Source organism: Podarcis bocagei (genome assembly GCF_964188305.1).
Source record: "Podarcis bocagei genome assembly, chromosome: 10".
Lineage (NCBI taxonomy): Eukaryota > Metazoa > Chordata > Lepidosauria > Squamata > Lacertidae > Podarcis > Podarcis bocagei.
The window spans coordinates 41,162,838-41,307,016 of record NC_138135.1 but is presented as its reverse complement, the minus strand read 5'-3'; the positions used below and the strand labels follow the sequence as shown (position 1 = coordinate 41,307,016).

General features: G+C 40.9%; 4 protein-coding genes and 2 long non-coding RNA genes across 8 annotated transcripts; 4 read left to right on the top strand and 2 right to left on the bottom strand.

Moving 5' to 3' along the window:
* Positions 1-28,071: 28,071 nt before the first annotated feature.
* On the bottom strand, positions 28,072-47,653 carry LOC308596325 (uncharacterized protein C12orf50 homolog). 3 transcript variants are annotated; one of them, XM_081211257.1, is made up of 12 exons: positions 47,541-47,653; positions 43,665-43,741; positions 41,664-41,783; positions 40,497-40,620; positions 37,960-38,118; positions 37,296-37,373; positions 34,792-34,902; positions 34,554-34,661; positions 32,646-32,753; positions 32,229-32,432; positions 30,410-30,499; positions 28,072-28,306 (listed from the first exon to the last, which is right to left on the bottom strand). In XM_081211257.1, exons 2-12 carry the CDS (start codon positions 43,734-43,736, stop codon positions 28,281-28,283), a joined length of 1,200 nt encoding a protein of 399 aa, XP_081067383.1. In that variant the 5' UTR covers positions 43,737-43,741; positions 47,541-47,653; the 3' UTR covers positions 28,072-28,280. The 3 variants fall into 3 exon arrangements, with proteins under 3 accessions (XP_081067383.1, XP_081067385.1, XP_081067384.1); XM_081211259.1 differs by having other exon boundaries at positions 43,575-43,741; positions 47,541-47,632; XM_081211258.1 differs by lacking the exons at positions 43,665-43,741; positions 47,541-47,653 and adding an exon at positions 43,315-43,540.
* RLIG1 (RNA 5'-phosphate and 3'-OH ligase 1) lies at positions 46,386-54,113 on the top strand. Its single transcript, XM_081211265.1, has 7 exons — positions 46,386-46,577; positions 47,983-48,100; positions 48,797-48,892; positions 51,631-51,747; positions 52,309-52,506; positions 52,934-53,103; positions 53,730-54,113. The coding sequence occupies exons 1-7, from the start codon at positions 46,488-46,490 to the stop codon at positions 53,916-53,918; spliced, it is 978 nt and encodes a 325-aa protein (XP_081067391.1). The 5' UTR covers positions 46,386-46,487; the 3' UTR covers positions 53,919-54,113.
* CEP290 (centrosomal protein 290) lies at positions 53,950-102,305 on the bottom strand. The gene is made up of 56 exons (XM_081211177.1): positions 101,876-102,305; positions 100,506-100,626; positions 100,322-100,399; positions 99,235-99,304; positions 98,785-98,831; positions 97,197-97,340; positions 96,277-96,330; positions 95,360-95,512; positions 94,505-94,687; positions 94,111-94,200; positions 93,906-94,028; positions 92,457-92,477; positions 92,237-92,360; positions 91,166-91,338; positions 90,444-90,606; positions 89,125-89,225; positions 88,918-89,005; positions 88,237-88,349; positions 86,688-87,260; positions 86,101-86,193; positions 85,667-85,751; positions 85,207-85,349; positions 84,102-84,266; positions 83,552-83,701; positions 82,959-83,074; positions 82,306-82,408; positions 81,682-81,912; positions 81,057-81,230; positions 80,525-80,636; positions 79,728-79,933; positions 78,901-79,052; positions 77,000-77,111; positions 76,415-76,870; positions 75,729-75,893; positions 75,431-75,538; positions 75,164-75,298; positions 74,206-74,475; positions 73,683-73,790; positions 72,381-72,580; positions 70,641-70,854; positions 69,761-69,898; positions 68,585-68,806; positions 67,859-67,975; positions 67,004-67,149; positions 66,488-66,643; positions 65,362-65,485; positions 62,066-62,200; positions 61,741-61,827; positions 60,557-60,721; positions 59,963-60,085; positions 59,294-59,466; positions 58,184-58,325; positions 57,663-57,736; positions 57,467-57,570; positions 56,251-56,339; positions 53,950-55,492 (listed from the first exon to the last, which is right to left on the bottom strand). The coding sequence occupies exons 2-56, from the start codon at positions 100,605-100,607 to the stop codon at positions 55,304-55,306; spliced, it is 8,082 nt and encodes a 2,693-aa protein (XP_081067303.1). The 5' UTR covers positions 100,608-100,626; positions 101,876-102,305; the 3' UTR covers positions 53,950-55,303.
* On the top strand, positions 58,346-72,381 carry LOC308596360. The gene is made up of 3 exons (XR_014012490.1): positions 58,346-58,785; positions 69,545-69,737; positions 72,289-72,381. It is a non-coding gene; the product is annotated as an uncharacterized lncRNA (long non-coding RNA).
* On the top strand, positions 77,948-86,140 carry LOC308596365. The gene is made up of 3 exons (XR_014012495.1): positions 77,948-78,303; positions 83,605-83,756; positions 86,083-86,140. It is a non-coding gene; the product is annotated as an uncharacterized lncRNA (long non-coding RNA).
* Positions 102,306-102,598: 293 nt separating the features above from the next.
* On the top strand, positions 102,599-139,009 carry TMTC3 (transmembrane O-mannosyltransferase targeting cadherins 3). Its single transcript, XM_081211215.1, has 15 exons — positions 102,599-102,798; positions 109,806-109,900; positions 111,202-111,417; positions 113,560-113,778; positions 116,250-116,349; positions 118,046-118,161; positions 120,363-120,535; positions 122,126-122,378; positions 123,881-124,029; positions 129,022-129,142; positions 132,118-132,229; positions 132,935-133,038; positions 134,349-134,518; positions 136,083-136,309; positions 137,954-139,009. Exons 3-15 carry the CDS (start codon positions 111,229-111,231, stop codon positions 138,793-138,795), a joined length of 2,775 nt encoding a protein of 924 aa, XP_081067341.1. The 5' UTR covers positions 102,599-102,798; positions 109,806-109,900; positions 111,202-111,228; the 3' UTR covers positions 138,796-139,009.
* Positions 139,010-144,179: the final 5,170 nt, after the last annotated feature.

Below are 144,179 nucleotides of genomic sequence, written 5' to 3'. Positions count from 1 at the left end.
TTAATATTTTAATGTTTCAACATTTTAATGTTGTGTTTTAATTTTGTTTTTAAGTTGTATTCATTCAACTTATTTTTATTATTGCTTGTTAGCCGCCCTGAGCCCGGCCTTGGCTGGGGAGGGCGGGGTATAAATAATTTTTATTATTATTATTATTGGAACATAGGAAGAGTCTACTGGATCATCTAGTCCAACATTCTGTTGGAATGTTTGCTATGTAAATAATAATAATAATAATAGAAGAATTGAATTTATATACCACCCTATACCCAAAGGTCTCAGGGGAAGTTCACAGAATAAAATAAAACCACAAAAGATACAATCAAAATAAAAGCAACAACAACCCAATAACCACCCGCCCGCCCCCCCAACCCACATTTTAAAGGGCATGGGATGTCAATCAAATCAACCAAAGTGGTCATCCTCACTGATCAGAGCACCTTGTCCACATCCTTGAGCCTTATCAAGTGAAACTCATCCTTTTTAAAAAATAAATATTTATTAAATTTTCACAAATTTTTAAAAACACATACAATACACACAGTACAAAAATATACATACACTAACGAACAAACACGTATAATTTCAACTCCTTTTTTCTTAAACTTACTTCAACGACTTCCCCATACCTCCCCTTTCTGCGTTCCAATTCCCAAAATTATTTCAGCAAATCCTTCCCCTTAATTTTATCCAATTTTTACCTTTTCTTTTCTTTTACTTAATCTTTTATACCTGTAATCCCTTACTTTATGTAACCACAACATTTTAACATTCATTAATTTTGCAATATTTTTTAAAATAAATTTTAAATTTCTTCCAATCTTCTTCCGCCGTCTCTTTCCCCTGGTCTCGGATTCTGTCAGTCATTTCAGCCAGTCCCATGTAAGCAATCACCTTCACCTGCCACTCTTCCAAGGTGGGTAGATCTTGCGTCTTCCAATACTTTGCGATGAGAATTCTTGCTGCTGTAGTAGCATACATAAAAAACGTTCTGTCCCTCTTTGACACCAATTGGCCGGCAATGCCCAAGAGAAAGGCCTCTGGTTTCTTAGGAAAAGTACATTTAAGTACCTTTTTCATTTCATTATATATCATTTCCCAGAAAGCCTGAATCTTCGGGCACGTCCACCAAAGGTGAAAGAACGTACCAAGTGAAACTCATCCAACACAACAAGACTAGACTGTGCTCTGGACACAGTACTTTCTTTTATCTGTCCTGAATCTTCTGACATTCAGCTTCCCTGGATATCCATAAGTTCTAGCATTAAGTGCTTGATGGGAAGGATTCCAGGAAAGAGAGGCAAGCAGGCAAATATGGCTGTGGAGCCTGCTCCAGATGGACTTCCCTCTCTGCCCTCCACCCTGCTCCACCTTGGATGATGAATCCTCAGTTGTCCTGTGGGTAGGATGCTAGGAGAAAGAGGGACACCAGCTTGTATTTTTGTGCTGCTTTCTGTGTTTGCTTTTTCTCACTGTCTCTACAATAAATACATTTTAACTACTTAGCATTACTGTGCATATACTTTTCCTTTCATGGAAAAGACAATCTGAGCCCATCAACATTATTCATTAAAATCCCATTCACCAAGAGTTTTTTCTCTTCTCTTTAACTTCATGAACTTCTTATATGCTCATGATATAGTAGACGTCAAGGTTATAACAAAACTGTTTTGAGAAGAGGCTAAAGAAGTAGCTATCATTGTGTGTTTAATGTGATAGCTCAAAATACTTTCATCTCTCTTCCTTGATTAGGCAACTCAAATGCAACACTTCTTTAAACTCAAGAATCTTACCTCACAAGGGGAATCCTGTTAATAATGCCTTTTGAAGTAGGATTTGGGGGCTAACTACAGCAAATTCTTGTTGAACCTTATTTTAGTTTCTTGACATTTGTCTGGTTCTCAATTTTCTATTCTCAGTTTTACCGACTGCGTATTCTGCAGTATCCATGCAATTTTTAAAAGCTATTACAATCCAATAACAAAGAAATGTCAAAGTCATAAGCAAAGACTAGCAGAACCTTAAAAATGAGGCATTGACAGTGGTTTGGGTTTTTTTAACATGTAATACTGAAAAAGGAATGATGTTTTTCACATTTCTTACCCAAGGGTACATCATGTGTGATCCCATCTTCAGTGTTTTATTTCTGTACTGATGAAATTGCAGCCTTCACGAAATTAAAACACATCTTAGGTATGTCTCACATCTTGGATCCAAGAACAAGGACATGCAAGTTCTTTTTAAAGAGATAATTGAAGAGTGAATAATGAAATGTTTTCAAAGTTACATTCTCCTTATAGTACAATATGAGATTCTTTCAAACAAAGACTGTATTATCCTGTTGGTTTGGGAAGGTTACTCACTGTGAGAAGAAACCGCGAAATGGGTCTGCCCTAATATCAGAAAGCAACAAGAGTCAAGAAAACTTCAACAGTTGTACTTATTGGGGAGGAACATATCAATAACTCAACATAGCAGCTACACAGGTAAGACTCAGGTTTCAAGAGAGTGGATGTAGTTTGTGTTACAGACCAAGCATGTCTCTTAAAGACGCCAGCCACACACACTATGAAGACTGCATCATTCCATGTTAAGATAATTTACTAGGGTGAAATAACATGGTCAAAGGACACATATGCCTTAGTACAAAGCTGGGGAACCTGTGGTCCTCCACATCTGGTTGGACTTCCATCAGCCCCAGCCAGCATGACTGGAGTCCAGTAGCATCTGGATGGCAACAACTTCTCTATCCCAACCTTAGAAGCATATTTGGTTCATGTGTTCATCTTTCAAAAGCTTATGGAAGATGGTGATACAGAGGAAAGAAATGAGTAAAGTGGGTGGTTGAAAAGAAATGTGAAGAGTTTGTGTCTCTTATTCACAATCATATACACACTTCCTTGAAAGTCAAGCCCCTCCCCAGAACCTCCTCTTGCACTTTGGGCTCCCACCTGCAGCCAAGACAGGAGACTGTATATCATGCAGAATAACCAAGATGATCAAGGATCTGGAAACCAAGCCTTATGAGGAACAATTGAAGGAGCTGGGTATGTTTAGCTTGGAAAAGAGGAGACTGAGGGGAGATATTATAGCCATCTTCAAATACCTCAAGGGCCGTCACATGCAAGATGGAGCAAGCTTGTTTTCTTCTGCTCAGATCCAAACCAATGGATTCAAGTTACAAGGAGGGAGATTTCATCTAAACCTCAGGAGAACTTTCTGACAGTAAGAACTCTTCAATAGTGGAAGAGACTCCCTTGGGAGGTTGTGGACTCTTCTTCCTCGGATGTTTTTAAGCAGAGGTTAGATGGCCATATGCCATGGATGCTTTAGCTGAGATCCCTGCATTGCAGCAATTTGGACTAGATGATGTTTGGGGTCCCTTCCATCTCTATGATTCCATGACCCCACAAGTCTATATAAGAAAGTGCTTAGATAAAATATAGGACCGTTGGTGTCGAGATGAAAATGGTTAACATCATTTTCCACAGAATGGTGGGTCCCTGAGATACAGATTACCCTGTCCTGATTTCAAGAAGGAGCCCACAGCACAAGAGGTTTTGGGGAGGACACTGACTCAGCTGGAGCCAGTGCATCAGGGTACCAGGAGTGGTCAGGCTACAGGACTTTGGATAGGTCCTAGAAATACATCCTCCCCTTGGCTCTAACTTTGAACTTTGAGACTAATTTCTACTTGCCTGCCTCTGACTTATCTCACTTCCTAACCTGTTCTCCTAGGACCTCATCTCCTAGTATAACCAACTCCTTGATTCTACCTGGAAATGCCACCCACAGAAAACAGATCTTTCCAAGCTCAGTGAAGATTGTGGTGTTTCAGGGTGTTCAAAGCCCCTGGAAGCTCCACCATCTAAGAGTTGCTCATGTCATATTTGACCATGCGACCATTATCAATAGTGTCTGATTATTATCAAAAATTTTCTTGGCAATGCTGTTTGCCTTCTAGATGCCCCATCAGACGTTTCTCATTTTCTTTTTCTTAAAGCGCTGTGCGTAAAAGTGGTCAGTGTGCCATGCTTTTCCTTAGAATAGCTTCCTAACAATTAGGCACTGTTTTATTGGCTAGTTTGCTGACCATGTCAACAGAGCTTGCCAATGACTTAGTTTTTAATTTAGGAAACATATGCTTAATGGTTGTAGTGTTCAAAGTTTCATCGTAATCAAATTTTGTAGAACTGCTTTGATTTCATTTCATTTAGAATTTGGCAGGGAAAATGTCTGGAAGGTGGAAAACAAACATTCTTGTTTATGTACTTTCTCCTGCCCACAGTGGAGACAGAGCATGAATTAATTACGATTCTGTGTGAAGGCAACACCTGGATGACTAGGTTTTGATATATTTTATTACAGCTTTTTCTGATTACATCTTTGCCTGTCGTTTTTCTCTATTCACAGTTCCAAAGATGATTTCTTTTATTGGTAAACATTATTGCTTTGGGGAAAAACAGGAGCATTTTCTGAAAGTAGGCTGGGGTTTATTTATTTATTTTTGTTGTTGTTGCTTAAGTTTTTATTTGAGTCTATGTTTTCAGAGTGCTTACAAAAAACGAGTGTTAAAAATGCCTGTCTATATCGTTCTTTGTTTTAAATGCTGGTCTTAAATGTACTGCCAGTTAAGTATTGTCCTAAGTCTCATTACACAAACATTATGATTGATAAATGAATATGGTATTGATAGCTGATACAATCAATTGAGATATGATGGATGGAGCTGAGTTATACTATATATTTTTATTTAAAATGTATTCTGTTGTCCTCTAAAATGACAAGCCTAACTTCAAATGACAGAGAAGCTGCTATGGTCTTGAGAATATTAGCCATAAATATAAACTAACAACATAAAATATTGCTGTGTTCTTTCTTGTCTATGAGAACTGTATTGCCCCATTTTCAGATTCATCAGTGTATTTGTTCTTTCACTATCAGTACAAACAAAAAAAATGACTGCATTCAGGGCACGAAAAACAGTAAATTCCCTACTCTTCCTTTCTCTGCAACAAACACAACTTATCCCCAAATAACATGCAAAACAAGATAATGGACCCCCAAGGACTACAAAGATCCTGTGAAATGGGTCGGTTAATTGACCAAAGACCCATCTAAGTCTCAACACCTAGACTCAGGAATGTTTCGATTAGGATTCATTGCCATATTCTTTTCCTGCCTTGTTAAAATAACATATGTGACATCTTTCTTTCCCCAGCAGTTTAAAGTAAGAAGTCTTTTATCCTGCCGGATCCTGAAAGTGTGCCCTATATAATTCTGTTTAAAATAGTGTGTTCTGACCTGCTGCACCTCTGGGAGGGATGATTGTGTGCCAAGGCGGTCCCCTAGTGGATAAATAAAGCACACAAACAAGCGGATTTTGGTTTATGGGTTCAAAGAGGCCACAGTTTTATTGGTTACAGAGGTGAGCATTTTGGCTTAGGCATTGAGTGAAGCCAGACTATAGCTCAACTCCTGCCCATTTGCTGGGAGTCCAACTACAGTGGTACCTCGGGTTACATATGCTTCAGGTTACATACGCTTCAGGTTGCAGACTCCACTAACCCAGAAATAATACCTCGGGTTATGAACTTTGCTTCAGAATGAGAACAGAAATCGTGCTCTGGAGGTGCGGCAGCAGCAGGAGGCCCCATTAGCTAAAGTGGTGCTTCAGGTTAAGAACAGTTTCAGGTTAAGAACGGACCTCCGGAACGAATTAAGTACTTAACCCAAGGTACCACTGTAAGGGTAAACCACCAATAAGGCAAGCCCTATGACTTACATAAAAAGGGGCACCCTGATGGGTCCCCATTGGGGTAGTGGCCCAGGCCCAGGCCCTTTCTCCCAGCTATAAAGGGACTCCTGTTGCAGGGAAGCCTCGGACCATCGGCTGGGTGAGGACTGCAGGGCCTGCTCCCTTCCAGGGCCTTTTCCAACTGGCCCAGGGGGCATGGCCCAGGCCCTTTCTCCCAGCTATAAAGGGACTCATGCTGCGGTGAGGCCTCGGACCATCGGCTGGGTGAGGACTGCAGGGCCTGCTCCCTTTCAGGGCCTCTTCCAACTGGCCCAGGGGGCGTGGCCCAGGCCCTCTCCCCCAGCTATAAAGGGACTCCTGCTGCAGGGAAGCCTCGGACCATTGGCTGGGTGAGGACTGCAGGGCCTGCTCCCTTCGTGGGCCTTTTCCAACTGGCCCAGGGGGCGTGGCCCAGGCCCTTTCTCCCAGCTATAAAGGGACACCTGTTGCGGGGAAGCCTCGGACCATCGGCTGGGTGAGGACAGCAGGGCCTGCTCCCTTCCAGGGCCTTTTGCAACTGGCCCAGGGGGCATGGCCCAGGCCCTTATTTGGAACAAACTTTTGGGGGAGCTGGGAAGTGTTCTGCAATTGCTTCCCTGTTCCAATGTGTTTTAAAATGTCCTCAAGCAGTCGGTGGCAATTTAAATTTGTATTTCTTTTTTTCCTTTTTTCCTTTGTTGGTGGGTGGGTGTAATGGATATTTGGTTGGGGATTAATTTTAGTATAATTGTTCTGTTTTAGCTTTCTGTTGTTTTATTGGTTCTGTATAGTTTGTGTTTTGTTTTTAAGGGGCGGGATCAGGGCTGCCTGGGAGTGAGGCCCCAGCCAACACGATGGCTGGGACAAGTTCCACAGGGGGGGAAGCACTGGGACATCTGATCTCGGTGATCATGGGCAGGAGGCGGAGTTACGCTAAGACCAGACCATGTCATTACCGAGGAGGCAGGTTTAGTCGTTGTTTGAAGACTATCCCTGCCTCTGGGTCTGGCCTTGACCGGATGGATACTGGAATCAACAGGGGAAACCCACATAACCTGAAGGTGTTGCTGTGTAATGCCAGGTCAATGATGAATAAAACCACTGCCATCCACGACCTGATTGTGGATGGAGGATTTGACCTGGCATGTGTAACAGAGACTTGGTTGGATGAAGCAGATGGGCCTGTTCTTGCCGCTGCTTGTCCACCAGGTTTCTCTTACGCACAGCAACCCAGGTCATGTGGGCGGGGAGGGGGGGTTGCAGTGATTTTTAGGAAGTTATTAGTTTGCACCAGGCGCCCTACTGGGAAGACCCAGTTTTTGGGGTGCATGTTCTGGAAGTTGGGCAATAGGGGCAGTACAGGATTCCTTTTGGTGTACCGACCTCCCCGCTGCACCAAGGATTCCCTGTCCGAGCTGCTTCAGGTCGTGGCGGATGTTCTCCTGGAGACACCTAGTTTGGTTGTCCTAGGGGATTTTAACATCCACGCCGACACGACCTTACAAGGGGCCGCTCGGGACTTCGTGGAAAGCATGGCCTCCATGGGGCTGTCCCTGAATAAGTTGGGCCCAACTCATAGTCATGGACATGCCTTAGACCTGGTATTCACCTCTAGTGATGTGGGTGATCTGACACTAAGTAAAAGTGAAACCAAAGAAGTGCCATGGTCAGATCACTTCCTGGTGCAACTGGACTTCTCCGCGACCCTTCCCCTCTGCAGGGAAGTGGGACCAATTCGGATGGTCCGCCCCCGCCACTTAATGGATCCAAATGGTTTCCAGAGAGTGGTAGGGGATGCTTTATCCCATGTTGATGGCCTTTCAGCTGATTCCCTGGTGGCCCGCTGGAATGCGGAGCTAACCAGGGCTATCGACTGTCTGGCTCCGAAGCGCCCTCTCCGGCGCATGGAGCCCGGACAGCCCCGTGGTTTTCCCCGGAGCTGAGGGCGATGAAACAATCGCTGAGACGGCTAGAGCGTCGGTGGCAGAAAACTCACTCCGAATCTGACCGGACACAGGTTAGAGCTCAATGTCGAGCCTACCAAGTGGCGATAGCGACGGCGAAGAAGACTTTCTTCACCGCCTCTATTGCATCTGCAGAAAATAGTACCAGGAGACTCTTTCAGGTGGTCCGCAATTTAACGGAACCACCTTTACCACCGGGGCCTTGTAAAGACCCCAAGATCTCCTGCAACGATTTTGCAAAGTTTTTTGCAGATAAAATCACTCATATTCGGAAGGAGCTAGACACCACCGTGGGAGCAGGGCTGGGGCGGGAGAGTGCTGGAGCTCTGTCTGGTCAAGTTGCATGGAATCAATTTCAATCCGTTACCCCCGAGGATGTGGACAGGCTGCTTGGACGCGTGAAACCAACCACCTGTCTCCTTGATCCTTGCCCAACCTGGCTAATAAAAGCAAGCCGGGAAGGGCTGGGCGATAGGCTCTGTGGGGTGGTGAATGCTTCCCTCTGTGAGGGAACATTCCCAGATCTGCTGAAAGAGGCGGTCATTAAACCGCTTCTTAAAAAACCATCTTTAGACCCGGCCAGTATGGCCAACTATCGGCCAGTCTCAAATCTTCCATTCTTGGGCAAGGTGATTGAGCGTGTGGTTGCTGAACAACTCCAGGCACGCCTGGAGGATGCGGACCATTTGGATCCCTTCCAATCGGGGTTCAGGCCTCATCATGGGACTGAAACTGCCTTGGTCGCACTGGTTGATGATCTCCGGCGAGCTAGGGACAAAGGTGAGAGTTGTTTCCTGGTTCTGCTGGATCTCTCAGCGGCCTTTGATACAATCGACCATAACATCCTTCTGGACCGTCTAGAGGGGTTGGGAGCTGGGGGCACTGTTATACAGTGGTTTCGCTCCTTCCTCCTTCCTTCAGAAAGTGGTGGTAGGGGATGAGTGTTCAGACCCTTGGGCCCTCACTTGTGGGGTGCCTCAGGGTTCCGTCCTCTCCCCCATGCTTTTTAACATCTATATGAAGCCGCTGGGAGAGATCATCAGGGGATTTGGACTGGGTGTCCATCAATATGCAGATGATACCCAGCTCTACCTCTCTTTCAAATCAGAACCAGTGAAGGCGGTGAAGGTCCTGTGTGAGTGCCTGGAGGCAGTTGGAGGATGGATGGTGGCTAATGGATTGAAGTTGAATCCTGACAAGACAGAAGTACTGTTCTTGGGGGACAGGGGGCGGGCTGGTGTGGAGGACTCCCTGGTCCTGAATGGGGTAACTGTGCCCCTGAAGGACCAGGTGCGCAGCCTGGGAGTCATTTTGGACTCACAGCTGTCCATGGAGGCGCAGGTTAATTCTGTATCCAGGGCAGCTGTCTACCAACTCCACCTGGTACGCAGGCTGAGACCCTACCTGCCGGTGGACTGTCTCGCCAGAGTGGTGCATGCTCTAGTTATCTCCCGCTTGGACTACTGCAATGCGCTCTATGTGGGGCTACCTTTGAAGGTGACTCGGAAACTACAGCTAATCCAGAATGCGGCAGCTAGACTGGTGACTGGGGGCAGCCGCCGAGACCACATAACACTGGTCTTGAAAGACCTACATTGGCTCCCAGTACGTTTCCGAGCACAATTCAAAGTGCTGGTGTTGACCTTTAAAGCCCTAAACGGCCTCGGCCCAGTATACCTGAAGGAGCGTCTCCACCCCCATCGTTCTGCCCGGACGCTGAGGTCCAGCGCCGAGGGCCTTCTGGCGGTTCCCTCATTGCGAGAAGCAAAGCTACAGGGAACCAGGCAGAGGGCCTTTTCGGTAGTTGCGCCCGCCCTGTGAAACGCCCTCCCATCAGATGTCAAAACGATAAACAACTACCTGACATTCAGAAGACATCTTAAGGCAGCCCTGTTCAGGGAAGTTTTTAATGTATGATATATTAGTGGTTTTTTTTTGTTTCTATGGAAGCCGCCCAGAGTGGCTGGGGAAACCCAGCCAGATGGGCGGGGTACAAATAATAAATTATTATTATTATTATTATTATTATTATTATTATTATTATTATTATTATTATTATTAAACCAAGGTACCACTGTAAGGGTAAACCACCAATAAGGCAAGCCCTATGACTTACATAAAAAGGGGCACCCTGATGGGTCCCCATTGGGGTAGTGGTGTGGCCCTATCCCATGTCCAGGCATTGGACACCCCTGGACCCTTTAACAGTATACCCTTAATGAGGGGCAGGCAGAGGCTACAACCTCCCCTCCATCCCAACAAAGGCTTACCCAGTGCCTAACCTCACAAAGTTGTGACGATTGCTACGAGGCAGGCGAAAACCAAATGGTGGAGCCAATTTGCCAAGTGGGAAAATTCCTGCCTGGCCCCAACCATATGACAACCGTCCTTAGTCCACAGCAAAGCCGTACACATCAAAGCAGAAAAAAGAGAGTGAGGTGGGTGGGAGATCCTGCAAAGGGTGCGATAGGACGGCCTCCTCGCCACGCTGGAGTTTAAATTCCCTGCGGACACATCTGTCAGCACTGATTGGACAGTGAGGCCTGCCCTTTGGGCGCGGCCCTGCCCAACAGCGATGGCATGGGGAAGTGGAGGTGGGGAGAGTGCCAGTCTCTGACCCTTGGCCAGGTCATGCGAAGCCCAGGGCCCAGCCACAACGCCACCTATGAAATAAGGTAAGTGGACTTATTGCAAGGCTGTTGACAGAGTCAAAGATTCAAGGGGCCATTTTGTGACTTGAATAGCCACTCCACTACCTTCCCACCTGCCTTCAATGCACTATGAATCTGACACCAATTTCACAAAATTCTCAATGAGATTCTTTTCTTTTCTCAAACTTATACATGGGCCAAACTGGATCTTTGTCACATCGGTCAACCCTTCAAAGTTGGGTTGTGGGGTTTTTTAGCAAATAGCCAGTGTGGATTGAAGCCAAACTGTGAATAGCCAACCTGCATCAGTTATTTGATAAAGAAAAACCAGCTATGAAAGACCAAAGTATGTGCTAAAACACAGAGACCTCTAGTCTGACTAGTCCAATGACCAAAGTCCAGTGTTCCACCAGTATCTGGGTTACTGCTGGATCACCCATTTGTGAGACAATAGTTTTTAAAGCATTTGAACAAACAAGACATAGAAAATAGGATCTAAATTAAAATTCAAAGCACTCCCAACATAAAAGTCACTGAGGCCTAATGCAGTATAATAATAAGTTAAAAGAAATAATTTTTATTTGCAGCAGGAAAATATTAAAAATGTATTTGAGACTGTTGGGGCTGACTCATTGGGGGAATCAATAATTAATTGGCAGGAAAGTTGTGCCTCACTTATAAATATCAAAGACTTTTAATAATTACTTTACAAATCCAAATTAGCACACACCACACAGGCTTCAAACTGTGTGGGGCACAGAAGCACGTTCAGAAGCTGCGTGATTCAAAATTCATCCAACTAAACTGTGGTTCTTTCTTTGAATTATTGCTGGCACGCCACACAAATCCCCATTTGAACATGAAAGAGAAGTTGATATAGATCACAAATGGCTTTCCAGACATTGTTGGACTGTGCTGACCATAGTTGGTGAGAGCCTCAACAACAGCTGGAGGAGCACAGCTTCCCCATCTTAGTTAGATCTGGTATATAGGTCACACCTGCACCATATATTTAAAACAATAATATGGTTTTAAATATATATGGAAAGCACTATCATGGTTTCCCCAAGGAATCCTGGAACTGTCGTTTGTTCAGGAGCCCCCTATTCCCCTCATAGAGCTACAGTTCCCAAAGTGGTTTAACAATGAATCTGGAAGCTGACCTGGAAGCTGTACGCCTGCTCCTTCGGCCAATAAAGCGAGATGAGGGCCGCAACCCCAGAGTCGGTCACGACTGGACCTAATGGTCAGGGGTCCCTTTACCTTTTACCCTTATTCTCTATTTTGCACATGCATGTTGGCTAAAATATATCCCGTATTTCCATAAATCAGCAATAAAGTAGAAACTTGAAGCTGCTGAATATGTAACAGGAATTATTAGGGACGATTTCTTGTGTTTGTGGATCAAAACACTGCTCTGGACTAATTTTCCAGTACATTTTCAAATTAAAGTTAATGAAACATGCATTTTTCATATCGTTAGGCAGCCAAAGTAGTTCAGCTACATGCCCGGTAGGGGGGGGGGGGAGATGCTTTGCTTTTCCTAATTGCGAGCCACACGTTTCTTCTGCAGCGAGAAGCTGAGAGATGAAGAGTATTTCAGACAGCTCCTTCCTCTGAGTTCCCATTCTTCATCTTGCACTCTACTTTTGTGCAACTTTCTGTGCTCCAATTCCCATGTGCTCTGTGTTGTTTACCCTTTTCTCTCTGCTTTTCATCTCTCTGCAGTGCAGCTCAGAGGGAATTAGTGTCACTAATATGGCAGCGGGGAGTTCTCCCTGTAAGATGTTGTTGACAAGATGCTTAGAACTTTTGGACTTCAAAGTGCACACACTTCCCTCCGCCCTCCTCAAAGGCATGTTTAAGATAGACCAGGGGAGAAAAATATTTATTTACCCCTGTGAGCAATTTCACAATTATGTAAGGCAATCAAGAGGCAGCTCTTAATTAAAGGCATACCGCTAAGCAAGATTAATGTTCATTTATTGATCCTTTTTTTAAAAAAAAATCTCTTGAAGAAATCTTTAGAGGGACTTCTTTTGTTATTGTCATAACCATCCGCCCCCTTGATTATCTCTCTGTGTCCTGGTTCCTTGATTAAAGTTTATGGTTCGATCTTGTCTCTAACCAGCTTTCTGCTCTTTAATCAGAATGCTGCCTGGCTGCTTACTTTGATTTTACAGAAAATTCCAGGTGAGCTTTTCATCAGCTGTTTGAACCCGGACGGTTCCTTTTAAAAATATTTAAATAGTTTTTTTCTTTATTGTCCTGGCTTGTGTTGAAATTGCATGCCTTTTTAAGTGCTGCGAAGAGGCAAACAATATAGCTTAAAATTACAGGGCCACAGTTGTGGTCCTACTTTATGCATGAATACGCTGGATCACTTTCTGCCATTATGGTGAGAAATTGGAGGGGCAGGATAATTAAAAATTATTCAATGGACTGGTTTGAAACTTGGCAGTATAGGAGAGGTAAACCTAAGCATGGCCCATGCCAGATTTGGCATAAAAAACAATTATTTTAAACTAATTAAATGTGTGTTAAGTAACTCAGAGTGGTTGACATGTGATATGTGCTTTTCTGCCATATTTATCCATTTGTATTATGCCTTATGTTTGTTAGTTTAAAAGGGGAAAAAAATAAGAAGAGTGTCTAGTATGTATCACTTCTTATGAGCTTTTCAACATATTTGTATTGTAGGCGTTTTTGTGACTTCGATTTCTCCCACCAAAGCCTCTGAACCTGTTACACCTGTCCCCATCATATAACCTTCCCTCCCCACTGCCAATGCCTTCCCATATTACTCCCTTGTAGAAATGTGGCTGTGTTGGGTTGTATGAATGTACCCACGTGTGCACAACTGAGTATATAAGGTGGGAGGGCAATGCCATCCTATTTGCTTGCATCATTTAGTCAGGATGCAGCAACAGTGATGAGAGAAAAATGCACTGGTTTGGAGAATGCTGCCTAGGCTACTCCCAGCTATTGATGGGCAGGTGAATGGGCCTCCTAGATCTTTCTTCAGGCAGGTAGGCAAACTGACAGGAGACAGTCCAGCAGCACTGGAAATCCCTGATAGGCAAGCTCAAGGAAACTGATAGTCTGCCAGTTCTTTGGGAATGAAGGCATGGGTAGGCTAAAGGGGGTTCTTAGACTGGATTCCTCTTACTCATGGGTAGGCAAATTAAGGCAGCATCTGGCCCAATCACCTTCTAAATCCGGCTCGCGGACAGTCCAGGAATCAGCATGTTTTTACATGAGCAGAATATGTGCTTTTATTTAAAATGCATCTCTGTGTTATTTGTGGGGCATATATATTTGCCGACAAAGGTCCATATAGTTAAAGCTATGGTTTTCCCAGTAGTGATGTATGGAAGTGAAAGCTGGACCATAAAGAAAGCTGATCGCCAAAGAATTGATGCTTTTGAATTATGGTGCTGGAGGAGACTCTTGAGAATCCCATGGACTGCAAGATGATCAGACCTATCCATTCTGAAGGAAATCAGCCCTGAGTGCTCACTGGAAGGGCAGATCCTGAAGCTGAGGCTCCAATACTTTGGCCACCTCATGAGAAGAGAAGACTCCCTGAAAAAGACCCTGATGTTGGGAAAGATTGAGGGCACAAGGAGAAGGGGCGACAGAGTACGAGATGGTTGGATAGTGTTCTCGAAGCTACCAGCATGAGTTTGACCAAACTGCGGGAGGCAGTGGAAGACAGGAGTGCCTGGCATGCTCTGGTCCATGGGGTCACGAAGAGTCAGACATGACTAAACAACTAAACAACAACAAGGAATTCGTTCATTATTTTTTTTCAAAATATAATCCGGCCCCCCACAAGGTCTGAGAGACAGTGGACCCGCGCCCTGCTGAAAACGTTTGCTGACCCCTGGTCTTACTGCTTGTATAGCCTTCCAGTTTGCATCAGGATCACAGAGCAATTAAAGAACCATTAGTATGTGTCCCTGAGGCAATTACCTATGTCCCTGATAGGTCAACCTGAAAATAGTTGCTTTTGGGTGCAAAAAAAAGGGGGGGCAAGAAGTTTTCCTTTTTGTAAAAAGAATAAAATGAGCCTGAAAGGAAAATGTCCATGAGGGAAAAACTACTCTCCCTCTTTGTTATATTATAATGCAAATTCAAAGACTTGCAATACCCCACATTTCACAAATAAGTAAAACTCTCTCCATTTTTAAACCCCCTTCGGGAACAAAAGATGATGCAGAATATACTAAAAAACAATTGCCACAATGTCAGACGGAAAGTGCAATGAGGAAAGGAAAGGAAAGGAAATGTGAGAGAAATGCTTAGCATTAATCCTCAGGAGCATCTTCTGAATATATTATTAAGTCATAATTCACCTCCAACTGAAAGTAGAAGTGTGTACAACAACCAGGTTCTCCAGGAGTCTTACTGATATTGAAAAATGTAACTTTTATTCTTTTTTGGTGACGATATGCATTATACATAACAGCAAGAACCATGCATAATGGAAATTAATGTCATCCCTATATGTCCCATATGTATCCCTTTCTACTAATCTCTGGAAAACAAGTAACACATCAGGTGAGAGGCTTTGAAGGTACCTTTTGATCATTCTGAAGTGTCACAGCGTTCCTTTTGCAAGCAGGGCGGGTAACACATATCTATTAGAGGCTCACAGGGAGAGCTATTCGAGAATCCTGTTTTATTTACTAGTTCAAAGAATGGGGTACAAGGGATTCCTGCAGAAAACTTTCTAATAAATGGACCAACAACAGCATTTCCTCCATACACACACACCTGCACCACCTCTCTGTCTGGCTACCCATTCACCACCACCTGCACTTCCGCCACGTCCTCTAATGTACTTCTGGAAGTGCCAAAATCACAGCACCAGCTTCTGGAAGTACAGAGGAGGAAGAGGAAGGAGCCAAATCAGGACATCCAAGATTTGAGAAAGAAGCCAGGTCGGCATCTGATAATCTGGTATGCCTCGCTCAAAATGGGTGGTATTAAACAGTAGAATGGGATATCAGCATTTTTAGGCTGCATATTTTGGGCCTGGCTCTGCCTCACCCCAATACAATATAACATACAATAAAATCACCGAACAAATATTCAAACAGCTCCGAAAATACTGACTTTCAAAACATAGCCAGAAACGTTTTGACAGGTTAGTATAAAATAACTTTAATCAGATTATTATTTTTTTAAAAGAAACAATTTAACAACAATTTTAAGAAGGGGTAATTCAGAACAGATGAATTTTAAGACATATTTAAAGGCTTCCATAACAAAGGCAGGAACCACTGAGAAATGAGACTTAATAATATAACGGGGTGGGTAACCTGTGGTCCACCAGATGTTGATGGACCTCAGCTCCAGCAGCCCTGACAATTGGCTATGCTGGCTAGGGCTGAGAAAAACAGGAATACAACATCTGGAGGGTCACAAGTTCCTGATACCTGGAATACAGAAAATTCAACAGTCAGTACAGTTAACCTTTTTGAGATTGCCTTTTGTGATGCCATTTCATCTCACAATCTATAGTCTTTCACCTTCTTGGCCTCTGGAACCAGGCCTCGATCTTATGGCACTTGTAATCTCAAATGTATAGCTTTGTAGATAATGGTTTCTGGAGTCTGAGTAAAAGCTGCAGAATTTATCCTAATGCTATAGTCATTGCAAAGGTTAAGAACAATATTGTGTACAACATGATATCTCACAATATGGCCATTCTCTGAAAGAGAAGTCAGGAGGCCTAAATTCTATAGCAGTGTCTTTTACATCATTTGATCCTGCTTTTGTTGTTCTCCATGAGAAAAAAATGTTCACTGGAAATTGCATGACGTTATCGTGACAAGTTTCCCCAGCTCCTGTTCAGGGCTTTAGCCATTGTGGAACTAGGTGTCACGGAGCAGTAATTTGTCATATTAACTGCATCATACCATCTTGACTCCATAAACGTCCACATTGCCTGTAGGTGGTATGTCGTAGTAGAGATTTGAGATGATTTGGATGTTGTCATCCAAGTTGTATTTCCCGACCTCTATTCAGGTTGATCAGAGGGATTCTCATGGGTTGTGTGTATCGGCAATGAGATCTCCAGAACATGCAAATGCTTTTTTTATTTCTATCCTACCCCTAACCTAATTAGGTCATCCCAGGCATAGCCTGTTTGGACCTCCAAAGAGCCCTGATGGAGTGAACTCCATGTCTCAGGTATGAAAACCACCAGCAGACACCTTAGCACCAAAGAGCATGGCTTAAAGTTGGAGCAGCAGAGATACACACCCAACAATCTTTTTTGCAAACAGCATGCCTGAACATTCATCATCTGAATTAAATCTGGATAATTTAAATTGCCAGGAAAAAAGAAAAGAAAAGGCTGTCTTCTATTCTTTTTAAAATAATAATAATCATAAGTTCTATAAGGACACAATCCTAAGGTCTTGTTTTTCAAACCAACACCCCAAAAGCCACAGGATATTGTGGATCTCCCTCTGGGCAGACAGGGAGGTCAGTGGTGGAGCCGCTCTTGGTGCTCTGACAGTGGAGAAAGCAAAAAAGAAGCATTATGGGGGTGCATTGTGGTGGATCGGTGAAATGTTTGGCTCTGCTAAACACAAAGCCCTCCTATTCCCCCAATGTGCCCCCATAAAAGTATGCCAGCCTAGGAGTGGAGCACTGAGTTTTCCTCCTCTTGGGACCAATGTGAGGCAAAGTCTTGAAAAGAAGATACTAGCTGACAAGTCTGGCAGGGCTTTGGATATGGGAGTTGTTCACCTGTGATTCTCCCTCTCCTGCCCTCTTTGAATGGCTCTGCCTAGGCTGCAGCCTACAACGCACTTGCTTGGATTGAGCCTCATAAAAAGCAAAGAGATTTACTTCCAAATATACATGGATAGCATTGCACTTTAAATGAAACCATTCTGCTTTAGCGGCAGCATGGAGGACAGCAAAATGGGATATATTTTATATAAAGTACTTCATATAACTTCTCTAAAATGAAAAAAAAATATCTATTTAAATGCACAGAAGTCAAAATTTTAAAAGAAACAAGTCTCATAAGTTTCTGCAATCACCTTTTTTTAAAAAAGCATTGAGTAGCTAGACTTTTCAGAATGCAACACAAACTCTGTCTAGCCTTGAGTATTCAGAAGCTGCCACTGTTGAATAATGAGGTCATGTCTAAGGATTTAAATCATAATTTCAATAGCCATTAGACATCAAAAAATTGCATGCATTTAGGGAAATAGTTATTCTGTATTAACATCAGGTCTAAAGTGGATGCACATCAAAATAAAAAGTGATAGTGCCATTAATACAGAATAATGTAGACAGCCCCCCCCCCCAAAAAAAGTTGATGTCAAAAATCTGAAACTGGCTTATAGAAAGAAAACAGGTTTCCAACAGTCATACATAAAGAGGGCCCTATCACTGGGTGTATACGCCGTCTTAAAGTGCAGTTTTAAGGAGTTATCGCAACAGCAAAATTACAACATGGTGGTGTTGCATTGACTATATCAGGTGTAGCCTAGGGAACCTCTTTTAGCCTACAGGCACATTTCATCTTAGTGTCTTACACCTTAATATATGAATTATTTCCATTCATTCATTCTGGCTGGCTGGGGCTGAGGAGAGTTGTAGTTCTATGTACCTGGAAGGGAACAGGTTGGGGAAAGCTGTTTTAGGGTTAGAAACCCCCAAACAGAATTGCTATATCCCCAAACCCATTTCACATTGTGGTACCTGTTTTTGCCCACCCACTCTCCCCTAAGGTGTTAGCTCCCCATTCAAGTGATGAATTTATTTACAGTTAAGGGCTTCAAGTGCAGCAAATGTCAAATCTGTGTATTTGCATTTCAACACTAGCTGTCTCTGAAGTGAGTGATAACGTTGCAGTCGAAATAATAATAATAATAATAATAATAATAATAATAATAATAATAATAATAATAATAATAATACATTTATTGTCATTATACAACCTGTGTACAATGAAATTAAACGAGCCTTCCCCACAAAACATTCAATCTCTTATCGAACAACGCACCAACTCACAAGTCAATTTCACTATGTTATTTTTCGTTCAACAGCCTAACAGTCCACGGATAGAAGCTATTTTTTAGCCTGTTGGTACGGCTAATTATACTTCTATATCTCCTGCCTGAGGGTAGGAAATTAAAGAGGTGATGGCTGGGGTGTGAGTCACCCCTGAGAATTTTTCTCACTCTCCTAAGACAACAATCCCTTGCGATGTCATCTCGCAGACTCAAGGGACAGCCCATGATTCCATGTGCTGTATTCACCACCCTCTGTAGAGACTTTCTGTCCATGGCTGCCAGGCCAGCATACCACATGTGATCTGCAGAGCCTTGTGGTGTTGCCTGCTGCTTTGTTTGCTGAAATAGTTGGTGTGGCAGACACTTTACCTTGTCGGTAAAGAAAGCTGTATGCCATTGTTTAAATCTCACAAGGGTGCTGGGGTGTCTCCCCCTTTGCTGCACTGGGGCATGCTTTCATCTAGTGGTAGTTCATGGAAGCAGATGCCATGCAGCTATTTCATTCTAAGCGTGAACACTTACGTCTAGACATTCCCCTTGTGTAGCAGAGTTGGAAAACATTGGCTTGATTACTCTAAATGTGAGTCAGTCAGTTCTGGTTGTACTGAGCTATATGGATCGTTGGCCTGACTCAGTGCCTTAATTAAGGTTACAAACTAGATAATATCGATACAGTATCTTACATCAGACCAGCTACTGTTAGTTTTTGGAGCATTCAGGTTTCCAAGAGACACAGAATTCTCTATCAGACAGGATGTGGCAACCCTGGCTGGTTACACATTTCCATTTACTCTGCATCTAGTGCCCTCCCTAGAGCCAGTGTGGTGTAGTGGTTAAGAGTGGTAGACTCGTAATCTGGTGAACCGGGTTCGTGTCTCTGCTCCTCCACATGCAGCTGCTGGGTGACCTTGGGCTAGTCACATTTCTCTGAAGTCTCTCAGCCCCGCTCACCTCACAGAGTGTTTGTTGTGGGGGAGGAAGGGAAAGGAGAATGTTAGCCGCTTTGAGACTCCTTAGGGTAGTGATAAAGCGGGATATCAAATCCAAACTCCTCTTCTTCTTCTTCTCCCACTACTGGTGTGTGTAGCTATATATTCACAATGTTAAGTACGTTGTTCCTTGAGTAATACTGTGTTTTGATGCATTTCCCACACTCCAAATCAACTTCAAGCTACTAACTTGAAAATGTTAGAACCCCTCTGTGCCCACAGACCACAACTTCAAAACACATACAAATCTCATTTATCTTTTGTTTTTCCCCCCTATAAGAGTTGCAAGCTTGGTGGATCAAGGGAATGCTGGGGATGTAGTGTATATTGAGTTCAGTAAGGTTTTGACAAAGACCCCCAAGATATTCTTGCAGAGAAACTTGTAAAATGTGGGCTGGGCAAGGTAACTGTTAGGTGGATTTGTAGCTGTTTGACTGGCCAAATCCTGGAAAAAAGTAAAAAGTGTGGTGTTGCATGGTCCATTGTTGTTCAATGTCTTTATAAACAACTTGGCTGGAAGAATTGAGGGGATGCTCATCAAATTTGCAGATGACACCAAACTGGGCAGGTAGCTAATGTTGCAGAAGATAGAATGAGGATTCAAGATGACCTTAACAGATTGGAGAACAGGGCCCAAAGTACTAGAATGAAACTCAATAAAGACAAAAGTAAAGTTCTACACTTAGGCACGATGAACCAGCTGCACAAATGTAAGATAGGGGACACCTGGATTGCCAGTAGTACATGTGAAAAGGATCATGGGGCCTTAGCAGACCACAAGCCAACATTGTCAATGGTGAGTCAACAGTGTGACGCAGCAGCAAAAAAGCTAATGCTATTCTAGGCTGCATCAACAGAAGTGCCCCAATCAAGGGAAGTCACAGTACCTCTCTATTCTGCCTTGGCCAGACCACACCTGGAATATTGTATCCAGTTCTGGGCACCACAATTTAAAAAGGATATTGACAAGCTGGAATGTGTGCAAAGAAAGGCAACCACAATGATCAAGGGTCTGGAAACCAAGGGTCTGGAAACCAAGGGTCTGGAAACCAAGCCTTATGTGGAACAGTTGAGGTAGTTGGTATGTTTAGACTGGAAAAGAGGAGACTGAGAAGAGATAAGATAGCCATCTTCAAATATCTAAAGGGCTGTCACATGGAAGATGGAGAAAGCTTGCTTCTCCTGCTCTAGAGGGGAGGACTCAAACTCCAAGTTACAAGAAAGGAGATTCCACCTAAAAATCAGGAAGAACTTTGACAGCAAAAGTGGAATGGACTCCCTCAGAAGATGGTGGACTCTCCTTCATTGGAGGTTTTAAGCAGAAGTTGGATGGCCATTGGTCATGGATGCTTTAGTTGAGATTCCTGCATTTATCATCTTCTTCATCATAATCAATTAATTAAATTTCTATACCCAGAGATTCCAAGGCAGTTCACAACAGCATTGGAGGGGGTTGACTAGATGACCCTCATGGTCCCTCCAAAGTTTGTGATTCTATGATGTGTACAACAATATGCAAATGCAATTTGAAATGCAGGCTAGCGGGGTTTTATATTGCTGAATTTTAAGCCAATAATGTCTACATCGTCTAGTCTAAATTCTAAGGCACAAACTAGAGGAAATATGAAAAATGTATTTCACATCTCTCTGTATGTGGTTTAACAGCACCCACACAGGGTGGAGCAGAATTGGGACTATAGCATGTACACAGAAGGGGTTTAACCTTTTCCTTCCATGACACGGTCCTAATAAAACAACCACCCACTCTCCAAGCTTTCCTTCATCCCAGGAGAGAAGTTGCCATTCGGCTAATGACAATGAGCATGTTTCAGGTTAAAGTTTGTTGTTGATAAATTAAAAGGGATTTTCCTAGCCTTGCCCCCCTCCCCCCAACAATACTGGAAGAAGCCTAGGGAAAGCCTCTGAGATTCATTGTGGAGCACTGCTTCAAAACCGTGCACCGCGACCAAGGGCAAAGGAGACGCGAGAACAAAGATGAGTTGAACTTTTGAAGATGTATATTCTGCCACAGTTTCAGCTTGGGCCATGCTGAGAGCTTTTCTAACATGCTAAATCAAAACAGCAGGGTAGCTGTGGCCTCGAGGAAAGAAATATTAAACATCTGCTAGCTTTTAGACTTGAAACATTGCCATAACCTTATCGGAGGGGGATTTCTTGCCGTTACTCCTCTGTGGAACACACTCTTGCTGCAACGTGGAGATAAAGGTGTCGGCACCTTGACACAAACTGCCACTTCCCAATAGTTATTGATCACACCTAGCGTCGAGTTCCATATTTAGCTACCATCACAGCTTTTCCAATACAGATTTATTGTTTTTAACACTGGTGACAAGTCTTTTGTGAAGAAAGAGTCCTGAATGCATTGCCGTTCTCCAGGCAATATGAGATGTAGTAGATGCTATGGGTGCGCACCAGCCCCAAAGTTCCTTTTTGTTGTTGTTTAGTCATTCAGTCATGTCCGACTCTTCGTGACGCCACGGATCAGAGCATGCCAGGCACTCCTGTATTCCACTGCCTCCCACAGTTTGCTCAAACTCATGCTGGTAGCTTCGAGAACACTATCCAACCATCTCATCCTCTGTCGTCCCCTTCTCCTTGTGCCCTCCATCTTTCCCAACGTCAGGGTCTTTTCCAGGGAGTCTTCTCTTCTCATGAGGTGGCCAAAGTATTGGAGCCTCAGCTTCAGGATCTGTCCTTCCAGTGAGCACTCAGGGCTGATGTCCTTAAGAATGGATAGGTTTGATCTTCTTGCAGTCCATGGGACTCTCAAGAGTCTCCTCCAGCACCATAATTCAAAAGCATCAATTCTTTGGCGATCAGCCTTCTTTATGGTCCAGCTCTCGCTTCCATACATCACTATTCGGAAAACCATGGCTTTAACTATACGGACCTTTGTCTCAAATTCAAGGTTATCACATTAGTGTTTCAAGCCCTAAACAATTCAGGTCCCAAGTACCTGAAAGACCACCTCCTTCCCTACAGATTCTCTTGGGTGCCAATATTGGCAGTGGGGGGCCCCCTAGATAGTTCCTCCATGCTTAGAAGCTTGGAGTGTGTGGGGGGGGGGGAAGCTGTGGTCCTGGAGAGGGAAATATCTGTGGTGGCCCCCAAGTTGTGGAATTCCCCACAGAGGTGTGTCTGTCACCTTTGTTATACAGCTTCTCACAATTGCTGATGACACATCTCTTTGCCATGGCTTTTGACACCTGAGGCAGATATTTTTGGGACCCACCTTATTTCTGCAATTGTAAGTAGTTTTAAAACAACTTGTAGTTGTGTCTGTAGCTTTGCAAAGTAGCCTGAGCTGTTTGGGAGCCACTCCCATTTACTATAATGGGCAGTCTAAAATTGGCTATAATCTCTCCTCCCTTTTCACCAAAATGGACAGAATCTGCATGCATGGCAACCTTTCAAGAGTAGATTAACCTTCCCAAATTGTAGCAGGGCAGGATTATACAGGGCACCTTTAAATTTAAATTGATAAGAAAGAAAGAAAGAAAGAAAGAAAGAAAGGAAGGAAGGAAGGAAGGAAGGAAGGAAGGAAGGAAGGAAGGAAGGAAGGGGGAGCCTGTAGGTATTTATTTTCTGCCAGCATTGTGGCAATTTGCAGGCATGGTCCACCTGCTGAGGGCATGGCACCTGCCAAATATCAGAATGACACCTGACATGGGTCTCACCTTGGTTCACATCATAATTCAGGGTATACATGGTATACTCAGAGCCTGATGCACATCCCTAGCAAATACCATGGACTACTGGCATATAGAAATGCCTCAGTCTACAAGCATTTTCATGTGCAGTGATACCGGCAATGATTTGTGTGACAAGTTTTCTCTCATTGATTTCAGAACTGCCCCATCTATTGAAGTGGGGAGCCAGCTTGCGCAAGAATCCCTATGAACACATCAGGGCTCATGGAACTCTAGGCAGGGAGGAAACATTTCACAATTTCAGGTGGAAATGTCTATGGCGTTAATGACTTAAAACCTTAAATGGTATATAGGATTCCTGGGTTATCATGAGCTGTGTTATAATTGGTAAGGCTGTTTTGCCTTCTCTGGCTAATAGCAGCTCTTTCACATCCCGTGTTTCCAGGTCTCTTTTAAAAGAATATTAATAAACCTGAGAACTTCCACATACAAGGCATGTGCTCCCACCACAAATTAGATTTGTTTTTGTATGTTCAGGAGGCAAATGCCTCACAATCTTTCTCAATGTAATACACAGGACAAGTCTAATCAGGTGTTTACCAGTTGCCTTATCCTAACTTCACTGCTTTCTCTTGTCTTCCAGTTTCTCTCTTCTATTCCCCTCTCTGCTAGAATAAAGTCTTTTGAAACATACTTTTTAAAAGGCACCCTAATATAGCAAATGAGATTTCCGTACAAACTTCTTTGTAAATGATAATCGGGACTACAACTCTTTATCGCCTAAATACTGTGATGGGAAGGTTTAATGAAAAAGTTCCATACATGTGCTAATATTGCCCTCTAGTGGTTACTGTTCCATAACTATTTGCATCCCCCCCCCCCCGTTGCTTTTGAGAACCAAATTCATTCATGTTGCTTTTGTTTTTAATGCACCATCCTTGTAAAATTAAAACTTCCTCTTCACCATCACTATCATTGGGTTTGAGGGGATAATACACTATTATCCACTGTGCTGACTCTCATCAGTGAAACATTGGCATTTACTCTCTCTTTTTAAAGTTTTAAGAGTTTTGAAATTTCCTCAGGTTCCTTCATCCATGACAAAATCCCCAAACAGAAATTGTCACATTCCATTCCTGCTATGTAGGAATGTTACCATGTGTGAAGCAGCCCTGAGTCTCAGGGGAAGGCAATTTCACATTTGTGTAGGAGCTTCTTAGAATAGCTCTGGGCACTACAGGAACCATCACCAGTCACTCTCACAAACAGCTGGCACTGTTTCCTCTTAACAGGCAAAAGAAAATTCAAACTGGGGCTGTGTGCACATTTCAGAAGCAGACACAGATTGCACATGTCATCTGAACAATTTTCCCTATGGACTTGTGAAAAGGCTTATGTATGACGAAAACGAACCCAAAAGAGAGTGTATTTGTGCATAAACTGTGTATGTGCTCATGTATATTGTTGCACACTACCCCAATCTCTGAGTAGTGCGAGATTCCAGAGATATCAGGTGCTTCCTCGAGGTCCATGTTTCTTTTTGGAAATGAGGGATTCACAGAATTAACACCCCAAAAGGGTCACAGCCTTTGATTCAAACAGAACTCAGACATTGCTCTCAAATGTTGCTCAGACTCCCACCGGTTTGAAATTTACGGCATGTAATGCCTTAAAGGAAAATATTATGAAAATGATCTATAGGTGGTACATGACCCCAGTCAAGCTAGCAAAAATTTACCATTTGCCTGACAATAAGTGTTGGAAATGTAAGGAAACTGAAGGTACTTTTTATCACCTTTGGTGGACGTGCCCGAAGATTAAGGTTTTCTGGGAAATGATATATAATGAAATGAAAAAGGTACTTAAATGTACTTTCCCTAAGAAACCAGAGGCCTGCCTCTTGGGCATTGTCGGCCAATTGGTGACAAAGACAGAACTTTTTTTATGTATGCTACTACAGCAGCAAGAATACTCATCACAAAGTATTGGAAAACTCAAGATCTACCCACCCTGGAAGAATGGCAGATGAAGGTGATGGACTATATGACATTGGCAGAAATGACTGGCAGAATCCGTGACCAGGGGAAAGAGACGGCGGAAGAAGATTGGAAGAAATTTAAAAGCTATCTTAAGAAATATTATAAAATTGATGAATGCTAAAATGTTGAGGTTTTTAGAAAGAAAAGGAGATTACAGCGACAAAAGATTAAGTAAAAGAAATGAATAAAGAAGGAATACACTTGATAAAATTAAGTTTAGGATTTGCTGAAATAATTTTGGAAATTGGGATGTAGAAAGGGGAGGTTTGGGGGAGTCAGAGAAGTGAGGGATATGAAAAGAAAGGATATGAAATTATACATGTTTGTTTGTTTCTTTTATTGTTTGTATTGTCTATAAAAATTTTGTAAAACCAAAAAAATATATATTTTTTTTTTAAAAAATGTTGCTCAGACTCTCTCTGCAGCTTGCTGCTTCACTTCCAGGTCACATCATTGCCACTTTAACTCTAAACTCAGACTTGTCCTTCTAACTATCTCTGAGTTGAGAGGGAGCCAACTCATTGGCCATCTTACACAGAGCTCCCTTTCCTCTTTTCTCCTAATGGTCCATCACCCAGGTGATCACCTGGGTCGCACAGGAAGCTGGCCAGATTTATATTTTAACACTTGCTGGATTCAGGAGTTAGAGAAGGATCTCACATACAACCTACTTCTTCCTTCCCAAACTCATAACAATAAGCATAAATGATGGTGGTGGTGGTGGTGGTGGTGATGATGATGATGATGATGATGATGACGACGACGACGACGACTACCCACCATTCACCAGCAAGTCTCAGGACAGCTTGCAACAATTTCAAACTCAGGATTTAAAGCAGGTTACAATCTCCGGAACAGGAAGGGACCTGAACACACACACACACACCTCAGGTGTCAACAGCCAAGGTAAAGAGGTACCTCTATTTAGAAATAACTACCAAGAGGGCTCCCCCCTGCAGATCTTAACACCCAAGAGGGTCTGTGGAGAAGAAAGGGGTCTTGAACTAGTCACTGCAGGTCCTTGTTCAAGCAAAACTTTACCTGCAGATTTCAGCAGGTGACAATGTTGTTTCCATGCTATGAAAGAGTTTTTGCCTACTGATTTATCCAGACTGTTGTTGAACATAAAAGCAGGCCGGGCTCTTTTCCAGGGTTATTTTACTATGCTATGCACATATACTTCATAACTTGTTTGTCCTTTGTTTATCAAAGGTCAAAATGTTTGCTTTATTTCCATAAAAAAAAAACCCTAGCTTGAGAACCTCCTGGTTGGTGCTGTATAGTCCTATAGAAAAATAGCCAAGCTGTGATAATACCCTCCCTCTCACTTTTCATTCCACAAACTAAACTTCTTTGGCAATGGGAAGGGAACTCGTTCTGCTCTTAAGGGTGCTTAACCTTTAGAGTGAATAATATGTCCTGGCTAGCACGCCAACATTTGCAGACATGAAACCTTAATATTGCACATTATCACAATGCAATATTTCTCGCACTGAATTACAAAATTGCTGAGCAGGTAGTAATTGCAAAAATGAACACTTCTGCCTGAAAAAAGCCTGTGAGTATCTGCCCCCGTCCAAGCCAGTTAACAAGAATTACGCATGAGGCCTTTTGGAATTAAAAATTTAAATTGCTTTGGGCTGTCAAGATGTGAAACATAGCTATAGGGTTATGTGGCCTAGAAATTCAAATGTACAGCATCCAATTAGGAAGGGGGGGAAACAGTTTCAACAACATACGGCATCTTTAGAATGTTAAAATATGATCCTTCTCAAAAAAAAATCTACGTTTTTCTATTGGCCTCAAAGCTGACATATATTCTGTGCTTGTCTTGCTTGTCTTTCTGATTGGAAATACAAGGTAAGTTAGAATGCAAAGTGTCCAGGAAGATTCTGAAAAAATATAGCCATAAGGATGTGCCTGTAAGAATGGGCACATCTAATAAGTCCACACAAGACAACAGGTTTAAGTTTCCAGTGACTGTAAAGGCAACAGAATGTGAGATTAGTGCCACGATCCTATTCCTGTTTTACAATGCAGAAGCAATGTAGCAGGGAAAGACAGGTTAAATTGGGTGCTACTTTGCACCATCTTTCTGCTCATGTAGGACTGCAGCATTCTTTTCTTGGAAAGGTCAGGAAGCAACAAAGCTTAACAAGGAGATGTGCGGTGTTGGAAAATCTGGAGACCAAAGGATTGGGAATAAACTGCAAGCATTCACAAGAATTCAGCCACCGCTAATTACAGAAATCCCAAACCACATGCAAACTTGATATATAAACAGTTAATTTAAAGTCCTTTGTGCACATTTTGCTTGAGATATCTAAAGGCAAAAAAACAAAAATCAACCCTCTGAATTTAGGAAAGATAAGACTTGATCATTTTCCATTCTAGCCTCCTCTCTTTTGACTAGAGAATCAGCTAGGCAAATATTATTGAAGCTTAGTGGAAGTCCAACACAAGAATTGGACTCAGATACTTTAGAAGGTAATGTTTCCTTTATTCATTCTTGCCCCAGTGTCAAATTTGGGTAGCATGACTACTAAGTAAAAATGATTGCATTAATTGAACTCTCACAATGCTTGCATTTAATGAGCCCCTCTTATCCTCAGAATTTCAGACAGTTATTGTCTGCATTGTTCAGAAAACCACTGAACAAGCATTGTTAGGATTAGTCATGCTGAATCATGGTCTCCTAGAATACAGAAAAACAACAGCTTGTGCATTCATTAATCACAACATTGCTATTTCAGCATTGTAGAAAAGGGGGAATCAGATTTGTCTGTCAAAATCTACCATATGATCCATACTACCATCTCTAAAATCCTGCTGGCACTGTATTCTGGAGGGGGAGGGACATGGAAACTTCTAAAGCTGTAAAACTGTCAAACAATATTTAAACTTTAGTTGCAAAATAACTCATTCAGAAAGATGTGCCTTGTTTACATATTTTTAATACGTATGTTTACTTCCTCTCTGTACTTCCTGCTTTTTGAGTGTTAAATTTTGTCACCTTTGCATCTGCAGTTTAATTCCTTGATAACCGTATCATTTGAATGTTCACTTTTGTTTCCCTTATGATGGCAGTAAGATCAGAATTTCACTTCTTTTTTGCCCTTCCCTCTCCTTCAAATCTGCTTCCACTTTATCTGCTCCCATTTCTTCTGGGCTCTGAAATGAAGATACACGCACAATTTGAAAACACAGGCACCCAAAATGTGAAGTTTACAGAATCAAAGTGTTCCACAACAGAGATGCTGTAAACCACTGACTACAATAATATATGGAACTGGGACTATAACTGACATGAAATGGAGCCTCAATAAATTAAAAAATGGAAATAATCTAATTATAGTTGCCAGAGTTTAAAAGTCCATCTATCAGCACCCTGGACAACAGTCTTGGGTACACTTCCTCTGCACAATACAAACTGTTGTCCTAGGGCATGCCTTGAAGGCACTTGAGGTTATTACTTTACAAAAGCCAAACATCATCTGGGTCTGGTTGGTGCCTGGATGGGTCAATTACTGGGAACCATGTGTACATCTCCTTGGATTCCTTGACAGAAGGAAGATGGGATATAAAAGTAAGAAAATAAGATAAAAACAGATAATACTTGGAAGCAGGCCTCATTGAAAAAGAACTTCAGGAACAAGTTCCTCCAAGCAGAATTCATATTCTACTGTGTATGGCTATTTCACATGAAAGTATAATACATATTAATAAAATTCCTATCTTACCCTCCCTCCTTCAGGAGCTCAGAGCAGCAACCAACAAAACAATGCAATTAAAAACAAAATAAAGCAGTCACATATCCTTACAGCTAATAATTTCAACACTGCCAGAAACAGCATCTTACAGCCGTCAAATGCTTGGGTGAACAGGAATGTTTTTCAATTCCTTCCGAAAGTTACTAAGCACCCAAAACTTTAGTATAATACAGTAACAGATAATACATTATTATAATAAATAAAAACACACTAAAATCAGGCAGAAACAACTGGAAACTAAACTTCAAACCAAACAAACAAAAAGAAAGCTGGACAAATAAATGGCTGGCACTGAAATGGCTGTAACATGATTTTAACATTGGCACCAGTCATATTCCTTTAAGAAAGGAATTCCACAGATGGAGACGCCAACAAGAAGGTTTTATTCCTCATTGACACATAGCAAAGTTTACCCAACAAACACAAATGAAGAAGAGCCTCATCTCAAGATGTTAATACATGGGCAGGACCGTTCCATTTTCAGACCACCTTCTAGATAGAGCGGAGATAGCCAGCCTGGTGCCATCCAGCTGTTGTTGATTCCAACTCCCATCCACTCCAGTCAGCATGGCCATTGGGGTAAGGAAAGATGAGAGATGTAGTCCACAACATCTGGCACCACATTGGCAACCCTGGGCTGGTTTTAGGCAAAAGTACAGATTGACGCAAGTTATCATTTTGCATATCTGACTGCCACATGTCATCTGTACCCTCTGTTACTCAGGACATCATCACACTTCCCCCTCCCTTTGTGGTTCTGGTATGTTGGTTCAGTTTATCAGATCCCCTCCCAGCCCAACTTCAATCCCATATATCTCAATATAGTTTCCTATCAGACTATATGCTAGACTGGGAGCAATGACAATGGCACAGTCAGTGGAAATGTGTGCAAATGTGAAAGGGCAGCAAGGAAACTCAGGATACCCTTCTAGAAGGCACAGGTGAAGTTTCCAAGAAGCCCAAAACAGGTGAAGGGGACTATGCTGGGAATGGAGGTCAGTGGGATAAAAAAAGGGGGTGGCTGCATAACTACAGTACCAGGAGCTCTGAGGGATCTTTCACATAAAAAACACCATATAATCTTGATATTTCTGAGATCGGTATTATCTAGTAAAGGACAGAAATGGGTGGGATAACCTCCCATGTAGCCAACACGCAACTGGAGAGAGAAAACTGTCATCTGCATCCAAGCCCAGTTACTATGTGAGAGTAACAACTGAGAAAAGCAGTAAGGGATGTCCTGAGTCAGTTTGTCTAAATAACACAAGTTTAAAGAACAAATCTCAGATGTCAACACTTTTCCTTCTTATCCCGAGTGTCTCTGGGGCACAAGTGCATAGGCTCCAACACTAAACAGATTTCGTGAGTTCTCCCCTCCTATCCACTAGCAATATACAAAGATAAAGTAATCTACATAATAAGATACTAGCTCTTTAGAAATGTTCCCCATTTTCTAATTTTCTTTCATTTTTAGCAAATACGTTCATATTGGCATTGTAAATACCTGAATGCATTTTTTCCGCTTTAGTATATACTTTAGTATGTGGGCTTCTTTTTCGCCAACCTGGTATATTATATGCTGAAGTGCACCTCTCTGTAAAGAAAAATACAGTTTGATTTACATTTTCAGCAATAATTATAATCATATTCTGCCAATCTAGTTACACACACACACAGAGAGAGAGAGACAGAGAGAGAGAGAGAGAGAGAGAGAGAGAGAGAGAGAGATTTAGCCATGATGTTACCTGACATCACATAAATCATAGATCACTTCGAAAAGCATATTAACCCCAAGGGAGAATGCATTCCATTTTCAATCTGGGAACATGAACTAGATTTTGGGAGAGGGAAAACTTAACACATATGGGTGGCAGGACCAGTAAATACTTCCTTAAAAGAAGGTGTAATTCCATTGGCTGTTTGGGACTTTTCAACCCTTTAATTAACCCAACAACTCCTACGCCAAATTCACTAATCTTACAGAAGTGCTATTGGGACTCCAAGTATTCTTGGGTGAAACCAATTATTTAGATCTGTTCTAATATTTGATTTGGACTGGAACTGCTTTAATTGTCCTGGTGATTGACTTCCATTAGGAAACAGACAGGAGGAAGATGGCTGTGGATTGTCCAGGTCCTAGCAACAGTGCTTAATAGCAATGACCATGATATACTTCTAGATCACCTGCCTGGAAAAGAACTCATAGGACATTGGACTCCAAAGATACTACAAAGTTCCATCTTATTTCCCACGCTATTTAACATCCATGTGAAAGTTTTGGGTGAGGTAATTCAGATGATACCCAAACCTCTCACTCATTTCTTTTTTATTTTATTTTTTACTGAGGCTTAATATAACAAAACAAGAAGAACTACTGCAAAATGACAAAATATCAAACCACACAGAGAATTAACCAAACATGTTTCTGAGCATAACGTAAGGCTTAGAGCTCGCAATACTTCAAGACAAAATTTAAACTAGAGGAACTCATTGTCTGATTTTTATGACATTCTCACTACAAAATTGGCAGAGTTGGGACAGATTTATAAGAAAACAAACAAACAAACAAACAAAATAAACGTTAAGAAGGATAATGACAAAAGGAGAAGAATTAGACCATCCAAACCATTCTTGCCACATCTGACAACAAATTATCTCTATTTGTATCTGAACTGAATAAAACCCCACCAAATTGCAGCAAAATCTTGTGGCTGTGCTTTTACCTTGTAATAAACATAAATTATAAGTTGTTTTTTCTTCAGAAATAGCTATTGACCAGACAGAGACATTACAAACAGACAGTTTAGAAGGTTAAAAAAATCAAGTTCTTATATATAACCTTACAAATAATAGATGAGACTGATAGGTAAAAGAACAGTCAACAGTAAACAGTATGGTAAGCCCTGAATTTATATGGGGTTTATGTTCCGGAGATCATACCTATAACTAGTCAAAACACAACTGGGTGCAAGGGCAGGCCAAACTCTTATCCCCTGGATGCTGACCCACTATCTGCCTCCTATTTATGCTGAATGCACACAAGTTAAATGTGCTCAAGCTGCGGGCTTATTGTACATAAAGCTACCTTAAAATCTTGAGAAAATGGGAGGGGAAACTTTTCCTTTTTAAAAAAGAAAGCAGTGTTGGCCACGAGGCAAACCTGCTGAGGGAAAGCATTCCATATTCAGGGTGCCACAATGGTAAAAGCTCTCTCTGTAAGACAGTCTTTTGTTTAAGTCAAATTTGGTATAACAGAACACAAACTTAATAACGCAGGCAAACTTCCATGCTAGGAGGAGGGGTCTATGAGACTATGTGCTCACCTGCAGCCAAATTCATCTTGGATTCTTTGGTTGCACCAATTTTACCATAAGTCAGATTGGGTGACCTTGCAGCTGCTGGAGAACTCAAGGAAATACTTCTCCCGCTGGCTCTCTGAGAAGGAACATAAGAAGCATTCTCAGCATTCTTGCTTTGATCATTTTGTTGGCAATACCCTTTACCTTTAGGGTTTGAAGTATGCATTGCTGCAAGAAATAATACGATAATCAATATTTTCCCCAGACTTGTAAGAAGCTACTGAGTGCTGCTCAACATATAGGGCAATGGACAGGGACATGAAATTCAAATATGGAGCTCGCCCCTTTTAAGAGATTGCCTCTGATGTTGAACCAGGACCAAATGAGTCAATTGGCCCTGTGTGACTTTTTCGACCTACTAAAAACTGTTTTTCAAAATACCTTTTGTTGTCAACGGGAGAGGAAGGTTTTTGGGTTCCTCAGAAATCCATTTCTTTTTCTTCACTCCTTTAAAATGATGCTTCTTTATGCTTTCAGCATGACTCGTAGCTAAAGAGAAGAAAAAAATGACAACAGGATTTTGCCTCTCAGTTCTAGGGCTTTGAGAAAGGAGGTGGATTCCCAGGGTTGTTTCATGCATTCACTGAGGATTCAGTAAGGGGGGGGGGGCATGGTAAAGGCCAACATTGCTGTATTCATGACTTGGAATGTGATCCAAAAATGACCAGCAGATAGCCTTACATGCATAAGTATGGTTTTAACAATCCTCCCTTTCTCCTCCCATTTTTTTGTGCAGTATAAATTGGCCATGTGTGTGTAGCACACCTAACACCTGAGCTGTTCCCTCATTTACCTGCTACTCAATCTATGTGAGGTTGCAGGTGGCGCTGTGGTCTAAACCACAGAGCCTAGGACTTGCGGATCAGAAGGTTGGTGGTGCGAATCCCCGTGACAGGGTGAGCTCCCATTGCTTGGTCCCAGCTCCTGCCAACCTAGAAGTTTGAAAGCACGTCAAGTGCAAGTAGATAAATAGGTACCACTCCGGCAGGAAGGTAAACGGTGTTTCCATGCACTGCTCTGGTTCGCTAGAAGCGGCTTAGTTGTGCTGGTCACATGACCCGGAAGCTGGCTCCCTCAGCCAGTAAAGCGAGATGAGCGCCACAACCCCAGAGTCGTCCATGACTGGACCTAATGGTCAGGGGTCCCTTTACCTTTACCAATCTATGTGAACCGGTGCACAGATGCAACACAATATAGATTTTCCCCGCCACCATTCCAGTGCATTATTACGGGAGGCAGCTGGACTGAAGCAGCTGAAAGGAGCTGTCCACCCATACAGAGAGGGGACACAAAGAATAATTCCATGTATTAAAATGAGGTGGTTGGCATTTTATGCAACTAGATGCCTGTTGTGGAGGTCAATAATGGATATGTTTATGGTGCTCTTTCGCTGGCAGACAGGGGCATCAGAGGTGGGCACCACGGGGTATCTGTTGAAGCTCCTGCCCTACCAGGTAATGTATCATTGGTGCCCTGATTCTGCTGCTGCAACCATTTGGTATTGTTGCCTGTTTTTACCTGTTGCAGCCAAGTGAGTGAGAAGTGACTGGCATAATAAGAAGGGACAGCAGTCTTGGCTTACCTAGTGCACACACACAGACTGGGCATTGGTGAACATTGGGCATGGAGGGATAGGGCAAGTGAATGGGCAACTCCAATGAAAATGTGGAACTGTTCAGTAAAGGGGATTCCCTGATCTTGCCTAGCCACCTCCCTCCCCTCCATAAAAGAACCCCCCAGTGCTTCCCCCACCTACAGTATGTCTGAATTTGAGGAAGTATCATGCTGTCAAACAAGGCTATATCCAGGTTAACACAGAAGCATCTTTGGTGGCTGTGATAATTGGCGTTATGTGAAAAGTCCAGCTGATTATTTCACACATTTAAATGTGTCGTGAAACTGAGCCCGCTATCTAATACTTCTCAGCACGGGCCCCTTTTAGACTCTTGGGAAGTTGCAATGGTTCACTGCATCACAGAACAGTAAAAGTGATCACAGTAATTAATTGGATGATCCTGCCAAAGCTAAACTCCGTAACAAGCTTGTGTTGGCACCAAAGAGAATAGACAGAATGAGCTGTAGCTGGGGGTGGGGTGGGGAATGAACCGAGTGTTAACTCTGATAAGAAAATGAAATTAACCACCAGTACAGTTGAATTCCCTGGCACAAATTATAGAAAAATCATGCAGGCAGCTTGTGCAGATGCATTTGCAAACTGCAAAAAAGAAGAAACATATATATTTCCGATTTCCCCCCTCCCCCAAAAGATGATACATGAGCTCTGAATACCTTTAATGTTCGAACACTTCAGCATGGCAAATTCTTTTTCTCCACTGAATGCTTTGCTTTGTATCCCTGCAACAAATATATTTCTTTGTGGCAAATAGCAATCACCTCCTACAAAGAGAGACAAATAAATAAATAAATAAATCGCAGAACTTGTATTTGTATTTTAGTTTCCACTGTCATTTGATTGTCATGTAGATCATAAGAATTTAAATAGTCAATGTACGTTTGAAGTAATTACCTCCATTTTCAAAGGCACTAAGATCAGATCGAGAGCTACAATCTAATGATGCCGTTATCTCCGTTTGCCTTTCTGCAATATTAAACTTTGATGGAACTGCAATGCCATCACCTAAAAGGGCAAGAGACAGAATCGTTGAACTTACTAAACTTATTTTAATAGTAGGAAATGTCCATGGCATAGGTATTACCATAGCATTAGTCAAACTGCTGTTCTGTTAACTTCAGCTTTCCCATCTGCAAAATGGGGATCATAATATTATAAGAATCTAATAAGGATTGCTGAGATGGCATTTGTAAAGTGTTTTGAGCACTTGGAAGATAAATAAGGCTGGTAAATAAGACACCAAAGTTATCAGCCTGCACATTTAAAACAACAACAACCACCTAGACTGCATTTCCATGCTGTGCTACCATGGAAATACAGGCATATTAGCAAGCTATTTTATTATAAATATCTTCTAGCATATGGGTTGGTTGAAGATGAGCAGGGCAATCCACCTTGCCTTCCAGCAACCCATTCAATTGCCTACATGGAATTCCTAGTCAACTATGGTGACCAAGGTGTTCCAATTTTCATCTTTTCTGATTATGTGTGTGTGAAAAGACCATTTTTCCTTTTCTGCAGATTCATCCCTTGTCTTCTCCTCTCCCTTAGAAGCACATCTTCCACTGCACATCTGTGGACATGTTTAGAGACACGCATGGTAACAAATCTCTCTCTCTCTTCCAGTTCCTTAGAAGCCACAGTTTACTGTGCCACTATACTTAGATCCTTCCTTCTTGGTCTCCCTGCCCTCCCTGTGTGAAGTCACTAAATCGTTGCAGTGGTACCTCTGGTTACGAACTTAATTTGTTTGGAAGTCCGTTCTTAAGCTGAAACTGCTCTTATCCTGAGGTACGCTTTCGCTAATGGGGTCTGCCTCTGGTGCGCAATTTCTGTTTTCATCCTGGGGCAAAGTTCGCAGCCAGGAGCAGCTACTTCCGGGTTAGCGGAGCTCGTACCCTGAAGCGTTCGTAACCAGAGGTACCACTGTATTTTGTTATTCCCCAAGTAGTCTGCAGATTAAACACATCTATCCCAAGCAAATGTGGCAACAGATAATGCACAGCAGTTGACAGAAAAACACAGTTTTACAAATCAAAACAGATTATTCCTCAAGCAGCTTTTTTGAGAGGGTCACTGTTAAACACACCTCCAAAGAAAGGATAGTGACTGAAGCAGGCTTTTTAGGTTTACAGTTATTAAAGGCTTGTTCAAAATATAAAGTCACAGTGTGGTGCCTCTTTAGATTCAGTGGGGTCCACTCTGAAGTCAACATACTGATGAATCAGCAAAATAAATCAGTGAAACTAAATTGAGCCTTCCACTAAATATTTTCTCCCTAAATTGACTGGGCCAATTTAATGATTTCTTCTTTTTTGTCCAAATTACTGTTTCTCATCAGCACTTCCTAAATATTATTATTCCTGGGTTCTCTTATTTTAAGCATGGATTACATGAGATATTACGGATTCTTTTTTCCTGACTGCTCCTTTAAAAAACCTACTGGGGAAAACCCTGGGGTCACTAATGGCAGAATAATTTGCCCATTTACAGTGAGCAATGACTTCCATCTCTATCTAATAAAAAGAAATCATATAAAAATATACATTTTTCTCACTTTGTTAATTTCCTTTACATGACCAGTATTGTTTTTATTTATTTTGTTGAAAACATTTCAGGGTGGTTTACAACTCAGTAAAAACAGTCCATTAAATCTGAATAAGCACTAGCTATATGTTTGTTGACACTCTCAGAGAACTCATTAGAGTTAGTAAGTTAGTAAGACAGGACTTGTGGGGCGCGGGTGGCGCTGTGAGTTAAACCACTGAGCCTCTTGGGCTTGCTGATCAGAAGGTCAGCGGTTCGAATCCCCGCAACAGGGTGAGCTCCCATTGCTTGGTCCCTGCTCCTGCCAACCTAGCAGTTCGAAAGCATGTCAAAGTGCAAGTAGATAAATAAGGACTGCTCTGGTGGGAAGGTAAACGGCGTTTCCGTGTGCTGCTCTGGTTTGCCAGAAGCGGCTTAGTCATGCTGGCCACATGACCCGGATGCTGTACGCCTGCTCCCTCAGCCTATAGAGCGAGATGAGTGTACAACCCCAGAGTCGGCCACGACTGGACCTAATGGTCAGGGGTCCCTTTACCTTTACTAAGACAGGACTTGCCCTTGCAGAACCCATCCTGGCTGTGCTTCAGCAAAGCTTGTTCTCCTATATGAAAAATAAAATAGAAGTTATATTGCTCAAGTCCTTGCCTTCTTGTAAATCTCTGCCAGTTTCCATGGTTTTCAAGAGCTCATTTTCCAGCACCAAAGGTATGTTTTTTGTTAAGTGGTTTTCCTGAGAAGTCTGAATTCTGTAGTATTCTCCTGTTTCACCCCAAGGAAGAGAAAATGGGGGCAGTTACCAGAGTGATATCAGCTGAAAAGTGAGATAAGAGAATCAGAAATCACATTCTTACCAGATTTATAACACATTTCCTTTATTGCCTTTTCTTCTTCTATGTCTTCTGGTGTCTTAGACAGTAAATAAGAGGCATCTGTAGGGACCGAATTTCACAGAGCTTACTAAGCAAAGACCTTGCCGGATATCTTCTTGTACCATGTAAAGCAAAACTTAACTGCAATTGCATTCATAGTACAAATTGCAATATAATTATTTACTGGTGGGGTTCTTCAACTGGGCTGTATTCTTGAGAATTTTTTCAATATTGTGGATAAAATAATATTATTGCTTAACATTCTATTTTTTTATTAATAAAAGTTAGAATCCCCAATTCAGCTGTAATTTATTTTAGGAATAATATTAAATTTGCAATAGAAGTTGCAATAGGCCAACTTCTATTATCAAACAGGGTTGGTCATTTATGAAATATATTAACATTACTTCGGGATACATATGGGTAGGTAAAGTCTAAAACATTTTTTCTTTTAATTGTTAAAAGATTGAAGTCACATTGCTTTGGATGGGAGCTTTTAAATACTCTTACAGTTATCACAAAAACGCTAAAAAAAACCCTCTGATATAATGTTATATGAGATCCTATTTTGTAAACTTTTTCTAGGTAAATTCAAATTGCTAGAAACATTGAACAAGCACACAAAAATGTCTGGCAAAGTATTTACATTTCTCCTCCTGTTCTTCTTCGTCGTCGTCCTCAAGATTGATGGTAATAATCAGTGGAGGATGGATAGGTCTTAATGTGTTTTCTTGACCTTTTGTGGAATCTTGATTTTGGGCAGGAGGTAAAATCCCTTCCTGAACTTCCCTTTGCAATGTAGAATCTATAGGAAGGAACTTAAATTTCAGTATAAAACTTTGAGTAAAACTTTGAAGTCCTCATCATACTTAACTCACTCATAAAAGCCAAGACAGTGGTTTGGTTTTGCTCTTAGACACATATGCAGCGGAAACATATTACAACTTGGGCCATCACCTAACTAACTATATCATAGTTGATTAATTGTATGAATCCTACACAGAGCATTGATTCATATGCCTACTATTCTGTTCTGTTGACTTCACTCCTATGCTAGTGTGCAGAGGATTGCAGCCTATTAACTGATTAATTAAGGTTGCAACCCTATGCACACTTACTTGGGAACAAGCCCAATCAAATTCAGTAGGTTTTTTATTTATTATTTTGATTTCAAGACCACCCTTCACCGTTCATGATCCTAGAGCAGGGTACAACATAAGACCCCAGTACTATCAAAACACCAGTGAAAGCATATATCACAATTGAAACCTCAAATACAAATATGCAACCTTTGCAACACAGTAGGCACAAACCCATAATCTCACAGCTGGCCATATCAATTTACCTCTGTTGACATGAGGTGGGCCTAGACTTAAGAGTGTGCCTTCAAATGAATACAACAATGGTGCCATCACACTCATGTTAATCACTTCCTTTGCTACCTCTAGAGCAGAGTTTCCGAAACTTGTGTCTTCAGCTGTTTTTGGACTGCAATTCCCATCATCCCTGACCACTAGTCCTGATAGCTAGGGGTGATGGGAGTCGTAGTCCAAAAACAGCTGGAGACCCAAGGTTGGGAAACCCTGGTACTGTATAGACAATTCTATGCCCTCTGCCATTACAGTGGTACCTCTGGTTAAGTACTTAATTTGTTCCGGAGGTCCGTACTTAACCTGAAACTGTTCTTAACCTGAAGCACCACTTTAGCTAATGGGGCCTCCTGCTGCCACCGCGCCACCGGAACACGATTTCTGTTCTCATTCTGAAGCAAAGTTCTTAACCCAAGGTACTATTTCTGGGTTAGTGGAGTCTGTAACCTGAAGTGTATGTAACCCGAGGTACCACTGTATCATAGCTTTTGGGGGGAAGGGGCTTTTATTCCACCCATTTCCACTCCAATCAGAGTTAGTTCAGAGAAAATATATTTCTTCTGAGCAGGAAATGCATGTGGAATCCATCAAGAGTGGAATGGAAATGCACATGCATTTTGCAAGAAAGATACACGACAGAATTCAATCTGTGGATCTTTCCTGCAATATTCAAGCTGATTCTCCCCACCCCACCCCTGCTCATTCTAATACAATGCTTTCCACATGTATTCTTCCATATACAAACATATTAAATTGGAACCATATTCTTGTGTTTGAATATAAAATGTAACATTCATTCTTCGATGGAACATGTACACTTACACTTTAAAAAAATAAACAAACAGAAGATCCTGAAGTTATGCAGTATGTAAAATATTGTGCTTGAATTCCTCAGTAGCACAGATACAGACACTGGCAGCACTGCAACTGCCAGCCACTTCTCCCCCTCCTCCCAGGATTATCTGTGGTGCTGCTGGAATGGGCTGGCTGGAAGCAAAGGGGTTGCTTGGCTCCAATTGGCCCCTGGTGGTCACCATGGTTTCTCCCCCTTAATGCAGTGTCTGGTTGTCAGGTCCAGCACCTGTATTACTGTGGGGATGGCAAGGTAGGGCAGTAATGACAGAGGGATGGCATTGGCGGGGGGCAGCATCTCAAGTCCATGTTTGGGGGTGGTACTGGTGACATTATGCTGAGGGTCCACTCAGCCTGGTGCCTGCCCTGTTCTTATCCATATAGATGGGCCATTAATATGTTGCCCCATTTGCCTTGTATTCTAGACATTCTACTAGTGATCTACTAGCGATGCCATCCATCTCTAGTTCAGACAGCTGCTCTAGAAGGATACATGGTCAATGGTATCAAAAGCCACTGAGAGGTCGAGAAGAATTAACAGGGACATGTTTCCCCTTTCTCTCTCTCGACAGAGGTCATCACCAAAGCAGCTTCTGCACCAAAACCAGACCTAAACCCCGATTGAAATGGATCCAGAAAATTAGTTTTTTCCAAAAGTGCCTGGATCTGTTCTGCCACCACTTACTCCAGAACCTTGCTCAGGAAAGGGAGATTAGCAACCGGCCAGTAGTTAGTTAGGTATTCCAAATCCAGGGAAGGTTTTACCACTGCCTCCTTCAAGAATGTTAATCTTGAAAACACTGACCTCATTCTGATCGGTTAGGCAACAGCCCAGAGTATTTCAGTGTGTAAAAGACAGTGTCCTTCTACAGTGATGTCCTTAATATTTTAAGACTAGACTCTACTCTAGAACATTTATATTTCAGTTTTCTGAATATGTAAAAAAAAAAATTGTACTCACCATTACTAGGTGGCAAAAAAAGTCCATTTATGTTACGAGGTTTCCGGTGATGGAAGACACAACTGATTCTCACACAGCCCAATGGCTGTGTCTCCCAGAAACATGAAATGCTGTTGTATTTTTGCTATGGAAAAAAGAAAAAAAAGGTGGTTCCATATTTAATGATTACAAAACACTAAAGCGGGTCATGGCTGGAACACTGGAATCCATAAAACTAGACAGTGAAGAGCAATGGCTGAGAAATTGCTGAGAAGTCAGAGGCGGCTCTGTCCCTTATACTTTTGCAATGGAAACTTGCAGAGACATCAATAAAAGATGTGTGAGAATGTGATCTTATTGAAAATGATTTGGCTGATTTCCCTACCCAATCAGCTATCAAAAGAGAATCAGGCTTCTGGTTCTTTATACATTACACATTTTCTGTTGAATCTAAAGGTACGCTTCCAATCACAGGAGTTGTGTGAGGAAAGTAAAGCTCAATCCAAATTTATTGTTCTACTTGTGTAGAATATGAGCACTTGAACATTTGCATTATAACATATTGAGCTCTTCCACTTTTGCAGAGCACTGCTAGTGGCTTTATCTTGTGAACTGCCCTGAGACCTTTTGGTGAACGGTGGAATATACATCTAATAAATAAACAATAAAGTGAAATAAATATTTCCCTTCTGCCCATTTCCTTAGGTTCCAACCCATATGTGGTATCTGAGAGAGGAGGATGTTCCCCTGCCCAGCTTCCTTTTAATCGACTTGAAGCGCAAAAACAAGTTGCCACTAAATTTAAGAAGACTCAAGATTTGACTAAAAAGCTCATTTTTCTCCTCTATATTCACTGCAGTATAAAAATATTCTATTCTCGCAGTGCAAAGAAGAGCGTTATGGGAACATAAAGCTGTAATAAAGTACAGATGAAGGGATCCTTAAAATTCAGTGAATTCGTTCAGCTTTTCAAGTGGGGTAGAAGGTGTGAACCAGTTCTATCTTTAGGTGATAAAATAATGTTTGACTATTTCCGAAGCTGATATCTGGGCGTCACAGGACCATCATGCATCTTAACTGTGAAACTTAAGATGTCACATCTGCAGCAGCAGAGGCGAGAGACAGCCAATAAATGCTTATAATAGATCTCTTCACAAGAGAACACTTCAAAGCGCTTGCCGTTTCTACCTGTATTTCCATATGTCTAAATTTGCAAAGTTGATGGGAACATCTCCCCTCTCTCCATAATGAGCACACGGTGTCACTGCCAATGGCTTTTTCACAGTGACGGAATCGGCACTTTGATCCCTGAATAGAGAAGAGAGAGAGGTTGGAAAATTCGGCTGGGCAGCGTTTCTTTTAGTGTTCTTTAGGCTGCCCTTCAGTTTCCAAAAACTCTAGCGTGGATCACAAACAAACAATTAAAAATACAATAAAACTCCAGTCAGAGAACCAGCAGAAAGGCAGCAGTGCAATAAAAACCAAGCTGAACTAATAAAATAACAAATAAGATTGGATTATATCAGATTATGTGACATGCTAGAAGGCCTGAACAAATGAAAAGCCCTTTTTGCCTGGCACTAGAGATACATCAGATGTGGTGTCAAGCAAGCCTCCCTCGGGAGGCCACTGCACAGACAAGGCCGCTGGGGTGTGTGGGTGTGAAGGAGATAATGATCCAGACCACCAGAAAGATCCAGTTCCACCCCTGCCCTAGGACAAAGACTTGCTGCAAGCTACAGATCAACAGTTAGAACCTAGACATTATGCACAGACGGTATGGGCCGGAAACCAATGTGGAAGCACATTTAACATACTGAAAGGGCTTTGTAGGTGTAGAATATTGAGATGACCATGCCAGTGGAGCGCATTGATATTTGAAAACTGGTGAGGTGTAGGGACTGTCTGTAACTGAAGGAATTTCTCGCTAGTGTTTGCAAGTGATGTGGAAGTAGAATGGTGGGAGCCTGAAAGGATGATTAGCTAACTGTAAATATTGTTTTGTTTTGAGGGACAATGATGGTCCAACTTAGGAAGATGTATATCTATATATACTTAGTCACACAATTCATTCATTGCTAATGGGAAAAGATCTTCATAACCAATAAACAGCTAACTACACATAGCCTTGTATGTTCCGGATTTTTTGTTAATCTTGTCAGTTATCTCCTACTGGGGAAGCCTTGTGATCACCACCACTCTTTTAAGCCATATTTATAATGGAAGAAAAGTCATGAGGGGAAGGCTGCAGACCCTCTTTAGCCTTCTAAATGGGATGCCCATTTGAACTTGGAGAAGGTGAACACTCCTCCTGAATGGGGAGAGCAGAGGAGCAGCAAAAAGTAGTTTGCACTTTCCATAATTATTGTGGGTTTCAATGGAAAAGGCAAATGAACATTCCTTCTGCCAATGACAAGGGGAGAGAAACAGCAAAAGTAATCTGCAGTTTTTAAAATGGTAGAAACACAAAGAGGTAAATCAACTGAGACCTGAGAATTTCAAGGTGGAATTAAACAAAATGAAGCATTTGTGCTCTCTGGGGCCTCTTTTGCCCATTGTGGGAATGCATGTTTGCTTTTGCTGTGCAATCATCATCATCCTATTACAAAGACAACTGAAGTCTCTAGTGCTCTTTCTTATCCAAAGGGAATGAGACTCCAGTTTTCTACACATACCTGGGATTAGACTCTGCTGAATGGAGCTTACTTCCACACAAAAACACACAGAATTGCTCTCTGAACCCTTCAGCACCATCCCTGAAACATCTCACTACTTGGAAAAGTGGAGGGCACATAACAACATGATAGATGCAAGCCATTATAAATTGTGCAGTATTTACCTTTATACAGGTTGAATGAAAATAGAAATAGCAGTCATCCCCAACTTCTGCCATTGCCACCTCTTGTGCTTCTACTCCACTGCCTTTAGAAAGGTCTCAATGCAAATGTAAGAACTATCAACGTGTAAGGAAAGAACATTCCCTTTTGTTCTGAATACAGCTGTATTCGGGATCTAAATTCTATTTCCTCTTAAAGGGAGACCTCCAGTTGAGAGTTTTATTCAAAGGGTTACTTATACTAATTGTAAAACAGACGGTACCTTCTCCAGGTTTGTTGAAGTGCTCACAGATTGAGAGTGGTTGCTAGACAGTGCGCAAATTCAAACTTCCAGAATTTCTCTCATTGTTACCTTGGTTCTTATGACATCATCACAAAGGCCACCATACGACCCCTCAAACTGGGAGTGCTCGCTTATTTTCATCGCTCCTATGTTTAAAAGAGGAAGAAAACAGTGATTTTTGTGTAGCCCTTTCATCTCGTCGTACCTTACTAAGTCAGTAGAATTCAATTAAGAGAAGAACATCTGTAACTTATATAATTAAGAGAAGCACAAGGATGGGAGTGAAAGCAAGTGAAAACATCAGCTCCTGCCCTCTTCAATAATTGCCTGCCTGCCAAATCCTTGGTTTTTAAATATATTTTGATCATTGATCACTGCGGACTGGCATATCTACCCTACAAACTGAAGTTACCTGGGAGTGATTCTGTACATTTCTGGAGGGAGGGATTCCTGTTTTGTCTCCTTTAAATTATCCTCTCCAGTCCCACAGAGTTCTGTTTGTCATTAAATGACAAGATTATTGGAGGATTTGGAGTTCAGTGTCATTAGTATTGCAGTTAATACTCAGTTACATCTCTGCTTCCCCTCAAATATTAGTGAAGCAGTGGAATCCCTGAATCATGACACAAAATCAGTAACATGCTGGATGAAGGCCAATTATCTAGAAAAGATATGGATTAAGGTGGTTAGCAGGACTCTGGATTGTGGAATGAATGGTCTACTCAATATAGAGTCTCACCCCTCCTGAAAGAACAAATTTGCATTCTATGACTTCTGAATCTGGCTTTATTCCTAGACTATTGGGTGGCGGTTGTGATCAGGAGTAACTCCTTCTAGCTACACCAGCTGCAATCTCGTTTGATGATGCAGCCTTTGTGAACTATGCTTTGCAATATCTAGATTGGATTAATGTCCTGGAAGACTTTGCTGGCCTTTTCCCACCTGGCCTGCGAGGGCGGTGTATTTTTATTTTAAGATTTTATTATTTTATATGCAAACTGTTCAATTTGGCTGTGCACTTTTTAATGCATTTTGGTTATTGCTTATTACTGCTATTGTTATGTTTGTAATTATGCAAATCTTTTCAAGTTGTAAGCTGCCTTGAGCCTGGCTTTATCTATGGAAAGGCTTTTAGGTCATAAACTTTTAAAGGGAGTTGCTTTCAAATTGGAGAATGGTTGTTTTAATCCTTGTAAAAAAATATTGTTACTATACGTTTAGTTATATTTACAATTAATATTTTTGTGTGGTTTCTTTGATAACTGTTGTTGGAAACCAGTGTACATGTTTAATAAACACAGTTTACATTTTATACAGGACTTGTTTTCTGCCTTAAAAACTGAGCTAGTCACACCAAAGAACACACAATGAGTTTAGAAATAAGTTTTAAATAAGTAGAACATTAGAAGAAGAAGAAACAAAGAGAAAAGGTTAATGTAAAAGACTGGTCCTGAACTTCTTGCTATTAAAGGTTGGGAAAGCATAGAACAGTACCAGCTACAGTACAGCTATTCAGACTGTGTATGCAACCTTATAAAGCATGTTTACCCTAATGGCTCTTGTAGTTCAGTGGCAACTGGTGTTCCTTCCATAAATAAAACCATGAATAAGTCATCTGAATGAAGAAACAAGCTGATTTGGTATTATTTTAAAATATATTAATATATGTGGCTAGTATCAGTTCTCCATGTGTTTAATAACACTGAAACCCTAGAATTCCACAGTCAGAAGGAAATTCCATTGTTTTCAGCGGGGCTTCCTCCCACTTAATCTGTATGTAATTGAAGCCAAAAGTAACATTGATCTAATTCAGTCTATTGCTTGACATGGAGAAAGGGCATGCTTGTTTTTATGACAGCTCATAGTATAATAATAGAGAAGCAAACACACTTCTGCTGAACAGGCTACATATCTAATAGAATATTTGTAATAGTAACTTGTGAACATACATTTCTCTACAACCCTTACATTTGATTTTAAAGACTAGCCATCATTTCCCCACACAAAGGGAAATCACCTGAAGACTTGTCTATGAAACACAGAAACTTTTTCAGAGTTACGGAAGCTAACTGCTGGACACATGCTATAGAAAATGAACTAAATTGCCCATTTAGATGTAACTACATTACCAAGCAGCAGCTGCAGGGATAAACATCCAGTGAGAGCACGGATTTAGCCTGTAAAATGGTATAAACTCTGGAGATGTATATTTTAAACGGCATTTCCTTCCTGAATAACCACACACCACTTTAGTAATTAAGCAATATATAAATATCTAAAATGTGTGTGTTGCCAGTACCCTCAAAAGACGGCTCTCCATTTGAAACATTGTTCAAGGACAGTCCTCTATCTGAGCGCATTGCTGGAGTTGTCCAAATCCATTTTTAAAGTATATATGTGTACAGCTTTAATTCTATCAACTTGGCTTCTTTCTTTCTTTTGAGCGGTGCCTCTTTTTCACTGCCAGCCGCCTTGAGTCCCGTCGGGGGTGAAAGGCGGAGTATAAATACTAACAAACCAAGTGGAAAAAGTTGGCCATCAACAGGGAGCACCTGGGTGCTTGTTGCTTATACTTTTGCCCGCTAGGGGGAGATGTACTGTCTTATTTCCAAGCACAATCATTTCTAACTCTTCAAGGCTGTCATATGCAAAAGCTGCGCTCTCTTTATTAGGGACGAGCGAGCGGCCCCACCAGCCCCTCTGCGCTGACGTCACGCGAGAACGAGTCCCTCAGCTTCCCTCCCGGACTACATTTCCCGGCACCCCTTTCAGCCGGGCCTGCTGCTCCGGTCGCCGCCGGGGGGAGGCAGCCTCTAGGCCTGCTGCTAATCACCGGCGTCGCGCGCGGGCCGGCCGGCCGCTGCTGCCTGCTCCGAGGCCGGAGGGACCACCATGAGCCGCCTGGGCTCGGTGCAGCAGAAGGTGGCCTGCCTGTTCGTGACGCAGGTGAAGGAGGAGCCCTCGGCCAAGAGGGAGCGCCAGGTATGGGGCGGGGAAGGCAGAGCGAGCCCCGCGCCCGCCGGGGGAAAGAAGAAGCCAGCGCGGGGACGGCGGGGGGAGGAGGGTCGGCAGCTGGGAAAGGAAGGCGCTTCTTCTTCCCCGACTGCCCTCTTGATCGCCTCGTGTTTTCATCCCACGTGAGGCGGCTGCTATTATTATTATTATTATTATTATTATTATTATTATTATTATTATTATTATTATTATTATTATTATTATGGAAGACCCTGCAGCCTGTGCTTCGCATGCAAGGGCACTTTACCTGCGTGCACCTTTCTTTGTACAAATGTCTGCAGGAGCGAAATGGCCCTGAATGTTTTGAGGACGTTCTGGGGCCCCTTTCTCTGTTTCCTAGCCCTTGCTAGGGTGGGTCGTTAGTTACTTGGGCATCATATTTGGGCCAAAACTTAGCTCGGCTTAGCCTCCGCCCCCTCCAAAAAAATCCACCCATCCACCTTGCATCTCCCCTTTCAGAAATCCCATACAGTATTTCTAGGCCTGCACACAACATCAACACCACCACTCCTCCCTTGGAATATGTGAGTCTCATTTAACACAACAGGTGTATATTACTTTATTTTTGCACCTGCTGCTCAAGTAAGCGTGCTCTGTTTGTCATTTACATTAATCTACCTAAGTGCCATCAGTAGCTGGAGTGGGCTGGATACTTGTGAAGGTGAAGAGCCCTCCCCGCTTTCCCCTCTCGGGTATATTTTCACATTCAGTCTGAACCATTATAATGCACTGAATGAGTTCCTTAATAACTTTTCTGTATTCAGATGCTAAGAAACAGCAGTAACCGCAAGCCATCAGAATACATCTCACTCTTTCTCTGCTTAAGTTTGATGGAAGAAAAGGTTACATTACAAGTTGGATTTTCGTAGTGTAGCCATCTTTTAATGAGATTATCCCTGTGATTTCAAAGTAATAAACATAGCTACGTACCATTATTTTGTTGGTGATGTGGCTTCTAATTTCAAACTGAAGCCTTGAGAGCAACTGTTGTTCCCATGATAAATGATGCATGGAATCTTTGTTGCCATGGATATAGTAGCTTTTAAGATTCTGTAACCCTAGGCTTGATTCCTTCAAAATGGAGAACCCTCTCAAAATGACTTTGAAATTCAGTAGGAAACAGAGTCTACGTTTCATCCTGTGAATTGATATTGTTATTATTACTTATGAAATTTATATACCGCTCTTCATATAAATATCATAGGGCAGTTTACAACATAGAAATATGGAAACATAGTGTCATGGAATCAATGTTATTAAGAATGAAAGTTGCTGGGTTTGGGGGCAGGCGTGGGGGTGGGGATGGAGAGCTAATTCCTGCCTTGAAAAAAGTTATACTTCCAAAATACTTTGACAGCTATTTTCTCCTTAGCCTTTTAAAGTGCTGGCCACCGAAACAATTAATCCAAAGGCATTAGATGCAGATATATACAGTGCGATCCCAACTGAAAAGGTGGATGGAACTTGCTGCTACATAACTAGGCACAAAGGTAACGTGAAAGAGCTCTGTTAAGTAGTCCTTTTTATAGTGAAAATATGCTGTACATAATTCAAAATATGGTCTTTATCCATACTGAATTCATGGCTAAGGGAAGTGTTGGGCTCCTGTCCATGGTCAGAGGCTGAAGGATAGGTAGGGCAGCCTCCTTCATTTGTCCAGGCTGATTGAGATGAGTACATCAGCCCACACTATCTTCACTGGTAAGAAGTGATAGCCTGATGTCACTGTAGCCACCTTGGGCAAGCCAGACCTTGGGCAATTGTTTTAGTCGCCTCCTTCCATTTCTCTGTAGTGTCCCCCCCCCCCAACTGAGTGAGCAAGGTCTTCCTCACCACATATTGATTGGCAAAAGGGACCGGCTGTTCTCTTCTCCCCCCTGCACACGACTCCACTTGCAGGGATCTGGGCCCCATGCTTTCTCTAGGCACTTTTGTAAGTTTCCTTTCTCTAGGCCAGTGTGGAAGCACGGGGCTACTATCCCTCTAGTAGGCCAGCAGAAATTTGTGTAGATCCGTAACTTTTGTGGGTTTACTTCCAAGACTGTTGTAAGAGCTTATACGAGCAGCTGCTCCATGCCAGAGTTAAAAGCAATATTCAGTACTTGTTGAAAGCAGTTGTCTAGATTTTTGTTTGTTTGTTGTAAGGAACTTCATGATAAATGTTGATGCCATTTTGTTCACTATAGGGCAGCCATACCTTTGGGCCCGGTTGGATAGAAAACCAAACAAGCAAGCTGAGAAAAGGTTTAAACGTTTTGTGCACTCAGCAGGCGACTCAAAAGGTTGGTAGCTGGGGGGTTTTTTGGTAATCAAGAGCTTACTTATTTATTTTAAAGATTTTATTGGTTTACAAAAGTACGTCTTATCTCTTTTGGTTGTACTATCTTTCTTACAAATCAGTTACATTTGTTGTGAGACATTAGTGTTGAGTACAGTATAAGGTTGAGGAAGAAGAGGAGGAGTGGGGTGGTTGAGGCTTATATTCTTTTGTATAGTGTACGTGTGGGGTTTTGTGTCAATGTCAACTGGGTAGGTTTTGTTTCTATTTGTTTATTACATTTCCTTGGTAGTGAGATGTATTGGGGGGGCAGGGTGTGGCTGGTTGACTGTGGTTGGCTGCAGTGGGGTTTGTTTGCATTTGGGGGGGGGGGCTTGTTGGGTCAGGTAAACCAGATAGATTCATATGCTGTCAGTAGATTCTTGTTGTCTTGTTGGGCTGATAAAGGGGAGTCATACTGGGGTGAAGGCATCCTCTTATATTTGTCCCTGTGTCAGTTTCAGTTTATTGGTTAGCTTTTCTATCAAGGCTGTTTCCCATACAATCTGATACCATTGGTTCATGTTTACTCCTGAAAATTCCCTCCAGTGTCTGGCTATGAGGCTTCTGGCTATTGAGAGTAGGTGGGTTATAAGCTCTATATAATGTGAGTGGTCATTATGATCTTGGAAGATGTTCAGTAGGGCCAATTCTGGGGTGAGTTCTAATACCTGTTTAGTTATTTTGCATATCTCTTGTAGGACTGCTGTCCGGAAGGGTTGGATTTTAGGGCATTCCCACTACATCTGGAGGTATGTGCCTGTGGAGGTGCGGCCTCTCCAACATCTTGATGAGGTTTCTGGGCATATCCGTGCCCGTTTCCGTGGTGTTAAGTACCACCTGTAGATGAGTTTCAGAGTGAGTTCCCTTCTTTTGGCTTATATGGACTTAAAGGGCGGTTTAGACCACATTCTAGACCAGCGGTTCTCAACCTGTGTGTCCGCAGATGTTGTTGGACTACAACTCCCATCATCCCTGAGCTCTGGCCTTGCTAGCTAGGGGTGATGGGAGTTGTAGTCCAACAACATCTGGGGACCCACAGGTTGAGAAAGGCTGTTCTAGACCATTGTGTGGGGTTTATTTCATAGCCTATGTCATGCTCCCATTGTTCTTTGATTGCATCAAGGGGGGTTGTGGGATTTTGGAGCAGTATTTTATATACTGTGGATACCATTCCTTTACTGTGTCCCTCTGCTGTCAGGAGAAGGTTTTTGAAGGTGGCCGAGGGCCTAGTGGCTGCTGATTCTATTGTTGGATTGTTTAAGAAGGCATGTAGTTGATGATGTTAGCCAAGGTATTTGTGTGTCCCCTAGTTCGTCCTGTATTTCTTGTGTTGGTATGGGTTTGCTGTTGTAGAAGTCTTTTAGACAGTGTTGGCCTTTGGCTAGCCTGGTTTTTATCTGGAGGTTTTGTGCTGCATGTTGGAATAGTGGGTGATAGACCAGGGGGGCTAGTGGGGATGGGGATAGTTTGCCTACTTTTCCATTCCATGCTTTAAGCATGGACTGTTCAGTGTTGTGGAGATTTTCTTTAGTTTGTTTTGGAGAAATGGGGATGCTGTTGTGGGGATTCTTTTGATGGTTTCTCTCTTCAAGTGGACCCATTGTTTCGTCTTCTAGAATATACTGGATTATGTGGCGTACTTGATTGGCAATGTAATATGATTCTATTTTGGGGGTTCCCCATCCTCATTCTGAGGTGGGGAGGCACAGGTATTTGCGGCTTATTCTTGGCTTTTTGTATGAGAAAATAAACGAGAGTAGTTTTTTCTGCCACTTCTGGAGTTGGGCTGGGGGAATCCAGGTTTGCAATAAATAGATTAGTTTTGGGAGGGTGATCATTTTGATCACGGCTATTTTGTCCGAGAGGGTGAAGTTGGTGTTGTTCCATTTCCTCAAGTCTCTGTTGATTTGCCACCATGTGCACGTGCTCCTTTCTTCTTGTTGACTGGAATATCAACATTTTTAGGAGGAATGTAGGAAGGTTCAAAAAGTAAATGCTTCTAAATGTGTGGGGCTGCCTTTAAAAGGTGACATGGAAGCTACAATTAATCCAGAATGCAGCAGCTAGACTGGTGACTGGGAGCGGCCACCGGGATCACATAATGCCGATCCTAAGGGATCTACATTAGCTCCCAGTACATTTCCAAGCACAATTCAGAGTGTTGGTGTTGACATTTAAAGCCCTACAAGACTTCAGCTCCGTATACCTGAAGGAGCATCTCCATGCTCATCATTCAGCCCAGACATGGTCAGTTCTGAGGGCCTTCAACAAGGAACCACACAGGTGGTATTTTTGGTAGTCACACCTGCCATGTACATTGCATGTACCTCCTGCCAGATGTCAAAGAGTTAAACAACTGTATAATTTTTCGTAGACATCTGAAGGCAGCCCTGTTTGGGGAAGCCTTTAATGTTTGATGTTGCTGCTGCTGCTGCTTTTCCTGCATTTTTGCTGGAAGTCATCCAGAGTGATTGGGGTAAGCCAGTCAGATGGGTGGGGTATAAGAAAAATAATGATAAATACAAATGCAGAATCAGCATTTTAATACCCTTGATAATTCTCTTAACAGAGCAGTCCATACTACTTAAATTTATAACATCCATGTAATCAATTGTTATTGCCAGTTTTTTTGTCTTAGGATAAATTGTGTTAATACTTGAGAAGATAGATAACAAGTGTATTTCATATGCTTGCTTCCAGGATTTACTTGGAATATTGAAGATGACTTCAAGCCTGTCCCTGAATGCTGGATTCCAACAAAGGAAATAGAGTACTGCAATGGAAAACCTTTTCCTGATGAAAATGGACATATTCCAGGTAGAAAAACATAGCTTAACACCAGAAAAATCTGTTCCAAACTTTAGTCACTTAGAGATCTTGAATACTTTATGTAATAATTTATTAATTTACTCATTCAGCAATTATAACTGAAAAACAAGCCACCCAGATAAATTTGTTCTAGGGTGGCCTATAAATATTGTAAACAAGTAAGTTGGGAATTACCATGTCAAAAGTCATACTTGCATGGTGAATTAGTCCTTGTATGACCTATTTCTTCTTCAGGTAGCTTTATATATCTTGTTTACCTTCACTATATTATTGAGGGACTAAGGTTGAAATATCATGACAGGGCTGATCTGAATAACATGAATTCTCCAGATCACACTGAAGTGCAATATTGAGACAGAATTGTTGGAGGCATTCCCTAGTGAGCAATATAAATTTGGATATATGCAAGACCTCAGTGTCAGATTAGAGATTATTTTTTAACCATTGGTTTTTCATATTTGAGCAATATTAGTGTTCATATCACCTGTAATATTTTTATAAACAATGGAGCCAACCTAAATAGGGGGAAAATATTTTGGTTTTTTACAGGCTGGGTGCCAGTGGAACAAAACAGCAAACAATATTGTTGGCATACCTCTGTTGTTGACTATGAATTTGAACTAGCGCTCATTCTGAAGAATCACACTGAGGAACCTGGTCTTCTGGAAATTAGTTTAGTGCCCTTATCAGATCTCTCAGAGCAAACTCTGGAGCTTATTGGAACGAGCATTAATGCAAATCCATATGGTAAGCATATCTTATATTCATCAACAAGATTTTTCTGAGAGCTTTATATCAGGCACTGGTAATAAACACTGTGTACCATTATTGCAAACACAATCTTTTAAGAATTACAATACACAGCAAAACCTTTGGCAAACAAACATATTAATATGCAGCTTGCTTGAAGTGTTTACAACTAAACAAATAAAAGCATTGTGTTGATAAAGCCTAGGGCAATGGTCGGCTGAGCTGCAGCAAACAGAAGGTTTCCTGTCTGTCTTTAGCTGAATTGCTCAGACTCTAGAAACAAAATATTTGGAAAACGTCTACATGGAGCCCAAGAGAGTTGGCTAAGGGAGCATCATTGATGATTAGGAAATAAAGGTGGGACGGGAACTTCTGTAATACAATAAAATAGTTGATTGTATTTGTTTAATAATCTTTTAAATAGGCTTAGGAGACAAGAAACATCCTATCCACTTTCTTGTACCACATGGAACATTTCAAATAAAAAATGCCCCTCCACTGAATCATGATGACATATTGTCTTGGTTTGATGAAAGCAAAGAAGGGAAAATTGAAGGAATTGTATGGCATTGTGCTGATGGAAACTTAATTAAGGTAATTCTGAAAGATTTATTGAATAACCAACATCTTGATTTTATCTATGAATGAAAGGCCTTGAGTTCAGTAGCTTCAACATGCTGCCAAGTTTATTTTTTAAAAATTGAGGAAAGAAGAAAATGGATTTTCAGCTGCAATTGAAAGCTTAGTAAAAAAACCCACCAAATTATGTTATCATTTAATTCCCTAGAAGCACTTTCACATTATACATGAATGCATTTCAACATACCAATGCTTACAGAAAAAGTTGCATAGAAGATGCAAATATACACACGTGAATCCATATAATACTTTGGTGTTTGCTCATCATTCAAACTATTTGGCTGTTAATTTTTCATTCTCATGGCTTTCTTCTAAAATAAAGCCTCCAGAGTCATTTCCAGATGTCAGTTTTGATTTGGTGCAATTTGTATCTTCTATTTTATGCTTGTAATGTAATTTTGGAGAGAAGAATGGAGTAGCTGTTTCAAACACAAGTAGGAAAGGATGAAGCCTTCAATCATCAAGAATTTAAAAACCTGTCTCAGTGATTGAGTATTAAAATGGGTCCGTGCAATTGTTTCAGACTCTGATCTGGTACTTAGTGCAGTTAGTAATGTAATTGTGTGTTTTTTTCTTCATAGCTCCATCGGCATCATCTTGGTTTGTGCTGGCCAATTGCAGACCCTCATTTGATTTCTCAGCCAGTTGTTATCACCTTTAGTGGTGCCAAATACGACTATAATTTTGAGCCAAAGACACTTTTCCATTATTTTTCAAAATTGGAGGGACAAAGATTCAATAGTCTCAGAGATATAGTAAGTAATCTGTGACCAAATTATTTTTTTTATTAAAAAAGTAGCCATCTGTGTGATTGTTCATTCCTTAGATAGGGGATGTCAAAAGGTTTCCATTGTTGAAATGCAATGTAAATAGTATTTAGGCAACACATGGCTCAATGTGTATATAACAAATACTGCTGCTTATTATGTAGCAGACAAGCCACAAATAAAAATCTATAAACTTTTGAGTGTTGTTGTTTTTTAATTGTGTGGGAAACATACCTATTGAAGTGATGGTTACGTACCTGAAGGTTACGTACCTGAAATCTCCTGCTTTTTGTTTTAAATTATTGTATAGTTTGTACATTCAGTTGTGGTAATGACTAGTTTATATGGATGAATTTCTTCTAGCAACGTATAACTGAAAAGCATATTTAAATTTTGCAACAGATCAAACTATAAAGTGAAAGAAAAATTTCCAAAACGCTTTTTTTAAACAGAATGCTTTACTGTCAAACTTTTGAGGAGTAGAACATTATTCTTCACTAACTTAGGGTCAGTTGAGTAGCCTCGGGGTAGCTTTCTGTTTATATTTTATACTCTGCTACAAATATTGTAGCAAAAAATACTTGTGTGCATTATATCAATTCTGAAGAGTTACTGTGTGCAAATTCATTGCTGTTTCCTCAAAAATACATACATGTAGTGATTTTGTTGCTTCTATATATTTTCAAAGGAACAACATATATCTTATGAGTAATAAAAGTAAGATACATGTGTATATGTCATGGAATACAATGTTTGAGAAGCCACTGGCATTTGTTTTAAAATGTTTAATAAGATACATTTCTTTTGAAATACATATGTTACAATACTACTGTACATTGTTTGCTTAAATGATGTCAGGGCAGCTTTACGTAAAGTTGCTTCTGATAATGAAACTAAAATTCAGTCATACTAATGGAACGCAAAAAATGAGAAGTAAACTTGTTTAGCAAGTTTGTATATATTTTATTAGATAAAGCCCAAATTTCTGGGCTGTCAGTTTTAGGGCAAATAAGCATAAAACTGTTTGAATAATACACTAGTAATGAACAAATGTAGAAAAATAAATAATTTCTAAACTGCATTCAGTTTTATACCTTCACTGCAAGCACATCAATGTAAGATCTATAAAAATATAATACTGACTATATAATAAATTAGCACAAAAACCAAGTATAATAGTACTATACCTTCATTCCTTACTTTTGCTTCTGTGTTTGCAGAAGTGAAAACAAGCAGTAGCTCATGGAGATGCTTGCTTTGGCAAGAGCTGAAACACATTTCTGAGAAAGTATAAAAAAAGCTTGTTTGACCCCTGACATAAGAATGTTCTTGTTTCTTTTCTGTGCCAAGTCTCAGGTCTTCTTCAAAAACATTCTGTACCTTTTCATTTAATCAATAGAAACTCTGGCTGGAATATCTACCTGAACACCAAATTGTTCAGAAAGTGTTTTCAATTTCTCTTCCAAGAGAATATTTTTTTTAACTTCTTCATTATAGTTGTATTTTAGATCCTCAATTTCTTCAAAAAAGGATGGATCAAAGTGGTCCAGTTCATTTTTCAGCTTTCTGACTTCTTCCTAATGAGGAACAGCAAAATTTTCACACAATAAATCCTAACAATTTCATCTCAGATACATGTGCATTATTTCATCTTTCGCTTGGGGCTTTGATGTAAAATGTAGGCCATAAACATAATGGGCACAATCCAGCCAAAGTTAAGTACTTTTAAATCCCAGAGATTCTAGTGGGGATATAAGAATGTAGCTCTTTGCCCACTAAAATCAATGGGACCCAGAAGTCTGGCTAGCTCATGCTCCGAGTTTAAGAACATGGATGCAACTTTTCATTGTAGCAGAGGAGTGAATCTTCAGGTGGGTCGTTTCTCTTCATTTTGCTAGGTAGGACTGTAGAAATACAGAAATGTATCTGTGGGAGAGAGCCTTGCCTTAGCTCCTATAGACAAGCTTTGGGTTTGCTCTCCCATTTTCTCTGCTTGCTGGAACTTCAGAGTCTTTCTTCTTGCTAGATCTACTCTCAAAACCCCAAAGCTTTGCACTTGGGAAAGTTTCACTATTTTTTCCACAGAATTAGGTTAAAAATCTCTGGTAGTATCTTACCTTTGGGAATCTACAATCCAACATGGGGAAATTTCACCTGTCTTGAAAAGCTTGATAGGAAAGAGGTAACCTGTGAGTGGCAGGTGAAATATCTAGCAAGGAATGGCTGTTAATAGCTTGCCTCAAATTGTGGGTAATGATAGCTAAAACACATTCTGAAAATCTTCTCAATAAACAGATACTTATCTGGAAGAAATTTGAATATTTACAACTCTTACATGAAGTCGCTGCTGTTCTAAATCGGAGGTTTTCAACTGTGTCTTGAGGCTTGTTACCTCTGCCAGTAGTTTATAGTTTCCATCTTTCCCTAGGGATTCAAATGGAAGATTTTCCATATGTATGTGTGTGATGAAGATGCCTCAAAAGTTACAAATTAGCTAGAAAGTCTGTTCTCTACTGCTACAAAGTTAATAATTTACTGCAAACATTTACAGGCAGCTCTTCATTTACACACCTTTGATTTGCATGCGGTGCAAGACACCTGGAAGTGGTACCCAGAAATGGGGAGCATCCGGTTAGCCAAGTGCTGCTGTCCCATACATGTCAGCTGTGCCTGCTATGCCACCCCTGTGACTCCTGTGAGCGTAAGGGACAGCAGGCCTTGGTTGAGGACTCCTCTCCAGGGTGCTTCCATTTTACACGACTTCATGTGTGCATGCGGGGCCCAGGAGCGGAACCCCCACGTAAATAGGGAGTCACCTTTACATTATTTACATAAGCATATTGTTCAGGCATCTTCAGACAAATAGTCTAACTGCTCATGTGTTTACTAGGCTTGTACCACAGGCAGTTTGGCCTACTTTTTTCATACATGTAGGTAATACTCATAGGTTTTAGATGCCACTTAACAGCAACAGCTGCATAACCTCAGAGTACAGTAAAAACTACCACTACTTTCCAGTGTTCTGTTCTCATTTTCCTGAAATGTAATATTCTAAAGCTAATGTGATTTCCCTCAATAAATCTAAAGTTTCCAGTACAAGTGGAGTAAATGAAGCCGTTTCATTGGTCCAGCCAGGTGAGTAAATAAAGTCCTTACATGACAATTCAAGATGAGTTTTATCATTAAATAAAACCGGGGAGTCCCAGGTTTTGTAGAGCTTCACCTGAGTTGCTTTGTGACAAAAAGTGGATATTCTGGGAGAATGGTTTAACAAAAACTTAGATACTGCTTACTGTAATTTACTTCACATTCAAAAACCTATTAGTCAAAAGTCCTAAACCTTCCCTTGCTTGAGTGGAAGGCACTTTTGCTCACATACGTCTACCATTTCCTCCCTCTTTTAGCCTTCCACACTTCATTCAGCATTGTTCAGATATGTCCCTGATTCTAGGAAGTAGCTTTTCAGAAGGCTAGACAGCCCTGTTGTGTGAGTGAAGCTTCTTTATATTTAAGTCTTTGGTAGGTTTGATCTGTAGTATTTTAAACGTTACCAGCTGCAAATCCACCATCTTCCTTAACTTCAGTCTGTTTTCGAGAACTCTCCACCTGGTAAGCTAACTCTGCCTTTTCCTTTTCCAAACGATCATTGGTTAATCTGCAACCGCATAAAACAGGACAAAGATCTAGATAGTCCTCAATATTTTTCCATGTAGATCTATAGAAGAAACAAGCTTTTCTTCGCTTTACCTGAGAAGCTGAAGTTCTTTGGCAAGCCCTTGCTCTGTTTTGGCACCCTCAGGAAAGTGTTTGAGAAGTTCAACCTTTACATAGAAGAAAAAGATCACTGTTATTTTAACATTAGAAATTTCTAGGTCTTTGCCAGATTGCCTGTAGCAGAGCAAAGAACCCAGAAGACAAAAGTTCAGTTCCTGTGCTGTCTGGGGTTGGGGTTGGGGTGTGGCGTGTGGACAAGAACAGGTAGTGCATGCCTGACTCCAAAGGAAAGAAAAAGCTAGAAAGTAATGAATTAAAAAGCTGCTGAAAATAAAACTATAAGGGACCCTTAAAAAACAACCCTGTTCTTTGTAAAGCCAGAAGACGTGACACAAACAGAAGATGGTGCCATTTCAAATGCAAGGCCTTTCCTCTAGATGAGGAGAGGAAATTACAGCATCCTAAACAAAAGGTAGATTGTGCATTAAAAATTTGCAAATAAAATATAAATTAAAGATGGTTGGCAAATTACACCCAGAATCATGTTTACTTACCTGTTCTTTTAAGATTTCAATATATTTTTCATTTTTTTCTTCACTCTCTGTGGATTTTCGTAATGCCTGTTTAAGATCACTAATGGCTTGAGTTTTTTTGGCAATATCAGCTTCCATTTCTTTCATCTTATTTTCATACATTCTGAAAGAGAAAATTAAGATCTGTTCAAAACATTGTTTCTAGACGTTAGAATAAAACCTTAAGCTGCTATATCAAGGGAGTGCAGCAAAGAGGGATCATTTTACAAAACAGTGTGGGAAAGATGTTTTATATGTCAAGACTTGCTGATCTACAAATTATATTAAGGCACCACACTTTACAAATTTTGCATTAAGGAACTTGTGCAACTTGCATTTATTTTTCCATTAATATACAAAGCAGAAACATCCAACTAATGAAATTCACAAGTGGGAGAAGATATAAATAAGGAGGGTGGACAATTTTTTAGCCATTTCTCTTCAGTAAATATGAAACCAGTATGATGCTTTATCAATTTGGTGATGGTGGCTTTTTTTAAAAAAAGGATACTTTCCCTCTTTCCAACATTATTGCTCAAAGTTCAAAGAAAATGCCTACAATATGAGAAGAAATCTATATGATGGTGAGTATTCATGAGCACACCATTTTCTATGGACCACTTGATACCTGTTAGTTGCTGGGAATCTTGCAAAGTATCCTGGACTAGGCAGAGCCTGGTTTGATATAGCCAAGGCGTTTATTATATTCTTTAACTGGAGTGCAAATTAAGGATAATTTAACTATCAAAAAGTCCCAAAGTATGTCCTCTTTTAACAAATGTGTAACGTGTGAATGGACCACAGAGACTCTTAATAAAAATAAAACCAACCTGAAATCAACTCACTCCTATTGCACACTATATTATTCACAGTAGCCTAACAACAGTCAGCAACTGTCCCAAACAGCATTTCATACACTTTCCTAACTCGATTATGTATGACTGACTAAATAAGTATACTGTATACATGACTCAGGATCATATACTGGATATGTACAATTTTTTTTATTACTTCTGAAAATAAGTCTCATTTATTGGCAATAATGAGGAAAATAGACAAGCAAAGCTATCCAATTAATCTTCAAGTTCTTACCTTGTTATCACAATGGATTTCCCACCCTTGCCATCAGCTCCCTCAAGCTGCAGGTTTCTGCTTTCTGCCAAGCTTAACTTCCTTATAGTCTCTTCCAGTTCTGCAGTCAATTTCTCATTTATTATCTCAAGATTATTCTTTGCAATTCGTAGCTTCTCTGAATTCTCTGCTTCCTAGTGACCAACAAAAAACCCCCCGAGATATTGCATGCATTGAAATGGTTCAGATGGAATTTTTCAAGACAGGGTACGCCTACACCTTATGTCAGTTTAAGCACCGTTCAGTTCAAACGAGTTGTTCATTATATCTGAAATGAGAAACTGTTTTAATACATGCTTACAAACCTAGATCTCAGAAACCATCTTTCATTCCTGATTAGTAAATACAAAAACATATTAGCTTGTTTCAGATGTAATGAAGAACCCTGCTCTGAATGAAACAGAAGTGTTGAAGCTGTTGTGCAAGGGAAGGGCAAAAGGAGAGTATTAATTCCTACTTGCTATATACTATGCTTTAACATGCCAGGGTTTTTATGCCCCAAAGGATCCATTGTAACAAGGAATTTTTAAAAAGCTATATTAGATATTCTAAGCTAGAAGGCCTTTGTGTTTTGAGAGAAGAACTGAAAGATAATAATACTTCATGATATCAACGTTTTCACAGATGTACCTTTTTCAGCTCCTTCCGGATTCTCTCATTTTCAGCAATTATCTTTTCTGTGCCTTTAGTTTTCAGTTCATAGCGCATACTCAATTCCCCTCCAAGGTGAACTTTTAGTTTTTCCATTTCAGTCTTAATTCAGAAATAAATAAAAAAGAGTATTGGTTATCTGTCACGTTGATATTGCTACAAACTGGAAAAAAGCACCGTGCCCATTTAAGTATAGGGAAAAAAACACACACCAATTTATAGACAGCTGTGTGTAATTCTTTAAAAATCAGTTCATAGCGCATACTCAATTCCCCTCCAAGGTGAACTTTTAGTTTTTCTATTTCAGTCTTAATTCAGAAATAAATAAAAAAGAGTATTGGTTATCTGTCACGTTGATATTGCTACAAACTGGAAAAAAGCACCGTGCCCATTTAAGTATAGGGAAAAAAACACACACCAATTTATAGACAGCTGTGTGTAATTCTTTAAAAATCACCAATAAGTTTAAAATAGAATCCTACACTGAGCTTTCCATGCATACATGATCTTATATACATTAAATTTTTATATTAAAGAATGAAATCATACTGCTTTGAAAAGGGAATATGTTACCTTTAAACATTCATTTTCTTGTTCAAGGCTGGCCAGTTTTTCATTGGAGACTACTCCAGGTGCTTTCTTAAGCTCTTCATTTTCTCTCTGAACTCTCTCCACAACCTTTTTCATCAAACCAATTGTTTTCTCTAATTCTGGAATAGTTTTCCCACTTCTTCCAGACTATACAACAAAGAAATATTTGTCATTTTCATGTCAAAGAACTCCAGTTATTAGACAGCACCAGTTCATTTTCATTTAGTTCTCACAGAATCTTTAGCTTTTTCTGAAACATTAGTTATCATGGGTTGGCAAGCCGGAATTGTGTTTTTGCAGGACCACCTCTATCTATCTTTCTATGGATGATAAACTTGGTCATGCAAAAGCCAAACGTTCCCTATAATCTTAATGCAATTGTAATGGCTATGAGTTACTCGTGCGTAAACTGGTGCCTCTCTAAGCTAATTTGCCTTGTTAAACCTTTCTGACTGCACAGCCCTTGCTCATCGTGGCTGCCTCAGTCGCTGGCAGAATCCGTCAGTGGGCGTTTCTTGAACCTCTTCCAACATAAAAGTTGTTTGACACCCAGTCTCCTCCTCCTCTCACTGCGCGGGAGTCTTCTGCGCAGGGAGGGTGTGGGCAGCGGAGGACCTGGGCTCTCCTCACTGATATCCAGTGAAGAGTCCTGGAGCCCTCTCTCAGATTCCCCCATCTGCCCCCCTTTCTCCCTGGTGTTGCGCTGATTAGCTTCCCCCTCCACTGAGCTGTTTCTCCCCCTGCTGCTGGGTCCTTCGCCAGCATAATCTGTGAGCCTCCCCTTCGCTTCTCGCTCTGATGTCAGTTCCCTGACATCCATCAAGACAACTCAACACTTGGCTCGAAAGTTCTAGCCCTGAAACTCATCCATCCAGAGTCACATGCCCAGAAAAGTGCAGATAATTGCATTCCCTTTTAACTCACTTGGAAATTTCCCTTTCAGTTGCCACAGTGGCATTTTGTTCTCTAAGATAGCTGACTTTAATCCTGGGACTCAGCATTCTTTGAAGCAGAGGCGTATGTGACTCCCAAAGTTAAACATTTCATATTGTTTTTTGTGTGAATAGTTAATAGCTATAAAATAAGTATGATTTAGGAAAAAGGAAACAAAATATTTGGTTTACACTTGTTCTTAAAATTTAAGCTCCACAATGTTTAATACATACCCCTCTGACATTGCCTAGCTTCCGCTCAGCTTCTGCCTTCTCTCGTTTCAGGAGCTCACACATTTCCCTTAAATCAGCTACTTGGTTCTAAAGAGAATAAAATAGTTTTACCCAGCTGAAAACTATACTCTAAAAATTATGCAGTTTACACTGAAAATAATTGATCAGAACCATTATTATCTAATGAATTTTTCTGTTTGGGGTAAATGAAGGTTATATATGTGACTTATCATATAAATGATTCATAATGAAAGGACTGGTGAACCCCAAAGTATATATTGGCATTCTGTGGCACCAGTCAACACACTGCATGTTAAAAATATACCTTTAATCTTGGCAAGTCTTTGTTGGCCTGTTCCAGCTGGAATCGTAATTCCATATTTTCAGATGATAGCATTAGGTTCTCCTTTTGAAGCTCTTGTTCTTTTTGATATTGATCGTCTGATCCTAATCCTGATGTCTTAGCAAGCAGAAAAGGAGAAAGATTAGTATCAAAATGCTAAATATTTGCATTGTTTCACTTGACAAATAGCAATGCAATTGTAACATTCTGGTAAATGCCTGATCAGTTTATCCATAAACAGATCAGGCATTTACCAGAATGTTATAATTGCATTGCTCTTTTTGTCTTTGGGTTTGTCACTGATATATGGCGTCTGATACAACACTTGTCAAAAAGAAATGTTGCTCACTGCTAAGGCTTTAAAGGGACTAGCAGTTTGAATTGTGTTTTGAAATGGGCTAGAAGCCCATTTCCAAGAACAGTCCCAGTAAGCAGAACTAACAGCAGCTGTCACATACACATGTGCATTATACACATACACATATGCATTATAGTAGTGAATCCTGGGTCCTATTCACTCGATAATTCCGTGAGTACTGTTCCACTGAATTCAACCAGAATTTAACAGTAATATTTGATTTGAGCTCGACTCACTGCAACACCTGCCATGGTTCTGTTATGAAAATATTATCTACTTTGCACAGCTAGCCACTATGCACAGAACTGTATGCTAATGTGCTGCTCATGGTGGCTAATAACTACTTGTAGTATTATATGCACAAATAACAAACAAATTCAAGCCCTATTTGGGTGCACATGCAACACATGGAAGGTGGTAAGGCAGGTGGCAGGGATGCAGCAGAGATACCAAGGCTAGCTGTTTGGGCCCCTTCCGACTTCCCTCCCAGTGACTAATCACAGGAGGGCCCCCTTTTCCAACTCTACAATTCTATGACTGAACATATAGGGCTTGAACAAGCAACAGCAACAATGAACCATAAACAACGCTCAGGATATATGCTGGAATGTTTCTGTTGTAGAAGTACAAGCTCATATTTTAGTACAATTTTTTACATTTCATTCACCGTCCTGGATGTTGTGGCAGCCTATTTCATCCTATGCACTTGTATTCTAGAGCAAAAAGCCTCAGGTGTGGACAGTTACTATGATGGTGCTGTAGGTTAAACTAGGAAATGATGGGGTTTCTGGTCACACTACATGACAGACTTCAAGCAGGATCAGCTACACAAAGGATTGGTAAAGGGGAAAAGCAGGGAGTTCTTGTTTTTGGCAAACCTGAGGAACTTCACAAAACTCTGGAATCAGGTCAGCCCTCTCTTGCTCACTTCGATGGCTCTCACGGGCATCTTCTACCATGATCTCATCATTATTTTTTTCAATTTCTGTATCAGAATCGCTGGGCTGATTAACAGCTTCCTCCAAGTTAGGCTGAATGGAGCTCTTTCCGTCAGGACAAGATTCATGCCCTGTTGCTTTTTCTTGTTCACCTTCATCACCTTCATCTTCATCACCACCACCGCTGGCACTAGAATGCTTGCAGGTTTCTTCTGTTTCTCCTTTGGTTATTTCACATTCTTGGTCAATTTTCTCTTCTTCAGCAGAAGAATTTTTCTGTTCTGCATTCTCTTCAATGGAACTCGTTTTTGGAGAGCTGCTCTTTTTACCTTCTGATGCTGCCTCTAAATCCACTCGATTTCCCCCATTTTCAAAGTGCTGTTCTGGAATTCCATTGACAGCAACACCTTTGGCAGTCTGATGGGATTCGTCTGTAATATGTGTCCCCTCATTGTTCCCATCGTCATCTGTGTTAGTCATATCATCAAAAGCTTGGTGTCTTGACTTGGTGTTGCCCAACAGAGTCCTCTTAGGCAGATATTTCAGATGTTTGTGCTTAGTGAATTTGTTAGTAGTAAGAGAAGTATTAGCCAATGCAGCTGTCTCACATGGAGAGCTCTGATACAGAGAAAGGTAATGTTGCATAAAAAAGGTAGTAGATAGTAAAGGAAGGATGACACCTATTCACATTAATGTAACTTAATCGGAATATAGCTTAACTGCAACAAGAAACAAGATGCAAATCAGGATGATGTGGACTCGTTCAGTACATCAATTTTATCTGGTTTCAGTTCTCTAAAGCTTAATTCATCCTCTGCTTCCACTTGTCTCTAAACTAAGCTGCCATATTCAAATAAAAAAGGGAATTTCTTTTCCTGTCCTTAAATCTAATAGAACTTTGTGACCCATCTAGTTCAACATTCTGTTTTTAACCAGTCAGATGCTCCTGGTAGGTACTTCACTGTTTGTCCCTGCATCTAATACTCTGAGATGCAGACTGCCTCTGAAGATTGAAGGTTCCATTTAGTCGTAACAAAAGAGCCACTAAACAGACCTTTGAGTTTGTCTATATTTTTTTTCAAGTTATCCAAGCTAGCAATTATCACTGTATTGCAGTAATGACTATTATAAGCAGACCATAAGTTGTTTGAAGAAGTATTTTCTTTTGTCTTTCTTGAATGCACTGCCACACCAGCAATTTAACAGTGCAACCCTGAATTATAACATTAAGAAGGAAGATAAAATTTTCATAATTTTTTCCATAATGCTAACAAGTTTTAAAAATCAGTATCATACTCTCTTTAGCCTTCTTTTTGAACTTAAAAGTCCCCCCAAATTTTAACCTTACTTAAGATGCGAGTTGGGTCCAACCCCTTTTCTAGTTCTTGAAATAGCAAGGTTAAAACTACACAATATGTGCTTGCATCATAACATAAGGATACACTGACACTGATTTTATATCCTTTTTCTAAAATGTGCCTTACTCTGAATTTGCATTTTTCACTTCCACTAAGTTCAAACCTTTAAGTGGGGGTATTCAGATGTTACTAAGTTCAGTGTATCTCTCTAGTGGAGATGGAATTGAAATTCCCTTTTTATCTAAGCCTGCTCAGGCAGTAATTCTTTCCCCATTACAGGACCTTATATGCTTTCTCATCACCCCTCAAGACAGGCATTGATGCTTCAATCTTCTCACTTCAGTCCTTGCAATATAAAATCTGAAGGTTCTCCTAATGTTAGTACAACGCTGTCATTACAAAACAACCAGGTACAGACCCATTGGTGTTCAGAATTACAAAGCTTTAAGCACCCGGTTTCTGCAGCACTTGCACAGGCATTAAAATTCTCATCAGCTGAGATAAAGAACAGAAACAAGACAGCTTACACAATGAAGGCTACAAGTTGAATGTAAACACACACACACACACACACACACACACACACGGTTGCATAATTCAAGTAATAAGAATAGATTAACCTACCGAAGGTCTTGAAAAAGTGTCTCTGGAAAGCTGTTTCTCCAATACAAGAAGTTTTTCTTGTAGGTATCTGTTTTTTAAGTGTAAATCTTCTACAACAGAATCTCGAGGGACAGCATACTGTGTCCTGCATAAAAAGCATGTGAGATTGCAGAACCAGTGCATGACTTGACATACGATTTACATTTTTATAATTATTCTACTTAAACGTGGGTAAAGATGAGTAGTGTTCGATATGCAGCAGCTTTCCTATAATGCACATGCTATCCTACAGCATTACATAAAATATATTTATCCACACACCTATTGATCTGGTTCAGATGCAATGCTAAACTATGCTTTAGTTTTACATGCATAACTCTCGGACTTGTACACCACCCATTCCCCTCTCCTCCTCCAACATGACCATGAACAATTGAACAGAAGGTTTCACTTCCATTTTCAATTAACCACGATTAATCATTTCGTCAGAACTCCTAAAAATACATATTTCTGCACTGAACTTGTTAATAAGAGGGTGCCACAGAAAACTTTAATCCTCTTTTAAGAAATACCTGTTTGTGAAAAAGCAGCATTCCTTTCTAAAATATCAAGAGTAGCCTAATTTGTACATAAAGCTAACCCATAGCTGTTTAGCTAAAGTATGGTTTTTCTGAAAATCTGAACCCAGCTTACTACTTTACCCATATTTGTTTCTGCCAACAAACCATCTTGTGAAGCCACAATTGCTTATTGGGTTACAATGATTTGGAGTAACGCCCAAACCCCAAAGCTGTGCTTGACCATGGTTTGTTGAGCTAACTCACCCCAACCACTCACCAAGCTACAGTCATGAGGCAAGAACAACTAGAAAGCAAACCAAGCTTTAGAAAAATAAGCTGTGGCTTGTTTGCCTGTCTGCTTCTTGAACAAAACCATGGTTAAAACAAACAAGTATCCAGCATAGTGTGTACATTAAAACTAATTTAATTTTTTAATGCCATGCTTGTATTAATTCCTCAAAATGGTTAAAATGTTCAGCTTCCAGGAACATTGCTCTCTTGAAATGTACTGAATATAATAAATCAAAAGTGCCTATTTAGAAAAGACCACAAAAAACAGAGCACACTTTTTTTGTAGTATTTCTTACTTCAGGTGAACAATCTCATTCTCCAAATCTATATTTCGTTTTCGTAGCTCTTCCAGCTCTCTCTCTGATTCAGAGGCTCGTACTCCTACAACCTGATCAACAGTAACACCACAGTTCTTGAGTTTCTTCTGCAAAGTAATTTTTTCTTTATCGGCCCTGTAGTATTTAATGGATTTTCATTAATATAATGGTACATTTGCTTCCATACAAAATAACATTTGAAGATTAATTGGTCTGCTTAATCTGATGCATGCCTACTCAGAAATCATTCCTACTCAGTTGAATGAGATTCCCTCTCAGGAAATGTGTACAGGAATGCAGCCCTACTTGAGGAAGTTTTCCCCCAGGAGTACCTACAATTAGGAGATCTAGAAAACTGTGCCAGTGGACTACATTTGAGAAAGTGAGGTCTGCAGCCTTATAGACATACAATACACTACTATAGCACCATGTGCTTGTGCAATAAATAGTGGTATGTCATATTGCTGTAAGTTTTGTTAATTAAAGTAAGCTTACTTTGAAAAGAGTTCCTTTACTGTGTTTAACTGTTTGGCTAAGGACTCTACTTCCTTCTCCTTTTCTTTCAGTTTGTTCCTCATTCCTTCCATTTTCATCTGCCATTTCTTACTTTCCTCCCATCTAATTAATTCTTCCTTAGAGCTCTGCAAAATGACCAAAAACAAAAATGTAAAGTACTCCAATTTTATTTCTAAAGAGTGAAAACATCCATATTTAAGTCTGCTTATTTTTCTTTAATAAATGCACGGATAAATGTTTGATGTGTTGCTTTTTCTATCCTCTTCACTGTGGAATCGACCAATCGACAGGACCAATCATGCTGTCTGACCATTCATTTATTCATTCATTTGCATTCTGCCTTTGGGGGCACAGCCTACCCAAGAAGTCTTGCAATATCAAAACAGTATAAAACACATCACACATAGCATTAACAATGACCTAAAACGGGTAGGCAACCTAAGGCCCATGGGCCGGATGTGGCCCAATTGCCTTCTCAATCCGGCCCACAGACGGTCCAGGAATCAGCGTGTTTTTACATGAGTAGAAAGTGTCCTTTTATTTAAAATGCATCTCTGGGTTATTTGTGGGGAATAGGAATTTGTTCATTACCCCCCCCCCAAAAAAAAAAATATAGTCTGGCCCACCAAATGGGCTGAGGGATGGTGGACTGGCCCACGGCTGAAAAAGGTTGCTGACCCCTGTGCTAAAACAAAACTTTAACCCAACCCTGCCCACAAAGTATTGCATTCATAACAAAGCAAAGGAGTCATTATAATGCAACCCCCCCCCCCCAAAAAAAAAACATGACAGTGAGAAATGATGTAAGCTATTTTAGTCGTGCATCTCTCATACCTTGTCCTCTCTCGGGGTTTTCATTTCTGACTCATCACTCTTCTTTCCTAGTTCACTTTCCAACTTCTTAATTTTTCTTTGAAGTTCCTCTATCAGGCTTTGGTCATCAGCTTTTCCCTGAAAAATTGGGAAAAGGTTAAACTAACTTTAATTGCCATGCATCATGACTGTGGACACTGGGGGCATTTTAGCAGGTATCACCACTGCACAACCAGATGCGATATGCAAACTCCATTGAAATAATGCAAAATACACAGTGGCTGTCTTTTCTGGATTATGCTCTTAATTAGAGAAGCACTGGCTCTAAGGAATGATTCTATATATTACACACACACACACACACACACACACACATGCACATTAAGGGAAAATGCAAACGTTCTACACATGCAAATATTCTTCATTCAAATAACCAAGTTTAATGCTTCAAGTATATAAATAAGATTATAATTAAGATTTAAATCAGACACAAGCACAGATACATAGATAAGCTGGCTGATTTGCACTTAATCATAGTTGCCAGGTTTTTATTTATTCAATTCATTTATATATTGCAAACTCAGATAAATATATATGCAATGTACAAAATTCTCAATTAGAACCGAAACAACGTTCAGATGATTTGCTGCAGTGCAAAACCAGCCAACCAGTGACTCAAGAAATATGCAATTTATTTGTATACTACCCAAACAATGTTCTTTGTTTTATAATTCAAAATATATTTACCTGAATTGCATTGGTTAGCCTTTTAATCCGCTTTTTCAGTTCTTCATTTTCTTTTTCCATCTCTTCTCTCTCCCTTAGAAATTTAGTGTGGGCTTTAACTTTTTTCTGAAGCTCATGATTTAAATCATCCACCTCATCTAGTAATGAATTCTCTTTATTTTTGCTTTGTTTGAGGGCATCTTTAAGTTTTGAAAGTTGGTCATTTAAATCTTCTAACTGAATCTAAGAAAATATTTTTTATGATATATTATTTCCAGACTGCCAACAAAATGAACAAAGAAACAAATGACAATGCATGCCATGTCAGACAATAAACATTTGCTAATATTGGGTGATATCATGGTCAATTAAACCCAGAATGGATCCACTGAAAACAACATACAAGTCAACATACAATCTCTATTTGTCTACTCTGAATGTGACTAATCTTAGATATCACCTACTAAAAACACAGTTCTAAAAACCCTGACCCTGTACATTTTTGACCAAAAAAAAGCTAAAAGGAGAGATCCTTTTTTTCTTAACCACACCAAATACTCTGTTGCATTAAGACTCTATGCTGCTGGATTCAACATCAAAAGCTGGGGCCGTTGGTGCATCAAGCCCATATGATCAATTCTTCTAGGCAGCACCTGTCCAGGAATATATGTACGCAAAAGGACTTGGTTCATCACATAGCAGCCCTATTACCACATAGTAAGTAATTGCTGAACTACAAGCCTAAATTCAGCCACTTTCTCTAAACACCAATAAAGTATTATGATGTATCCATTTATTGTTCTTCTAGGGAAGAAACCATGCAAAACCATGGGTAGTATCCCATACATCTTGCAATCCATGTGCCAGGTTTCAAGGAAGCACAAGTCTGTTTTTTTGTGGAATAAATTACGATTACAGACACATTATCAGTGTACCTTGATCACAGTAATATGGAACACCGTTTCATTCAATTTTATGCAGGAGGCCCACACACAATGTGGTGAAATTAACAGAAACTGCTAAGTAGCAGTGTCTGGGAAAGTGCATCATGGGGCTTTTAACACTCAAAAGTACTATTTGAGGACTGGAAGATACAGCAGCGTATTGCTGTCTGTAAGGCTCACAGTGACATCTATCCACTCTGGTGTTCTGCTTTCACATCAAGCCAATATAGGTAAGACTTCACTTCCTGCTCACCCTCAGTTCCTTTGTTTGCTTGTCAACGATCTGTTGAACGTTCATGTGTGCCTCTTTTTGTGATGCTACAGAAATAATCTGTTGTTCTGCAGCAGCTGTCATTTCTGCTCGGAGCTCCAGAAGTGCTTTACTCAAAGCCTGAAAAATATTTATCAATCTTAAAAATGATTAAATTTGATGGGGAAAAAAGAAACACAAATCCTTTTAACATCTAGGTCAAAAATTTGCAGTTATATGCCTATGTGCTTTGCTGGACAGCTAAAGAAAGCAAGCAATTAAAAAAAAACCCCAACAGGGATAAAAAACAGGAATAAGATATATAGAGGGAAAAGGTTAACAGTACATAGAGTTAATATTAAGTTTAAATAATAAAGTAGCCTAATATTCAACAAGCTCTCTGCTTAATATATTGCCATCATTTCTGGTGGCAGTTAACATAAGGCAGTAAGAAGAGCCATGCTGGTTCAGACCAGTGGCCCATCTAGTTGGGGTAACCCAGTCAGATGGCGGGGGGGGGGGTTTACAAATAATAATAATAATAATAATTGTTCAGCATCCTGTTCTCACAGTAGGAAACCCACAAGCAGGATTGAAGCAGAAGAGCATTCTCCCCTCCTGTGCTATCCAGCAACTGGTTAAGTGTTTGGAGTGAAGTTGAGTCCACGACATTCAAAAAGTTATAGAATTCAAGCCAATGTTCCCTCAATTAATTCTTTATTGTTCTTATTTCACAAAAAAATGTCTAAAATATACTCAACACTGTATGTAAGAAAAATGAGTAGGTCCCTGCAGAGAGGCTCACAATAAAAAAGGTGAAATAATTCTGTTTTGTTAGAGAAAATGAGCTGGTTTACACCCAATTACTAGTTTCCATGCTTACCTTCTGCTGTTTCTCTTTTAAGGCTAGCTGATTCTTCAGCCGTTCCACTAGATTTTTCATTGTAGTTGTTGGAGCTCTATTATTTGCTTCTCTTTGGGCCTCCAGCTCCAGTTTTGCATTCATTAATTCTTTCTCCATCTGTGACAACAAACTTCTTAGCTCATCCACTTCATCTTTCAATTTTTTCACTTCAGATGCATGCTTCTCTTCAAGCCTAGGAGAGCAAAATAATAAATAATAATGACATCCATTGGCAAAATTGAGCGAGTTCCAGATGGACTAACTAGGCTGAAGGATTGCATCGTTTCGATTATAATTATACATTATTCCCAACAGCAGCCTAGAGGAGCAACACACTGTCAAACTGTCTTTGTGGTAAGCAAAGTCAGCTGTGTTCTCTCATTTATTTTCTTCATAGCTCATTAACAAACAAATGTCCTCATTTTATTTCACCTCGTGGCTCAAAAATCTACTGTTCAAAACATATGCTTGGGAGGAGAATCATCAGGGTAGTCCATGCCACCACCCACCGCATAAAAATCCTGAGAGTTCTGCCAGATGTCTGCTTGTTAAGTTTCATGTTAGAATGGGGGTTTATCAAAGCTGAATCTAATGCATGTGACCCAGAAATTAGGAAACTGTGCCCATTCAGATCTTGTGGGACTCCCGTTTCCATCAGCCCCATACAGCGAAGCCAATGGCCAAGGAGAATGAGAACTGTTGTCCAGCAACATCTAGAAGGTAATGGGTGTTCCACGCAACTGTACATTGATTCTGTGATGCACAGACTGCAGAGACCAGTGAATGGATTCCAACTGGTCAAACCTTCCAGTAATTTGAAGGCAAGTAGTTACAATCCAGTCACGTATACCTAAATCTAACTTGGGGAAAAAGACACTATATAACAACCCCAATAACAGGAGGTTAATTATGGAGGGAAGGACACTGTCTACATAATGCTTATTCCAGAGCAATGAAGCTGAACTAAATAGGACTACAGGCTATGGACTACAACCAATTTTATTCTTTTAACGAAATCCTATAAAAACCAAAGGGTGGTATCCAACGAAGCAGTTCCACTAGCCCAAGCAATGAAACTTATTCTCCCTCTCCTCTCCCCATGCAATCCATAAATATGTTCTGGGGTTCCTCCAGAGCAGGTTGGGGGGCCTGGTGGGAGAGGAAGCTTCACAGTTCAGCCAAAAGGGCTTGTGCAAGAAGAACTGTTAGTTGGATACTGCCCAATGAACTGATCTTTTCAACATACCTTTAAAAGATAGTGTTGCTGCTATTATTATTATTATTATTATTATTATTATTATTATTATTATTATTAGAATATATATACTGCCGTACGCCTGGAGGTCTCAGGGAGGTTCACATAAAAAGATGACAGTATATAAAATAAAAATAAAAGCAATAACCCAATAATACGCCCCGCCAAAGAGCCACATTTTAAAAGGGTAGGGGATGTTGATCTAGTCAACCAAAGGCCTGGTTAAAAAGGAACATTTTTGCCTGGCGCCTAAAGGTGTATAATGAAGTACTCCTGAAAACAAAAATAACCTATTATTTTTATATAATGAAAATGAGCTCTATGTTTAAGCTGAATGCTTACCTCTATGATTATTTATATTATATATTTTAGCCAAGGTTTTCTAAAGATTGATGAAACATGACGACTCTCAAGATCTCAGCAGATCATTTACAGAATGAAGTATAATTCTAATCTACACTTACTGGACCCTGATGTTATCAAATTCCTTGATTTTTGCCAAAGTAATCTGCTTTTGCTTCTGCAATTCGGACGATGTTTTCTTTAATTTGTTCAGAAGGGATGCAAGGGAATTGTCCTGTTCTGCTACAGTTTGCTCCATCTCTGCTAGACGAATTAAATGTTTATTTGCTGGGACAGCTAAAGATGGCTTTTTCACCAACTCCTGTGGAACAAAACAGGTTATCTAATGAATAAATAAATATTCCATTGTTTGTTTGATATTACTGTTTAACTCATATCCTGGATGTAATGCATAAACTAAGATGCATGATATATTTGCATCTTAACTAAGTTGAGGTACAGTATGGCTCATTTGCCCTTATTTACCTGGTAAATTCTTGCAATATAACCATGTTTTTCATTCGCATGCTGTGAAGCCCTAACCGTGAAGCTGTGAAGCTTGTCTAAAAATAGCATTTTACAAAAATTCCTAAAAATGGTTTCCAGAAATCCTTTTTATTACCAGTGTGTGTTTTATTACTTTTCTATCATCAGGAATGCAGTACACTATGGCACTGATGATATCATAAGAAAGGCACCTTTGTTGGTTTAAACATTGGGCCACGGTCACAGGATATGAAGTCATCACTGCAAATTTGGGGCCCAGATCCTTAAGAGCTTTATATGTCAATTCGTCACTAATGGTGCCCCAAAGGCTGCAGAAAGTCAGTGGAAGCCTGATGGAACTCAGTGGCTGGAACCCAAGGACTTCTGATTGATTCAACTCACTCAATGGGTGGGACAGTGATCTCTGTTGACTTCCCACTTCATATGTATTCCTCTTTAAAAACAAAAAAAATTCCCAAGGTTGTCTCCAACCCATGGGACAGCGTTTTGACGGTGGGGTGGGCAGCTGTAAAGAGACAGCTTCCACAAATTACCGTATTTTTTGCTCTATAAGACTCACTTTTTCCCTCCTAAAAAGTAAGGGGAAATGTGTGTGCATCTTATGGAGTGAATGCAGGCTGTGCAGCTATCCCAGAAGCCAGAACAGCAAGAGGGATTGCTGCTTTCATTGTGCAGCGATCCCTCTTGCTGTTCTGGCTTCTGAGATTCAGAATATTTTTTTTCTTGTTTTTCTCCTCCAAAAACTAGTCTTGTGGTCTGGTGCGTCTTATAGAGCGAAAAATACGGTACTTTACATCTGAACTTTGCTGGATCCAAGCCAAAAAGGATAAGAAATCACCATTTTTCAATTCTGCCCCCATCTTATCTTCATTCCCCAAATCCTCAAATGCATAAACATGAACAAAACTTATACTTACTAATGCAGTTTGCTTGAATTTGTTAAAAGAACTGTCAGCATGTACATCTAACTTTTGATGTAGCACTCTGAGGTCGTCTTCATGTTTCTTTGCAATTTCCTCTTGTTCCTAAATAGTGCAAAAATATATATATTTGTTTCTGTGTCCATTCTATTCTACAAAAATTTCAAATAGTTAATCTTATCACACTAAAGAAACTGAAAAGGATGTCCACAACAAAAGGCAATACTCGTCAAGTTTTCCAAACACAGAAGTCACTTTTAACTTCCTTTACTTCCTTATGCTACGTAGTCAGGACTTTTCCCCCATGAATGGCACTCAAAATAATGCAGTCCCAAGTCATGTTGGAAACACCAATTCACACAAATGGCACCTCTGTGCCACCACTGCCCAGTTCAAATGGCCCTGTGTAACCCACCATTTTCCATTCATTCATTCATTAAAAAAATTCTACAAAGCCCTTCAATTCAAAATTTCCAGGGCTGTTTACAATAACAGCTCATGCATTTTGTATTGTAAATACCTCTCTTGCTTTGGCCAAAAGGTGTTGGTACTTTTTCAACACTTCCTCTTTTTGATTTAATCTTGCTTGCATATTTGCAATTGTCTGGTGCGCAATTTTCAGAGCACGAGGAGAGGCAGCAGAGTCCTCCTCTTTTGGTCCAAGCTCTGCTATTATTTTCTCTCTCTCTGATGATGCTGGCAATCGAAGTCTCAGTTCATTTATGATCCTGTCTCTGGATAATATACTTTGCTCCGCTTTCCACAAAGCAGCTTCTTTTTCTTTCAGTTTCTGTAATAAAATAAATCTCTGTTACCAAAAACGACAAAAATAATTGAGAGGATTTCTTCTTCTTTTTTCAACATGGAGAAAAGAGTGGGGAAATAAAGGCAAGTGGGGAGCTGTGAAAAACAAGTGGTGGGGGCAGGACCAGAATAGATAGATAGATTATTCATTTTTAGGTCAACAGAACTAGACAACCAACAAAGAACATCACAGTATAGCTGTTTTAATCAAAGGCAGGAGCAACTGAAGTGCATTCTGGGAGCTACCTGCTTCCCAAGACATTGTTCCTGCCTTTGAGCACCAGGTGGAGTCAAAGCCCAACCTGATAGCCTGGCGCCTTCATTACATATCTTTAAGTGCCAGGCCAAACTGTTTCTCTATAACCAGGCCTTTGGCTGAGTAACATTCTGCGGCCTTTTAAATGGGTTTGTGGAAGAAATTATACAGATTTTTTTCTTTTTGTTCCATTATGAATTTTATGTTCTCATCTTATATTTTTACGCTGTGAATCACTGTGTGATCCTTGGGTGAAAGGTGGCATACAAATTTAATAAATAAAAGGTAAAAAAAAAGGTTTTCTGGAGTGAGAGGAAGGAGCAATGTAACTAAAGATACTTTCCTCTGCCGGAGGCAAAATCTCTAATCTACAAATCACTAAAAGCATATGATTCAGTTAGCTGAACAATCCAATCACCTCTTCTAAGGATTTGCAGGTGGCTTGCACTTCCAGGATAGTTCGGATGTGTTCTCGTATTTTCCTTAGAGCTTGCTCAAGCTGATGTGCAAGGGGCAAGCTGGGGTCTGGAACTGATCCTGTAGCTTCATCAAACTGCAGAGAAGGAAACAGAAAGGGTTGTTTTGCGCAGGCAGGCGGAGACCCCCAACCCCAACCCCAGACGACAGCCGGGTGGAATAATGACACTTGACGTGTTATGGGACTTATCAGTACGAAATCAGGTACCTTCTGAGCGGTTCTAATTATGTCCTTCTGCTGACGGTCATAAGTGTCGAGCTGACGTTCTAATTCTACTTCTCTTTGTTCCCAGGCCAACTGCCGCTCTTCATGGAACTACAAGATTTAAGGGGTTTAATAAGGACTGTACACAGCCTCTGAGAGCAGCACAAATATATGCTAGATACAGGAACATTTTCCACGTTACATGCAGCAAAACATTTGTAGGAGTTTTCTCTGCAGAATTTCTAAAGTTACATTATTTTTTTAAAAAACCAATAGTGCAACACCACTTGCTTTTCTGTACCTTGCTCTGCTGTACAATTTCTTCTTCCAGGTTATTAATGGTACGTTCGTATTCAGAAAGGATATTGTTCAAATATTTAATCTCTTCCTTTTTCTTGCCTAATTCGCGATTCAGTTTAAGGTCCTGAAGACGAAGCTCTTCAATTTTCATATGCCATTCAATTACCTGACAATACACAAATGACCAAATCTGACAACAATTTAAGGACCAAACTGATTCCAAATAATGCCAAACTACTGCAGAAAAAAAGATGAACTAGCTCATTGTGGTGTTTCTCTCAAAAATCAGGAGAATTTGGTTGAAAGGAGTGGTGGTTTGGAAAAAATACATAACCACGTAGAATCCTTGGTGCATGGGTAGAGGCACAAGCAAGCATCTCATGAATTCTTTGCATTTTGGCCCAGATTAACAAAATGAAGAATGTGTGCATGTGATTAAATATGAATACGAAAGAATCTGAGTGATGAAGCACTAATGGAATACAACACACATTCAAATGGGGGTGACTGACATTTTTACAGTGGAAATTGACATTCTGTCAATTGACATTGATAAGCAGATGCTGCTTTTCCCTCTTGGATAACCAAGGCAATAAAAATGAAAAATCAAATCAAACAAACCCCAAAACTTTATCTGAACTGAGAGTCAATTCTCAAATATATAGTTAAAGTTGTAATATCGCAAACCTTCTGTGCTCCTCTTGTATCTTTCAATGTGGCTATTAGTTCTTCTAATCCTTTTAACTTTGTCTCCAGCTCCAGTGCTCTGTTCTCTGCGTTTCGGCGCTCCTGCTGAGCAAGCTGGACCTCATCCATAGTCTTAAGTTTGTCATTCTGAAGCTGAATCATAGTTTTGGAGAACTTCTCCTGCTGAGCCAGGGGCAAAGCACCACTGAATTGTCGTCGCAGTGACTGTACAGTCTGGCGGAGATGCTTAGCTCTATTCCTCCCCTCGAGTCGTGTATAGTACAATGCTTGCTCTTTATCATCCAGTTTCTGCTCTAGGCGCATATTAGCCACCTCCATCTTCTGAAGTTTTGATATGGCAGCCTCTAACTTGGCCACAGCAGTGGCTTCACTAACCTGAAGGGCCACGATATGCTGATGTAATTTTGCAACAAGTGTTTTTTCATCTGATTGTGCCTGAATAGCAAGTAAGATAATATATATATATATAATCAAATGCATTCGCTAAGCATTTACACGGTATTGGGCATATTATCTGTGTCACAGGGGTGAACGGTTATGCTTCTAAGCAGAGATAGACCATACCTGAAAATCCAAAATCTGCATTCTGAGCGATTCCACTTCTTTCTCTCTGGATTGCTGGCGATTCTCCAAAGCATCAACTTGCATCTTGGCAATATCAGACAGCTCTTTTAGCCTAGCAAGACAATTGAAACCTATTTACCAAAAAATACTGCAAGGGTAACAGTATTCCCTTTTTCTTTTCCCCCCAATATGCAAATAATAAAAAACAGTACTGAAAGGATATATGTTGAATGGAACTGCTGGACATTTAAGGCTAGCAGATAAAAATGTCTAGCAGATGAAAAAGCTGTTTGATTCTCTATGCCTGAAGACTGTTTACAGGTTGAGAATGTGGTTAAAACCTGGAACATTGTCACAACAGCACTGTCACTAGGTCCGTATGCAGTGCCACATGGAATAGTTGTGTCACATAACACAACTGAGTTTTGATGCTATAAATGAGCTGTTTACATTAAGTTGTAGCCCACCACATACTGGTTGCATTCACATACAACACGGTTTAAAGCTATGTGGACAAGCTACAGCAAGCCTGAGCAAAAGATCTGACTTCCAACACTCCCCCTTTTGCATTCTCCTGCAGGTTTGGTGAAAGGACATCTTCAGAGTTTAGTTTCCCTTTTAAAGACTCTTGACTTAGGATTACACTTCAACCAGGTACATCTCATAAGAAGCCATTTTCAAACCCTAGGTTCTGCTGGCTTGTGAAACCATTGTTTGATCCTTGATTTGTGCATAACGCCAAGCCAAGATTCTGTAAAAGTGATACTATAACTTAGCAGAGGTCTTCTGAATAAAATGGCGAAGCAGGGCTCATTTAAGCCAGGCACTTCGTTTGGGCTCACTGAGCGTCATCCATACAGCACTAAACCATGATTTCACATTACAGTCATACCTCAGGTTACAACCACTTCAGGTTGCGTCTTTTTGGGTTGCTGACTGCCGAAACCCGGAAGCACCGAAGCGCCGAAGCGCAACCCACGCGTGCACAGACGCAGTTTGCGAACGTGCATCCCGCATGGATCACGTTCGCAACCCAAGCATCCACTGTACAATGCAATCCAGACCACTATGTTAAACACATGTAGGTTTTTTTTATAGCTGCTTCCAAACATAGATTCTATTCTGTGGAATTGTATAGGTTTCAGTTGCTGCTGCTGTATAATTTCTTGTAATGTTTTTATATATTTATTATATATTTTATACCTGCACACTCTGCCTTACAGGCCTTTTCCCACCTCGCCTGGGAAGGCTGGGCCCTGACTGACTTCAGCTACAAAAGTTGAGGCTGCTGAACAAACTCTTAGGTTGTGATATTGTTTTTGTATCTTTCTTTTTGTGATTTATGTGGGTATTTTCAATTTGGTTGTGTACTTTTTGATATGTTTTATTTGTTGTTATTTCTACCTTTGTTAATTTGTAATTATGTAAATATTTTCATGTCGTAAGCCACTGTGAGCATGGTTTTAACAATGGAAAGGCAGAATACAATTACAATAATGCATGTTTACTCTTTTGATTATTTTATCATAAAGCTGCCTGAAAAAATGACCGATAAAATTTAATTAAACAAAACTAGAGCGTACACAATTTCAACACTTCTTTTGCAAATCTTCCCCAAAGACCTCCCAATTACTCTTTAAACTTCCCCCAAGCAGCTCCAAGATGAGGAATGGTTGGGTTTTAAAGTGAAAAACTGGTGTCATTCCCCACAATTTTCCCTGTAAAAGGCTCCCATGACATGTGTGCGTGCGTACAAGGGAAGAGGGGGGCAGTTCTAGAGGGAAATTCAAATAAATTTGGAAATATTCTCTCCCGCCACACACACACACACACACACACACACACACACACTCTTCTACGCAGGGCTGAAATCAGAGTAATGCAAGAACCTTTAAACTTACTTTGATACTTCAATCTTGAGCTCAGTTTCACTTTTCTCCAGGTCCATAATTCGACGTCTATCTGCCTCGCTGACTGCTTTACTCACACTGCTTGACAGTTCATCTCGCAAAGACTGTTCCACTTTCTGTGCTTCAAGGTTGATCTTTGTAAGCTAACAGATGGCAGGTTTGGTAAAGATATTCAGAATCAGAACACTACATTCAGTCCAAAACAACAACCTATTAGTACATGGGTAGCCAACATGCATTATCAGGTGTTTGTGGCACACTTTGATAGGATTATGAGGACTCGTGGCATCCACAGCTGGCTGTAATGTAGAACACCAGCATGTCTTTCCTGGGCTGAATTTCCGCCTGCTCTGACTACTTCAAGATACAGGAGACTTACAAACACTAACTACAAACAATCTTGGATTCAGCTTGTGACAAACTTGCCAAAAAACGCCACTCTCTTAGTTCATGTGCCTCAAGAATTAACTGGGCGAGAGAAATGGAATGAGAGCCTTTCAGCAGAATGCACCAACATCCTGCGTATTCACATTAATCCACAGTTTATTTCTAACTACAGTTTAATGTGATGTTTGGCTTGGTCATAAAGCCATTTCTTCTGGGTGTTAGGAATTTGTCAACCTTATATGCATACTTCCCACCTTACTCAATAGTGTCTCTCAAAAAGTGCAGCATCTCTAAATGCATCTAGATCCAAGAAACTATTGGGGGGGGGGGAGCGCGCATAGGGGAATGATAGGAGTAATGAAAGAGAACAGTATGCTAATGCATTTTCCAACACCTTAAGCAAACTATGTAATCACAGCTCAGCAGCCAACCTCAGCAAACTTTGTTTCCAGTTCAAAATTACGTTCTTCCACTTGTTTTAATGTGCTCCGTAAGTGTTCGTACATTCGCTGAGAGTGCTCTGCCCTTTGCCTTTCATTTAGTTCTTTCATTTCCAGCATAGTAATTTTCTTAGAAATAGAAACAATCTCACTGTTTGTTATTGCTTTTGTGGCTTTATCTGTAGAACTGTCTCCTCCTACAAATTGACAATATAAATGGAAAAATTTAGTGACAGACACATTTTTAAAACCAAACTATATAAAATCTGCAGTACGGAACAGAGGCAGAAATCTTCAACTTTTTCAAAATATTTAAACATCTTTTGCATAGTTTAGAACTGGAATATCATTTATAATTGCCCTTTACCTTGTTTAGTTATTATTACTTCCCTTTTTTATCAAAGGGACTGGGTTGATCTTTTCAAACTTTGGCAGAATCTTGACAGGATATCTCACTTCTAATACACTACAGGGGTTGTCTTTGCAAATAAAACACTCTAATAACAGGTAAGTTGTACTAATGATCACAGATGCCTTTGGGGATATATTGAGATCAACATAATTTTCGCTTTTATTTTTCCCTTTAAAAAAAGTTCTAGACTTGTGTGAATACCATTTAAGAATACTAACGAACTTTCAACTGACTGTTTGGATTCTTGTTAATTTAAGAATAAGAAGGCTTGTGTTTCAAAATGTTGTTCAACTCTACATTTTAAAATACCAGGTTTACAGAGAAAACACGTATCATCTCATTGCAATAAAATGATCATCATACACAATGCACTAACCCAATTTTGCTGTTTGTTCCCAAGCTTGTTCAAGTGTATGAAGTTTCTCTTTTGTAATTTCCAGCTCCTTGTTTAAAGACTCAATCTGTTCTTTCAGGGATGCATTTTCACGCTGTATGGTATGGCAAGATGTAGCACACCAAAAACAATTTAAAGACAAATTAAAATATAATAACAGTTTAAAAACAAAAATATTGCTTTGTGCAAGCGGTGAGAGAACGTTAGACACCAATTAAAGGGATCTATCCATACAGTGCTTTCTCCTAAGTTAAAGTGTAAGTAGCTTTCAAAAGAGATCACTATGAAAATCACACCTAAGTATACCCTTCCCTCTCTGTTTTTATAGTTAAAGCACTAGTGGTCTGTAATAGTATTTGGGGAGGACAATATAAAGATTGTTTTCCTTTCAAATCCTGCCTACAATATTAGGCAGCTGAATCTTCTGCTGGACCTGCACCACCTACATAAAAAACAGATGGAGAAATGTAGATACTCAATCTAAAGTTATCTCAAAGTAGCATGGTAGTATTACCTCTAAGTGCTCCAAATTAGTTGTTCTTTGAACAAGCAAGTTATCTTTTTGTAGCATATCCCTGTATTTAGCCGTTAATTCATTATACTGTTTATTAGCCATTTCCAGATCATTCAGAGGTACACAATCATCCAACGCTTTCTGCAATGCTGCCATCTTGAAGGTTGCCATTTCCTGAACAAAGAAGGAAGAAACAGTCTATATGGCATTCGAAAAAGGAGGAATGCTGAAAGTGCACTCAAAAATACCGCAGGTCACTAGGAATATAGAAGCCAAACTGTATTGTGAGAATAGCTGTGGCATATATTGAAAAGTGCAAAAACAGCTTGGATTTTGCAGAGACGCTTGGAAAGAGTACATGATAAATCCTATTGAAAAAGAGGCTCCACACAATCAGGACATCTGATTTGAGTAGGAATATGACCCATATGGTGCTCTTATGAGCAGCTTGTGTGCAACACTTGGGATTCCTTTTCAAATGTTGGGTGGCACACAGTCGGTGCTGCCTGAGGATGTGATGCTGGAAATGGTTCAGGAAGCACAACCTCACTGCTGCTTTGCATACAAAAGCGTCTTGCACACAATTGCCATCTGAGTAGAGCTGGCATGACATATAAAAACATACCTTGAACCTTTGCAAACGGCCAATCTTTTCTCCAACTGCAGCCTCCACAGCTATTAACTCGGCCTTCATCTTCTCATTCTCTTTCCGGAGATGCTTCTCCATTTCAAGTACGGTTGTGTACTGCCTTGCCAGTGACCTTTCATTTACCCTCAGAACAGTTATTTTTCTACTGTAGTCCGCAAATAGCCGTTTAAAGTCATCGCTATTCTTTTCAAGTGCATCTAATAAATTCTGTGGGAAGATTAAAAACGTCACTGGCACTGTGATGTGAGTATTAACACAAATTTTAAGCAGTCAGTGGCCTTGATCTAGCTAAACAGAAGCAGATACATTGGTGCATAACAGGCCTCTTCTCCCTTCCTCCCAGTCCTATGCACTCCTGGAAAAGCCACTCCTGAGAACTGCATGAGATGAGACATGGACATGAGGGAAATCACTGCAAATCTCCCCTCAGAAACCTTGCCAGACCCCATATTATTTTTTATAAAATAATCCAGCCTTTAGAAACAGCATTTCAGGAGATGAAAGGGCTCATAGCAGGAAGGAGGTGGGAAAGCCTTGTTGTATCATGTGGAACTTGTCATTCCTGGCACCCAAGCCCATGAATATAGGATCACTACTTACATAATATTCTTTTATTTTTACATCATCTTGCTCCTTTTGATGCTCCAATCTTTTCTTTTCTTCTTGTATTTTTTCACCAGTAGAATGCCAGTGTTCCCTTTCACTAAAACAAGTAAATGAATGTTTAGAACTTTTTTCCTTTTTGTAAAACACATTATTGCAACTATTGTGTCATATTCTGCTAGGTAAAATCTGAAGTCTGAAAGTTCAGAACCAAAGATTTATAAGCTTCCAATAGAGGGGAAACAGATCTTAGAAAGAGCAAGTTAACTCTTCCATCATTGCAGAGAATGGCTGAATATAAGCATTATGTACTAGAGCTGAACAATCTTTGACACCAGAATTACTAAGAGTATTTGAAACCCTTTTAATTAATTTATATTTATTTATTATGAATAAAAAACTGTATTAATGAACTTTTTTATTAAGTACTAATTTAATAATTTTTATTAACAACATTAGTTTGCTGCCCCATAAATGTTTTCTTGGAAAAAAATACAATTTTTGTTCCAAAAAAGATAAAATACGCTATCTTAACTGTAGTGTTTGATTTTATGGTTGCATTGTAATTCACCTAGACACACCTTATTTATTGTAATTCACCTTCTTTGGATACTATAACAAGATATCATCCTCAGGAGCAACAATTATACCTTTGATATTCTTTATACAGCAAGCCTTGCTGGTGGCGGGCAACTGCAACTTTCCTTTTATAGTCTTCTAGCGCTTCTTCTAATTTCTTCAGCAGCTGCTCTTTATTTTCCAGTTCCTAATGATACACATCAAATTAATTGTATGACATATCTCAGCTTCAGTTCGAATGTTAATGTTATATAAAATGGAATGCCTTCCGATAACTATATGCTTTCTGAATTAAAACATTCTACAAAGACTGACCTCATCACATATATTTGTCTGTGGGAAAAGTTGCAATTCAAGATGTAATATCAGTTTTCACCTTAAATAATAACATTAAGGTTATATAAAAGATACGTGAACAGGATTTTGTTCCTTTCACTATTACTTTAAAAGCCATTGATGAGATACTCAACTGCCATGAATAAGAAACTCTGAATATAGAATGCTCTGTTTTTCATTAAAATACTGCATGGCTTTGAAACCACCATGGTATATACATACATATGTACATACGTGTGTGTGTGTGTGAGAGAGAGAGAGAGAGAGAGAGAATGGACAGAGGTAAACATGTTAAGATATAGCCACTAGTCAGTTTTAAAGTATTTACCTGCAAAAGGTATATTAAATATTCATTCTGTGAATTTATTATGTTTACACTAGATGGAGCCATTCCTTCCGGAAGATTTACTGCTTTGAACACCATACCGGCATCTTCTGATTGCCGCAGCAAATGGATCTCATTTTCTAAAGAGGCAACCTGAAACATATAAGCAACAATAGGGCACAAAGAATCACTGAAAAACTTTAAATATGTTAAGTATATCATTTACATGTATTGCAAAATATTGTCATTAGTAGCCAGAAAGCCTACACCAACTAAAAATGTTTCTGAAGCGCCACAATTTTTTAAAAAGCTGCTTCCAGTGATGGTCAGATGAGCAGCTGTTTGGGTGTGCAGAAGTTACAGCATCACTATCAGGGTCCCAGTACGCACCCATAATCCCCCACACTAAAGCAGCACTCTTTCAGTGGGTCTACCTTTGTCTATCAATCAAATCTTGCATGACACATATGAGAAGCTGTGGATAGAAACCCATGTGTACTTCACTTTGTATTGCTACCTAGGCTACTTTTGAAAGCTAAGATAGCCTGCATACCTTGGCATTTGCTTTTGAAAGCTGATTGGAAAAATTCACTGCTTCTTTTTGTGCTTCCCTCAGTTCCTGCCTTAATTCTTCATTTCGTCCTGTTAGTTGGTCAACTTGCGTCTTTAAATGTATGCTAGCATCGAAGTTTCCTTCTGTATTCTTTAATTCAATTGCCTGCCAACAATTGATTCACCATAAAAGAAAGTAAGTGCTTTCCATGAAGTTAAACTCTCTTCTCCTAGCCCTACATGGAGATACAAGTCTGGTAAATTTTCCCATGCATAGCATGCACTCTACCAATTGCCTAGATTCCTCCGTTAACAAATATACATCAAGTTCAATTAAAATTATATAGAGCCAAACAGTAAATCTGGCCATTTAAAGAGTAAAGCATGCTATCTGCATGAGGAATAAAACTGCAATAGAAAGGAATATTGCAAAGGTGTGATTCTACATATGGCGAATGTATTGGGGTGTGTGAACCTTTTCTGCAACAGTTAATTCCATTACCACATGATTTGTATAGCGTTTTAGCACACAGGACACACAAGATTCAAATTGGGAAGTGCAGCTCAGTTGCTTAGCCGCTGCACTACAGCAGCTTGACTACTATGTAAAGCAGATTCCCCGAGGGCAGACTACAGCAACAATCCAAGCTACAAATCCCAATGCCCATGCATTCAGTCTTTTCTTTCTTCTACTTTGCCTGTCAGAGGGAGAAAGCCAACACAGATTGGCTCTTCACACTAGGTCATGGCCCTGTGACCATTTGCTGAAGAGGGATGAGAAAGGCTCAAGAGAGATACCCCATGCCTTCCGGTGCAGACCATATCATAGTTGGAGAGAACAGCCTCCCCAGATAGCAATTATGTAGGAAGAAAGCAAAACCCTTAAATTTCAACACAGGTTTGCAAGCACCTGAACTATATTTTTGCTGCCCTTGTTGTTTAAAAAAACATTATACACTCCGTTCAAAGTATTTGGTAAGGATACACTTTCCCCTCCAAAACCCAATTTCCTTTATCATCTCATACCTGTGTCATGATGTACGTATGGCAACCAATCAGCTAAACAGATTCAGCCAAGCTAAGTAAGTAATGAAATACAGACTTACATTTACTAATCGTTCCAGACTAGGAATGATTACAGCAGTTTCTCCACCTTTCACACCTGGATCTTTCTGCATGTCCTTTATAGCTTGTAGGATTTCTTTCATGCCTTCTTCAAGGTGCTTATTTTCTTGCACCAATTCTTTTACTGCAATTACATTACATATAGTTCACTTCTGCACACTTTGCAATGGACAATTGCAAGTTCATATGTATTTCAGCTGGGTTTCTAATTATGGTATCCACACTTCCAAGAGGAGATATTAATGAATTTTAGCAAGAGTTGTTACTCAAAACGATTCATTCAGAAAATATTTTCAAACTTGGATTCTTTAAAGTCAATGTAGATACTACAAGGTTTGCAAGATTTATAAAACAAAACAACAAGATGGTGTATTTTTGCCTGACTCATTAACCATTGCTTTAGCACTCTTATTTTATAGTTAAATTGAAATTTATGCTTACATTTCAATTGAAACTTGGCTATCACGGCCCTGTTTTGTTCCAAGTCCCTGTCACGTTCCTTTAATTCTTTGGTAAGGTAGTTATTCTGCCAATAAAAACAGAATTACCATAAAAATGTGTTTCCAGAACTTTAAAAAGGCTCGTTTTTTAAACTGAGTTGTTGAAAAAATGTTAAATGAGACAAAACATCTAACCTGCATTTTGAACAATGTATGACAGCATATTGCATTTCATGTATTTCAAACAAAACAGCAATAATGTTTTTGTAATAAGGAGAGAATACTAAGAACAGTAATGTTTTTGTAATAAAGGAACATTACAATTTGCACGACACTATATTCAGTCAAAGAATACTATGTTATTAGAAAAATACTTATTAGTCTCTTAATATGGACTATCATGACTTTATCTCTCAGGCAGAAACCCTGAACTACCTCAAACTCCTGGCTCCTGTGTCTGTCAAGCTCTAGCTCTGCGCTTTTATTCAGGGTATTCTTGGCGAACAAGTCTTTCAATATCTGCTCGTTCTAGAGAACAAGTAATAATTAATGCATTTGAATTTCAACTCCTAAAGACTTTTATATTCTATATGCCTCACAATTCAGTTTTAACTATTTGTAGTTGCCTTTCATAATGAGTCACAACAAGGTATCTATCAATAACAGTCACTGCCGTTTTACTGGGATGATCTTTTTTGTAATGATGCAATGATACCACCATTCTCAAACACCTTTATGGGCGAGTACAGCCAATCTTAACATCAGACAGTGACAAATAATTGGTTCAGGTTTCTGAAGTCCCAGTCTTTGTGCCTTTACTCTAGAAAGCATATATATATATATATTTATTATATGTTTGCAAATGTGGCACATTCATCTGTATTGCAGTGGATTAGTTTTAAATATGAAATTGTTTTACTTGGTAATCACTTCAAGATATTTCAAATGAAGTGATTCATAAACAAAACAAAACAAATCAATTATGGAAGGCACAAATTTAAGCACATATGAAGATGTCTCACCTCTGACCTAAGGAACATTAATTCACTCCTCAACTGCCTTATAAGACTCTCAACTCGATCTATCTGATATGTATTCATTCGCAAGCCACAATCAAGTCCTTCATCCATGTGTTCTACTGCCCATGATTCTGGAAAATAGATCTGGTCTTTCCCCATCTCTCTCATATCAGTTCTTAAATCCAACAATTTTATTTCAGAATTGTCCTTCTCATCTCGCAACAGGACCTCCTGCACTACGTAGGAGGACACTGGCTTTCCAAGCAGAGAAAGAGGCAGCCCTTCCTGGAAATCCAGTGACAGGGTCTGAACCCGAGGTGCTTCAGGTCTCTTCATCTGCCTTTCCTGTCTTTGTCGTCTTTTACTAGCCCTTTGTTTCCCTTGCATAGCAGAAAATGATAGTGGACAGTCTGCTCCCAGTTCTTTCGATTCACTGTAACTGACCGGACATAAAGCTTTCCCTAGCATTTCTTTAGATTGCTGCTTTACAGAACTGTAAAGTTCCTCTACTGTAAAAGATTCGGAGCCATCACAGTTATCAGTCACTTGTATCTCTGAATCAAGCTGAAAACTCAACTGAAAAGAAAAAAAGATATGCTTTCACTTTTTCAGAGAAATAAACTTTTAACATGTTCCAGATCTTCTCAATCCATTCCTCAAAGTTTTACTTTTTCCCTCTGTTGCCTCCCACAACTCTGAGGGAAAAGAGTATTGTTTTAGGAGAAGCTATGCTTTTCTTTCTGTACTACATGAATTGCTATTTACAGAATAAAGATCAGCATTCATTATACGTGAAAGCAATTAACAAGATGGCCACACATTACATAATTTCAATATAGTTTTTTTTGTATACAATGCTTTATTTTTATTTTTAAAAAAGATACCGTATTTTTTGTCCCATAGGACGCTCCGTCCCATAGGACGCACCTAGTTTTTTGGGGGGGAAATAAAGGAAAAAAATTTTTCCTTTATTTCCCCCCCCCAAAAAAAAAGCAGGTCGGGGAAACCAAACCAGGTCGAGGAACAGCGGGATGGTGGCGCTGTGCCTCCCTGCTGTCCCCCGAGCTTGTGGGGCTGGCCGATGTCTGCCCGGCGCGAGGGGCGCTCTGCTTCAGGGCGCCCCGCCCGCCGGGCAGCAGGCTGCTATCCGAAGCGTGGGGAGGCCTGCGGGGAACTCCTGCAGGGCTCCCCACGCTGCGGATGCCTGCCCAGCACGAGGGGCGCTCTGCTTCAGGGTGCTCCGCCCGCCGGGCGGCAGGCTGCTATCTGCAGCGTGGGGAGCCCTGTGGGGAACTCCCGCAGGGCTGCCTAGGCTGCGGATGTCTTCCTGAAGCCTGGAGAGCGAGAGGGGTCGGTGTGCACCGACCCCTCTCGCTCTCCAGGCTTCAGCAAAAGCCTGCATTCGCCCCATAGGACGCACCCAGATTTCCCCTTCATTTTTGGAGGGGAAAAGGTGCGTCCTATAGGGCGGAAAATTCGGTACTTCAATAATACTCCAATCTAAGAAATCAGTCAAAATGGAATTTACAATGAATAAAACTTAGGCCATTACCTTTTCTTTAACCTCGTCAACATTAACTGTACTCATAAACTCATATTTACTCCTTCTCATCTTCAGATCTTCAGTAAAGGTATCAATCAGCTGCAGGTCATCTGTATCCAATCCTAATCAGAACAAAGTTTACAAGCAGTACTTTAAAATTTAAAACAATGCAAGGTTGACCTCAGTAGCGATAAAAAGTCTCAAAAGCAAGTCATGTGAAAAAACTCTGTATGTAACTTAAAAGAAAGATCTCTCATTATCTCTGAGCCTGCACCACAAAAACATTGGCCCTCACGCATCCAACCCAATTTAGGAAGAGATTAAGGGGGCTAGATAGAACACAGATAGGAACTGGCCAGCCCGGATGCCGAGATCTCATAGGAGGTAGATATTGCTTAAATGAAACAACAATTTAGCAGATCAGATTACCTAGGGAGGTTTAGCATCTCCCTCTAGATATATATTCAAAGGCAAATGCTATAATCATCTGTTTAGGACTGTCATAGAAACCAAAGACCACACTAGATTCCCAACAAGAGTTCAATGAATTTGAGAAGGATTGTTTAATTCATTTCCTCAGCGGTACCAAAAATTAATTATTCAGACTGCTCCAAGAGATAAACGAAGATGTTCTTCTGGATTCATCTATTGTTTGCTGCATGGCGCAAAGTAACTTCAGAGACAACCTACCTAATGTCGCAGCTCTTCTCCCTTTCTCCTGAGCCAGTTTACGAATATGTTGTTTCAGGGCAACTCTTTCTTCTTCTAGTCTTTCAATCTGTAATGTATTCAAATGCCTAGTATTATTATTATTTCAATCTTATTGAAACGGTATGGAGATGAATCAACTTAGATGCTTAGACAAGAAAATCATGACTATGTCCATTTATCACTTGCCTCCTTCAGCAGGATTTGGTTTTCAGCCTTGTACTGCTGCTGTTTCAGTGCTTTGCTGTTTCTAAATTCCGTTAAATCAATCATTGTCTTGGGATCAAGACCTGAAATGTAATACATTGCAGAAATTTGCATATTCAATTAGAAGAATTCCATTCAAGGATGATGGCCTGAGGGATCTAAGGTAGGGAGGAAATTGTCGTCCTACATATCACTCAGTACATAATTATCATCCTACATATCACTCGGGACGCGGGTGGCGCTGTGGGTTAAACCACAGAGCCTAGGACTTGGCGATCAGAAGGTCGGCAGTTTGAATCCCTTCCCTGCAATGGGGTGAGCTCCCGTTGCTCGGTCCCAGCTCCTGCCAACCTAGCAGTTCGAAAGCATGTCAAAGTGCAAGTAGATAAATAGATACCACTCTGGTGGGAAGGTAAACAGAGTTTCTGTGCACTGCTCTGGTTCGCCAGAAGCGGCATAGTCATGCTGGCCACGTGACCCAGAAGCTGTACGCCGGCTCCCTCGGTCAATAAAGCGAGATGAGCACCGCAACTCCAGAGTCAGTCACGACTGGACCTAATGGTCAGGGGTCCCTTTACCTTACATATCACTGAGTTGGATATTTTTGCTCAGATCCTCATTTAGCCAGCCACACTAGGAGCAGTCCTCAGCTGTTGCTTTCAGCTTGTTCATTAAAGGCAGAAATATGCTCTAGAATTCTCTAACTGCACTCTCATATACATTTATGAACATGCACTAGGTGGCAGTTCTAGACGTTTCCTAACAATGGCAAATAAACCAACTCTCAGATCCTGGTGAAACGTTTCTCACACTGTCCCTGGTGCAGCAGTGAGGGACTACTTCTTCTGTAATTAATTATTTGTACTTTCCACTTTTGGCGTAGGGGTCATAGTAATCCCTGGATCTCTTGCTCTGAGGAAAGGGGAGAGAGAGAGAGGACCCAACCTTATGATTACATGATGTCAGATGGTCCTTCCCCTCTGCCACAAAAAATTCTGCTGTCCTTGTCCTAACACTGGAGCTTCACTGTCATGGGTTTGCTGGGGAATAACAGGGGAACAACTGGTTCCTAAAGATCCAACACCTTCCCAGTGTCCCAACATGTTCCTAAACCAGAGAGTATGTTCAGGGGTAGTTCAGTCCCATTTATTTCACTTCCATAGTTTCCAGTGAGAATAAAATAATTAAGGAACAGCACAATAGGATCAATTGCCTTCAGTTCACAGGCCCCCTGGTCATAGGAAGGTTATCTAAGGGCCGCTATACAATTAAATATCTCCAAGAGTTAACATGATACATACCCAGTCGTCCACGGAGGTCTTCATTTTCATCAAGAAAATCATTGATTTTAAGTTCAAGTTTGTTAACTTCTTTAATTAATGTTTCAATTTCATGATCCCTTATTTTAATTTGCTTTTTTAAATCTTTTATTTCAGCAACAGCATCTTCCAGGCCATAAATTCCCTTACAAAAGGAAAAGCAGATAAACTAAGAAGTGCATTAACCAAATGGATTAACCAAGAAATATAGTAACACAAATTCACAGAAGATAAGGCTATCAAAGACTACTAACCATGATAGATATGTTCTACCTCTACTGTTGAAGACTTTTGAATATCAGCTGCTGGAAACCACAAGAGGGAAGAGGGTTGCAGCTTACAAGCTTCCCACAGGCATCTCGTTGGCACCCTTAGAACAGGAGGCTGGACTAGATAGGCCACTGGCTTGATATATATATGCATAATTAAACTTAATGAATTTTCATCTTTTCTGTGGTTCTGCTATCATGATCACAAGACATTGACCTATTAATGGTCTAACAACTTTGGCTAATGTAATATATTCAAGGGAAGGGGCAGATCTGGCATGGACAGAAATTATAAATAAAGAAAAGGACTCCAGGACAGATTCTTTCATCACCTCAGGGACATATTATTTAAAATTACGTGTGACCCATTTAACAAATTTGCTATTAGTCTTCCCCATACCCTTTTAGAGTATTGTGTCAAATCAAACTACATACTGATTCATAATCTCTCATTCGTTTCAGAGTGTCAATAAGTTCTTTGTCCTTCTCCCTTGCATCAGCTTCTGCAAGTTCTGCTACCATTTCAGCTTCTTTGGTTTTCTGTTCCAACATATGTAATTTCTCTTGGATGTTCCCAATATGGCCCTGTTGAGCAGAAGATGACAGACCTAAAAAGATACAACAGACGTCCATAGAAAGTTGGTGAGAAACTAACTGGAAGACATACTGACAGTGAATGAAAATTAAGAGAGAAACTCATAGCGAGTAACAATTAATCAAACCTCCTTCCCATCATATATATCTAATCCAGGAAGGGGAGAGCATTAAATATTCAGTCTTGCATATACAAAAGCAGGAGCTCTGTAAGAACTTGATCCTATGCAATAAGCAGGACCAGAACTGGGTGAGGTTTTCTCCAAAGGAAGGTCAAACATCTGCAGTTATAAGGACAAACCTACCTGTGGAATGTGTGAGACCTCACGAGGAATGGTTTATATTCATAAATGCACCATAAGACATACAACAGGAAATGAAATATCCATAAAAAGTTCAGGCCATTGGTAGGGAACCTCTGGGCTGAATTAGATCCAGCAGGACATTTGGAATAACCAATACCTACCTCTCCCATACCTAACGTCTTCTGATGCAGACATGGCAAAAGCTTCAGCTACTAGGAAAGGAAGAATCCTCCTTCACAGCCATGGCTTGAAGTTTTAATCACCTGACATCATATTAACTCAGGTGATTGACTGGTGGGTGGTTTGGCCCACTTGTGGAAGTGGCCTGCAGAGGACTGGCCTCTGCACGTGGCCCTCCAACTGGTTGAAACGTATCATTATGAGGCCATGCAGACATAACGCTCCCACTCAGTAGTGGTCCACAAGAGTATGTGCTTTCTTGTCTCATGCACAAAATCCACAGTATTAGTCACGATAAATGGGTTCAGCACAGACAAGAATCATGGTTAACACTAACCAAACTTGAGTCTTAACCAGGTTATAAAATCAGTTTCAAATCCAGTCAAAACATATGGCTAAAGTTACACAAAACACATAAACAAGTTACTTTTTTCTTTTTGAAGTTCTCTTTTCATGTCCTCAATAAGCACTGCATTCTTTTCCATCTCTTTCGTATACTGTTCAACCTGTTCCGTGAGCAGTTTGATCTGACTGTCTCTTTCTTGCACACCCTGAAAAAATATAATTTGGTACCTAATTAATAGCACTGATAGTAAGCCATTAACAAACAAAAGATCAAAGTTAAAAGAAAAAACAGAAGTACTTACAACATAGAGTTCTGATATTATCTAGAAGAACGACAAGGAAAGGCAAAAGCAGCAAAAATAAAAGCAGAGAGGTAAAAATAAAATGCACATCCTGCATCATCATAAAAACGAGGAACTTTTTAAAGCTAAACTCAATTTCATTTGTACTTTGGTCCAGACAGACATTACTTACCTTATACTGTTATATGAAAACAGAACTAACATTTTAACTGCATACAACAGTTTTTTTCATAATTTACTCCAGGGTAACATATGCCAAAGAGCCACATGTTAGCTACTATGGGTGCACCGTGCATGCATGTGAAGTTTCCACATTAAAATTATAGTATAAGAATTTTCCAGGGGTCCACAGATTTTTGGGGGGAGAAGTGCTACCACCCCCCTCACTCTGCGCTTTTGGAGAAAGAACAAGCAAAAGGTAAGCCAGAGGTTGCCATTCATTGCTGAAGGCCCCACAGGCAGGAACAGGCAAAGAAGCTGGCATGCTTTCAAACAGGGCCACAGCCCCATTGATTAATAGTGACCCTCAACTTCAGAGCTAAATGTTTCGTGTATGAAGACCATTAGTTATACTTGGAGTGGATCCACTGAAATCAATCATCTCAGGTTAGTTTAAATTCCTTGATTTCAGTGTGTCTATTCAGTGTGTGACATAGCTGGGTATAACATAAGATTATAACATAATAAAATGTAAACATGTGAAAGAAAGTATAGTTCATGCTGGAAAAGATATATATATGTTTCAGCTGAGTTTATAGTAAGTTTTAATACATGCAGCTCATTAGAAAATGAAGCACTGTTTTAACAGATACACATTTTTGGTCTACAACACCTATTAAAATCCTAACACGTGGAGAAGTCATCAGATTTCCCCTCCAAATGAAACTTAGGTTTCATAATTCATAAGTAGGAACCAGTGACGGTGAACCAGTGAACCTACTCTATAAGTAGGAACCAATTTGAACCAGTGAAGGCGGTGAAGGTCTAGTGTGAGTGTCTAGAGGTGATTGGAGGATGGATGGTGGCTAACAGATTGAGGCTGAATCCTGACAAGACAGAAGTACTGTTTTGGAGGGACAGGCAGGTGTAGAGGACTCCCTGGTCCTGAATAGGGTTAACTGTGCCCATGAAGGACCTGGTACGCAGCCTGGGAGTCATTTTGGACTCACAGCTGTCCATGGAGGCACAGGTCAATGCTGTGTCCAGGGCAGCTGTCTACCAGCTCCACCTGGTACGCAGGCTGAGACCCTACCTGCCTGCAGACTGTCTCACCAGAGTGGTGCATGCTCTAGTTATCTCCTACTTGGACTACTGCAATATCTCCCCTCTAAAACAGGGACACAAAGTAAACTCCTTCTATTCATTGTGTTGTACTCTATACTCATGCATAGATTTCTAATATTTAACACAAATATTTGTTTGGTTTCTTCTTATTGGAGAGAAAACTACCTGCTGGAGGGCCATAACGCTGCTCTTGTCAGCATCAAGGTGGGCCATTTTCAGCTTCTCTCTCAGAGTTAACAACATTTGCTGATACTCAATGATTTCTTCATCTTTAGAAGCCAAGATTCCCTGCAAAGTAGAATATGGTAAGGTGGAAAATCTTCAACAAAACGTAAATCTTAAAAGGTAGCTGAAATAAGTTATGTAATACCTTCCATTCTTCCACTTTTTCATTCACAGCTGCCATGAGAGGGTCATCTTCTTCATTCTTTGCTTTAAGTTGCTCCATTAACTCATGAACCTGTGAGGTACCATCGATATATGATGCATGAAATATGACGTATGAAAATACAAGCTATGAGTGTGTTACTCCAAATGCATTAACAAAGGGAATCAATGGTTATCCAGTTTTTACTCTATTTGCTTACTGAATCAAATACTTATTTAATGATCAATTTGTCATCACTCAGTGGTCACGCAGGATGTGTCATCTTTCTGATTTGATCTTTCTGTTTTGGTCCATTGTATTCCAATTTTAAGGTCTTTTATAGTTGTACAGTATCTTTACTAATCTGCTTCTGGAAAGAAGGTAGGTTACATTTTACCTGAAACTTATACTGTTCCTTTTCCTTTTTTAGTTGGTCCACGACAATGTCAGATTGCTGCACGATAAGCTTCATTTTATTGTACTCATCAGTCATCTTTTCCATTTCTTGCACCGATTCTTCTAGATTCTTCCTCATTTCCTGATTCTGAGCCTCTAATTTTTCATTAGCTTCAGTCAAACTCTACGAATTTAAAAGTAAAATATTTATAATGAGAAACCCATTTCAAAGTTGAAAAAAGCCAGCTCTGGCAAACTCCAAAATGGACTGATAGAGCCAACCCTGGATCCAAGTAAAGTAGGATTAATTTTTACCACAAGACCACCACAACTAACAACCACTGCTTAATCCACTGAAATATATTACTCACTTACTTCTTAGCCCCAAAGTCTAAAACAAAACCATCTGCAACATTAATAATCAAGAGATCTTAAGAGCCATATCCTAAGTGTCCATCTAGAAAAATTGGAGCGATGCCATCTTCATATCAGCAGAAGATACAAAATTCACTGAATGCTGATGTTTTAAATTCTTCTGTTATTTTCGTGCTGCTGATTGTATCAATATACAGCAAAAAACAATTTGAATAATTTTTAATACGCTGATACTTATATGCTGTTTTGGTCATTATTGCAGAAAAGCAGGATAAAAATAAATTAAAACACACTGTAATAAATTTCTCTAGTTATTGAAAGGTGAAGTACTCATCACAATAACCCAAATTCCTAACTAAGTATCCTTGGCACAAGAAAGACTCCGAAAGTCCACTAGATAGAATGATACAGTCCGAAGATTTATATTAGATTCAAAATTCTGAAAATAAAGACAAGACAAGGGCAACCCCTTTAAGTTTACCTGAATTTCATCTAGATACTGGACAAGCTCAAAGTTCTTTTTTGATAACTGTGACCTGTAATCTGATTCTTCTCCTCTTCGTGAAAGAAGCGTTTCTTTTTGTGTATCTATCTGTCTCTGATAGTCAATTACATCCTGACGAAGTTGTTCATTCTGCATAAGACAAACAGGAGGAATTGGGAAAATTATACAAATCAAGCATTTGAAGTGTGCCAACAAATGCCACAAGTCAATGTGTGATCTACAGTATCTGAAACAAACTACAATATCACACACAAATATATCCAATAATCCTACAAACTATTAAGCTGAATACTCACCCTCTTTTTTCTTCGCTTTTTCTTCAAAGGAAATAGAGTAGAATAAGAAAGAAAATCAAGGCTAATTAACATATAACTTAGGAAAGCTTAAAAGTAAAAAGAAGAGAGCTGTTCATAATTGGCCAGGAAACATCAAAAAAGCACATTAACAGCGTAATGCTATGAAATTTATGTTGGCAGTGGCTAATAAGTTAAAGTGAGAGGTCTTTGTGCAAGAAGGTGAGGACTTCCTTTCTCCTTGCATCAGAATTCACCCATCGCAGTGATTTAAATCATTCCAAATTAATGGGCCTAAATTTAAAAATATATATTTAGGACTTGGATACAAGCCAGAGGTAAGAAATGATAGACAGACAGCAGGTTAGAAGTACAGTGCGTGATAAAACAGTTGTGACAGTAAGACAAAGAAAACAAGCAGGTTATAAAGAACACCTATGAAACAGAAAATACTCCTTAGTAACACAAGTCCTTGCCGCCCTACAACAGAGTCTCACTCTAAATTATTTAAAATACTATTTTAAACCAGAGGATGGGGGGAGAGCTGCATGCATGGGAGGGAAGGTCAATCAAACATTGATTCCAAAGTTCTTCACTAACCTCCCTTCTCAACTTGCTGTTTTCATTTTCTGCATCCTCATTCCGAAGAGCAAGCTAAAACAACAAAATTAGTTAGCTAGGAAAATGTATCAAGTACAAAACGAAGGCATATTTTCCAGAAGTATCAACACTCCTGGAGTACATGAATAGTAAATACTGTATTATATATGCATAGATAGGTAGGTAAATAGATACACACAAACACACACAGGGGGAGGGCAGCTCCTGCTCGCATTTCTCATCAACCCTTCCTACCAACTACCCCAACAAGTCCTTCAATGCTATTGCCAGTCCACTTCCTTTACAACTCACCCAAAGCCCACATCCCCTCACAGCTCCTTAAACGAATTCAACTGATCTCAGCCTACCTGCCAACCCACCCCCAACCATATTGCCAATCCCTCTCCCCTCACAGCTTGCTCCAATGCCAAGATCCCTCTGTACTGCTGCCACTGGGGAGGGGCAGGGGATTGAAAAGAACAAAATATTTCATCCCTTTGCTCCTCTTAAAACTGTACAAGACTGCACTGCTTTACAGTGGTACCTCGGGTTACATACGCTTCAGGTTACAGACTCCATTAACCCAGAAATAGTACCTCGGGTTAAGAACTTTGAATGAGAACAGAAACCGTGCTCTGGCGGCACGGCGGCAGCAGGAGGCCCCATTAGCTAAAGTGGTGCTTCAGGTTAAGAACAGTTTCAGGTTAAGAACGGACCTCCGGAACGAATTAAGTACTTAACCTGAGGTACCACTGTATATTTCTAAATTCCCGGTCTCATAGTGTATTCACAACCTCTGTTTTGTGCAAATGCATACATCTTTAACTTTTTTCCATTTCTATTGCTATTATTCAATACAAGTCTTCAATTTTATATTACTTTCCACAGTTTTACAGATGTCTACTTAAAATACTGCATACCTGTTCATTGACTTTCTTTTCTTTCTCCAGCTCCTTCTCCATATCTGCCAACTCTCTGTCTTTTTGTTCCATCTGCCTTTCCAGCTGACGGATCTCATCACGCAAAAAGCGAGTATCACGACCACCAGTAGATCGATGTGCTGCCTTAAAACACCATTAAAATATAACAAACTATGAATGTGTTTCCAGTTAAGGTAAGCAGGATAGTACAGAACTGTTTTAATCAACATTTCAACACACACACACACACACACAAACATTTTGCATTCATTCATTCTGCACAAGTTGGGAAAAGTCAGGTTATACCTGACTTTAATCTAGTATTTGTACTGTAGCGTATTTCAGCTTCAAAAATTCAAATGGTTTAAAATAAAGGTATGCTTTAAAGGACTAAGGTAAAGGTAAAGGGACCCCTGACCTTTAGGTCCAGTCGTGGCCGACTCTGGGGTTGCGGCGCTCATCTTGCTTTACTGTCCAAGGGTGCCGGTGTACAGCTTCTGGGTCATGTGGCAAACCAGAGAAGCGCAAACCAGAGCAGCGCACGGAGACACCATTTACCTTCCCATCTGTTTATCTACTTGCACTTTGACATGCTTTCGAACTGCTAGGTTGGCAGGAGCAGGAACCGAGCAACGGGAGCTCACCCCGTTGCAGGGATTCGAACCGCCGACCTTCTGATCGCCAAGTTCTAGGCTCTGTGGTTTAACCCACAGCGCCACCCGCATCCCCTTAAAGGACTAACCATGCACAATTATATATGTTTAGCTGTTTTACATTCCCACTATGTTTAATACATGAAGGAAAATCGAAAAGTGATTTTGTCATAGCGTGCAGTAGGAACTTGCCTTTGCTACATTCTAAAGGCACTATGCTACAGATGAAACCTGTGATCAAAATAGCTGTGATTTCAACCAATAAGGGTCTGACCTTCCTACAGTTAAGCAAATTTAAGTCCTGCTTATTTCATTTGCCCTTTGAAATTGCAGGACACAGTTTAAAAGTATCTAACTTTAAAAGGTTGAATTACACACTTACAATTATAGTTATGTCCCCAAATGTTCTGTTTATGTTTAATCAAATCAAATCAAATCAAATTTTAAAAATATAGACTAGAAATGCAATCCTATTCTCCTCTACAATGTTCATGATTGGAAGGGGTTAGGATTATATGTAGTTTCCTCCCTTCCATCCTCCAGGGGGAGACTGCACAGAAGGGAAGCTAAACTTTCCTCAGGCACAGGGAAAGCTATCACCAGCTGTTCTTGCCAGTATGAAGCTGGGATGTTCCACAGTGGGGTTTGGGTCTCGTAAAGGTGTCAATTATTGAACCCATCAACAGTGCCAGAGTGAGGCTGGCACAGCAGAAAATATGTTCTTTCCCACTCCTTCTGCCCTGGCCAGAACAAGCCAGCAGGACTTGGAATGTATTGGTGGACTTGCTGTTCCACTCCACCACTGCCCTGCCTCTCGTTAGGATTGCTTTGCCAATGCCCATTAAAAAAATAATAACTTAATAATGCTATACATCAAGTAGTACCACCAAGAACAGAATAAATAGTATAAAATGCAACTTTACATTTTGGCATACCTCTAACTCCTTTTCCAGTTTCATCACTTTAGTTTTTAACTGATTTTCTGTTAGAATAAACAAGACACACAAAATTACCAAAATATATTTCCATAAGCCTCCAAATGAAATCTACAATAAGCTTGGTGGCAACCTCTACTAACATTACAATGAGTGACTTATTTAAATCAAATTTTAGTAACAACAAAATTGAAGCTACATTATGATCCTTTTTGTAAAAAAAAAAAAATACTCTTTACATAGTTTTGAAAACAATAAAACAAGCAATAGAGGAGAAATGGCAAATCACATGTTGATGGACTGTCACTATAAATAACTGAACTCAGGAACTTAAATATGCTTTAACTTCTAATGGAAGTTTCCATCATCATCTACTGACCCTGCTGAAAATTGTGAATATACAAGTGTACACGTAAGTGTGTGTTACTTATCCACAAAAACTGATGATACCAAATTTGGCTTGCTCCTCCCCAGCTTTCTCAACTTCTTCCAATGCCAGTTCTACTTCTTGATTTTTCATCTACAACAAAAATAGAAGTAAGACAAGTGCCCAGAACAAATAATTACATATGAAGCTACAAGATTACTGTATGTAGACTAAAAGAAGATGCATGTTGCTACACACAAGTAAACACAATATAAGCAAGCAGAGGTTTTAGTTTAGAGGAATGCATCCGTTATAAATTTCAGCAGATCATATAAAGCAAGCAACAGGGAGCAATTCATCCAGCTATTTCCAAATGTGCCCTTTTGAAAAATGACCATGCCCACTTTTCAGCTCCTGTGGGGTTGGGGAATGGATCCATGCAATCCTTAGCTCAAAAAAAAGAAAAGAAAAGAAAAGAAAAGAAAAGAAAAGAAAAGAAAAGAAAAGAAAAGAAACCACTATACTATGCATCAGAAACCAAGAAACTTTCTCATTTTCACACTTGACATAGGAATTGGGTAGAAAACTTTAAGACCCAGAAGAAAAACTCCAGGGAAATTAGACTGTTTCCTAACAGGGTTATTCAGACTAAGGACTGGGAATCTTTCAACAGGTGTACACCTTCCTGTAGACCAGTAGGACAAAACTCAAATTACTCAGGGCACTGTCACTAGCATTCAAGAGGGTTGCACTAATGCATTAACTATGAAAAAGCATTTCTGTCACATTTTTCCTAACTGCATTTATCAACCAAAGGAACTGTAGATGGGCAGGCCAAAATGACATGTTTCACCTCAAAATTCTAATTTATCCCTGTAAAAAAACAGTAATTACCCTGTGACACAAACATCAGAACTTCCACTATAGATTAAGTGAAGAAGACTGTCTTTCCGCAACAAGATGGACTTTTGCCACGCCCCTGACAGGAACAACTGCACTTACTACTGTTGGGGGCACCTGCTGACTTGGCTGGAGGGGAAAGGCTGCAAGCAGAGAGTTTGCCCTAGGATGGAGGAAACAGACTCTGCATTGCTGCCTAGCCTGGAATGGAAAGCTCATGCTCATGCAAAATTTGCTTCTTAGAAGTAATTAGGACGCATCAGTACTGACCCTCATTAATGACTGAGAAATTTTAAAAAGCTGAATTAAACGTTCAGGGTTCTCATCCTTCAGATCGCTTCCATCAACCTAAAGATAAAAGCAAAATACTTTATTACTATTAAACAGTTTAATATTAAGCATTATATCCATTTAGTTTCTTCACATAAAATGCTCAATTCACTGTTCAAAATACCTTAGCCAACATCTCCAGCAAAGTATCCGCTAGCTCCTCCTGACGAGGTAAAGAATCAGGATCTACTCTCATAACCTTCTTCCATTCTAAAATGGGTGCCATCTTGAATGTTCATTTATCTCTGTACAAAAAGAAAAAGAAAGGTATTTTGAGAAGACATGAAAATATCCACAAAGGTAGTCATTCCCTTTACAAAGATATTTACAAAGGAAGCAAAAGACATTTACAAATATATTTACAAAGGAAGCAAAAGTTTACTAGACATTATGTTCATGATATAAACAGAAACACAAAACAGGTCATTATTAGAATCAAAACATTCTTGCTTGTGTGCTCAAGTGCTTCAGCATCATTTCCATTTTTAAAATCTCTAACTGTACTAGGAGTAGTTCAGGAGGGGCACTCACTTATAGGAGGGCATACAAGAGAGGGAAAGGACAACTCTAACGGCATAAGTGCATGGCTTTGTTGATCTCACATGGGATTGAATACCACAACTTTAGAGTCGCTGCTAAGAAAACCCTAAAGTACAGACAGTGCCTTTTGTTTTTCATACAGTAGTTGTGAGGTTTCCACATGCCACTTCCATCCCTCATCCAACGTAGCATATCCGTCAAGTGAGGATAACATTGTAAACCATCAAACTTGCTCCCACAGGAGACCGGTGATGGCTACCAGCTTGGATGGCTTTAAAAGAACACTGGACAAATTCATGGAGAAAACCATTCATGGTTACCAGTCAGGATATGTTACTCTGCTCTGCTGCTACAGTTGGAGGCATTAGAACCAATTGCTGGGAACCACAGGAGGGGAGAGGACTATCTTGCGCCAAGGACCCTGCTTACCGGATTCCCACAAACACCTGTTTATCCCCTGTGAGAACAGGATGCGATGCCAGGTGAGCATGGCTCGTTTTTTATGTCCTTACCTGATGCAGTGGGCTCAAGGCCACAACCCCTATGGTCATGAAGCGCACACACTTTCAAGCGAGTACACCTTAAACCTATAGAGGTATATAGCTGTACCTATAGTTCACGGGGGTATATAGCTGAGGTATATAGTTATAGGTATATAGCTATATAGAGGTATATAGCTGTACCTATAGTTCACGGGGGTATATAGCTGAGGTATATAGAGGTATATAGTTATAGGTATATAGCTATATAGAGGTATATAGTTGGACCTATAGTTCACGGGGGGGAGAAAAGATTAACAGATTGGCTGGTCTTTCAATGTCTACTACAAGACTCTCGAAAGGAGTTTAAACACACACACACACACAGGCCTTCGCCATAAACCTTTCGAAAGCGCCTCTAGACCCTCCGAAGTGGGTCAGCTGGGAAAGGAAGCGAAGCTATGAGCCTTTTTACCCCGGATACCTAGGATGCGGAGGCTCCACGCAACCTCTCCTGCGCGCTTCGCAGTGAGCCAGTAGGTTTACTCCAGAGGAAGCGGGTCGAGGATTGCAGCCATTTGTTTCCCCAGGCAAGGAAACGCCTCTCTGCTCTCGGAGCCAAACGGTCAGCGAGGAGTGCAGCCTAGTGGCCGCTAGTCCCCCTTCCGGAGCCCCGCCTCGCCCGCCAGGTGCAGGCGACGTTAATCCGCGTTTATTTGTTCACGAAAACATCCCTCCCTCCTTCTGGCTCGCTGGTTTCCTCAAGTCGTTCACCGAGGAGGCGGAGCAGGCCGCTGCTGCTAGGCGACGCCCTCAAACACTGCTCGCCCTCAGCCGGAAGAACCCGGATCTTCTTAACTGGAGCGAGAGCCGAGTCAAAACTCCCGCGGGACTACAACCCCCATCATGCCCCAGCCGAAGACCACAAGTCCCGGCATGCCTTGGGGTGAACGGACCGAAAAGGAACAGCCGCGTTGTGGCGCGCGCTGAGGCTGACTTCGCACTGAACAAGGGCAGGCGCGCTTTCCCGAGTGAGCGTGCCTGCATGCTTGTTCACGGCATGCCGTGGCCTTCAGCAGGGAAAAGATACTGCCGAAGGAATCTTAGGCTAAAGGGCGGGAGCCACGGGGAGGACTACATATCCCAGGCTGCTCCGCGCCGGCCAAGAGGCAGAAGTCGGCGGAGTATCCACCGCTTGGAATGCCGGGGGAGGGAGTCGGGCTTCCCAGCATCCTTTGCCGAGCTCCGTGGGTGACAGGGGGAAGTGTCTGCGCGTGCGCACTTACGGGAGGGAGGCTCCGATCGCTCGCCCCGGGTTCGGTTTTCCCAAGGAGGTGCGGCTGAAGCACCAGCGGAGCGAGACATGGCGGAGAGCGTGTGCATCCCAGGCGAACCCAGGTACAGGATCGCGCGCAGCTAAGAGCTGCGGGGAGAGTCTTGGATCGGGGTTCTGAGAGAAGAGAGCGGCTGGCTCTTTGGCCCCCACGCGACGGGGACGGGAGAGGGACGGAGGGGAAGAGGCTTGGTTCTGCCCGGTGCGGTTTCTTGCGCGACTCTCGAGGAGAGCGCTGCAGCTTCCATACCAGGTACAGGATTCAACCCGATGTAGGGATGAATCGCCTTTGCTTTTGGAATTGCGCGCTGGACCTCGCGTGCAATTCATCAGCTCGCGGTCTCCCTTAAGGTGGGAGGATGTACTGCTAAGATACGGTCGAAGGAAAGGCTTGCGGTGTATAGCGTGAGTGTTCACACGTGACGCTTGTGAAGACCCCCGAGTTAAGTCGTGGATTTCTTCGTGCATATCATGGGCGTGATGGGGGGGCGGGGCAGAGAGGAAAGTGCTCTCTGTGTAGAAAATAGTGCAAGAAAATAGTTGCACATGCCCCATGGGAAAACCTAAGTGTTTCCCAACTGCTTAGTGCACCGTAGGCCCAGCACAATCCCGTGCATCTTTACTCGGAAGCAAGTGTTCGTGCATTCCATAGGATCTACTCCGGAAGTAAGCGAGTTTAGGATTGCACCCTCAAGCTGCAGCGAAGTTAAATGGCTGCACATTAGTTCCAACTGAGTGATACGATTGGTTACATGGGGCTTAAGCGCTACTTTCTCTTACTTTCTCTGTATTTATACTGTGGAGATTCCAGTTACTGTGTAACAAGTTATGAGCAAACCTTACAACTACGGTAACGTGTGGCGTTTTTCGTTACGATGTTGATTTCATCAAGTAGATAGTAGCAATGCAGAGTAAAGTGACTGCTGTTATGTTTTGTTATTTTACAAGCTGTAACATTTGTTAAGGAATGCTTTGGAGATCAGGCTGCAACGAAACTCATTTTGGAACAGGAAGTGGGTAGAGGAAATATATACCCGAGCACACACACAGTAATTATATATAAACTTGGGTATCACTTTCCTTCTGCATAGATAATTTATTAGAAAGGTTTAATGTTTGTTGGTGACTGTATCTATGCTGTATCTATTCACCATTTACAAACTATGAGCTGGGGAGGGGGAGCCTGAAACTTTGAGGCAAAATGTAGTTCTGACTGCTTATCCCCATCTGCAATGTTGCTTTGTTTTATTTGACCTCTTATCATAAGCAGCCTTGAGCAGCTTGAGTAAAGAACAGTCCAGTAATTGGGATGCTCAACAATACTGAACCAAAGGCATTCTAATTGTCTTCTTTCATTATTCATGTGTCCTTTTTTTTTTTTTTTGTTAGCATAAGCCTGACAAGGAATAATCTGTTACATGTGAATATTCTTGATATTATCAGCTTGTCACTTCCCAGACTCTCTCTTTAAGAACCAATAAAAAGATCATAGCTCTCTTATAAATGCATTATTGCTCTTTTTATGCTCAGAGAGAAGCTTGCATACCTTACAAACAAACATTTTAAAGCAATTAGTGTGATGCAGAATGCCAAATGGTTGTTGCAAAAGTAGTAATTGACTCTACTCCAGTTCGACAAAGATGTTTTTAATATACCGTACCGTAACTGGATGTGGTGATTCAAGCCCCAGTCCAAACAATGGATTTCCACACCATATCACAAACTCCTTTTGAAGATTTTGGGAAGGGTTGTAGCGCAGTGCTTTGCATTCAGAAGGTTTGATTGGGAATGTTCCATGCCTTGAGAGTTGTTGTCAGTAGTGCACTGTAGACAGTATTAAGCAAGATGGACTGACTCAGTATGAGATTATTTCCTGTGTTGCTTGTTTGAATTTTAAAAACAAAAGCACCATAGAATTGTACAGTTGGAAGGGAACCTGAGGGTCATCTAGTCCAACCCCCTGCAAGGCAGGAATCTCAACTAAAGCATCCATGGCAAATGGCATCAAGTCTCTTCTTAAAAACCTCCAAGGAAGGAGAGCTCCCAAGGGAGCCTGTTCCACTGTTGAACAGCTGTAACTGTCAGAAAGTTCTTCCAGATATTTAGTTGGAATCTTCTTTCTTTGTTCTTGTAAGTTGAAGCCATTGGTTCAGTTCCTATCCTCTGGAGCAGGAGAAAACAAGTTTGCCAGCAGTTCAAACTTATACTGTAAATGTTTCTAGGTGTGTGATCCTCTGGATTTTGATAACTATGTGCAATGAGGTGTGGAGAATGGATTCATATTACAATTCCGCACTTCATCTTCCTATATTTGTCAGATTACCATCATAAAGATCAGCATTCTAGATCTTCCAGTTTTTTGCCTTTATGCAAAGTATAAACTTAAAGCAATCCTGTCAAAAAGCAACAATCAAAAATAAGACCCAGCAGCAGAAATTATGCAGTTGAAACCTGCTAAGATCAAACATGTTTTGTTTCCATATAAAAAGACACCAGGAAGGTACTCCATAGTCCAAGCACTACTGCCAAGAAGGCTCTGTCTCTCATGCTTGCTCACATAACCACCCAAGATGTTGGCATAGAGAACAGCAGCTCTGGGGCAGACCCTTCTTGAGATAGCAAGGTTCAAGACTGTTTAGCAGTGATGGTCAAACTTGGCCCTCCAGCTGTTTTGCGACTACAGTTCCCATCATCCCTGGCCACTGGTCCTGTTAGCTCGGGATGATGGGAGTTGTAGTCCCAAAACAACTGGAGGTCCGAGTTTGGGCTTTGAAAGGAGCCTGGAAACCAAGTAATCAGTGAAATTGAAACAAGGTTGGAATTCTGTGCTTCAGTTGTTGGGCTGCAGGCAAAAGTCTGACTACCACATTTTGAAGAAATCAACCTTTCACCATTCACATTTTAACAACGCAAGTGCACAATAGGCTTCTTCCTCAAAACAGTTTGTAGCACATGTCTTTCTGTTCACAGTGAGTGAATTCAGGAAGATTTACATCATTGAGTTGCCCTATATGATCTTTTCAGTGTCTTAGTTATACTATCTAGTTTTGTGGAACAATATGTCCAGACACTTCAGTTCTCCCATAGGGCATTGGTGCTCAGCATTGTCATCTGAAATGTAATCCATGGTTCATGAGCTGTCTGAGTGAATCTACAGAGGGATGGACCAGACCCATGACTCATTTTTCCCAACACATTTTATTTCTCATAGTTAGCCAAGATCCCTTCCAGTGTGCCAGTGTGGTGTAGTTGTTAAGAGTAGTAGACTCGTAATCTGGGGAACCGGGTTCGCGTCTCCACTCCTCCACATGCAGCTGCTGGGTGACCTTGGGCCAGTCACACTTCTGTGAAGTCTCTCAGCCCCACTGACCTCACAGAGTGTTTGTTGTGGGGGAGGAAGGGAAAGGAGAATGTTAGCCACTTTGAGACTCCTTAGAGTAGTGATAAAGCGGGATATCAAATCCAAACTCTTCTTCTTCTTCTTCTTCTTGGGGAGATCCTTACCTTGGATGTTAGAAAGAAATGAAGCACAGCCATCTTTGTAATGTCCAAAGGGCCATTCCAGGCCTGGCAACTCTCTTTCTAATCTTCTCAACATACTATTGGGCTACATGCAAGATCTGCAGGCGCTACAAAGAAAAGGTCCAACTGATGTTTTTACAAGCAACTCTTTAAGTGATCATAAGTCTTAAAGTAGTTTTGTGCAATGGTGGTCAAACCCTTTACTGAAGGGGAGACTCCCAAAAATTCTTTCACCTTTGCAGGCAGACTATATTTTCAGTAGCGAACATTTTCCTTGAGGCCTAAAAAAGGGGCAAGGCTAGTGGTATAATTCCAGTTGCCTGCTCTTGCATAATCCCTCTTCATTTGAGACGAATTGTGAAATCATTTGTAGCTGAGTTAGCAAGATGGGAAGATGCTGAAGATATAAACAAAAGATTCCCTTGCCCCCTTGACTCATGGGAAATCCTTGTCTGTTCCAGGTTCTCTGCAGTAGGCTAAAGGTAAATTCACTGGGAAATACGACATTCTGTGTCTCTAGAGACCTTTCCTGTGTGCGTGCACCAATACACAAGTAGTCCATGTACATGCCTAGGGATGAAGTATTACCTTGTCAGCTACTTATTTATTTCCTATAATTTATATACCGCTTGATCGTAGAAAAGAACCCAAAGTGGTTTCCAAAAAAGGTGCAACAATGATATTATCACTAAAAAATAATAATACAGTCATACCTCGGGATAAATATGCTTCAGGTTGAGCACGTTCGGGTTGCGCTCCGCAGCGACCCGGAAGTAACGGAGTGCGTTACTTCCAGGTTTCGCCGCTCTCGCATGCGCAGACAGTCAAAATGACGTCACGCGCATGTGTGGAAGCGGCAAAACGCAGCACGCGCAGATGCGCTGTCGCGTCTTACGTTACATTCAGAATGTGAACGGGGCTCCGGAACGGATCCCGTTTGCATCCTGAGGTACCACTGTGTATAGCAATAGTTTTAAACATGCAAAAAGTGAAAACAAAAACAGACTGAAACAAATTAAAACTTGCACCAGCTTTCTAAACATCTGGGTAGGTTTGTCTGAACAAGAATGTTTCTAGCAGGTGCCAGTAAGAATACAGTGAAGGTGTTTGATTGATATTAATAGTCAGATGGGGCATATGAAGGCTCAGTTGCCTGCCCAGTCTCTTGGGCAGCAATGGGGAACCTGTGGTCTTCCCAATGTTGTTGGACTCCCAACTCGCACCATTCCATCCAGCATGTCCAACGATCTGGGGTGATAGGAGCTATAGGCCATCAACCTTAGGAGGCCTACAGGTTGCCCATCCCTGCTGTAGTGAGAACTTGGTTCATGAGGGCAGATCAAAAGGTAGTCTTCTCAAGAGGAGTCTGTGTAGCTTCTCTAGTTGAGGATGCCAAATGGTTTTCTCTCGTGGTTAAAGTGTGGAACTAGGACCTTGAGGGACCTGGGTTCAAATGCCCACTCAGCCATGAAGCTCATCGTGGGACAATCATTGCTTCTCAGTCTAACTTACCTCACAGGGTTGTTGCTGGGATTGAATCAGAAGAACCACGTATACCAACTTTAATAAGATTTTTTGTTTGTTTTTAAAAAACTAATAATGGGGAGAATCTAGCTGCATCTAGCTCTTTAGAAATGATCCATTTTCAATGTAGATTTTGACTCCTATATACACTTTTTAGTTTGTATCAGAAGCCTGCCCATTTCCCATTGGGTGCCTATATCCTAGCGACATCTTCCCTGACATAAAAATTGCATCCCTTCTGTGTGCATTATGGCAGGCAGGTCTCCGTTTAATTGCTCTTTAAATAGCACTAGGAAGAAAAGAAGACAGAGTTCTCTTTGTTGGTTTTCATCTTTTCTTTTTCTCCTCTGTAGTGTGTTTCTGGAGATCTTAACTGACAGCTTGTGAACTTTCTGATGTTTGGTTGTTTTTATTTTCTAATTCCCAGAGTGCGAGATACATTCACTGTCTTCTGATTTCTCACCTATGCATCACACCAAATGTGTGTGTGTGTGTGTGAGAGAGAGAGAGAGAGAGAGAGAGAGAGAGAACCTACTAAGCGTGTTTTAATTCTCTGCTGTAGAATGTTAGGGATGTGTGTTTTCTGGAAAATGTTGGCATAGAAAACATTCCTAAGTAAATTGAAGCAATTTACATGGAACATGTTTATTTTACTTATACTGAGTCAATTAAGCTAAAAATGGTTGCTGAATACTGTATTTGCAATTGGAATGATTAGCAATGAACTCAAAAAAATGGACAGATTTCCATGGAAAAGCAAAGGGCTAGAAAATTCCCACCCCACATCACAATCTTTTTATTCCATAACATAAATGTGTACTGTACTGGAAATGAATACTTCACCTGAAGTTCTGAAGGACACAAATATGCAAGATTCAAGTAGGTAGCCATGTTGGTCTGACATAGTCAAAAGAAATTAAAAAAATAAAAAATTGTCCAGTAGCACCTTAGAGACCAACTAAGTTAGTTGGTCTCTAAGGTGCTACTGGACAATTTTAAAAATATTATTACAAATAGGCAAGCAGAACACTGCACAAATGGAGAGACTCTCATATTCATACTGGTGCTTTAGATTGCTCTGTGCACATATATGCATCTGGCTGTGATCAGTAAGGTGAATGGCAAAGAGCTCTTGCACAGAGATCTTTATGAATTTGCTGTGTATTTTTGACTCTGCGCCCCCCCCCCCAAAAAAAAGATGCACAAAGAAAATGTGAACTTTGTGCAAAATTAAAGCAGTATGGGTATATTGTTCACTTTTGTAAAACTTGACCTGTTTCTCCTAGTCAGACATAAATTGAATTTTCTCTAGGTGAAGCATGGGCTAAACCTCTGAGTTTATGATCCCTCTTCTGAGCATTCTTCACACACTTTCAAGACTGACTTTAAAGCTTTTGTGAGCAGAAGAGGAAGGCAAGCAATGTTTAGCAACTTCCGCTGCCCCTTGCAGCCCCTTGGGGACTCCCCCAATCCTCTGGAGCAGATTTATGGGATGTAGGGAGGGGGAATTGCTAAAAACTTCCTCCCCACTCCACCTAAATGTTTAACTGTACATGTGGGACGTGTACATTGTAACATGCTACAATAATATACCAGTTCTGATATATTAGAGACCAAGTTTGTTAAACAGGTATCTTCAAATGTTACTAGTTACTGTTCATTAATGTATAAACTGCTTATATGCCAAGTTGAATTCTAAGCTATTTACATCTATAAAATCAATTATAAAATAGATATAAACTAATGGGGTTCCGTTTGCCAGTTGGAAAGCCCTATTTAGGCATTGAAACAGAAGATGGTTTTGGAAGTAATTTAAAGAGTGGTTTCCTAAATTATTTCCTGTATATACGATTATTTGTATACGATCCTGTTTGTTAGACCTTGCAGTATTTTAAAATATATATTTTGTCAGCTTTCAACTATCTGGGTGTGAGGGCTTTGTAACTGTATGGGGAAATCACAGTTCTTTTAGCAAAATGTTAACTATCTTGCTAATAATAATAATTATTATTCTCTGTTTTTCTAGTAAAGATCCATAAAAATCCGATGCTGGTCACAGTGACTTCGAAACAGATTTTTAAAGATGAGAATGCTTAAATGAAGAGATACTGTGCTTGAAACGTAAGTCAAAGATTTTATTAAAGATGTTTAGCAGACGCTGGTCATCAGGTTCATACTGTTTTAAATTATTACATGCACACCCCAGATAAAATCTAGGTACGGTGGTGCCCCGCAAGACAAATGCCTCGCAAGACGGAAAACTTGCTAGACGAAAGAGTTTTCCGTTTTGGAGGTGCTTCGCAAAACAGATTTCCTATGGGCTTGCTTCGCAAGACGACAATGTCTTGCAAGTTCCTGCTGGTTTTTTTCCCCTCCCCCCTTTTTTCTAAGCCGCTAAGCCGCTTATCAGCTGATCCGATCAGCAGATAAGCCGCTAAAAGCCGCTAATAGCGCTAATCCGCTAATCCTTCAATGGGCTTGCTTCGCAAGACGAAAAAACCGCTAGATGAAGAGAATCACAGAACAGATTATTTTCGTCTTGCGAGGCACCACTGTAGTTGTTTCCTTCTAATATAAAGAGCATAACTGATTTTTTTTTTTTTTTTAGCAGCAGGCATTCTTTGTGTTATTTTGGGACATGTCTCTTTGTTCCTGAGATCAGAATTTGAACCCCAGGTTGTTAATAGAAGCCAGTATCTGCAACTAATCCCCATATTGTTTTTTTATAATGTGGTTGATCTCACTGATGGAGGTGGGAAATGACCTGAAACCCTGACAAGCAACAACTAGTGAAAGAATATTTTGAATTTTCCATAAATTTGCTTCTGGAGACCAGCACCGTACAGTGGTTAAGAGACAGAGCTATGAAACTATAGCGCTGTGAGCTAGGAGTAATTATTTACTGCTGGGATACTTCAGTTGGTGGAGCATGAGACTCCTAATCCCAGGGTTGTGGGTTCAAGCCCCATGTTGGGCAAAGTATCCCTGCATTGCAGGGGATTGGACTAGATGACCCTCAGGGTCCTTCCAACTCTACAATTCTCTCCTTCTATGATTCTTATAAACTCAATCTAGCAGCTCAATCTTAAGTTTGTATTCTCATAAGGAATCGTCATTTGTGTTCAGTAAGGCTGACTCCCAGGTATGGGATTGCACCTAAAACAGGGATGAACGCTACTACCCTGACTCCTCTTGTTGTCTCAGGATTCAGGTTTGTAGGTTTCTCCTTTGCACCATTCATATGACCGCACTGGTAAAATACCAGTAGGTGAGAACACTGAAATATATGGCTTGGATTTAAACCCTCTGATGGGCACCAGGTTGGCAAAGGCTGTGCTTGTTAAATTAGCCATTTTGATTTGCAAACGCCGATTTTTATGAAAAAAAAAAAAGATTAAGACATGTTTGAATCTGTTCCACAGCTATAATTTGTGAGAGCTCCGGAGAAGATGGCTTATGTTAACCTAAAGGAAATTACACTAATAGTTGGAGTGGTGGCAGCTTGCTATTGGAACAGCCTGTTTTGTGGCTTTGTTTTTGACGACGTTTCAGCCATTTTGGACAACAAAGATTTGCATCCTTCTACTCCGTTAAAAAATCTCTTCCTGAATGACTTCTGGGGGACTCCTATGTCTGAGGTAACTGATTATCATCCTATAGAAATATTGACAGCATTTTTAAAGTGTCTTGCTGAGCTGAAACATTGGCCACATTAGGACAATCATATATTGGCTTAAACGGGTTTTTGACTGAGGTTTTTTTTTGCCTGTGTCTGCATCCCCTTCCCTCCCATTTTGCAAGCTTCAATTAGGTCAGGAAATCTCTAACCATGATTTCCCATTCCACCCATACTGGGAAAGTAGGGTTACCAGACTTGAAACGAACCAGAACGTTTCACAGTTTGAACTAGTTTGAGATCTTGGCTTGTTCAGAAACCAGTAACTCAACCTTCCCAGATTGGGAAATGGTGGTTTGTTAGAAATTTCTTGGTTTAGATGTTACTCCTGCAAAAGGAGGAGTGAAGGGACTTTGTTCAAAAGCTGTATGCAGACAAATGCCGGCTCCCTAGGCCTATAAAGTGAGATGAGCGCACAACCCCAGAGTCGTCTGCGACAGGACCTAACGGTCAGGGGTACCTTTACCTTTACTAAGTTGATGTATAATTATCTGAAGTAGGCCAGTGGCTCACAACACCCAAACTTTAAAGTTCTTAATGAGATTTTTAGAAAAGCTGAAAAATTAGTATTATACCTTCCATAAACTTTATTTTGTAATGTATATGTTCACAGTCTTGATCATGGGTAGACAAACTAAGGCCTGGGGGCTGGATCCAGCCCAATCGCCTTCTAAATTTGGCCCGAGGACGGTACGGGAATCAGCGTGTTTTTACATGAGTAGAATGTGTGCTTTTATTTAGAATGCATCTCTGAGTTGTTTGTGGGGCATAGGAATTCGTTCATATTTTTTTTCAAAATATAGTCCGGCTCCCCACAAGGTCTGAGGGACAATGGGCTGGCCCACGGCTGAAAAAGTTTGCTTATCCCTGGACACAAAGGAATACAGGGACATTGAGCTGTAGTTCCAAGAGAAGAGCAATATTACTTTCTCTATGTCCAATTCATGACTTCATGAGCTTGTACAAATGTTGCCAAAATAACAGACCCTTAAAAAAAAGATGGGAGGTATTGGCAGAGCAAGGTAACCATGAGGTTTGCAGGAGCACCAAAAATGTCTGTTAAAAAAAACAAAACCACCAGTAAGGACTCAATGGCTATGGATTGCTGTCTGATTGGGTTGAGTGCGGGATTGTAGAGCAGGTGGGAAGTGGAATGGAATGGGGCCACTAAGAGGAAGTGGAACAAAGATATAACAAGGCACAGACAGAGAAGGGAAAGAGTGGCTGGAACCCCGAACAGAAGCCCTCCTATCTTCAGCAGTTTGTTTCAGGGCTCTGCTTGTATGATCTAGACACCAAGCCCCATCTGCAAAACTGCAAGGTTTGCAGTAAACAAATAATCAAAGGACATAAACTTGCAGGGGAGTTGGATTGTGTTCTTTTTTTATGCTACTGGGCTGAACAGGCAGAATTGGGGTGAATGTATCCATAGCTCAGAAGGACATCAAGGAACCTCCCAAGCTTCCCTCGAGTCTTCTCCGCAAGCCAGCAGACTTGGGAGAGCACTGGGAAGGTCTCACATTGTGCTGAGCTTTATTAATGTAGAGTATGAGGCTTTCTTATGAATTCTGTACAATGCCCAGCAGTCTCAGGGGCAGGGATTTGTGTGTGCAGTCAAACAGAATATGTTTGGGAAGTCCGTTCGACTTCTGAAACATTCAAAAACCAAAGTGCGGCTTCTGATTGGCTGCAGAAAGCTTCTGCAGCCAATTGGAAGCAGCGGAAGCCCCATTGGACGTTCGACTTCTAAAAAGAACATTCAAAAACCAGAACACTCACTTCTGGGTTTGTGGTGTTTGAGAACCAGAATGGTCATCTCCCAAAGGGTTCAGGAGCTGAGGTATGACTGTATTGCTTAAGGTGGGTTTTTTTGCCGCTAGTGACCATGTTTGTGAAGCCTGAATCTGAGCAATACCTTTCTGAATGTTGGGAGGTTTTCTTTTATGGTGTTTGCCTTCTTGGGAAGACTCAACTATTTGCAATGCCTCTTGCTTTTAGGCTTCTGATTTTATGCTCTAGTTGAGCTATTTTACCACAAAGATGGATATATTTCCCCCCCCCCCAGTTCGATCTACATGTGGGTCTGTGTGTTTCTGTTTTTTAGGAGCGAAGTCACAAGTCATACAGGCCGCTCACTGTGCTCACGTTCCGTTTGAACTACCTGTTCAGCGAGTTAAATGCTGTCTCTTACCACTTCCTGAACGTCATCTTCCATGCAGCTGTTTGTATTGTCTTCCTCAAGGTCTGTAAGCTTTTCTTGGACAACAGGAGCAGTTTGGTTGCTTCCTTACTCTTTGCAGTGCATCCAATACACACTGAAGCGGTAAGTAAGCCTGAAAAGGCTCCGTTGAGTTCTTGTTAAAGAATAGTTCTCTTAACGACAAATGACAAACTGTCAGCAATGACAGTCTTGTATCTATCTTGGGAAAGAGAATAGGAACATAGAAAGCGGCCGTGTATTGAGTCAGACCTAAATCAGACCATGGTGTGTTGAATTTGTCAACTTTCAAATTCCAACAATCTCAAGAAGTTGGTTTGGCACGGTAAAAAAAAAAATTCCAAGAGTACAACTGGAGCATTTTTTTGTCATCTTCTTTGTGGTAGGTTTCAATGACAGGCATTGAAATAAGCTGTCACTTGTCTTTAAAATGAGCTTACCTTGTTGGCTGTGGGAATTGTATCAGGGTTAACTACAAAGAGAATTCTGCTAGCTACATAGTTCATTTGCATGAACAAATCCTTTGGATGATGGCCTAGATTAATATGTTAATTTTCTCTCTCTGTTTCTTTCCATCCCTGTTAGGGCATGGGCTGAAGCTCAGTGGTCTAGCTCATCCTTTGCATTCAAAACGTCCCAGGTTCAACCCCTGATTTCTCTAGACTGGCGGAGGTCCCCTCTCTGTAATCCTGGAGAGTTGTGGCCAATGTTGACTATACAGTGGTACCTCTGGTTGTGTATCTTTTGGGTTACGCATGCAGCAAACCCAGAAGTATTTTTCTGGGTTTCGCTGCATGTGCAGAAGTGCTCTACCGTGCACATGGACAGAACAGGCACCTCCAGTTGCGAATTCCTCTGGATCCGACCGGAGCTCTGGAATGGATTCCATGCACAACCGGAGGCACCGCTGTACTGAGCTATAGAGTCTAACTTCATATAAGGCAGTTTCCTTTCTTCTTGTTGCAATGTTCAGTTTGGGCAGTTTCATAAGCCTGACTGCTCCTTGAGCCCCTTTTCAAAAGATACACTTTGTCTGTGAGTGCCATCAATATCTTAGCTTTTGCATCATGCCCTCCAGATTTGGGGAACTCCAGCTCCCATCATCCCCAACCAGCAAGTCCAGTGCTCAGGGATGCTGGGTGTTGAATTCTAGTCAGCTTTTCATTGTCTGGTTTAGTGCTTCAAAGGCAGCAAGCGGCACTTTGAACTAGACCAGGAAACAAACCAATGCAAAGGGTATTACGTGCTCCCATCACTTGGTTCCTGCAGGCAGCTGCCTTCTGCACCAATTGAAGCTTCTGAATTTAGCCAGATAAATCAGCGTAGAGCAGTGCTTCTCAAGCTATCTGATCTGGGGGACTGGCAATCCCAGCCCCACCCGCCATATGCCAGGGGCCTGTACCATACAGTGGTACCTCGGGTTAAGAACTTAATTCGTTCCGGAGGTCCATTCTTAACCTGAAACTGTTCTTAACTGGAAGCACCACTTTAGCTAATGGGGCCTCCCACTGCCACTAGAGCACAATTTCTGTTCTCATCCTGAAGCAAAATTCTTAACCCGAGGTGCTATTTCTGGGTTAGCGGAGTCTGTAACCTGAAGCGTATGTAACTCGAGGTACAACTGTATTTGGTCCATGAAGCACCCTGCCCAAGCTGGGCTGTGATGTTGTTGTTGTTGTTGTTGTTGTTGTTTATTGAATTTAAATACTGCCCTATACCTGGGAGTCTCAGGGCAGTTCACAGATGCGGTGATAGAGTTGCTGAGGACGAGCAGCCAGACTCACAGACCAGCACCAGCCTGTGTACCATCACTTTGAGTAGCACTGGAGTAGAAGTTTAACCGTGGATTTGAAATGCAAGTTCTAAACATGGCTGATCAGTTGTAGAAATAAACAACATTGAAAGTTTATAACAGTCAAACTCCAAGCACTCAACTCCTGGGAGATGGTTCTGCTAAAGAAGATGTTCTATTTTCCTCTGTGGTGCTTTTATAAGCTACTAAAAGCCTCAAAAAATGAACAGTGAATTTATTAAGGCAAAGGCCAGTCTTCCCAATCTGGTGCCCACCACATATTTTGGGCAATAACTTTATTCGGCACCAACCAGTATGACCAGTGTTCAGGAATGGTGGTGGTCTTGTAACCCTTGGAGGGCGCCCTGGGAAAGGCTGGGCCCTGTGGAAATTGGTGCATGCATGTCTTTTTGAGCAAGCACTTGTGCATGTTGCACATGGTGAGACTATAAATGCATCCGCCGAAAATGTCATTGGTTAGGCATGCTTTCTCACCACGTTTTGTACATAAAAAACAGAGCAATCCTAATTAGGATTTGAGTACTTCCATTTATCAGCCACTTGAGGGCACAATAATGCTGTACTTGACATCGTCCGTCACCAAAGTAGTGGAAGCTCATTCCACTTGTCTTTGCTTTCTTATTTAGTTTACTTTTGGTGCAGGTGCCCCTAAGGATTGCATTTATCCTGCAGTCTTTGTTCATCACTTGCATAGCTGGTTTATCTGCTGTCTTTACATCCTAATTTTGTTTACCTAACGATCACTCTCTCCTCTTCTGTTTAGGTAACTGGTGTAGTGGGCAGAGCAGAGCTTCTCTCCTCCATCTTTTTCCTAGCTGCTTTTTTGTCATATACCAGGTCCAGAGGTCCAGAAAACACGATTGGTAAATACCTGCTTTGGGTCATGTAGTTTTATTCACAGACACAATGACCTCTAAGGGTGTAGTTCGCAAAAGAAAGCTATCAAAACTGCCCTTTGTGTTGGTCTCTGGTGCTCCCTTTCCTTCTGTCAAAGGTGGAGTACTAATAGTGCAGTCCTAGTAGTAGTAGTTCTTACTACCAGTGGTATACCAGTAGTAGTACACTACTGGTAAGAATTAGTGAGTGTAAGAGGCACTCTTCTTAAATCAATGCATTCTGATTGTTTTTACTCCTCATTCAAACCCTGTTTGGCCTCAAGCATCATTAGGAACATAGGAAGTTCCCATTGGTTATCCATTGGAACATAGGAGTCAGACCATTGGTCGAACCAGTTCAGCATTGCCTATGCTGCCTGGAAGTGGCTTTTCAGGGTTTTAGATGAGAGTCTCTCTCAACTCTGCCTGGAGATGCTGCAGGTGGGAAAGGAGCTGCTAGGATGGATTCTTTTCATCTGAATGTGCTTGTTAAAATGCCAGTTTTTAGGTTCATTATTAAAGGAACATATAGCCCTACTTAGGGACGCGGGTGGCGCTGTGGGTAAAAGCCTCAGCGCCTAGGGCTTGCCGATCGAAAGGTCGGCGGTTCGAATCCCCGCGGCGGGGTGCGCTCCCGCTGCTCGGTCCCAGCGCCTGCCAACCTAGCAGTTCGAAAGCACCCCTGGGTGCAAGTAGATAAATAGGTACCGCTTACCAGCGGGAAGGTAAACGGCGTTCCGTGTGCTGCGCTGGCTCGCCAGATGCAGCTTTGTCACGCTGGCCACGTGACCCGGAAGTGTCTCTGGACAGCGCTGGCCCACGGCCTATAGAGTGAGATGGGCGCACAAACCCCAGAGTCTGTCAAGACTGGCCCGTTCGGGCAGGGGTACCTTTACCTTTACCTTTTATAGCCCTACTTGCCACCTCTAAAAACTTCAGAAACAGGCAGTGTATATAAGGACTGCTTTATAAGTCTGTGTCAGTAGGTGAGAATGATACATTATTGTTAGCTTTCAGTACAATAGTACCTTGGTTCTCAAACGCCTTGGTACTCAAACAACTTGGAACCCAAACACTGCAAACCCAGAAGTAAGTGTTCCGGTTTGCAAACTTTTTTTGGAAGCTGAGCGTGCTCCCTTTTGGCTGTTACGCTGAGGTCTGTCTGCTTTTGCTATTTGTTTTGCATTTTTGCTTTTGCTGCTCTTTTTGTTTTGTTTTTGTAACTGTGTGGAACCCAGTTCAGCTACTGATTGATTGATTGTGTGACTGCAGTACATTGTTTATTGCTTTCATTTTATGGATCAATGGTCTTGTCAGAAAGTAAAATTCATGTTAAGTTGCTGATTTAGGGGTTGTTTTTAAAAGTCTGAAACAGAGTAATCCATTTTGCATTACTTTCTATGCGAAAGTACACCTTGGTTTTGGAACGCTTTGGTTTTGGAACGGATTTCCGGAACGGATTAAGTTTGAGAACCAACGTACCACTGTACTAGCAGTAGGAATGCGCTTTGCTCAACCCAGTATGATTGGCTTGCCCACCTCATTTAGTCTACAAAAGGATAAGGAAATTGATGATCGCTCCCAAGTCATAAAGTATTGCTAATGCTCTCAGCATTTACAAATGACACCTTTTTCTTTCCCTAGATTTTTTGCCGGCTAACCATTTGTCTCTTTTGCATTGCAGTGTGGACTCCTATTGCAGTGACTGTGTTTCTGGTGGCTGTGGCAACATTATGTAAGGAACAAGGAATAACAGTGGTGGGAATCTGTTGTGTCTATGAAGTATTTATAGCTCAAGGGGTAAGGAACTTGTGCGATCTCATTCTAAGCCTGTGGTTAACCCAAGAATTGTGCACATTTCTAATTTTGTGATAATACACCGTGCTCATGTGACCACTTATTTTATTTTGTCATGCTTGGGTGGGTGGCTTGCACCCCTCAAAAGGTTTGTGGCAGCATAGAACTAAAAATCACCTCAAGATAATCTAGTCAATCTTGCTGTGCCAGAACAGACAGACTGAAAACATTCCAAGCTGGTTGACTCACAAGGTACAGTGCCACTGTTGGAGAAATTCAAAAGGGGTTCCTAGGCTGCAGGTTACCCTCCCAGAAACCAAAAATAAAAAGGATGCAGGCTTCAAGTGAAAAAACAGGCCTTTATTGAAATACCAGTGTGCATAGGGACAGCCTCAAAAATGAGGAGGCTGCAAAAGAACCACATCCAAAGAAATGGGCTTTTATACATTTCCAGTTTACACACATGATTTCTATTCACAAATCAAACCAAGCAAGCTTAATAAATGCAACCCATCATCCTGAACCAATAAAAATATTTTGGCTCCTCAGATCAGTCCTCATCATAATATCATGTGATTACATATAGCCGTTTTTCAGTGTCTTTCTTTATTAAGACTTTGATTAATTTCCCTATTCATTAAACGTCTCTCAGGATCCTCTTTCACCTGTCTTCAAAGCAATTCAAGATCAATCACCATCTAGAGATGTTTTGAAAGCATCCCTCCCACTTAGCCAGTTGAACAGAACTTCCTTAGCATCATTCCACCCTATTACAAAATCCTGGCTTTTCTTCTGGCTCCTCTGAGAAGGGCGGGGCAACTGGGGAGGAGAGCGCAGACTCTTTCATATTTCTAGAGATCCACCTCTGAGCCAATAGGGGAATAAGTAATCAAATAATCACCCTTCGTAAATGTATGCTGCTTACAGTATAAAAGCTGGGGGGGGGGGAGGGGAGCATGCAAGCACCCAACAAAATATCAGTGGAAATGTTTTCAATTTAAAACAGGCCGACTTTTTAATTTGGTGATCTTTAAGACTTTTTAATCAAGGTTTAGAAGTTATAATTGCGGTGGTTGAGAATGAGACAAATAAATTTCCTCTACCCCCCCCCCCCAGTCCTTAAAATTAACTTGGAAAACATGCTATCCTCGCGTTTCTTGAATCTACCTCGTTTCTTCTTTACTGAAAAGGTTCTCTGAAGTTGTTCATAATGTGTGTATAAGCAATATCTGCATTCTTAGATATTTTGCAAGTTTGGGTAATAAACATTGTGTTGCAGGGGACTGTCACAAATTGGATTTTGGGTTTTTCTTCCTACTCATGGGCAGGACCATAGGTTGGCCATCTGTGATACATAGCTATAGCTAGATAGGCAGGTGGGTGGATAGATGGGTCAGTGGGTAGGCATCTTTCTCCCTAAAAGCAAAATAGTTAGGCCCTTATTTTCAGAAAGATCTTTTGTCTGAGATCCAACAAATGGGGAGGGGGAATCCTTAATGATTTGGCGATGACTAGGTGTGCAGTCCACACCTCCAGGGCCAGACTGCCCATGAGGCACACTGAAGCAGCCACTTTGGGTGGCAAAATCTTGTGGCACGGCACTCCCATGGGTGCCCTGCCACCATTGGGGTTGCATGGTGGCGGGTTCCCAGGAGATCTCACCAGAAGCTGCCACAGCTGCACAACCTCAGTAAGTGAGGCGGGGGCTGCGAAATGGGATGGCTCATCCCTGTGTGCCTCACTGGCATGTCACGACTCCCCAGAGAAAGCAACTCAGCCTGGCAAACCTCTGAAGTACATGACAGCAGGGGCACTGCATGGCCCAGCAGCTGTGGAGTCTTTGCAGAGGCTGCTTTGACTGAATAGAGCCACCACAAAAGCTTCCAGCGGCTGGAATCTATAAAAAATACAGCAGCAGCAAACCATTAATGCCATCCATAGAGGCACTTCACTCTTGCAAGGCTCGTGGACAGTACTTATGGCTGTGCTTACTTTATGCTGCCTCTTGTTGCCTTTATGTGACTTTATTGCTTGCGCTTTTATTGTACGCTGTTTGGGGAACTTCAAAACTGAGAAGTGGTCTATCAATTTAACTAACCATAACTGTATTCATTGCTGGTATTGGTTCATGGCAGTGAATGGCACTGAAAGGTTTACTTTGCTTGAAAACTAAGCTTTTTCTCCCCCCCCCCTTTTCCCCCCAGTATACCTTGCCTATTCTTTGGGATACAGTGCTACAGATTCTCCGAGGCAAAGGCAGCATTCCTTACTGTATGCTCCAAATGCTGTTGAAGCTGATAGTTCTGATGTTCAGTACTCTGCTTCTTGTTGTGATCAGAGTCCAGGTCATTCAGTCGCAGTTGCCAGTGTTTACAAGGTAAAAAAAAAAAAAAGCACCCAGTATTACAACTTGGTGATGAGTAAGTTTCCACCAGGTGTCCACTTGGATTTATTGCAGAGCTGATATTCTTTTATAGCGTTTGATTTCTCTGAAAACTAAGCTATCTCCCTAATTCATAGTCAAAATAAAAAAATTCCTTCCAGTAGCACCTTAAAGACCAACTAAGTTAGTTCTTGGTATGAGCTTTCGTGTGCATGCACACTTCTTCAGATACACCGCATGCACACGAAAGCTCATACCAAGAACTAACTTAGTTGGTCTTTAAGGTGCTACTGGAAGGATTTTTTTTATTTTGACTATGGCAGACCAACACGGCTACCTATCTGTAACTGGTCCCTAATTTATGTCCTTGAGAAGAAGATATGCAAAGCCTGCTGGTCCATCAGTCCAGTGGTCCATTTTGTCTGTCATCTTGTTCTCACCAAATGCCTACTAAATCACAATTTAATGTTTCACAATGAGCCTCGGCAAGTCTTGGGCTTGAACAACCCCCCCCCCCCCGGCAAAGCCACAAGGAAGGATATGAAAGGTTTTGTGTACATTTTAGATTAACCACAGCTTTCCACACTGGCTAATCTTTACTTGTTCTTGCTAACCATAGTTATGATATGAAGAGATCTTATTTTCACTGACTGTAGTAGAGATTAATAACCACAGTTTCGGGTTCAGGCAGCATGCCTGTTAACTGTGGTTAATCTAAAATCGAAGTGGAAGCTTCCAGTCTCATTGCAAATACGCTTGGAGAGAGGGAAGGGAAGAAGTCTCTTGTGGCTCATCTTTCTAACTCCAAGCCATGGCCAGTTCTGTCATTGCAGATGGAATAAACCAACTTTTTTAATTAAAGGGAGCATTTTCAGAATGCTAGCCATTCTTTTGCAAGTGACCTCATGGTAATACTTCAACCTTCTTCTTGATGACTGGCTGCATGGCTGATGTGTGTTTCTGACAGAAGCACAGTTCTACACTAGTAGCTCATGCTATTGAGACAGAGTGTATGAGGCAGATTGATTCTATTTTATAGTAGTTCAGGTGGATAAGAATGCAGCCGGACAACGACTAGGCTATCTCTTTTCTTCAGTGGTTTTTGTTCTAAGGTGAGGCTCCTGAAGGAGTTGCTGGGGGAACAGACAGGCCTCAACTTGACCTCTACTTGTGACTCATTATTAGGTCATTACAAAGACTTGAAGGCAAAGGGACTTACACACAGGGTGTTAGAAATCAGAAGGCACATGTAGCCTCCCCCTTGCAGGCCAGATGTACTCTTGCATGATTCACTTGTGGACTTCAGTACACTCTGAGGTTCTCCTTAATCCTTTCTGGTCGCTGAGCAGCAGTGAGAAAGAGTATACGCTGTCAGATTGACTTAACTGTTACGGCTTATATTTGTTAATCTTGGCAAAGCTTGAAGAATTATGGAGTTGGAGGTTTCAAGGTTTTTTTCCTCACTCCAACTTTTCTTACGGCAAATTACTATGATTTAAGTTCAGAATCTGCTGTTCTTTGCAGTGTCTTGGGATCTCCTGTTACTCAGTTTAAAACAGAACCTTTGTTGTTTCTTTGAACTAGGTTTGATAACCCAGCTGCTGTCAGTCCATCTCCTGCAAGGCAGCTGACTTTCAACTACCTCCTTCCTGTGAATGCTTGGCTGCTTCTTAATCCCTCGGAATTGTGTTGCGATTGGACGATGGGCACCATACCATTGGTAGAATCTCTTCTAGACATCAGAAATGTTGCCACCATCGCCTTCTTCTGCTTTTTGGGAACATTGCTCATCTTCAGTCTCCGCTATGCTGGAGATTCTTCCAAGACTGTGTTGATGGTAAATGATGTCTCACTGTGATTTAGAATTGAAATGGAAGAATGGACCATGACCAGAATTCACAGGAGAAAATCACCTTAGCTATTCTTTCAGACAACCCTTCCCCTGCTCCAGTCTCCTGGTGCCTGTCTCCATCCGGCCACTCTACCTGAAAGTATTCATATTCATATTATAATGGAAACTATTTTGCAGGTTTCTTCATGAATCTGATTCTGAGAAGCTCTTTAAGTCTAACACTAGACGCATCAAAGGGCCCTGAGTGCCAGAAAATGAAGATGCATTAGTGTTGATAGAATGATTCCTTAAAGTGCTGCTTAAACTGGTTAACAGGGAAATCCATTTCCTTCCTTTTAGAGCCTTTGGGTATGAGCTGTGTTCATACACCTTTTAGGGGCCATGCACCAGGGACTTGCACTGCCAGATTCCATTGCTTCATATTAATTGATCCTTGCTACATATGTGCTCATTCAGCTCCACTACTTTGCTTCCTTTGTTAGACCATTTTGCGTTCATTCACTGACATGTGGGTCCTTTTGGACCTGGAAAAGGGTAGAATGTACTGTCGAACACGAGGGCCAGGAACAGAACCCCTAAATTAACTCTCTTTTATGTATTCCTTACCACCACCTAGTAGGTCCTAACATGGCTTTCTATTATTTAGCATGACAGCATATCAAGCCAAGTTAGATCAATGCTCCTAAGAATGTTATTGGTAACCATCAAAATGGTACATTGTATAGCTATAGTTTAAGGTTGCATGGTATGTAGTGTTTGTCAATAGTTTGCCATTCATTTGCTCCATTTTTCAGTGTATCTCTAACTTTGCACTGTCTGCTTTGCAGTGTACTTTCGTGACTGCCGATTTCCCCCTCTACTCTTATCGCCCCTTGTAATGTATCCCTCCCCTCCCCCTCGGTAATGTGTTCACGCAATGTGGGCCGTGTTGGCAGCAAAGTTTTTTTGTCAGGTTACGACGACATCATGCCAGTAGCACTAGGAACAGTGTGAACATTAGGACAGGATGATTTCTCTCTCTCTCTCTCCCCCACACGCTCATTCTAGGGATGAATCAAAATTTGTGAACAGCAAGGATGCTGGCAGCTGCTCTATTACTTGTTAACAGCCATCCCTGCTACAGAAATGGTGTGAGAATTCAAACAAAATTCAATATAGGAGCAGTCCCCCGGGCGATTCAGGACTCTTGAGTAGGCATGTCTTGCAATCTGGATCAGCTGAAGCCATAACGAGATTTTTCTTCCGTTCATTTTACAGCTCACTTGTTCTACAGATTTGATCAAGTGTGCTGTTGGTCATGGTTTCAGTAGAACTGAAGGCATGCAGTTTGCATTTCAGAATTATTGTTGTTTTATTATGAATGTCAGAGTGCCAAAGAAGAAAGGTGGTGGTAAAGAAATGTAGTGAATAATACATTATATGAATATATGCACAATTTGCAATTCTAGCTAGTGTTTGTGTGTCTTTTTTTCTTTTGCTTTTTTTAGGCACTTTGTTTAATAGTGTTGCCATTCATCCCAGCCTCCAACCTTTTTTTTCCTGTTGGCTTCGTAGTAGCAGAGCGAGTGTTGTATGTTCCCAGCATGGGATTCTGCATGCTAGTAGCCCATGGGTGGAAAAAGCTCTCAAGCAACAGGTAGGTTAAAAGTTACTGCTTGCGGGTGAGACTGGGGTTCACGGGGCAATTTAATGTTGTGGCGTTGCATGCATGGCAGCTGTCTCTGTGGCTCAAGCTCTTAACTCGCTTTACCATCTTTTTCCATTAACATGATTAGCAAAGTCATGGGTTAATGTGCCCGTATGTGTCATTCCATTTGGCCAGGAGGCCATTTTTGTGGATATCCCGTGACAAATGTGACAACTGCTACTCTGTCCTTCAATATGAGGATAAAGCTCCAACAATAATTATTATTAATATTTAATAATTTATAACCCGCTCTTTCTAAAAATGCAGCTTGAATAAAATCAACACAGTACAAAGTAATACCATTTTTTAAAGTCTGATGGAAATCTCTCTCAGTTGTATGCAGTGTGCATAGCATGAAATGGCCTTGTTTAAAATGTAAAAACATTTTGAAAGTAGCTATTTAGTAATTTGCAATGGACACCTATGTTTGCCTACCCACCATTGCGTTCAATGAGGCTTACTCCCTGGAAAGTGTGCACAAGATTTCAACCTTAAAACACTCTTTTAGGCTTCAATCCTATACACGCTTACCTGGTAGCATGTCCACATGAACTCAGTGGTGCTGAGGATTGCCCTGTTAAATCAGTCTTATAAACAAGCCTACAGAAGTTACTAGCCTGCAGAAAATGTTCACTAGCCTTGGGATTGATGGAGGAAAGACAGGCAGCTCCATCTCTTTTGCAACAGCCCAGTACATTTTTTTTAAATGGTTGGCATGGAATGCTTCCCTGGCCATTCACACTATTCCTCCTGTAATATGCTTGCCTACATACAGTCACTTTGACTACCAGGCAAGTGCTTAAATGCAAGGCTGTATAAAATGGTAAATACCCTTCTGAAATGAAAAGTTACTCATTGCTGGAATGTACTGCAAAAGATTTCAAAACATTTAACCTCTTTTTTGTCCACTACAGCAGTTCTCCCCTAGTCCAGCAGTGAAGTTAACCCCATTATGTTATCTAATGAGTATTTGTTGAAAACAATCTTGAGTACATCCTATACACTGAGTAAAATTTTCTCCCTTTTTCTTTTCCCCTCGGTTCCCATAGCTATTAGATATTTGTGTTTGCTTCATATAATTTTCCACTAAATATGATAAAGGGATCTTTTTTATATTTGATTGAGCACTTCTTATAAATGAAACAACATGTGGCTATTATAAAATGGCTGTGTTTTCAATTTGAAAACAGAACTCCTGCTTTTCCATAAGTTGGAACAAGTAAGGAAAAGCAGATTGGGAGTTGTCTCCATTGTAGTTTAACTGTACAGCTTTGTGAGGCATGATTTAAAATCCATACTTGTCTAAAAGAGTAATTTCCTAAAATACATCTCACTAGCCGACATTATAGTTTAGGGATCACTAACCCATTGCCCACAGGCACCAGGTTGGTGGCCCTTGTGTATTAATGGCTGGCACTTCCTTTGTGCATAGAGGAATTTTTCTAAATGGGGAAGGAGAAGAGGCTTTGAATATTGTGGGTGGGATGAGATTGAGAGAGCTTCCCTGTGGTAGAGAGGGAAGGAGAGAAGTGTGTGTGTGGTCTTTGTGGGAAGGAGGTGTGGCGTGTGAGAGGAAAAAGCGTAAATGGTAAGTGAGAAATGGTGTCTATGAGTGCGGTCTGTGAGAGACAGGGAGACATGTACAGGCAAGAGCAAGTGAGTGTGGTATGGTCACCTCGTATCAATCTCTATTACGATTGATCAGCCCCAAACCTGTGCATCTTTTGTATATTTTTCCTGGGGTATGCTTCTTCCTGATAGACGGCAATAGCATTGTTGTGGGGAGGGGGGACCATATTGTATGACACCCCCCCACACAGAGTCAGGACCAGCTGTACATAGGTGACTTCCTATGGAAGCTTGAGGTTGTCGCAGGGGCAGTGAGGATCAGCAAGGACTGTATTTACCCTAATTTGTGTGGGGCAACTGTTGCATTATAGATTATGGTAGTCCCATCCATGGTAGGGAAATAGGGTCCACCAGTTTGCGCATTGCCACCGGTGTCCTTTCTGTGTGCTGAAGAGCACACGGGCATTTTCACTGCAAACAGGACCCTTCTTGCTTTGAACCTTGTTCCAAGGATTCTAGTAGGCAAGGAACCCTTCTTGAATCCTTGCAATATCCCTCTCCTCTCAATATCCCTGTCCTGAACTGAGCCACATGGTCACCCTGCTTGCCTATTTTCCTATATAGAAGGGGCCTTAGCCTTCATACGCAACAATAATGTGTGTGCATACACAATACATCCATTGACACGAATGGGAAAGCATGAGCAGGAGATCTATATCTGCACCTCAGATGCGCACACAGAGAGAGATCTCTAGATCAGGCTTTGTGTTCTCAAACCAAGAGCCAGATACGTTTTCAACATCTCTTTGAAAGAGCCATAATTGCTTTCCAACATTGTACTTGGTGTGAAGGTATTTGTTACAGCTTACTAATTACACTTCTAGCCACGCTAATCCTAATAATTAGTCTCAGATCTTTTTATATCAAAGAAACAAATGATTAATTTTGTTTCTCTCTTACATTGCTCTCTCTTTTTAAGAATGAGAACAAAGAAAATGTAAATTAGGTGTATCTAAGGAGAATCTGTTCCAGCTTGACTTTACCGGAGGGGGAGATACTATCAGTTGCTGATTCCCCCCCTCCCAACAGATTTTTAATCATTATTATGAAATGAGTTGCAGTTTATTAGGTAATTAAAATTCCTTTTCAAAAGTACATTTTCATAATATCAGGGGCTATATATATAGACACAGAGTAATACAGTGGTGCCTCGCAAGACGAAATTAATTCGTTCCGCGAGTTTTTTCGTCTAGCAAATTTTTCGTCTTGCGAAGCACGGTGTTGGAAAAGCTTCAAAAATCACCAAAAACCTCAAAAAAGGCTACCACACCGCGTTCTATGAGTTGCTCCTCGAAGTCAAGTCGCAGCTATATTAACGGAGTTAAGAAAAAGGAAACAAACTTGCAAGACGTTTTCGTCTTGTGAAGCAAGCCCATAGGGAAATTCGTCTTGCAAAGCAGCTCAAAAACCACAAAACCCTTTTGTCTAGCGAGTTTTTCGTCTTGCGAGGCATTCGTCTTGCGGGGCACCACTGTATCTGTGAATACCAAACATGCTCTCTAGCCTTAATCATTTGAATTCGTCTTAAGGGCTTAGCAAGATGTAAAATAGCACATCATTTTGGTAATTTATTTCATTTCTCCCCAAGACTGCGGAAGATACCATAAATCCATCAGCAGCCTTGACGTGTATATGAACAGAGGCATGTAAATTGCAATACTTGCTTCTGATGGGATCACAACCACAGTGAATCAATACATGGCAAGAATTCTGAATCTGTGGCACAGTAATGTGGTTTTCACCAAGCGTTGTTCTGATTCCAGCCCCGTGTAAATTGTACCAGCAGCCTGTTGCTTAACCGGTTATTGTCTCAGCACACAAACAATATGGTAGATGGTGGAATATGATAGTTGTGATCTACCTTTGAAAGCCACTCTCTGCATGTTGTGCTTTTCCAACTTCTTAGTGCATTATTCAGCGTTGCATAAACATTGCTCAAGCTCTCTGTCCTTTGATATTAAAAGTAAGGTGATCATTATCTATCAACAAGGATCAGCCTGGAAGTTTCAGTACTTAGGGTGACATCCATGTGTAGTTGCCCTTGTCCGTCCCCATGCCCTCTCTCAAATCTGTTGCAGACTCTCTGGAGCAAATTTTAAGGTTGCAGTGGGTGGGGAGTGGGAACCACCTTAAAATTAAAAGAGGCCCCCATTAATGTCACATTTAAATTTTCAGTGGTATTTTATTACTCATTATTTAAATTATATGTCACCTGTTCTTTCTCCTGTTCTGATTCCCTCCATTCAGATGAAGGTTATATATGGTCTGTTTCCTTTTGCTTTGCCTTTTGCACCTTCACATTTAGTGCTGTTTCTCTAACTTCATTTCGTGAAGGAACCTCATCCTCCCTTCTCTTCTGCTGCTGCTGTCTAATTGTTGTCTGCCCTCTCTCCTGCTGCTCATGGTCCCTTCTACTGCTTACCCCCTATTAATGTCTTGTCTGTGAATTATTTAGATTAGCTCTTGGATGAGTACTATAAAACCACAGAATTTCTGGAATGACATGAACAGCAGAATTATTAGTATTGGTCCATGAAGCACAGTATTAGTGCTGGTATTTTTAAATCTGGAAAATAGTATCAATAAGAAACCAGGCAAGGAATAACTTTTACAAAAGCAGCAGAAATACCTTACTGGTATTAAATGTCCCAAACCATTAACATTTCTTTACAGAAATCTGGTCAAATGTTTCAGATTGCTGTTTATTTGTCGTGTAGGCGGACGTCTTCATTAATTTGGCCATTACAGCTAGATTCCAAATCTTTGAAAGCCGTTATCTGACAGTTGGAGGATTAAGAGTCCTGCCATTTATGGGGAGTTAAAGATTATAGCCACAGTTTATAGACGTCAAGCCAGTTCACAATTCTCTCAACACAGAGAGCCTTCCAAGCATCCTAACAAAATCCTCGGAGAATTGAATGAAAGGATATAACCAATTATAGCATTAAGAGCAGAAATGACTTCTGAAAAGTCTTAATCCCCAGTTTGAAGGGTGGATAAAAATCAGCTGCAGGTTCAGAGCATTTCGGGCACCTTAACATCCGTATTTTATTTTGCTTTGTTTCCAAGCTGTTTGAAACTATGTGGGCAACTCCATGCGGCAGGCTCTGTACTCTAGTGGGGAACTAAGTGTGAAAAGGTGGAGTAAATGCATGACTCTGATGGGGCTGGGTGGCCAAGAAAGTAAGATGGGTTCATATGGGGCAAGTCTGGTATTTGCTTGCACGGTTGGGGTGTCTATCATCCAGTGATAGAAATGGAATTAAATGTATTTTTTTAACTTGCTCCTCCTGCCTTTTTCTTCCCAAACAGTGTCCTAAGAAAGCTATCCTGGGTTTGCCTCTCTATGGTGCTGTTTATCCATGCCTTAAAAACCTTGCACAGGAACTGGGACTGGGAATCGGAATATACACTGTTCATGTCTGCCTTGAAGGTACAATATTGCGATTCCAACTTTCTCTTACTTCTCATCCTAGAAAAGAACTTCAGATCCGTAAAAACCCTGTTGGGTGTGTTCTGTACAGTGGTGCCCAGGATGACCAAATTCTCTTGGTGTTTTTTTCTTCAAATGTGAAACTCTGAGCTTCATATCTAAAAGTACACATCCAAAAATTACATTGTATTATGGCTTCTTACAGATCGTTCATTTAAAACCCAGAAAGGGTTCCTCAATAGAGCCCCTTAATATAGTGTTGAATTGAAATCTGAACTTCTAAAGGGGTTTGTGTTGGATGTATCTGTTGGTTGACAGGTAAAGCTACTGGGGAAAATACAAGTTTCAGTTTAAATATCAATAGAGTCTCTATAGGAAGAAAGTAGATAGAGGAGTCAGATTTCCCAAGTGCACATGAAATACATTTAGGGGGAAAGGATACCTGGATATTACAGGGAAACATTGTTGTGCCTGCCCCTGTTTTAGATTTAACAGGCATTTTCTGCACAAGCCACTAGGAAAGATGTGTGTGCATTGCTGTAATCCACTATGAGTTAAAAAAAATCATTTTTCTATTATGAGTTCTGTAGATTTTTTTCTCTGCATTGAGTAGCTCAGTTTCAAAAGTCCTTTGAAGCTACAGTGCACACATGGAACTCCCATGTATGAAAGACGGTCCTACACAGACAGGTACTTAATTGAGTACAACCCTACATCATAGTGTGCACCAAACGACTTCCACAAGTGCAGTAGAACTAACCCCCCCTTCCTTCCTTCCTTCCTTCGCTTCCTTGCACACCACCTGCCATATCCCCCAAATCTACTCCAGAGTGTTGGAACTCCAGAGCAGATTAGGGGGACGATAATGTGGGGGGAGAGGGAGGGAAAGTACCCTTGTGCTTGGAAAAGTCATTCCATGAGGACAATTATTTGGTTGGATATGAGTGGTTTTTTTTAAAAAATAATAATAATATTTATTAAGGTTTCAAAAGGTACAAAAGACAAAACAGAAAAACACAAAAAACAAAAAAAGGTTCTACCTTTTAAGTCTCATTTTCAGTAACTTCTTTTCATGACTTCCCCACACCTCCCCTTCTTGTATTCCAGCTCCAATTATTTGTTCAAACATGTTTTTATCCTTAGTGTCTTAACCATAATTTGTTAATATACTTCTTTGTAATAGGTTTAACCCTTAGTTCATTATTGTATTTAGTTCAGTTTATTCAGCGACTTTTAAAATATATACCTTAATCATATGTAAAAAAAAGAAAGAAGAAGAAACAAGAGAAAAAATACTTTTCCTAAGGTTGACCCTAATTCCCATCCACGAATTCCCCTTTCTTATAATGATAAACAACATAAAATTATTACACTGCAAAATAAAGATCAAGCCCCTTTTGGACTTCCAAACCCCACCCTTCTCTCCCCGGTTTCAATCCCAAACCAAAATCCATTAGTCCATCTTTTTAGCCTGGTGACCTTACGTCTGAGGCTCTCAAATCTCTCTCAGTCCCTTTCAGCCGGCTTCTTTGGAGGTCTCTTATGCTTAACACCCAAACTCGAAGAGGTACTTTCTCAGTACTGACCATGATTCTTCCATCCAGGCCTACTTGTTTAAGGGTGGAGCTCCAACTCTGTTTCTTTAATCTATATGTCCCAGATAGTCCAGCTTTCACCTTGGTCGAGCTTGAAGTCGTCTTGACAGGTCCCCGGCTCTCGTTTGTCTTCTGTAGCATTTCGGCCACCCCTCCTTTCTGCTCCTCCTGTTCAGCAAATGTCTTTTCCTCCTCTTCAATCTTTGGCTTCTTTTCTTGTCCAGCTGCCTGTGTTTTGAACATCAAGTCCTTTTCCAACTCAGTAGATATATTTTCTGTTGACTTCGGTTTTGTAGGACTTGTAGACAAAACATGGCCTTGCTCATACATCTTTCGCAGCTTTCCCATGAGAAAGACAAGCTCTTGCAGATCAGCTCGTATTTTCCGACCTATTTCCATTCTTGTAATATCCGTGAATCCCCTCTAGAGGGATTCTGGTTACTTAATATTCCTATCATTTCCGATCCAAAAGTCAAATTTATTTGTATCAATCTTTCTTTACTTTCAATACTTTGTAGCAATATAACCGGCTAAAGCTAAAGCTTTCAGTTTTTCCCGACTTTGACAGCTAATTTGACAGCTGTCAAAAGTTTTCTGTAAATCCTCAGCAGGCTCTTTTCACGGATTACTCCCGGACTCGAGAAAAGTGGTACTTGATCTAAACAAATAGACTCTTGTCCTCCAGCACAATAACTTAGACTTTTAAATCCGTGGAATTAATATCTTTTGTCCAATCACGAAGAAAAAACAGCTCTTCTCGCAACCTTAGTTGGCAGATCCTTGCTTTAAACTGTTTACAATGGGGGGGAGACGGACTTCCTCTTTTCACCTCCCCCGCTCATACCAAATCCGCAAACGAAATAATTTTAATCCAATTTCCAAATTACTCACGGGTGGTTGTTCTTGATTTTAAGTCCGAATTTTAGAAGGAAGAAGTCAGCGCTCTCCGATAAATGGCATGCGGCTTCGCTCAGCAGGGGAAGCAGAAGACTCACAGCACCACACCGCTCCCCGTCACCCGTTCCGTAGCCTTTAAAAAGGCTCCTTCACGGGTCGGGAGGGCGCTAACGGTGCCTGCCGAGTCACCATGTCCACGGGCATCTGCGCCCGTGGTTTTTAAGGGTCCCCGTGTCGCCGGCACGGCAAGACCCGGCCCCTGTCAAGCAGATTCCCTCCGGAGCTCGGAGGGAATCCGCCATTAGCCGATCGCGCTAACCCGGAAGTGCGGTTGGATATGAGTGTTATCCAGTTCCCCTCCACCCAGTCCAAGGGATTTGGCAGATAGGGTAATGCTTTCACAGATCAATAAAATTGCATTACTTAAATTTGTATGGCGCATGCCTGTGTTGGATGCACTTAAGTTTGTTTCTCTGTGGTCAGGTAAATAAGAACAATGCTAAACTCTGGAATAATGTGGGCCATGCTTTGGAAAATGAAAAGAATTTTGAAAGGGCATTGAGATTCTTCATACAAGCCACCCAAGTGCAACCTGGTGAGTTTGGAAACAATTTTCTGGAGGGACTGGCCAGGAAATAAAGATTGTACTCTGTCTTTGCATAATTACAGACTGCTTAATACTGTGAAGTCATAGGGGGTCTGTATTATTTACGAGGGTGTATGGCTGGCTAGCTTATTTTGCATCCTCAGTTCAGCAATAGCAATATTTCAAAAAGGTATTGAAAGGGGTTTGTAACTGTATTGTAAAACAATATTAGCCAGAGAAGACATTCACACCATGCCTTGTTTCTGCAAAGTTTGGTTCATTTTCCAGCTATTCTTGTCTTGTGCCTTCATAGCTGGTGAGTGTCTAGAGTGGGGATGACCAAACAAACTATGGTTAAGGAAAGATGACAGCATTGCACATTCCACCAAGCCATAGTTTAAACAAACTAAGGTTTGTGAGCTAATAGGAAACCATGTCTTCAGATTTTGGTTCTTTGGTAGCAAACATATTTAAGCCACTGGGCTGGGTTTGGACAATCGAACAAGCCAAGGTTTTGTTTGTTTTTTAGCAAACGATGGCTTTATGTTGTATGAGAACCAGGCAATTGTATTCAACCATACTTGGCATAGGTGTTGTATTCTGAATAAAACTTGTGCCTGTTTATTATATCTTCGGATGCCATTTAACATTATTCCCAAGGCAAATGTTTTTATGGGAAAAGAAATATGAATATTCGTTTCTTTACATGTGAAGATGATATTGGTGCCCACATAAATGTAGGAAGGACTTATAAAAACTTAAACAGAACCAAAGAAGCTGAAGAATCTTACTTGATTGCAAAATCATTGATGCCACAAGTAAGTAGGACAACAGTTCTTCAAATGTACTTTCAGTAGATCCGGAATATCATTTTAAAAGCAACAGAGTTTCTTCTTCCTTTTCATTAATTATTTGTGTGGATTATAGCATCCTTTCCGTTATCTTGGAAAAACATATAAAATTGTGGTCAAAAAAGCTATGCATTTATTTGCACGATTCATCAAGATCCAGAATTTCAGTCGCTTTTGTACAGTGTGGAGCAGCAAATCTTTGAAAGCCTGCCCGAGTGGTAGCAGTGGAACTTAACTCTGCTCTGCTTCCTAAAATTTCTGCATTCCTTTAAAAAAATTACAATAATGCAGTCTAGATATTGCCTGCAGGTCATTCACTGCATGGCTCTGCAATGACATGTTTACTTTTGGTGCAAATGGAAGTAGCTCTTTCTTTGAAAATAATAATATTTTGAAATATATCTTTGTTTAAGCAGTTTTTTAAAGATATATATAAATCTGCTGTTTTTACTACATAGCCCTGGTTTGCAAGTCACTTTATACCATAGTTAAGATTAACCGTAGCTGAAAGGTGAATGGGCAAGCATACTGGTGCACAGGTTGAAAATCGTAGTCCCTGCTGCTGGAAGCTAAGTTATTATTTTCCTTAGTGTTAGACACAAAGCCAGATTTGTGGTTTATGTACACAAAAAAATGAGCTGTAACCAAGGTTTTGTTTTGGGCTTGCTGCTCATGATTTGTCAAGGGAAACGAACTACAGCGGTGCCCCGCAAGACGAATGCCTCGCAAGACGGAAAACTCGCTAGACGAAAGAGTTTTCCGTTTTGGAGGTGCTTCGCAAAACGAATTTCCTATGGGCTTGCTTCACAAGACGACAATGTCTTGCGAGTTCCTGCTGGTTTTTTTCCCTTTCCCCCCTTTTTTCTAAGCCGCTAAGCCGCTTATCAGCTGATTCGATCAGCAGATAAGCCGCTAATAGCGCTAATCCACTAATCCGTCAATGGGCTTGCTTCGCAAGACGAAAAAACCGCTAGACGAAGAGAATCACAGAACGGATTCTTTTCGTCTTGCGAGGCACCACTGTATGAGCTTCGGTTCAGATGCTAAGCCAAGCCATGTAGTAGAAGGGAAGAGCTGTGCACCAGCATGTTGTGTCCTTCAACCCTTAAACTATAGCTAACCCTAACTATGGTTTAAAGATATGTCTGGACCATCGCTGATCTTGTCAAAATAAATTGAAAAAATTGTCCAGTAGCACCTTAGAGACCAACTAAGATCTTGTCATTCAGCTCAATTTAATGCCTTCAAGGCCTAAGAACAGTTTCATCTGCTATCAGATTATTCCAGGTAAAAAATACGCTGCCCGAGTCGCTCCTAACCACCTGAATGTTTATATCAATCTTGCAAACCTGATTCGAGCGAATGAGTCTCGCCTTGAAGAAGCAGACCAGTTATATCGCCAAGCCATTAGCATGAGGCCAGACTTCAAACAGGCGTACATAAGCAGGTATTTATTTATGTTTTGAGATATTTCCAGGCATTCATTAATGTAAGTAAAATAGTGTGCTGTGAATAAGGGGGCAAGGTATATTGCTTTAAGACATCTCTCAGCTGGGCAAGAGGGTTATCTCTTTATAACCTTGGGCCTTGATGAGAAGAAAGTGCCTTATAACCTACTATAGTCTTTGCCAACCTGGTGCCCTCCAGCCATTTTGGACTACAGTTTCCATCATCCCCACCTAGCAATGGCTGCCCTACTGCATCATAATGTTGTCCTTCACACCGTTTTTTTGCTCCCTCAGCTTCCCAGGAACCTGGTCCCCATTTCCATTGACCGTCTCCTGTAACAATCAGCTTTGGCAAGATGCACAGGTGTGAAAGGTTCAGGTTCAAAGTTATTGGAGCAGGAAAACATTCCACATTTCCCTACGTTTCAAAGGAAAGGAATTAGATTACCATCATCTACACCGGTCACTTAAAACAAAAAGTTTTGACCTTATGATTCAGCATCAACAAAGATGCATAGTTAGAATTCCCTACAGATGTATCTCCTTCTTTGCAGGAAATACCCTTGCACACAGCCAGAGCAGCGCACCATTATCCGTCCATATTTAGCGTTAGATTCTGGACAGAGACATGTTTAAAGTTCTTGGTGTAGACTTGTCATAACACTACAACTTATTTTTTGAGATGATCTGGGAAAGTATACATGTCCAGTCTCAAGGGCTTTCCCCTGTACACTGGGTCTAACTCCAGCCCCGTGACTGCTTGGATAACACAAAGGAACTCTTTAGAATGAGCAAGGAATGTACTGCTGCAGCCAGCCAAGCTGGATGGGTCCTCCTTTTGCATCTGGTTGTAGCTCTTCATCCTGTGCACACTTCAGATAATAATAAAACAAAGGAGTTCATGAGCTTGGAATGCACTCTTGAAAAGGCCAGGCTGGGCATTCCTTCTCCTTCCAGAATGCTATTAAGAAATGAGAACAGAACCTTTTGGCACTTAAGAAGCTGACTAAATGCATCATGCGCAAAATAGGACAGAGGTGGGGAACCTGTGCCCCTCCAGATGTGGTTGAACGCCCATTAGCCCTAGCCAGCATGGCCAGTGGTCAGACATAGTAGAGTCCGGAGAACATCTGCAGGGATTCTCTGCCTCCAAAATTGACTCTTGAAGGGTGTAACTGCAAGAGTGGGCAAGCCCATAGATCACCCATGTTCAACCTGGTACCCACCATGGTAGTTGTGGGACTGCAAAGCCCACCACTCCTGATCACTGGCCATGCTGCCTGGGGTTGATGGAAGCTGAGGTTCAAAACATCTAGTGGGCACCTGGTTGGGAAAGCCAGCCAATGCTCATGTTGTTCATTTCTTTTAGGGATGTGTAAATCTATTCTATAAATTGGTCTATGTTGATCTCAAGTAACAAAGGCCCCCTTTTCAACTTGAGATCTTGTTCTTCTAAAGAACCTGAAGATGTGGGGCCATCCAGCTAGTCTCTCACTCTGGAAGCTCTGCGTCTTACTTTGTATTCAAAAGACGTCAGACTCATTGAGTTTGATTCCTCAACAGGGGCGAACTGCTTCTGAAAATGAACAAACCTCTGCAAGCCAAGGAAGCATACCTTCGAGCCCTCGAACTGGATAGGAGCAATGCAGACCTGTGGTATAACTTGGCAATTGTTTACATTGAACTGAAAGATCCGACGGAAGCTCTGAAGAACTTCAACAGGGCATTAGAACTGAATCCTAGTCATAAACTAGCACTATTTAATTCTGCACTACTAATGCAAGAATCCGGTATGTGTGTGTTCACTTAAAACTCACAAATGTATTACGTCCACACCAAGGGCTCTGTTATGTTTCTTAGGACTCAGCTATGCAGCTGCAAATATACAAATGTGACTCTAGATGGTGATGAAATAAAAAAATTCCTTCCAGTAGCACCTTAAAGACCAACTAAGTTAGTTCTTGGTATGAGCTTTCGTGTGCATGCACACTTCTTCAGATACACTGAAACAGAAGTTACCAGATCCTTCTATATAGTGAGAAGGTGGGGAGGGGTGTTACTCAGAAGGGTGGTGGGAATGGGAGGTAGGCAGATAGCTGAGAGAGCCTGTTGACGACTCTTAACGACTGTAATAGGTCTTACAGGAAAAGGCAAGGGGTGAGAAGGTGAGAAATGGTTTAGTCATGTATAGTGAGATAAGAATCCAATGTCTTTGTTCAGCCCAGGTCTTTCCATGGTTTTAAGTTTGGTAATGAGTTGTAATTCAGCAGCTTCTCTTTCCAGTCTATTTCTGAAATTCCTTTGTAGTAAAACAGCTACTTTGAGATCTTGTATAGAATGTCCTGGGAGATTGAAGTGTTCTCCTACTGGTTTCTCTGTTTTGTGATTCTTGATATCAGATTTATGTCCGTTTATTCTTTGGCGTAAGGTTTGGCCTGTTTGTCCAATATAGAGAGCTGAAGGACACTGTTGGCATTTGATGGCATACACAATGTTAGACGATGAGCAATGGTGCAATTAGTACAGTTGGCAGTGTTCAATGATGTCTCCTCCACTGATAGAGAACATCAGGAGTGTGTAAGATGATTTCCAGTGATTTCTCCTCGTCCCCAGCCCATTCCCTCCCTAAACCTGCTCCAGAGGGTGCTGGGACCATCCAGAACAGATTGGGCTGGGGAGAAGCAGGAGTTGCCAAACAAAATCCTTTCCATCCATGGAGGAGACAACATTGAATTCTCATTCTTTTCAGCTTCAACACCCTTGCATGGTTAAATAAGTCCTGAGTACTATTCCAGTTTAGATTTAATACTAATGTGATATTACTCATGGCCTTGCCTACAGCATGAGTTTTTTCCTCCCTTTAGGCTCAGTATGCCCATAGCCCCCCTAAACCCTCTTATTATTCACTGAGGGGTTCTGGTGAGTCTTTTATTCCTCCAGAACAAAATCTCAGGCTCTTCTCATCCTAGGGCACCAATGGACACCATGTGCTGTGTTTGACTGCCATTTTCTAGTTACTGAACCCCTCAGAATTCTGTATTCATGGCATTCACATCTCTCCTGTCATTAGTGACCTTGTAGAAATCACTTTCTCTTCGGGTCCAATTTTATGGGTCTGGTGTGCTGCAATGTCTTCCTGCAATGTCCTCCTTTCGCATTCAAACTCAGTTGCTGTCAGTTGTTCACTGAAGCTCTGTCTCTCCTTCCTCCCATTATTATTATTATTATTTATTTATTTATTTATTTATTATTATTATTATTATTATTATTATTATTATTATTATTATTATTATTATTGGAAAGCAGAGCATGCACAGCATGCAGCTAAAACTACACAGTGATCACTTTCATTTACAGTATATTCATGCTCTGTATTGTCACATCTGTGCAGCAAAAGGACAATTTCATAATACTTCCTCCCCTCTTTCCTTTAGGTGATGCTAGACTTAGGCCGGAAGCTAAGAAAAGACTTCTAAATTATGTGAAAGAAGAGCCTCATGATGCAAATGGCTATTTCAACTTGGGCATGCTTGCAATGGATGACAAAAAGGATGCTGAGGCAGAAACCTGGATGAAAAAAGCCATAAAGCTGCAACCGGGCTTCCGAAGCGCTCTGTTCAATTTGGCTCTGCTTTATTCCCAGACTGCAAAGGAGTTGAAAGCTTTGCCAGTTCTGGAAGAGCTGCTAAGATACTACCCTGATCATACCAAAGGTTTGATCCTGAAGGGAGACATTTTGATGAACCAAAAGAAAGATATACGGGGAGCTAAGGAGTGTTTTGAGAAGATTCTGAAAATGGACCCTAACAACGTACAAGGGAAACACAACCTTTGTGTGGTTTATTTTGAGGAGCGGGACTTGATCAAAGCGGAGAAGTGTTTGGTGGAGACTCTGGCCTTAGCGCCGCATGAGGAATACATCCAGCGTCACTTGAGCATAGTCCGAAGTAAAATCGCTTTGCTCGGTACCGGAGAAGCAGCTACCATTCCCGCGGAAAAGACGACAGCTTCGGAGGTAGGGAAAACTCCTCCTGAAGACTTGAAAGGGGCAAAAAACGAAAACTTGAAAGTGGCCAAAAATGAACAGAGGAGCTCTCGGACCACAAACAGTGACAGCAACAAAGGGCAGGCGAAGCCCAAGAAACAAGGGGAGAAGAACACCACAGACAAAGAGACGAAAAAGAAGTCTACAAAAGAAATCAAAGACATTGAGAAAAAAAGGGTTGCCGCTCTGAAGAGACTAGAAGAGATTGAGCGTATATTAAATGGCGAATAATTTCTTGGGAATACCTCCAGTGCCAGAGGTTTTTTGCACCTACTTCCGGGGTTCTGTGCGCCTGTGCGTCTTATGTTCAGTCGGTATGACTACTAGGCAGCTTTTGAATTTGGAAAGAATACTGAAACCATATCACCTTTAAAAAAGAAAAGCAGGAGAAGGCTGTTCCTACTACACAAAGAAATAATATGTCATAAAAATAATGGATTTTAATTAATGTTTTTGGTTTAGGGTTTTGAACATAACTGACAACATGGGGATTTTCCAGGTACAGCACCTGCAGTTCTAATGCTGCTGTTGAGAACTGCAGGCCGACTCACAGGAAGCAAGCCCTGCTGAACTCCAGTGGTGCTTGCTTCAGAGTAAACCTGCTTAGGTCCAGGCTGCAAATTACTAGCAATCAGGTATCTTCAGTTCTTCGTGTCCTCTAAAGAACTGTCAAGTGCTAGAAGGCAATTTTTTAACAGGGGTACCTCAGGTATGATGGCTTCCAGGCTGACTGTAAGGGAAATTCACTGGTGCAAATGATTTAGGAACGCAGCTTTCGTTTGGATAACTTTCTTTGCTTGGGTTTACTCATTAAGTCATTGGTGATTTTTATAGGTATTAAGTTATGCATCATACAGTCCATTTCTACCTGCACCCTGGAATTACAGGCATTCCAGAATGTGTTGAAGGTTAACTAGGAAATATCACTCATGTTATGTATGTGCATGCATGCATTTTGTAGTTTTTTCAGTCCTGCGCAGATCATATTAAAGGTGCAGTGGTCCGCTAAGCCGGGGGGGGGCATCCCTGCAAAAACCCCACAGAGGTTTGTATTCAACAGTGACACTCAGTTGATGATAAGGGTTTCATAAGTGGAGCAGAGAGAGAAGCAATTTTCAACTGTTTTCCTTCCCCCTAAAGCCACATCCTTCTGTCACCCACTGGGGTTTTCGGTTGGTTTTCTTTTTCCCCTTTGCTTTTCAATTAATCAATATTTGTGGGGCATTCTGTGCTTTTACGTTTCTCACAAATTGACTCCCAAAATTATATGGATTGCAAAACATCACTACTCATTATTTTATTTTTTGCAATCACTGTAAATGTGCTTTAACTTTTTGACATAAACCAGTGCTTGTCTGTCTGCTGTTCAGGGCTGTTCTGCCGTGATTAAGGTTGCAATCCTGCACTCACTTCCTTGAGAATAAACCCCACTGGACTTAACTGAGAAGATCCGTAGCTCAGTGGCAGAGCACATCATTTGCATGCAGCAGGTCTCAATCAGCCCCTAACAGTTGTAGGGCAGGCTGGAGAAAACCACTTCCCCAGGACACTGGAGGACCACCTGATCAGCCTTCCCCAACCTTATTCCCTACAGGTGGTTTTATACTACATCTCCCATAATCCCTGGCCATTGGTCATGCTGACAGAGGCAGATGGGAGCTGTAGTTGAAAACATTTGGAAGTACCAGGCTAGGGAAGGCTGTGCAGTAAAAGCACTTCCTGGTAGGAGAGAGCATGCAATGTGTGTGGATCATCATGTGTCCATAAAGCAAATTATGATGATCACACATACACATAATGTATATTCCGTTTGGAAATGATGTGTAATCTCCAGATTCTGCATTGTTTCCAACCTTGAAAGGCTGACTTCTGGTTTGATTGCTAACACACTAAATGTTTCACTTTTCATGTCAAAAGTTCTAGGGCTTTTAATTAAATATTTATTCAGTCTGCTAAGTTTTCAAATGGTTTCCACTAACGACATTGTTTTTCTAAAATGAGTTAACCCAATTCCTTATGTGAAACATGGATTGATAACTTCTGCATTTTATATTGGCGGCTATGCATTCCCCCCCCCCATCTAAATATATTGTTGGATTGCCTAAAAAAAAATGCTGCTTTTTGTTTTGTTTTACTGTGAGCTCTTCAGTGTGTTCAACACTGGGAAGTCAAGAGTAATTGACGCAAGCAAACATTTTTCATCTTGTATTTAAATTGATCGCATGAAATACCTTGGAATTAATTTAGTGCTTAGTTTAAGCTCTGAACACTCAGGATTGTTTTTTGTTTGTTTGTTTGTTTGTTGGAAAAAGGGCAGTCACAAGACCAGACAGTTTGTGCACACCAAAAAAGGATTTCAACTTTTACCATATCACAAACTGCATCTCAAGTTCCTGCAAGTGCAACAAAAAAATCCTATGCTTTGGAAGGAATAAGAACAAAGGGCAAATGCTACCAGTCATTCACATCTAAAGTATGACCACAAAACACAATAATACATGTATTTCTTAATCCCTGGTTAAGAATACCAGGATTCTATGTGCCAGTGACTTTTTATTCAAAGTAAGCAAGAGATAGTTTAGGCATCTGGAGGCTGGGCTTTCATTTATTCAAAACATAGTTCAGCATACTTTCAGAAAGCTGTAGTTGAAGCTTTGTATATACCATATACACAGCTTCAACCACAGCTGTAGTATAAACACCGACAACTGGGAAACACTGGCCAGCAAGTGCTCCAATTGGAGAACAGTATTTACCAAAGTGTCATGGGTTTTGAAGACACTCGAACTCAGGACGAAAAGGGAGAAACGTGCTAAGAGGAAGGCACGCTTGGTAAACCCTCACCATGATCAACTCCTGCCAGGAAACCAACGTCCCCACTGTGGAAGGACGTCTGGATCCAGAATTGGCCTCCACAATCACAAACTCACTGTTAAAACCGTGTTCATGGAAGACAATCTTACTCGGCTATGAGTGATTGCCAAAGAAGAAGTTACAACAGTTCATCCTTGGAAGCAGAGTTTAGTGAAGTGAGGCCTTGTAGGGTCAAGTGACCACTCCACCTGGATTTAGTATTTGGAGCATCTCTAGTTAGAAAACTTTGTCCACACAGCCAGAAAAGGTAAAAAAAGGATCTGGGCAATGCATATGCATGTGGGGAGCCTGTGGTCCTCCATAATCCTTGGCCACACTGGCTGGGAGTTGGAATGCAACAACATCTCATATGACTTATCACATGATAGGCCTTTGATGCACAGAGCTACAAATCCCTGAGTTTCTGGGGAGGAGGTATTGCTGCTAAACCACTCTAAGAATTGTAGTTCTGTGAGGAGAACAGGTCTTGCAGTTTTCAGCATCCTTAACAAATGACTGCTCCAAGATTCTTTGGGGAAAACCATGTCTGTTTAAAGTAATATGATACTGCTTTAGATGTGTTGTGCAGATGGACCCCCAGTCAGGTTTCAACCCAATAATTGTATTCAATGCCCATTTATTTGGCGTTGCAAAAATATTGGGGAATGCAACAACCTCCAGCACCTCTGGGAATTAGGTAGGCAGTGAGTCTTCCAAACTCACCGTGTGTGTGTGTGTGTGTGTTTAAAGAAAGTAAGTTTCAACATCAGTCTTGATAGTCTTCAGTTTGGCTTAAAAAAAGACCAAACCCTGATCTGAATCACTGCACCTTCAAAGGAACCCCAAAGCTTCCTTTCCTTTATGAACACATTTTCGTTCTCTTGCTTTTTACTCACCTGCCCAACGTAGCAAATTTCAAGAGAAACTGTGCAATCAAAACTCCACAACTTTTATGAACGATCAGACCAAGGGTCAGTGAAAACCTCTGTAAATAGAACTCTTGTTTATCTGAATGTGTGGAATATTTTGGACATCTGGGGCAATTCGGAATAGTTAAGAGTTCTTTCTTTCCTTTTTTGTAATGAGGACAACATTTTCAACTCAATAACAATAATAATAATATATGAATAATAATCCTAACTGCATATTAATATCTTAACTATAGCTGTGTTCAGACCCACATTCTGAAGTTTTAGCTGCAGATGGAGAAAGGGCATGCATACAAACAAGTTCTAACCCCCAGAATCCCAGGGGTGCTCTTACAATCTTTGCATGGTTAGCACAAAAGTATAGGCTGGGTTTCAAACTGTGTTTAACACGCTTAAAAACCTGCCCACAAACAAAAAATCTGACTTATCAGAGTTTTGAATCATGGGAATTCCTAAACTGAGCACCCTTAAAAATCATGTCCAGACCTTTGTAGTAATTGTACAAAGATCTGAAGAGCAGCCTAGGCATCAGGATGCTAGGGGCGTGGCTTTTATTTGCTGCTCTGCACCGCCCCCAGAATAACCTTTTGTGCGTTCTGGCAAATATTTGAGCATCATTTATGTCATCTTGGTTCTTACAGTGGTCAACAGCATCCATTATTGGTTTGACTAGGATGCTAGCTTCAAGGTCTTCCCCACCTACTCAATTCATCCTCACAGCAATCCTATGAATTCTGTTAGGTTAAAAGACTATGACTGGCCCAAGGCCACCCAGCAGGCTCCATGCCTGCATGAGAATTTGAGCCCGGTTCCCAGTCCAACATTAACCAAAATATCACACCACATAAGACTCAAATAAATAGTTTGAATTACACTGGCGAAATCTTATTTCAACACTGTACCTGAGTGCAGCAACAATCTGTCTTGCAGCAGCTTGTTTCCACTCTATACCCTTCGTGGCACATGCTAGAGGGTGGATCGCAAGACCTGCCATTTTCCTCCTATAGGCTTATATGTTTCCTTACTACAGTCTCTATTTTTGAATGTTCAACAAGGCTTTCCTTGGAACAAAAGGCTATATTTGAACAGGAAAAGATCATGGCAAAGCATCAACAAAGCTCTTTAAACGACGCAGATTCATTTTAACTTATCAGTATACTGCTTTGTAGTTATAGTTGTCACTGTGTCAGGGAAAATCTAATTCCAGCTAGCTTTGTCATGGAATCTTTTCACTTTTGGTGGCCTTCCATTGTATGCTTTTATAAACCTATGTTTTTAAAAAGATATCAAACTGGCTACCTCAATATACCTGGAAGGTAGTCCAGCTGAACTCAGACAGGCTTATTTCTGACTAGATATGCATATGATTGCTTGGTAAGACTAAACTTCCCTGCATTAGCTGAAATTTTGTTCCAGTTGTGTTCTGAGAGGATAGATGGACAGTGAGCTAGAGAACATACTTCAGGCATATGTAGGATTATGCCTCCACAGGTAGCTGTGAACCCAGGCATAGACACTGTGTTGTTGGATGAAAGGGAACTGTGAACATTGAACCATAATAACAGACACAGTGCGGCTTGCATCTATGCAGCATGTCGCTTTTGTGCTCATCAACTTATAAAGAGCTGGTGTATTTTAAGCTGTGATGACCAGGGTACCTATATTTGTAGTTCATTCATGTGCACAATAGGGGAGATTTTGGGGAGGAAAGGATCACAATTCTAGGAAGTAGCATACTGTACGTGTGACTTTTGGTTTCTAAATATTTTAAGAGCATTCTCACCTTTCTTTGGGTGTTTTTTAAAAAAAATATTGGTAACTGCAGTGTAGTTT

Excerpts from the sequence above, each read along its gene's own strand:
- LOC308596325 (XM_081211257.1), bottom strand. The coding sequence starts at position 43,736 with ATGAAAATAAGCGAGCACTCCCAGTTTGAGGGGTCGTATGGTGGCCTT. Across the intron at positions 32,754-34,553 it reads GAAGTGTTCGAACATTAAAG|CTACGAGTCATGCTGAAAGC; the intron begins GTATTCAGAGCT and ends TCTTCTCTTTAG. Across the intron at positions 32,433-32,645 it reads TCTCCCGTTGACAACAAAAG|CAATGCATACTTCAAACCCT; the intron begins GTATTTTGAAAA and ends TATTTCTTGCAG.
- CEP290 (XM_081211177.1), bottom strand. The coding sequence starts at position 100,607 with ATGGCACCCATTTTAGAATGGAAGAAGGTTATGAGAGTAGATCCTGAT. Across the intron at positions 82,409-82,958 it reads CTGTATAAAGAATATCAAAG|TGAAAGGGAACACTGGCATT; the intron begins GTATAATTGTTG and ends TACTTGTTTTAG. Across the intron at positions 72,581-73,682 it reads AATTCAAGCAAACTGCATTA|GAGTTGGTGAAAAAGCCATC; the intron begins GTAAGTATAAGT and ends TTTGTTCCACAG.
- TMTC3 (XM_081211215.1), top strand. The coding sequence starts at position 111,229 with ATGGCTTATGTTAACCTAAAGGAAATTACACTAATAGTTGGAGTGGTG. Across the intron at positions 129,143-132,117 it reads TGTTCATGTCTGCCTTGAAG|GTAAATAAGAACAATGCTAA; the intron begins GTACAATATTGC and ends CTCTGTGGTCAG. Across the intron at positions 136,310-137,953 it reads ACTACTAATGCAAGAATCCG|GTGATGCTAGACTTAGGCCG; the intron begins GTATGTGTGTGT and ends TCTTTCCTTTAG.
- RLIG1 (XM_081211265.1), top strand. The coding sequence starts at position 46,488 with ATGAGCCGCCTGGGCTCGGTGCAGCAGAAGGTGGCCTGCCTGTTCGTG. Across the intron at positions 46,578-47,982 it reads CGGCCAAGAGGGAGCGCCAG|CCTTTTAAAGTGCTGGCCAC; the intron begins GTATGGGGCGGG and ends TTTTCTCCTTAG. Across the intron at positions 52,507-52,933 it reads CATTAATGCAAATCCATATG|GCTTAGGAGACAAGAAACAT; the intron begins GTAAGCATATCT and ends TCTTTTAAATAG.